General features: G+C 48.4%; 10 protein-coding genes, 1 non-coding gene and 2 pseudogenes across 27 annotated transcripts; 8 read left to right on the top strand and 5 right to left on the bottom strand.

Moving 5' to 3' along the window:
* Nucleotides 1-16,577: 16,577 nt before the first annotated feature.
* On the bottom strand, nt 16,578-17,900 carry LOC150013371 (cytochrome c oxidase subunit 6C pseudogene; annotated as a pseudogene).
* A 4,615-nt stretch (nt 17,901-22,515) lies between these two features.
* On the top strand, nt 22,516-23,847 carry MSMP (microseminoprotein, prostate associated). The gene is made up of 3 exons (XM_090274398.1): nt 22,516-22,889; nt 23,106-23,214; nt 23,588-23,847. The coding sequence occupies exons 1-3, from the start codon at nt 22,760-22,762 to the stop codon at nt 23,766-23,768; spliced, it is 420 nt and encodes a 139-aa protein (XP_090130524.1). The 5' UTR covers nt 22,516-22,759; the 3' UTR covers nt 23,769-23,847.
* On the bottom strand, nt 23,829-27,946 carry RGP1 (RGP1 partner of RAB6A GEF complex). 4 transcript variants are annotated; one of them, XM_090274383.1, is made up of 9 exons: nt 27,853-27,946; nt 27,146-27,280; nt 26,425-26,561; nt 26,057-26,140; nt 25,817-25,966; nt 25,404-25,550; nt 25,065-25,192; nt 24,684-24,873; nt 23,829-24,187 (listed from the first exon to the last, which is right to left on the bottom strand). In XM_090274383.1, exons 2-9 carry the CDS (start codon nt 27,259-27,261, stop codon nt 23,964-23,966), a joined length of 1,176 nt encoding a protein of 391 aa, XP_090130509.1. In that variant the 5' UTR covers nt 27,262-27,280; nt 27,853-27,946; the 3' UTR covers nt 23,829-23,963. The 4 variants fall into 4 exon arrangements, with proteins under 4 accessions (XP_090130509.1, XP_090130511.1, XP_090130510.1 ...); XM_090274385.1 differs by lacking the exon at nt 27,853-27,946 and adding an exon at nt 27,598-27,810 and having other exon boundaries at nt 25,479-25,550; XM_090274384.1 differs by lacking the exon at nt 27,853-27,946 and adding an exon at nt 27,666-27,808.
* Nucleotides 27,947-28,283: 337 nt separating this feature from the next.
* GBA2 (glucosylceramidase beta 2) lies at nt 28,284-41,138 on the top strand. The gene is given in 18 exon segments (XM_090274346.1): nt 28,284-28,681; nt 31,968-32,059; nt 32,308-32,423; nt 36,446-36,664; nt 36,975-37,214; nt 37,434-37,536; nt 37,685-37,838; nt 37,930-38,055; nt 38,251-38,423; nt 38,660-38,764; nt 38,970-39,077; nt 39,161-39,312; nt 39,422-39,528; nt 39,679-39,821; nt 39,901-40,016; nt 40,110-40,301; nt 40,567-40,759; nt 40,762-41,138. Coding segments are annotated over 18 exon segments (2,748 nt in total). The 5' UTR covers nt 28,284-28,346; the 3' UTR covers nt 40,836-41,138.
* CREB3 (cAMP responsive element binding protein 3) lies at nt 40,986-45,800 on the bottom strand. Of its 8 annotated transcripts, none has more exons than XM_090274369.1 (10): nt 45,691-45,794; nt 45,126-45,263; nt 44,883-45,028; nt 44,698-44,764; nt 44,493-44,582; nt 42,824-42,930; nt 42,649-42,717; nt 41,827-41,911; nt 41,652-41,736; nt 40,986-41,573 (listed from the first exon to the last, which is right to left on the bottom strand). In XM_090274369.1, exons 1-10 carry the CDS (start codon nt 45,784-45,786, stop codon nt 41,269-41,271), a joined length of 1,188 nt encoding a protein of 395 aa, XP_090130495.1. In that variant the 5' UTR covers nt 45,787-45,794; the 3' UTR covers nt 40,986-41,268. The 8 variants fall into 8 exon arrangements, with proteins under 8 accessions (XP_090130495.1, XP_090130494.1, XP_090130490.1 ...); XM_090274368.1 differs by having other exon boundaries at nt 44,698-44,762; nt 44,842-45,028; nt 45,691-45,793; XM_090274364.1 differs by having other exon boundaries at nt 41,652-41,911; nt 44,698-44,762; nt 44,842-45,028; nt 45,691-45,796.
* LOC150013367 (ubiquitin-ribosomal protein eL40 fusion protein pseudogene) lies at nt 43,971-44,329 on the top strand (annotated as a pseudogene).
* TLN1 (talin 1) lies at nt 45,515-77,547 on the top strand. The gene is made up of 58 exons (XM_090274399.1): nt 45,515-45,942; nt 51,921-52,080; nt 52,315-52,412; nt 52,692-52,821; nt 52,913-53,065; nt 53,336-53,478; nt 53,581-53,708; nt 54,426-54,486; nt 55,120-55,224; nt 55,569-55,724; nt 56,421-56,522; nt 56,678-56,754; nt 56,990-57,170; nt 57,339-57,452; nt 57,563-57,671; nt 57,907-58,115; nt 58,279-58,377; nt 58,784-58,834; nt 59,385-59,552; nt 59,742-60,036; nt 60,471-60,637; nt 61,424-61,552; nt 61,733-61,849; nt 61,942-62,055; nt 62,245-62,379; nt 62,533-62,661; nt 63,090-63,192; nt 63,342-63,550; nt 63,942-64,061; nt 64,250-64,447; nt 64,629-64,768; nt 64,935-65,028; nt 65,115-65,204; nt 65,306-65,428; nt 66,484-66,627; nt 67,090-67,251; nt 67,490-67,630; nt 67,724-67,905; nt 68,105-68,237; nt 68,451-68,552; nt 68,640-68,810; nt 68,902-69,051; nt 69,146-69,247; nt 69,326-69,445; nt 70,175-70,321; nt 70,492-70,658; nt 70,755-70,938; nt 71,029-71,154; nt 71,255-71,371; nt 74,538-74,723; nt 74,844-74,951; nt 75,443-75,548; nt 75,749-75,873; nt 75,982-76,107; nt 76,219-76,281; nt 76,391-76,573; nt 76,718-76,846; nt 76,975-77,547. The coding sequence occupies exons 2-58, from the start codon at nt 51,951-51,953 to the stop codon at nt 77,098-77,100; spliced, it is 7,677 nt and encodes a 2,558-aa protein (XP_090130525.1). The 5' UTR covers nt 45,515-45,942; nt 51,921-51,950; the 3' UTR covers nt 77,101-77,547.
* Nucleotides 77,548-87,541: 9,994 nt separating this feature from the next.
* Nucleotides 87,542-95,150, top strand: TPM2 (tropomyosin 2). Of its 4 annotated transcripts, none has more exons than XM_090274393.1 (9): nt 87,542-87,818; nt 88,264-88,389; nt 91,436-91,569; nt 91,665-91,782; nt 91,880-91,950; nt 92,091-92,166; nt 92,662-92,724; nt 92,892-92,961; nt 95,002-95,150. In XM_090274393.1, exons 1-9 carry the CDS (start codon nt 87,705-87,707, stop codon nt 95,082-95,084), a joined length of 855 nt encoding a protein of 284 aa, XP_090130519.1. In that variant the 5' UTR covers nt 87,542-87,704; the 3' UTR covers nt 95,085-95,150. The 4 variants fall into 4 exon arrangements, with proteins under 4 accessions (XP_090130519.1, XP_090130518.1, XP_090130517.1 ...); XM_090274392.1 differs by lacking the exon at nt 95,002-95,150 and adding an exon at nt 93,939-94,270 and having other exon boundaries at nt 87,548-87,818; XM_090274391.1 differs by lacking the exon at nt 92,091-92,166 and adding an exon at nt 92,413-92,488 and having other exon boundaries at nt 87,550-87,818.
* Nucleotides 95,151-96,130: 980 nt separating this feature from the next.
* Nucleotides 96,131-101,819, bottom strand: CA9 (carbonic anhydrase 9). Of its 4 annotated transcripts, none has more exons than XM_090274370.1 (11): nt 101,397-101,817; nt 100,536-100,565; nt 100,158-100,328; nt 99,861-100,003; nt 99,685-99,777; nt 98,650-98,716; nt 97,501-97,658; nt 97,143-97,293; nt 97,003-97,029; nt 96,499-96,580; nt 96,131-96,365 (listed from the first exon to the last, which is right to left on the bottom strand). In XM_090274370.1, the coding sequence occupies exons 1-11, from the start codon at nt 101,740-101,742 to the stop codon at nt 96,299-96,301; spliced, it is 1,335 nt and encodes a 444-aa protein (XP_090130496.1). In that variant the 5' UTR covers nt 101,743-101,817; the 3' UTR covers nt 96,131-96,298. The 4 variants fall into 4 exon arrangements, with proteins under 4 accessions (XP_090130496.1, XP_090130497.1, XP_090130499.1 ...); XM_090274371.1 differs by having other exon boundaries at nt 97,158-97,293; XM_090274372.1 differs by having other exon boundaries at nt 96,300-96,365; nt 96,950-97,029; nt 101,397-101,819.
* Nucleotides 101,820-109,568: 7,749 nt separating this feature from the next.
* On the top strand, nt 109,569-114,016 carry ARHGEF39 (Rho guanine nucleotide exchange factor 39). The gene is made up of 9 exons (XM_090274401.1): nt 109,569-109,768; nt 109,983-110,077; nt 110,313-110,433; nt 110,693-110,811; nt 111,328-111,395; nt 111,636-111,764; nt 111,914-112,143; nt 112,360-112,448; nt 112,630-114,016. Exons 1-9 carry the CDS (start codon nt 109,610-109,612, stop codon nt 112,643-112,645), a joined length of 1,026 nt encoding a protein of 341 aa, XP_090130527.1. The 5' UTR covers nt 109,569-109,609; the 3' UTR covers nt 112,646-114,016.
* CCDC107 (coiled-coil domain containing 107) lies at nt 113,232-115,951 on the bottom strand. The gene is given in 7 exon segments (XM_090274396.1): nt 113,232-113,337; nt 113,340-113,504; nt 113,582-113,694; nt 113,769-113,859; nt 113,950-114,013; nt 115,532-115,683; nt 115,769-115,951. Coding segments are annotated over 7 exon segments (777 nt in total). The 5' UTR covers nt 115,878-115,951; the 3' UTR covers nt 113,232-113,254.
* Nucleotides 115,952-116,217: 266 nt separating this feature from the next.
* LOC150013360 (RNase MRP) lies at nt 116,218-116,479 on the top strand. Its single transcript, XR_016510952.1, has one exon.
* Nucleotides 116,480-119,548: 3,069 nt separating this feature from the next.
* SIT1 (signaling threshold regulating transmembrane adaptor 1) lies at nt 119,549-121,243 on the top strand. Its single transcript, XM_090274397.1, has 6 exons — nt 119,549-119,757; nt 119,879-120,014; nt 120,096-120,154; nt 120,265-120,326; nt 120,426-120,682; nt 121,005-121,243. Exons 1-5 carry the CDS (start codon nt 119,709-119,711, stop codon nt 120,657-120,659), a joined length of 540 nt encoding a protein of 179 aa, XP_090130523.1. The 5' UTR covers nt 119,549-119,708; the 3' UTR covers nt 120,660-120,682; nt 121,005-121,243.
* Nucleotides 121,244-125,952: the final 4,709 nt, after the last annotated feature.

The raw sequence follows: 125,952 nt of genomic DNA, 5'->3' as shown, positions 1-125,952 counted from the left end.
TACATAAGTTTAACTTATCTGTTGAGCCTGAACTCAGCTGAGTATAAGCATAACCTGCCACCCTATCACAGTCTTCTTCATCTATGCCATGACAAATGTCTCCTTCCCACCATCACAACAACATGAACAGATCCCATAACTCTGGCTCCCTTTTGGTTATGTGAAAACTCAGTCCAACCCAATTGGTTTAAAACTCCAATCTCAGGTCCAATGAAGAACTCGTCTCCTCCCCTCTTCCAGCCCAAGCTTGAGCCATGGCTTAAGGAACCTGAAGTGGGAGGAGACTGTTGTCCCTTCTGTGGCTTCTCCTCTTCCTCTTCTAGTTCTCTAGAATGTTCTCTAGGAAGGTTCTAGCTCTTCAGGGGTTGGGCACGAGGAGGAAAGCAGAGAGGAAAGAGATAACTGTCTCTTCAGTTAACAGGGTAGTTATCGCAAACACTGCTGGCTGTGGATGACAGGCCATTCCATCCTGTTTTCTGGCAGATATCAAAATGTCAGATCTCTCATGGGGCACTTGTGTGTGTTCTTCAGAAAGTCCCATGCAGCCTCTCCACTGAGTTGCACCTCAATGTAGACAACCCCGCTCCAAGTTATCTCTTTTAACCCATCTACTTCCGCCTGACAGCTTCCTGGATGGGCTACCAGCAAGATGGCTCAAGTCCAGCTATCTTCCTCATCTAATTTCCTTTCCTCTTCTCAGATAATGCAGAGCTGACCAAGTCCACTGTCCACACATACAGTCTAACCAGGGAATGAGAAAGCAGACTCTCAGCCCTGGCTGTGTGGCTCAGTGGATTGAGCATCGGCCTGCGAGCCAAGTGTTGCGGTTCGATTCCCAGTCAGGGCACATTACTAGGTTGCACGTCAGGTCCCCAGTTAGGGGCATGAGTGAGAGGCAACCACACGGTAAAAAAAAAAAAAATGAAAGCAGACTCTCTCATGGGGACTCTCTTTGACATCCTCTTGTTTAGTTTTGGGGGAGGGAGGGGAAAGTACTCCCTGATGGACTCAGGACTCCCTCTTTTGAGTTGTCTTATATCTTAGATAGACTGGGAATGAGGTGGGTTGATGAGGCATGGGTGAAGTTAGTGGTTGCAGGTATCAGGGCCAGTTCTGCTACTTCTTTGTAAGTCCTTGAGAGGGTCTTTGACACTACAGTATTCCCTCACTTATTGCAGGTATTACGTTCTAGATCCCCCCCCCACCGAAGTAGAAACCTTACATTTATTCTGCTCTCTTAAACCTATGTAACTTTAACAACATATGTATATAGTACCGCAAAATCCTGAGATATAGTGAAAAATCCGCGATAAATAGTTAAATATAATATTTCAAAAAGTCCTGCAATACAGTGAGGCCGCGATAAGTGAACCACGATGTAGAGAGGGGCTACTGTAACTATTAACAACTCTCTCTAGAATATGTGGTAATGAGTGCTTCTTTGTCCCCATTTTTGAACCCTAGTAACCAATTCTAGGGAACCAGAAAAAAAATCGACTCAATATCTTCTACAATATACTGAAGCAAAGGAAAAATTATATGAAATAACGAACTCAATTGCATTTCCATATGAAGAGGCAAGGCCATCTTCTAAGTAAAAGAACCAGGAGTTGAAGGTTCAGGCAGTATAAAGAAAAAAGACAGAGGCAAGACTTGGGGTGAAAGCCATGGACCCTTACTTTCCAATAAAAAAAAAGGCACATATGCATATAAAAATTTTTGCATATCATTTCAGGGATGATTATTAAAATACATACATGTTTACATATTTGGATGAGAAGCAGGCTCCAAAACCAACAAGTATGCTATACATGACTGTAAAGACTCCATGTAAATACATGAGTCCGTCATTGCCCTCAAACACCTGCTAGGTCCCTAAGAGAACAATGCAGTGGTAATGTGATCCCAGGCTCTTCCACCAAATGGCAACTGAGAACATCTCCTACCAACTATTGAAAATAACTGAACTGCCTAACAAATAGGACAGAGAAGGTTGCCCATAATCTGAAAGAACCCTAATGTTCTTGTTTCAAATCTAAGCTTTACATTAATCTGACAGAGGTCAATAAACAGGTTCTAAGATCCCCAGATTAAAACCAGTTTACAATTTGTTAAATTGTAAAGCATTATATAAGTACTAATTATTAGGACTATTTCCTATGACAGAAATGAAGTAGACCATACCATCAGCAGTTTGAAGTCATATCTCGAAAGGTGAAATAGTCTAAAAGAATAAGTGTGCCTATTTTTCTAATACTGTGCAAATGTTTTCAATTTTTTCATCTCTTCATTGAAAAGTCTAAGAAGGGGAGACGGTCATGTTTAGAAACTGCTAAATTCAATTCAATATAACAAGTATTTGTTGAGGGCCTTCAGAGGACACAAAGGTAAGTCAGAATTTGAGTCCCTGCTCTGCCCACCCTGAGAAAACATACTATTTAGGAAGAGACAAGAGTCAGTTCATGGGACAGAGTGATTAAATGATTGTGTGAGGTAGTAAACAGATGTGCTCCTTCCCACTACCACTGGCGGGTCCTAGCCATCCCCATCAGTCCTTGACCTGTTTCTTATCAGATGTACTCCTCAACCTCTCCAGTGAGGCTGCAGCCCCAGACTGAGTCCTCAGTCTCCCGAGTCTCTGCTGAATTCAGTGAATGAGAGGCACCAGCAGGAGCCTGGAAGTCAGAAAGAAGACAGAAGCCTGAGTATTACCTTAGCCAACATGCCCAACCGAAGTTGGGTGTCCCCTGTGGCTCCCGCTTCCCTAAGGTAGGCCCTCCAGAGTTCCAGCTTCTAACTTATCCTGGCTTCCTTCAGCCTGGGAGTGATAGAAAATTCCTGCTGTTGCCAATCTCTGGATTGCCTCACCTTCCCTTGAATAGCTTCCCACCTTTTTCTCCACTTTCATAGATAATTCTCTGGATAAAATTCCCTCTGGCTTAAATACTTAGAATGATTTATGGTCTCCCTGGCTGGACTCTAAATGTGGCAGCTAACCCCAAAATTACTTTACCAATATTGAGATCAAAGACCCTGATTCCAAAGTTGCTAAATTCAAAGGTCACTGTTGTTGGTGTGAGTCCTGAGTTATACAGAGGAGTGAATTGATTTTCCTCTTCTCCCAAAACAGGAAAGAAAAAGAATTTGGGTAAAAGACAGAAAAAGGAGCATTATGGACCTCCAAGTGCCCCCAGGATAATATGGGGAGGGCACTGCTGACAAGGATAAGGACATGGATGTGAATGAATACCCCTTAAAATTCAGGATGAGTCCAAGAGGAGTCCGGACCTGCACAGGGCCAGATTATGGCCTTTGGAAACCCAAACATTGAAAGGTTATGTACCCCATGCCCCCTGAAATATAAATCAAATCAAATCAATCCTTTACACGTACAATGCATGTGTAAAGAAATACAATAAATTTAGATTTTTTTCCATAGTAACTACTTTCACATTTAAAATATATAGCAAAATCTTTTTCTCCAAATCTGTCTGGGGGCCTTGTTTTGCTGCTGCCGTAAGCACGCACTGTGCATGCCCTTGGGTTGTCTGGTGACAGGACTGTGCCACCTGCCCTCTCCAGAGCACTGGCAGCCTCCTGGGGATGGTGCATGTGCAACCAGGTGATCATTCACTTCGGTAAACCAATTCAGAATAATTTTTAGCTCTTTTGATAAATTTTATATTTAAGAAATCACTATTTACTACATATATATATATGTATAATTTTAAAGTGGCTATAAAATTAAAATGAAGAACTATTTTTACCTATAAAAATTGTTTTAGAAATAATAATACCTAATGCTAGCAAGTGTGCAGGAAAATAATATTCTCACACACTGCTAGTGAGATAAAATCTGGTACAACTTTAGAAAGTAACTTGACAATCTCGATCAAAAAAGCCTTTAAAATATTTTTACCACTAACCCATCAATTCCACTTCAATAATTTAGCTAAAGGAAATCATAGATTTAGCTTCAAAGATACCCAACAGTCTTGTTTTTAATGAAAAGTTAAAAAAGATCTAAATTTCTAATTATGGGCATTGTATAATTAAATTATATTACCCTTATACATTAAAATCCAAGTAGTTCATTAAACATTATTTCAGAGATGTATGATATCAAAGATTATTCACCATATATCATTAAGTGAAAATAGAAGGTTGCAAGATGTATGGAAAGAACCCAGTTTCATTAAAAATACACACACACACAGTAGAAGAAACCTAGAATGGTATAAATAAAAAATGTTAAGAATGGCTATCTTTGGGGATAGTACGGGCTAGAATTTTATATTTAGCTGTATTTTCAATGATTATTCATTACTTTTGTAATACAAAATATGAGGGCATTTTCTCTTTCAAAAGGTATCACAGGTAAAATTTTTAAATATTTTTTCACCATTGGTACACTTTATTCCCGAGGACATGACAGGCAAGTCTCCCCATGGAGCAGGTCCAGTACGTTTCTGTGGAAAGTGTACATCTTTGAAATCGTGAGGCCGTGTCTCCCTTGGGAGGGGAAAGGGGACTGAATGAAAGAAGGTGAAGGTCATATGCATGACCCATAGACACAGACAAGAGTGTGGCGATGGCCAGAAGAAAGTGTGGGGGCAAGGGCTGGGTGGAGGTGGGCAAAGTCATGGGGGTGGGGGTAATGGGGACATCTGTAATAGAGTAAACAATAAAAATAAAGGTTTTCTTAAAGCCAAAAATAAATAAATAGATAAATAATAAATAAATAAATAGATAAATAAATAAAAGGCATCATAGGGATGAAAGGATACCAGAAGATTTTTTATGTCATTGAAATAGATCTGTAGTTTCTATTTAATAAAATACCAGTAAAACTTGATGTAATTTTTGTATCTAAATTATCAGTATATTTGTTTACAAAGACATATTATTTCAAATACTTTGTATTTCTTTTATACAACCCTACCACAGTTAGTATGCAGCTCAATGAATACTTGTTGAATAAAACTAAATAGTCTAGTCTAAAATTTTTATAAGCAATCTAGATGAGGACGAACACAGTGAAGTTCCTAGTTTACAGATGACAGGAAGTTCCTCCCTTATACTTGAGTCACATTTGACACCGTTGACCATCACCTTCTTCTTAAAGCTCTTACTATGGCTTCTGCCATAGCTCATTCTCCTCGTCATCCTTCCATCTCATTGTCCAGTGATCTCTCACTCCAGCAAAGACCCTCCTCCTCCTCTGAACTGTCAGCTTCCCACCCCCACGCCACAGTTTTCAGCTTTCTGCATTGTTCTTTCCATACTCACTTCCTTGGTGAGTTCATCCACTGTCATCACGTATCACCTCAGTGGAGACTATTTCAGGACCATGACCTTATTTCACTGGGTGTGGGCATAAGTGCTGTCATTGCTACATATATAAGGTATTTTGATATTGCACAACAGCAATGATTAGAATTTTAGAGTACAGCTCACAAAGGGAAAGATTGCTCGGGGGATGGAGGAAGAGTTGTTGGCATCAGCAGCAAGGGAACTCCTTCCCCCTTCCAATAAAGTAAACCAAATAAAAACACATAAAAAAAAAAAAGTCAGCAATACATTTTTTTTGGTTCGTTTTTTTAAAGATTTTATTTACTTTTAGAGAGAAGGTAAAAAAGGGAGAAAGAGGGAGAAACACATCAATGTGTGGTTACCTCTCATGCACCCACAACTGGGGACCTAGCCCGCAACCCAGGCATGTGCCCTGACCGGGAATCAAACCGGAGACCCTTTGGTTCTCAGGCCATTGCTCAATCCACTGGGCCACAAGCCAGGGCAGCAATGCATGTCCTTAAAATGGTCGAGTTAAAGGTGTCATACCTTGTTTGGTGATGGAAGAAACTAAGTAAATGAAATACATAATTAGCCAACAGAAGTTTTTTTAAAGGTCCTAGATTCTATATAAATTTTCAAAACTCGCTTATATGAACAAAGCACATGTTAATATTAATCACATCTTTTTTATTTTTCTGGTGGTCAGTCCTGGTCAGCAGATCACATTACTCTGTGGACTCAGATTTAAGACAAATCTTTAACTGCCTCCCTCCCCTTCCAATCAGATCTCTTCCCTTAAGCTTGTCCTATACAGCAATTGCAAGACACCACTAGGCTTGCAAATTCATTATTGATACTCAGGGTATGTTAATCATATGTTCTGAAATAAGCTAAGGGCTACAGGCATCCCTAGCATCCACTACCCGGAATATAAAGGTTATAGACTTTTGGAATAGGAAGACAGCAGTTTTTGGCTAATTTCTGACTAATCCTGGAAGGAAAAAAAGCCTAGGGCAGAAAGCTCCACAGACTGTTACTGAAAAAGTACAGGATGAGGACAGATGAAGGGTGGGTGCTGATAGAAACCGCGGACCATAAGAATCTGTCCTCACAGGGTTGAGAGGGTCAGGTGTAGTGGGTGTGTTCCAACCACACGGTTCTTCCTTGGCACTGGGCGCAGCAGTGCTGGGACACTGATGGTGCTGAGGCAGCACACTTGGGTAAGCAGTCCCCCTGCCGCTGAGTGCACTGAGCTATCTGCTCAGCTAGGCCACGTGCCTCTGGCATCCATCCCAACTTACTCAGATGGGCCTCATCAGCCACTTTGGGAAACAGGTACACAGGCCTACATCATTCCACATTCAGTCCTGGCATACGTCGTCAAAGGTGGTTATGAGCTAACTGGTACACTCTATTCACATGAAGTTCTTTTACTTCTTCACAGTTGCTGATACCACATCTTTCAGAAGTCCCCAAACCAGTTTAACATAGTCTGATCTGATCATTTAAACAAATCTTGCCCTAGCTAGTGTGCTCAGTTGTTTGGGTGTCACCCTGCAAATCGAAGGGTCACAAGTTCAATTCCCAGTCAGGGCACATGCCTGCGTTGCAGTTTCAGTCCCCAGTGGGGGGCACGTATGAGTGGCAACCGATAGAGGTTTCTCTTTCTCCCTCCTTCCCCATTCTCTAGAATCAACAAAAGAAACGTATACATATATATGAGTTTTTAAGGCACTGCTTAGACTCTCTTGAATAAAAATTGTTTGGTCTCGCAGATAGCCACCTCTCCCCTGCTTCTCTGAGATGAATCTGCATGCACAAGGGGAAGGGGACTTTGTAGCACCAGGAAAGAGCTGGACTCCTTGAGCAAGTGGTCCCCTGCTTCCAAGATCTCCAGGGCAATGTTTCTTTGCCCTGTTTGCTACTTACTCTGCTGGCAATTTTGGCCCAGCTCTGTAGCTGGTATAACTCTAGGATCCCTCTCTGCCTAAAAATAGCCCAAGTCCTGCCCTCTGGCAGAATACATGATACTGTCTTCCCCTGCCTATCACACCCCTCCGGTACCTGTGTACTGAGCACAGATGCAACAGAAACTCTTCATACAGCCTCTGCGCCAAGGGCTTCCCTCTTGCAGGAGTAAGTGCCCCGCATCTTGACCTCCAGGGTCAGACATTTTCAAGAAGTCTCACTGATGCCTCTTTCAAAACATCCTGCACTTAATGTCTACATTTCTTTTCCTGTTACCTGGTTCTAGTCTTGCCAGACTGTGCCCACGCTCAGCAAGAATGAGTGCCATGATCGATTAATAACGTCTGCTGGGGATAGAGAGGGGAGCCACACCATGAATAACCCTTTCTCTTCTTCCTCAAATCCATCAATCCAAACTAATCTGCCCTCTTTATTTGTATCTACCAAAATCCTATTCATCTTTTGGAATTAGTTCAAGCTTTATTTCTTCTATACAGGTCAACCTAGGCTATAGTGATCTTACCCTGCCCTGAATTAACAGCATTTATCTGGTTATTTAATATTAGTACTAGCTTATAAATATTCAAAGCAAACAGCACTTATGACTGATATTTGAAGTGGTTTGAAGAATCATTAACACAAAGTATAACTGATTTTAAGGAACATATTAATGGTTAGTTATGAAAGCTATCTGGTGCTCCAGCCATCAGAAGCAAGATCTAGAAGTTTTCTTTTTCTTTTTTCTTTTTTAAGATTTTTTATTTATTTATTTTTAGAGAGAGGGGAAGGAAGTGAGAAAGAGAGGGAGAGAAACATCAATAATATTGAAGTTATTTTTAATTCATATACTCACAAAGTACTGTATCCAGAATATATAAAGAACTCTTACAGTGCAATAACAAGAAGCCAGACATTCCCATTTTTTTAAATGGACAAAAAATTTAAGTAGACTCAACCAAATATGAGATACTGGTGGAAGTATGTTCAATATTATTGCCTCTCATACGCCCCCAAATGGGGACCTGGCATGCAATCCAGGCATGTGCCCTGACTGGGAATTGAATTGGTGACCCTTTGGTTCACAAGCTGGCACTCAATCCACTGAGCCACAGCAGCCGGGGCTAGAAGTGTTCTGAAGATACTTATCAGTGAAATCTTTTGGCAAAAAAGGTATCAAAAATGGGACTGGGACCAAAGCAAACTGTTTTGCTCAGCCACTGAAGAGAGAATAAGTCTGGTCACCATATCTCAATAGTGACAGAAGCATGAGCTCCCTGCTTTTCCATCCTGTACTGCAATACTACTCCCCATATTGCATTATAGCTGGCTATATGTCGCCTAGGATTCCCTTTCTCAACAAATCAATGACTCATTGTTAAAAAAGGTTCTCCCTGCTCTATCATACAGGAAGATTAAATAGATTGTCAAAGAGCTGAAATTCTTCCTTTTGAGGAATCACAGATAGAGGCAAAATAACATTTTCTTAACTTCACCAGGCATACAAAGGGATGTTCACTAAACCACCGCTTCTCCCATTAAAATGTAAACTCCATGGAGCAAGGACAGTGTCTAGTGTTTCCATCACTGTATCTCCAGCACCAGATTCAGTAGGTGACTGATATATATTTTACTAATGAATAATTAATACTTAATAAATAGTAGATGAAGACAGTACACAGAAAAGGTTATTTCTATTCTACAATGTCTGTTTTGAGAGGTCATCTTCATTTCAGACTCTTCTTTTTCTACTGAATCTATTGTGCAGTGAGGAAAAGTTAAGTGACCAAAATGAATTATACTGGTAAATGTAAGAAGACCTGAACACAAAAGCTAACATTTCTAGATTTAGAAGAAAACACAGGAGAAAATCTATGTCACTTTGATGTAAGCAAAGAGTTCTTCTGTAGGGCACAAAAAGCACTAACGATACAAGAAAAAAAGAGAAAAAAACAGATTTCACAAAAATTTAAAACGTCTGCTCTTCAAAAGACAGCATAAAGAAAATAAAAAGGTGATTCACAAGAAGCCACGTTGAGACTGAAATGTTGATTTTTAAAAAATCATTTAAAATAAAAAGCCAAGCCACAGACTGAGAAGAAACATTTTTAATTCATATACTCACAAAAGACTGTATCCAGAATATATAAAGAACTCTTACAATGCAATAACAAGAAGTCAGACATTCCCATTTTTTAAGTGAACAAAAGATTTAAATAGACTCAACCAAATATGAGATACTGGTGGAAATATGTTCAATATTATTATTCATGGGGGAAATGCAAAGTAAAACCACAATGAAATACCAACACACACCTAGCAGAACCTTTTTTTTTTTTTTTTTTAACTGACAATACCAAGTGCTGATGAGGATGCAAAGGAACTGGAACTTCGCTCAATGCTGGAAAAGCATAAAATTGTACAACCACTTGGGGAAATGGTTTGGCAATCCTTTCCTTTTTCTAATTAAACTTTCACTTACCATAAAACCTAAGATTTCTCTCCTATGTATTTATCCAAGAAAAATGCAAACATATGTCCACAAAACAACTTATCTGTGAATGTTCACAGCAGCTTCTAAAAAGTGGAAAACAACCTAAATGTCCATCATCAGATGAATGGATAAACTAATTGTGGTATATCCAACAATGGAAAACTATTCAGCAATAAAAAGGAATGAATTATTGACATATACAAAAACATGGGTGACTAGCAAAAATATTGTGCTGAATTAAAGAAGCCAAACACAGAATCCATACTCTATGATTCCATTTATATGAAGCTCAATAATGGGCAAAACAAATCTGATCAGAGAATGGCTGGGGTGGGGTGGCAGGGAGGCCAATTGCAAAGGATAGCAGGGGAATTTAGGGGGTGACAGGATTGTTCTTGCATATATTGACTGGGGAGATAGTTACACAGGTATAAACATCTGTCAAAACTCGCTGAAATGTACACTTAAAATGGGTGTATTGTCTTGTATGTAAATTATATTTCAATAAAGTTAAAAATAATTATTTTGTGAGAGTTAAAGAGTAATTTAAGTCTTTTCTGTTATCAATGGTGGCTGGCTAACAAATCCTTACAGAGGTTAATCAGTCTGCCAGCCATCAATCTTCTGAAACATACCAGAGGAATGGATTCTCTGTCCAGTGGAAATGGAGGTTAGGGAATTTGTTTTCCAATTCACAGAAGTCAGAGTGAATTAGCAGCACAACCTCTTGCATTTAACTTAATTTTTTTAAATCAGGCCTAAGCTATATTGAGTTTGTAACACAGGAGCTCCAAACTGGGGAGCTGCTTAAGTGTTCCTGATATTCTGGAAAAAATCACCCAGAGGACTAGCAGATCTGGACATGCTGTTTATTACTCACATTACAGGCGAGAGCACTGACGGCAGCAGGTCGGTGTGAGAGAGACCGCACCTCCTCCAGTCTGAGGCTCAGTATAAGGGGTTCCAGACAAGGCAGCACCGGTCCAGGTTGCACAAACCTGGTGTGGCCTGGAGCTACATTACATCGGTGTGTACCAGCAGAAGGAAAAAGGCCAAGAAGGAGTCATAGGACAGGAAGCCACTCCCAAAAGGGGATAAGGTGGGAGTTACAATCTATTCCCAGAATAATACTCATTCCTTCTGACCAGCAGCCCCCTGATCAGCCCTCAGTCATAGGAGGGGGAAGGACCATGTCCACTGATTCCACAGAGTTGAAGAAAGCTATTTTTATCAGAAGGTTAATGCTTCAAAAGTGAAAAATTCCCACTGTGGGGAAACAGAACACTTCTAGTATATATTCTGATTGGAGCCTGGACCTTCCAAAGAGGGCAAAAAATCATCTGGCATATATACTGGCAGGAATACACAAACACACACACACACACACATGCACACAATGGGCAGAAATCGTATGGTATGTACACTGGCAAGAACACATGAATGAATGAACACACACACACGACAGGCAGAAATCATCTGGCATGTACACTGGCAAGAACTCATGAATGAACATACGTGCGCACGCACACACCCACAATGGGCAGAAATGCTCCCTGGCCACACTGTATGGCATACGGAAGAACGGCTCCACCATGAAGGAACAGGTTGTTAGAACAGCCAGATGTTTTTATTGGGTTTTTATTTGTGTAATTCAACTTAAAAATGTATGTTAAGATCAATTTGAAAACTGTCAGGCACTACAAAAGCTTTCTGTGTAAGCACAGGAAAGGGAGAAAGGAAAGTAAAACCTGGTAACTGTCCTCTACCCGCCTACCCTACCTTACACTCCTCCCCTCCATCCCTCAACTCTTTGTCTCCTCAGTCCCCAGTGAGTGTTAAAATCACACTAGAGAGCTTGGGTTGGGCCAAAAGTAAAGGAAGGCCTAGAAGGAAGCCATAGATAAGAAATGGGGGGACAGGCAATGGATTCAATGGACATTTGTCATCTGTAGTTTCCAGCATCCTTGCCCCCTTCTGAGAGTACTCTGATGTCCTTTTCCAGGCAACTAACTCTCCCACTCTGGGTCCAGCCTGTTGGGAGAGTAAAATCAAATGTTTGCCCTCAGTTGACAGAAACCAAGGAATTTCCCTCAGGGCGCCTTCCCTCAGATCCTTTCTTCCCGTATCCAGGTAGAGCCATCTATGGCACTTGACTTAAGCTTGACCAATCACAAGATCTTTAGCTGAGTGACTGAAGAAGCAAAGAAATGGTTTGCGGTGGAGCCAGGCAAGACAGTTGAGCAGCTCCTTCTGTCAGTTCCAATCCTGGTTCCTTAGGCTGCCCTTCCATCCTGTGAGGTTTTCCTAAGTGGGGAAATAAATATTTTAAACCCCACCCCACCTGGCACTTCTTCCCCTATCCTCTTTCCTTTCTCAGTTTCCCTCATTAGAGTGAATATATGTTACCAATTTGGTGTGGTTTCTTCCAGGCAATTTCTATACATCTCATTCTTGTTTTTAAAAATGCATGTATATGTACTACAAATAGAATTATGTTAAACATATTGTTATGCAACTTCTTTTCATGAGATTTGATCTTCTATGTCTTTTGTATCATCTCCTCATCCCTGATTAAAACAGTACACATAAAAATACTGCCAAAGATGGAGTCTAGGGGTAGGATGGGACTCAGTTAATCTCATTATTATATAGCCCATTATTATTGGTACTTACCAATAATAGGGTGGATTTGGATTCAAGTTCAGCTGAACAATGAAGATCCTAAAGAATGTTAACAATGTGTCAGGTAGAAAAGTTCTTTTTGGCAATATGGAAAAGGTTCTTGAGCAGGGAAATCTATGATGAAGACAATGTTTCATGAAGAATAACATAGCAACAGTGCATATAATATAGACCAGAAGACTGAGAGACTGGTTAGCAGGGAGACTAGTTCAGTGGCTAATAGGGAATAGTAGAGCTGAAGAAATAAAGGTCTGGGCTATAGTTGTGGCCAGTGAAATGAAGAGAAACTTTTACTGAATGATAAGAAGGTAGACTAGTAGAGTGGAAAAAACAAATGACTCGAATTAGAAGAGCTTGATTGGAATTTCAACTCTGAAATTTATAAGCTATGTGACCTTTTGGCAAGGCACTTCCCTGCTCCGTATCTCAGTTCGCCTGTCAATAAAATGAAGAACTTGGAATACCAGGGCCTCTAAAATTATCTTTCAGAAGAACACTTTTTTTTCTGAAAACAATTTTTAAAAGCAAGCTTGTTCTGGATGAAGCATGGCTAATGGGCTCAGGGTACTAGCTATCCTTAATTTCACCTCACAGTCACCTCTGAGGCATTCTTGAGGACTCTCCAGAGGACTAGGGAACATTTGAAAAATCTCTAAAGACCTTGCGACCAAGTATACTATTCAGTGACTCAAGGGGGCAAAATTGGCAGAGGTGCCTCAGAAAATACCAATGACTTTAATAGTTGCCACAAAATCATATAATAGAAAAGATGAATTGACTTCCAATAAATTTGCCATGTTCTTCTTATAGGCCAACCCAAGTTAATGTCCAAAATCTCATCCAAACCTTGTGCAAACGGTAAGATACCCTCCATATAAACAATTCACTCACAAATAACTCACTGCTCAACAATTCAACTCATTCCAATTTGAGGTCCCCTAACTATTCAAACGTTCTTCCTTATTAAGCTAAAATCTGTCCCCTATCCCTGTCACCTGAAAAAAAGGTCCGTATTCCACCTCTGGCACTAAACTAAATAAATCTAACCCCTCTTCCACAGGACAGTCTTCCTCTCAACTGTTTGAAAAAAGCTGTCAGGTCTGCCATATCACCCTTTGTTCTCCCTTGCTCTGGCCTGCCATGACTGTTCCACAAAGGTGGCCTGCTCTGGTTTTGGACTAATGCAACATTGTCTAAGCATCTCAGTGCAAGTAGATTTCCATTTATTCATGGCTTTAAAGACTTCACCAAACCAGATGATCTTCCTTAAAATAAATGTCTAGCCTTGCAATGGAATGTAACTAGAACCCAAATTCATTATATGTTAACTATTCTTTTCTTGCTAAACATGAGCTGCTCCCAGTGTATCACAAGTAGATTGCTAAATCTTTTGACCTGAAGCAAATTGTGAAAAAAAATCTAACCAGGCATCCAAAGAGATCCAAGACTCGAGGTCCGATGAAGCATGTATAAATGACATTATAGCTCATTATCTTATCAACTCTCAGGGGAATATAATTTTCACCAGTATAAAATTCAATTATCACCAAGGTAACATGGAATGTCAGTGTAAGAAAGCTTCATTCACCATTCTTCACCCCACCGATTCCATATTTCACTACCAGGTCTGCAAAAATCAGGATCTGTGGCTTGGGTCTAGGTATCTGCCATTCTGGGTAGTTTGAGAAAGGGGAGCAGAAAGTATGACTGGGTCCCTAAGGAGAAATCAAGCGAGCATAGCCACAGCCTGTGATGCCTTGTGGGAGTACTGAGCCTTTATGGTTTCCTGTGCTCCAGTTGTCCTGGTAACCTGAGGCCTCCCTATTTGTGTTGGCATCATGAGGCCAAGAGCGGAAGCAAAGCTGGAGCACCAGGAAGACTTGCAGGGAAAAAAAATGTGGGTAATATAGCAGTTATGCCACAGGAGGGTCAAGCCTAGGGCATAAGAATTACCTGTTTGGGGAGGCGCTGGGGGTACTGTCTTGTAAAAACTTCATTTCCAGATTCTACCTGCAGCGTTTCTGATTCAGTAGGTCTAAGATGAAATCAGGAACCTGCAATTTTAAGAGGCTACCTCTTACCAGGTAAGACAAAGAACACACTTCTGAAAATCCAAGCTAAGCAAACAAATCAGCAATTGGGGAGAAAAAGTATAACCATCTATCCATTTCTGAAAGGTGATATTCTAGAACAGCAGTTGTCAACAAGGGGTGAGCGTGAGGAAGTACTGCCCTCCAGGGCACATCTGGCAATGTCTGGAGATATTTTGGGTTGTCAAAACTGAAAAGATACCTCTGAAATCTAATGGGTAGAGGTCAGGGAGGCTGCTAAACATCATACAGTGCACAGGACAGCTTCCGCCATCCAACAAAAGATTATTCAGCCCACAACGTCAGTGCCATGGTTGAGAGGTTATTCTGCCCCTCAACCCCATCACCCCAAGGCACAGAAACCAATGCTACATACACAGTTTTATGTCACAGTACAGACACTTACAAGAGATTCCCTGGGGAAAGAAATGAGACCCCAAAGTAATTTTCTTTAAAAACAAGAGAATGAGAATAGACAATAGAGGGAGGGAGGCATGGGCTACAATGGTGACCAGAAAAGGGAAACAGAGGATGAGGCACCAGGTGACGAGAGTAGAAATGAGTGCTGCTCCCTCAGTGGATGCAGCCTGCTCATAGGTAGACTGGTAAAGAAAGGATAAACTTATTAAACATAACATATAAGCAGGAAAAAAAGAAAAAGAAAATTAAAAGATAAACAGATAAAGGAACTGTGAAGAAGTAGCTTTAGGATTTGTCGATCATAGACCTGGAATGAAAAGATGTTAGAAAAACTTCTGCAAAAGAACACTAAAGACCCTTCAGTAATAATAACAAAACAAAGTGAGAGGACTCCTAGAAGGTGGTCAAGAATTGTGTGAGAAAGGAAGGAAAAAAGTTATTTATGACCTTCTAGCCATAGTCATCCCCAAGAAACATGAGTCCAGAAAGAGCTCCTCAGTTTTACTGAGCAGAGATAATGAAAGGGCAGGGGAGCTGGAGAAACAGGAGTGCATCTAAGAACTTGTCTCAAAGGCGAAGAGGCCGGAAGCGGTGCTCCCAGAGAACATCGCAGTGAGTGAAGCTTAAAGAGGAGGACAGCTGTTTGTGAGAAAGAGAAAGAAGGAGAGATTTGGCAACCACTGTAAGGAGGAGTGCTTTAGGGACTCTTCGTCTTAGGAAAAAAGAGAAAGAAATTAAGTGAGGAATTTTTCTTTTTTTTTTAGGTTTTGCTCTATGAGAGATAAAAACCTTCATCTTCTACCTCTTCTAAGAAAACATCAATAAAAACTAACACTATTAGGACTCTGGGGGTTGGGTTTGTGCTTTTTCTCAGTTGTGACAACATGTAAGACTGGCCCCCAAACAGAGCAAGAGCCCAGTTATGCATCTTTTTACTGTGTTTGAGGAGACTAAGTTTTTTTTGGAACAGCCAAAAGACAGTCATGTGACAAGGTACTAAGTCCCAGAGTTTTTAGAGCTGGCTAACACAAGAGTCACTCATTTCATCTGGCTTTTTAAATTTAAACTAACTAAAATTAAATAAAACTAGAATTCTGTTTCGTAGTCACACTAGCCGTATTTCCAGTGCTTGATAGTCACAAGTGGCTGGTGGTTAATGATTAGACAGGATGGATAGAGAACATTTCCATCATTGCAGAAAGTTCTACTGGACAGTGCTGGAGGAAAAAAAAGGGCTTAGGCAAGTAAGCTAACAAAAATCAAACCCTTTTCAAATCTTTAAAGAGCTGTCACATTGAAACAGATGTAGATCTCTTCCATATCGTTTCAAAGAGCAAAACTAAGGGGAACTATGACATGTTACAGCAAGACAGCTTTCAGCTTAACAACTCTCTAATACATCACTGAAGCTACAGAGCAGTAGAATTGGCAACCTGCGCTGCAAGAGGAAGTAACCTATTCCATTCTGTAGAGACAGTTAAGCAAAACCTACTTGATCATCTTTCAGAGATAACTAGATGCCTTCTGCCTATCTAGTTTTGAGTTTATAATTTTAAGAAAAGAACGATTTACAAACGAGATAAAGTGGGCATCTTATCAATAGAATTTTATTTATTTATTTATTCCAAGTATTTTTTAATTGTTTATTTATCAAAAGAAACTATTCCTTGGCTCAAACATTCATGTTTCATAGTTCAGGAACACGCGTCAGTGACAAACTTCCATGAAATTTAACCCAGAGAAATTCTTTACATTCCAAGATCACTTTGTACTCTGAAAGATACCAGCCTTCCTTATCTCCTCAAAATCCTTCCTGGAATCCTAATTTCTGTAGAAATCTGCATACGCCTTTGTTCTTTTGTCAGCCACACCAAATTTATAGGCAATTGCAACCCCCAGGGACACAAGGATGACTCCAACAATACAAAATCGCAGACACTTGGCCAGAAGGCCACACATCTGAGGTTTTGCCAAAGCACTGGAAGACATGGCGGCTGTATTCTCCTCAACACCAACATCCTTCGGGATGGAGAAATGGACGACTCATAAGTAGAATTTTCAAAGTCACTACTACAATAAGTAGATTGTGGAGCAGGCAGGAAAAATAAAAGCAAATGAATACATAGGGAATTTAATCAAAATGGGGGGGCAAATTATTGGTGGTAAGTGGTAAGGGCCCTCATGAATGCAATAATTTGTAAGCAGAAAAGATGCAGAAAAATGTGGTGAGAATGGTTACAGTGGCATGGCTATGGGAAAGGAAAACTTCAACATGGGTTATTAATGGAAACTTGACTATAGTTGAAATCAACACTACAACCATAGAATCTTTTATATTCTCTGCCAAAGAGAATACTGGGCTGTTTGGGTATAACAACTGTATGTTCTTGAAACTCTGGCCCCGCCATTTATTCCACCTGCCATTCACCACTGCTTTGTAAGTCCCTCTCAGCTCCTGAAACTTAGCCTCTTTCATGAGGTCTCTTCATCTTCACAGGAATGACTCTCCTCTCATCCTTCTCCAGTCTGAATACAGAATGCCGAACTTTTATTCTAGCTATAAATTTACCTGTCCTCATCTTCTATTCCAAAATGTATTGGCCTGATTAAAATGTAATGTAGTAAATACATATTCATATTCATAGAGACTTACGGTTCTATTATCTGTGCATTTTATTCTGTGTGTACATGAGACCATTGATGCACACACACGTGGTAACACTACTGTTGGTAGACATTAAGGAATCTGACACTAAGATTATGAAATTCACTCAACAGTGCCTAGCCCAAAACCAAGCTTAAGTGGTCACTCAGTGGACTTTACAATAATGGCCATGCCATGCTTCTGGATGCAGAAGGTGGGAGAAGAGACTAAACTAGACGTGAATTTGAAAACATTTTTTCTTATAGGAAAAATAATGGAAACATATGCATCTTTTGCTATCTATCTCTAGAGAAAGAATGTTTAATCACAGAGAAAAGGCTGAAGCCTTAGTGAAAGCGAGCATAACAGAATTCACAAACTTCCCAGAATAAGAAAAAGTTGGTATCAGAGGAAAGAAGACAGAAGTGGATCATGCAGAATAAATAACGCATAACCTTTTAAAAATCTGAGATCTTCCCAAAGAGAAAGGAGAAAAAAGAGAAGATTTCACAAGAGAGTGTTAGAGATGGAAAGGGGCCAGAAAGGGCTATGAGCTTAAAAAAAAATCAATGAAGAAGCAGTGGTGTATGTTGGCAAAGAGAAGTGTAGAGTTGAGGGGAGAGAGAATTTATAGTAGAGGAAGTTGGTGTGAAGTTTTCCTCTAAAGATGCCCAGCAGAGCAAAGAAGGAATGAAGGCAAAGGCCACTGGGAATAAGGTAGGGCTGGAGCTGAGGCAGCACAGGAGAAAGCAACTGGGCCCAAAGTAGGGATTTTTTTTTCTAATTAACTGATTCAGATTTTCTTGTTTGGGGCCAAAGGCAACTGCAGGGCTTAAGGATCTTTAAAATAAATTATAAAGATCCTAATCCTTGTAATTGCCATTGGCCCAAGATAACATAAATTATAAAATCATAATAGAATTAGAGTGAGTTTCTGAGAAAAGTACGAAATACCAATTTAGAGTTGATTTTAAAAGAGAAATTGGACTTACAAATTGCTATGTTGTAGAAATACTATCGTGAATAAAAGAGCTTTAGCTTTCTCTTTATGAGCCACATGGTAAATACAGAAACTTTGCAGCTACATACAAATCCACAGAAGACAGTAAGTAACCTAACATATATGGTAAAACTGAGTTACTTGTCTCTGTATACTGTAGCCCAGCCCCCCTACCCCCCAAAATGTTTTACTTGGTTCAGAATACACAGGGGAGGTTAAAGGGCTGCAAAGAAAAAAATTAAGGTTAAAAACAAAGACCATAATATGAGGAAGAGGAAAACTATAAGTGCTATGCTACTGATATAGAAAATGGTGACATGACATTAAGAACATAGAATTCAGTCAAATCAGTGAGGGGAAAATGGAGGCAAAACACCACCATATAACTAATCTTGATAGTCTCATTTTGGATTTTAAGTCAAATACTGAATCATTTAAAACGTTTCTTTTTAAAAATTCAAGAATTAAATCGTTAGATAAATGTGGTCATGCAACTTTAAATGACTATAAAAATTAGAAAATTAACATCTCGTTTTTTTTTTTGACAAAGACTGAATGACAAGCAGTAATGCCAGACACAGATAACTTTGCCTTTAAGCCACTTTCTCCTGCTCAGAGACCAAATCCAAACTCCTCATACTGGCATTCAAAGCCTTCAATGGCCTAGCCACAACTGTACCCTAATACCCTAACTCGCGGACTCCCTAAACCTACTCTTCACTCTCCCAGTGCACAGGCCTCTGAACTGACCTTATCTCTAGAGATTGGCCATCCCCACCTTCCTGCCTGACAGGAAAGTCTCTTTCCACCTACAGGCTCTGGCTGGCCAAGGCCTACACACAGGCGTGGGGCCATCCTGCAGGCTGCCTGTCCCAGTTGCGCGGTCACTGCACCCCCGCAACCCTCCCTCCCCTTTCTGGGCCTCGTGGACTCGGACCCTGTTTTGCTCGGGCCCCTTCCCCTCCCACGCCAGGGCCTTCTCTCAGTTCCACGATGTTTTCCCAGGGTCTCGCTCCTGCCTGCCTACATTCAGGCACAAGCTCTGCATTGGGCCCTCTGTTAGATCTTTCCCACCTGGGGCGAAACCAGGACCTGGACCGCTCAGTCCCTCCACCCCTCAGGGGCTTCCACCAACCTTCCAGAGCTCCCCCCAGCCCGCCCGACTACCCCTCTGGAGCTCGGGTCCTCCAAATCTCCTGGTGGCCGCAGCCAATCCCTCCTATCCGGCCAAGGCGGTGGGGGTCAGCGGTGACTCACCGAAGGGCGGGCCGGCGGCTGGGGGCCGGAATGCGCTCACTTCCTCGCAGCGCGCACCTGCCCGGCGCTGCTGGAGCGCTGCCCGGCCGGGCCTCCGGCGGATGTTTTCTGTCCCCGCGCTGGCTGCGCCCGCCAACCGCCCCCGCACCAAACGACGCGGCCCCGCAACCGGCATCTCCAAGGCCCCAGGAATCATGGGGCTAAGCCCTAACTACTGATACCCTCACCCAGCACACATTCAGAACCTGGGCCTCCAGCCCCCAAAACCTACATAGATTGCGCGCGCGCACACTAACAGGAATCCAAGTAGGTTCAACCAATACCTCTCCACCGCTCCCCAACTTCTGAGAGAGGGATCCTGGCTCAGCCCCAACCTTTCTTCCCAGGAGAACCATACTCCTCCTACTTCATCATCATTACAGACAGCTCTGACTTCTGTCCCCATTACCTCGCACCAATTCCAGTCCCCACTGGGCCCCTTTGCCTTCCAGCATCACCACCACCACCTTCATGCTCTCTAGCTCCCCACTTTTGTCCAGACTCCAGGTTGCAGAAGCAGAAGGTGGTCTATGGTCAGGGTGCCAGCTAGGCTCCCTCCTGCAGAAAAGCAGCTGCAGAGCTACTGACTACTGACAAGGCTCCTGGGCCCTTGTGGTAGACAGACCTTCTAATCCACCTGCTCCAGCCCTAAGAGAGCAGTTCAAGTCCATGCCTCCCAGACATCGGCCTACTCAGGGCACCCTGCTTCAACGGGATTTATTTTTTCTGTCTCTTGGCACTCTTCTAAAGTAGAAAGGGTATCAGGCCTGACTAGGGTGAAAGTGTAGCAGTCTGCATCTCCTTCCACTTGAGCGGTCTCCTTGGAAGAGAACAGATAGGGAGTTTGAGGTGGACCGATGAGTTGTTTCTGAACAGTGAGGAGGTGAGAGGCAGGGTGGCACTCTGCAAAGGTCAGCCCTCTCAGAGCAGTTGTACCCGATCCACTGGGTGACAGGGAGTGGGAGTCTTGGAGGAAATGGCTTTTTAAAAAATCCTCACCTGAGGGCTTTTTTTTTCCATTGCTTTTTAGAGGAAGTGGGGTGGGGGGAGAAACTTGATTGGTTGCCTTCTCATATGTGCCCCAACCAGCGATCAAACCCACAACCCAGGTCCCTTGTATGTGCCCTACAGGACAACACTCCAACCAAATGAGCCACACCAGCCAGGGCTTGGAGGAAATGAGACTGGAGACCTAGAAGGAAAAATAAAATACATGCCAAAGGGATTGGCCTTGTTGGTAGGAGGGGAATAGCTGGAACAGGGGGATTCTTGGAGTGTGGAAAAATGAAAGAAATGCAGTTCAGCCAGTGATCATTAGTACCAAAGAGGTGGCCAGCATTAGAGTGATTGGAAAGGAGAACTTAAGAGTTTGCATGAGTGAGGATGGGAAGAAATGGATCAAAATCCGTAAGAAAAAGCAGGAGTCCTAAAGTAAGCTGGAAGGATAAGAAAATGATACCTCTTCCCAGGATAGAAGTGAGGGTATTGGCTGAGGGAAAGTAGTTTTATCAGCTACAGTTTTCTCAAGCCAAACATTTAGAATTTCAAGAATACCAGGACCAAAACCAAAATGCTCCTGGAGACAGTTTCTGAAGTAGGTGGTGGGGATAACATGGAGCATAGTGTGAAAGGGACAGAAGTCTATGCCAGAAGCTTAATGTCATTAAAAGGAATATCTACCCATTCTGTCTCTGAACTCCAGCACCAACCACAGTAGCTAATATTTTCTGAGAGCTGTGTTGGGGACAGATAACATGCATTATCTAACATAATCCTCTTAACAACCCAATGAGTATTAATATCCCAATTTATAGATAAGGAAACAGGTTTAGAGATGAAGTAACTTGCCCAAACTCATATAGCTCTTAAGTAGAGACAAAGATCTGAATCCAAGTAGTCTGACTCTGCAAACTCTGCTCTTAATCACCCATCCTGGGGTTCTCCATAACCGGCATGAAACCCAAAAAAGGGTGTCAAAGGATAAATTCTTAAATCCTCATCCCATAACGTACAGGAAAGACGGGTACCTCTGGGAAACTGGAGTAACTCATACTGTTAAGAGCACTTAGAGATGTTCCTCTTTAAAAGAACCATTCCCAGAAATGGGGAGATTGTATATCTGCTGTATGTTTGGGTGATTAACGATGGAGAGTCCATCTCTGGATGCCTGTGGAAAGACCCCGCCCCACATCTCTGAGGGGCAGCCATTTCTCTAGGATACTCCAGGAAGACCCTGCCCTTGGGTCTGAGAGAAACATTCTCCACTCCAGGTGCCTGTTCGCTCTGCTGGAGCCTCTGGCTGTCGCACCCTGCAGCAGCTCCTTGGTTTGGCTGGGGCACAGGATTAACCATCCCCAGGAAATGCCTCCCTCCGGTCCAGGCAAGGATCCCAGCATATCCACCCCTGGAGAGTGTGTGTGGTGTTGTGGGGTGGGGGTGGGGAAGGTGGAATGCTTCCTCCTTTCCAGGTCAGAGAAGAGATCTGGGGACCACCTGGGGCCCTCACCCCTCCCACCTCTTGCTGGGGAGGTGCCCAGTCCAGTGCCCCTTCCACGGCCACCTCCCTCCCCTAGCTGTTCAGGAGCATGAATCAGCTCTCACAGCTTGTTAAAGTTGGACCTCTTGTTTTCATGCCCTCACCCCAGGAAACAGAGTTACAGCTTTTCCAGCTCTACTCAGCAGGGGGCCAGGGTCCTCACTTTATAAACATCTCCACGCCTGTGAGAGCAGAGGGCAGGAGATGGTGTGAGACAGGAGCCCAGGGGAAAAGACAGAACTTAGGCTCCAGGAGAGAACAAAGAAAAGCCAAGGAGACAAGACCAGAGTAGCCTGAACAGAAGCCAAGAAGGGTCCGAAAGGGCTGAGCTACAGGAATGAGCCTAAGAATGCTCTGGGCTGGACAGGCTAAGGGGATCCTGAGAGGCTGGGGGGTCATCTGCTTGGTGATATCTCTGCTCCTCCAGCATCCAGGAGTCCACAGCAAATGCTACTTCCAAGCTCAAGGTAAAGCTGGGTGAGGCATTAAGAAAGTACAAGGAGCAGGGGGCATTCACTGGGAGGAGGGGGGCTTAGAGATGAACCTATGCTATACTCCCTCCAGCTCAGAAACAGGACAGATTAAGTGTGTGGGTAGCGTGTACTTAACTCTCTCCTACTCAAGGGTGATTCCATCGGCCACTGCCACTCCCCTACAAACTAACATTTCCTGTTCTTCCCTAGCCCCCTGCCACTATGAAGGGAAGTATTTTACTCTGGGTGAGTCTTGGCTCCGCAAGGACTGTTTCCATTGCACCTGTCTGCATCCTGTCGGTGTGGGCTGCTGTGACACGTGAGTGACCAAAACTGGCCGGAGAGAATGGCTCCGATGTGAGTGACTGAGAGATGGCCAAGCCATGACTAGATTGCTGTCATGTTAGAATGAACAGATTAGCAATAGAAGGCTGGCCGAACCTGAAGGTACCAACGAGAGTGGGAGAGAGAAGGCTTCAGGCTACAAAGTGAGGGAGGTAGGGGGGAATCTAAAAGGAAAATATTCCTGCTATGAAATGAAAACAATCCTGTGATAGGTGAGAATTTAGGGGCACCAAGGGAGCAGCACTAAGGGAAGATATGGGAGGAACGCTGGGAGAGAGGGGATGTGGGGAGGGAATAAGCCTGGCCCTTCACTGTGCTGACTCCTTCCCCATCCTTTCATTCCCCAGGTCCCAGCATCCCATCGATTTCCCTGCTGAGTGTGAGGTCCGACAGGAGGCAGGAACCTGCCAATTCTCCCTGGTGCAAAAATCTGACCCTCGGCTGCCCTGCAAAGGGGGAGGGCCTGACCCAGAGTGGGGCTCAGCTAACACTCCTGTTCCTGGGGCTCCTGCTCCCCACTCCAGCTAAACTCAACCCATCACCCTTCTGCTGACTGCCCAGTGCTGCTGCCACTTCCAGGGAAACCACTAGCAGCTGCCAATTTATTCTGAATAAATAAATTAATGCTACAGCTGAAAGCCTGCTTCTCATTGTCCATGTCATTGGGTCCCAGGTGCTGAATCCTCAGGATCCTGAAGAAAGTAGTGCTGTAGTGAGCCAGTTTCAAATGGTTATGGTGCTGGTGCTGGGTCCTGGGGCTGCATATGAGGCCAGGGTCGGGCTTGTAGGTAGCACCTTGATGGGGAGGTCCCAGCTGAAGGTGTCTACAGGCACTTGCTCAGGCCCTGTCCAGGTGACAGGCTCGGGCTGTTCCATAGGAGGGAGGAGAACCAGACCTGGTTCTCGGGATGTTACAAATTCAAAATGCAATCGCCACTTCAGGGACACTGGAAAAAAAGACATAGGCAGAGGCATTAGATGCCAGATTAAAGCCAGTGACAGGATGTGGTTAACAAATGAGCAAAAACCTGTATTCGGGAAGAGGCAGAAGAGTCTCGGCACAGGGAACTAGGATCAAGGGTTTCTCTGAAGAAATCTAGTGCATTAACCAGAAGCACGACAAAAAGAATGGCAGTGTCAAGAACATGATAACCCAAGGGCAAGACAGTCAAGACTTGGTAGCCTGAAGCGAAGGTGCTGGGGAATCAGAGATCAGTGAATCACAGGTTCCCAGTGGGAACAGGTAGGGAAGGAGATATGCAAAGCTGTTAAGAGTTCAGGAGTCAGTGCATCTAGGAAACAAACTGAAGATCTGAGAAAGTGTTAAGGGTCAGATGCTGCATGTGGGTACGTCTGTGAATGTGTCAGGAATCAGGATCAATTACGCTCTACCTAAGCACAGTATTTTACTCCCCACTCCCTCTCAATAATGGTCAGTCTTACCAATGGCTGTGCAGAAGCCTGGAGTGGAGCTGAGAGGGATGGGGAGAGAGAAGCTGGTTCTGGTCGTATGTAGGCAGGACTCCTGGTGTCGGGCATGAGTCACATGGGACACAAAGGGAGCACCCCCTGCCCCTCGGCGTCGCTGGTACTCAGGCTGTACACGCTCCTCGGTCTGTAAGCTTACTGAAAACTGGGAGCAAGAAAAGTGTGTGCTAGCAGGCACTGGGAAGTGCTGACTCTAGGTGAGAAGACAGCCCAGTCTCAACCTGCTTTACCAAAGAACCCCACTACCCACCTCTACATACTACCCTCTTTATGCAGGCCCTTCTGCTACCCTAGCCCCTCAAGGCCAGCATCCCAAAAGCCCCTCTCCCTTCTCACCTGCAAACAAGCTACAGTTCCTTCTCCTAAGTTTAAGGTCCCCACCACATCCTCGCCAAGTCTGTATACAGATTTGAAGATGCCAAACGTCCCAACTTTTCCTCGGCCATCACTGATATTGTATAGATCTAGGAAAAATGAGACATTGTAAACCTGGAGTCCACACTGAATAATGTCTAGGGCTGGGAGTCAGAGTCCAAAAGGTGGGGCTTTTCTTTATATTGTGGGGTGAGATATTAACGGGTCCTCAGCAGTATGTGGCAGTTAGGAGAACCTGCCTCTGAGACAGGAATACTACGACAAGAGGAGGGAGTGGGACAACTGTGAAAGGATTCTCACGGAGGCTGCGGCAGGATGTGGCAGCCATGAGGCGCTCCCCAGCCAACTCAGCTAGCCATGAATCCTTCTTCCCACCTTCATCCTCCTCCAAGAATGGACTGGATGGGGCTACGGCCTCATCCTGGGGAAACCGGACATCTTGAAGGCCTAGAGAGAGAATAAGGAGAGAAGAAGTGCTGGGAGGGAACAGAGGTAAGAGCAGAGGTTAAGTTTTAAGAGTCCAATCTGAGAGGGCTGAAGGTAAGGAAAACCACGGCTGAGGTACACAACTCAACCTATCCCCAGAACCCTCCCTCCACAACTCCCCTGCACCTTCACTGAGACCAGGAAGCTTCCCTCCAGCCCCTCTCACAATATCATTCCTGCTCGGTGAGGCTCTTCCCTAGCCCTTCCCTCCAAGAACCCTTACTTACCAGTCAGCACAAGAACCCTCAGAAGGACCCTGAGCAAAGTGATGGGTGAGTTGACACGCTGGCAGCCAATGGTCAGTTTGTAGACATACTTGACTGACTGGCCTCGGAAGGAGGGAGGTCCCTCTATGGGCAGCACTTCGCTGTAGGAGTCTGGTTGGGAAGCAGTAGTCAGGGCAGCCAGAGGCAGCCAGAGAAGTCCTCCCTCCAGGAATCTTAGAAGGGTGGGAGACAGTCACTCACATGATTTGGACTCTCCAGGGTCTAGCCTCAGGTCACAGAACAGGATTTTTGGTGGAGTGGAAAGGATACACTGACCCCTCTCACCTAAAAAGATAAAGACTGCAGTTTAATGACCCCATTATCCAGTACTGGAAGAGGCTAGCACAGGAAGTGGGGGCAGTGAGCCCTGCTGACAAAAGGCAGCCTGCAGTAAGTTACCCCTTCTCTTGTTGTGAGATAGCAACAGTCTTACAACCTCAAAGCAACAGTTACATTTCCCCATACCCCCAGGTCACAGAGAGGGTAATGACTCAACGGAACAATTTAAAAATTTCACCCTTTGGTCACAATACTCTATTCCCACCAAAGGCAGATGTCCCATCTCTAACCTCGGTGTGGTAGAAAGACAGTCTGGCTCTCAGGCTGAACATCTGGCTGATTGGAGTCTGGGGGAGGCAGTGCTACTCGAGTCTCACTGGCATGGAACTGGCAATGGATTTGGGCACTGGCCCAGGCCAGAGCCTCACTATGGAAGGAAGTAAAGACGGCATCAGAGGGCAGTTCCTGACCTCATCAATGCTCTTCCAAAGTCCCTACCACATGTCTAGAGACCAGCATGGTTAGGTGGCTGCCTTAGGGATCAGGAAACCCAGAACCCCGAAAAGAAACCATTATTACCAGAGGGGAAGAGGCTGGGGGAAGGTAGGAGAGGGTAAAGGGGGGATAAATGGTTATAGAAGGAGACTTGACTTTGGGTAGTGAACACACAATACAGTTTACAAATGATGTATTATAGAGTTGTACCCTTGAAACCTATAAAATTTTATTAACCACTGTCATCCCAATAAATTTAATAAAAAGAAAAAGAGCTGTTAAATGAAGGGAAGTATACTGTGGGTAAAAAGAGAAATAGGGGAAGAGGGAAGAAAGGGGAGTGGAGGGTTGTTCACCAGATGTCAACCACACCTGTTAAACAGCCCTTTCCTACAATGACAACACAATGAGCAGGAAGGTGGTGGTGTGGCTACAGGACAATCTGAGTTCTGGCCTAGCACTAGATACCAGGCTTCCTCTCAGAAGGACCACCTTTTTCAGTACCAGCATTCCCACCTGGATGCAGAAGTGGCCGTGGGGGACAGGGGGTTGGTGACAGTCACCACACACTCCAGCGCCTCCCCTGCCAGAAACACAGGACCTCGGCTCAACTCTGCTACCACTTCAATCATGGCAGCTCCGGAATCGGACCTAGAAGGAAACAAAGTGGGTCAGAAGTCAGTACCATGGCAGGAAGGGGTGTCTGAGTGGACCATGGGGGTGAGGACCAAAAAGACTGGCGGTGTCAGTGAGAAGCGCCAGGATTGGGTGCAGGGAGGCGTGTGGGAGGTACTGGGTGGGGGGCAGCTGGCTAAGTGCGGCCTAGGAAGAGGACGTCGCTCTGGGTCCCAGACTCCCCCCTCCTCAGTGCCGGATTAGTTCCCTACGCCCCTGAATCCCCAGGCCGGCCTCTGCCCCCATTCCCTCAAGATTCCACGTCCCAGCCCAAGGCCACGGGCACTAGTCACCTCGCGTCCCCAGCCCGGGCACTTCGCAAGGCTGGAAACTGAGGGTCTCGGCACACCGAAACCCTCACCTGTCGGCCTCCGCTGGACCTGGCCCAGTGCTAGGCAGTGTCCGCAACAGAGGAGGTGCAGCAGAGGCGGGACTTCCCTTCAACCCCCACCCCTAAGGGAGCCCCTTCCGGCCGGAAACGCCCGGCTGGCCAGACCGGAAGGGGCTCGAGTCCTGCCTCTTTGGGTCACCTTCCCACGCCCTGGCACCTGGGCGCGGGCGCTGCCCCAGACACCGGCCTGCGGGACCCGGCGCCCAAACCTGGGGGACCTGGTGCCGCGGCCTGGGCCGCGGCTGAGGCTGCTGCGAGCTCCCAGGCGGGTCCCGGGGGCGGTGCCTTGCGGGCCGGCCCCCTGGGCTCCTCCCCTCTCTGCTGGCCCAGTAGTCGCCCTTCGGCCGGGCAAGCTAATCATCGCGGCCCAATGACTGCGAGGCCCGACCCTTCCCACCTAGGACCCAGAGTGAAGATCGAGAGGGAGCCCGAGGCGAATTCATTGCTGTCGCCTCTGCCGCAGCTGCAGCAACAGCTCCTGGGGTCCACAGAGACACCTGCTCACCTCAGCTTTCCCCAGCGCCCGGCCCTACAGGACGGCACCTAACAACAATCGGAATTCCCATCTGGACTTGGCTGGTGAGATACTTTGTACCAGAAGACTCGAGACCTGGGGCCATCGAGGTTGTGGGGACCCAGGATCCAAGGATCATGGGAACCGGAGTCCCAGCCTCAGAGCAGACCAGCTGTGCCAAAGGGGATCCACAGGTTTATTGCCGGGAAGATGCTGGAGGCACTGAGGCTGTGCAGGTGACTGACTGTGAGAACCCTGAGGACAATCAACCACAAAATGAGTTGGGCTACAGCAATCCGGACTACTCTGGGCAGCTAATGGCTTCCTACGAGGGTAAAGCTAAGGGCTACCAAGTACCTTCCTTTGGCTGGCGCATCTGCTTGGCTCATGAGTTTGCAGAGAAGAGGAAACCCTTTAATGCCAATGACATCTCCCTAAGCAACCTGATAAAGCATCTGGGCATGGGCTTGCGGTGAGTAGATCCCATTGCTTAGAGTACCATAGGCTTCACTTTGTTCCCGCACAGGACTTCCAGTAGAAGTGGAAAAGGGTGAGAAAGCAGGTATGTCCTTTGTCCCAATCAAGTGGCCCCTACCCCAACATATTCTAAGCCTTAATTTTGGAGAGTGAGACCAGGTCACACTTTTTTGCAGCCCTTAAGAGCAGAAACATCTAGGCCGGCAGTAGCCTTTTCCCATTTAGTGTTCCTCTCACATATTCCCTCTTTTCCAAAGACAGCCCTTTGGAGTTAGCTATATTTTGTGGCGGGGTAGGAAAGGATGGCCTGGCTGCTGTGGTACTGACAGTGTTGGTTTTGGGGGGAGGGGCTGGTTCTCAGATTCCCCTGAGCAGCTGGAGTATTCTCAGTACCTCACTTAGGCACATCACATTACAGTCCCAACATCCATCACATTCTAGTGGGTGACTGCCTGCCTGCTCCCTCAACCCTAAAGAGAGGGCCATGAGAGGTGCTCTTCACTCTCCTCTAAGACAGACAGGCCCTGATATAAAAAGCAAGAAGACCTCTGATCAGAGAGGCACTGCTCTAGATGTCCCCAGAGCTCTTAGTAGTAGTCTTCCAGAGCCTGCCCTGGTGTCCACCGCCCCCTGCAATCCTTATCCAAGGATTGCAGATGCCCAAAAACCTTATTCTGGGCTGTAGAACTCCTCTAGATCCCTCCAGAGCCCCACTGAGTTCAAAAACTAGTGATGAGAAGCCGAAACCTATTAACAGGAACAGGTGGATGTGAGGACAAAAGGCATCACCCTGATGTCATCCTGAATCAGTCCACACAGTAAACACAGAGCCAGGGAAGGAGGCATAAAGATTGGGAAACCCAGCCATGACAGCCTCTAAAGGGATCCTTCCCTTTCCCAGTCAGTGCTGTGGGGCTGGGGTGGGGGGTCCATTTACCTAATACCAGCTCTAGGCAGTGGGAAGGGCCTGGCGCTGCCTGGGTATCCTACTTCACTGCTAGTACATTGTGGGTGACCTGCACCAGAGAACGATTATCTCTCCAGGCTGCTTCTGAACCTGACCCAGTCCACCCTTGACCCCAAGAGCTTTTGGGTCAAAATGGGATCTAGGGCTAGAGTGCTGAGAGAAGCACATTGGGGTGCATGTGATGGGGCATTGAGGTGGAGAACAGGTGTGTATCCTAGCCCCTCTGTCCCTATATATGAGCTGAGTCACAGAGGCCTGAAGTTGTACTCAGCCCCCTGGGCCTTGGCTTCCCATACCAGGACTGGGTGGGTGTACTGACACAGGGCTTTTGGAATGGGATGAGGTCTTGAGGAAAAAGCAGGAGTGAGACAAAGATTCTGAATGGTGATTCTTAAGCTGGGGCTGCCATTATGGAGATGGCCAAATAGATCAACAATGGCCAGCTGCCAAATTCAGGAAGTGGGAGAAGAGAAGCAGACCCTAAGAGAGAGCTGAACTGAGAGTATTCTAACCAGGAGCTCCAGCAAAACAGAGTTCTCTTGGCCTCAGTGTGGTAAGAGCTCAGTTTTGATTGCTCTCCCTTCCAGAGTCCATTCATTCAATAAATACTTATTGAGTGCCAGTTCTACGCTAGATACTCCTTTGTTCTGCCTATCCACATATCTTGCATGGCTCTCTAGCTGCCCTAATCCCCACCTTTCTGGCCTCTAGTTTCAAAGTCCAGTTTCTTTTAAACTGGCAGGATCTTCCGCCTTCCCATCATCTCATCCTTTGCCTTCCCTCCCTGTCTTCCTAACCCCAGAATATGCCCTCCCCATAATTTATTTTTTAATAATTTTATTTATTTATTTTTAGAGAGAGGGGAAGGGGGGGAGAAAAGAGGGAGAGAGACATCATTGTGCGAGAGATACATTGATTGGTTGCCTCTGACACACCCCCAACTGAAGACCTGGCCCACAACCCAGGCAAGTGCCCTGACTAGGAATCAAACCGGTGACCTTTTGGTTTGCAGGCCAGCACTCAGTTCACTGAGCCACACCAGCCAGGGCACCCTCCCTATTCTTCAAGCACATTTCTCCTCTACCTGCTCCTCTCCGTGTTTATCTCTCTTATTCATAGTAAATTCAGCGAATATTTATTGACTCAAGACCATGTGCCATGTCCTGTGCTTGAAGCTATGGATAACAATCAGCTAGTCTTTGTCAATGTCCCTTTCCCCGAGGAACTTAAAACTATGTCAGACTCACATGAGGAACACTGAAATAAGCCAGCATCTGATTGGGAATTGAGATAGTGTGTACAAGTAATGGACATAGCTGGCACAGGTATGCCACTTGTGGCATTCCTATTATCTATTATGTCATTTGCTCTTCCAGCCATCCCATGAGGTCTGAGGTAGGTAGGTAGGGCAGGTAGTATCCCCATTTTGTAGATGAGGAAATTGGGGCTCAGAAGGGTTACTTACACAGCTACATGGTTACAAGTGTTGTGCTTGAATAGTGGGTATAAAATGGCTGGGTAGGGAGGAGAGTAGAATTGGGAGACAGTCTCTCAGGGCAGGGATTGCTTAGTGAGGACCCACCCTGAATGGGAATTTGTAGAAAGTAAGATTAGAAGCTGGTCTAGGACAGATGTCAGAGCCTTGAATCCCAAATAGAGTAATTTGCCTATGGGACATATTGCAGTGACAAGCCCAGGAAAATGTTGAGATTTTTTTAAGGCTTCACTGGGATGTTATAAGAGAGCAGAATCACAAAGCTTACAGTTTAAATCCTAAAATTAAGAAAATAAAAAGTAAGAAGAAATGCCCTCAAATTTAAACACTGGTTGTCTATGGGTTGCATTTTTTCTCCTACCACCTGCTGTATTCTACAAACTTTCACCTGTCATAATCAGGAAGAAAACGAATAATTTTAAATAGAAGAAAATTATCCCAGAGGCCTATGCCTGGGGGTGGGGGGTAGGTCAGGAAACCCTAACTGGCGCTTTTAACACCACAGACAAAAGCTCCTGGGGTTGGGGTAAGCTAAAGCAGTAGTAGTGAAGTTAGAGGTGAGGAAAGATCAGAAAGCTCCTGAGGAGGACAGAGAGGAGAAACAAAAACAGTCCCACACTGTGAGCAGGGGTGACTGGAAAGATAAGGGGACCTTGAACTATAGACAAGTGGAGAGGAGGAGAGGTTTGAAAGCAAAGGTGCTGGATCCCTGGAACACTTAATGGGAGATCACAGCTGGGTGTCCAGAAAGGGGCTGGTGACTGCAGCCCAGGAGGTCCACCCGCAACCCTTTCATTCACACTGCATCTTGCTTCTTAGGTACTTGCAGTGGTGGTACCAGAAGACTCAGGTGGAGAAAAAGAAACCTTTCATCGACCTCATCAACTGTGTACCCCTGAGACAGATCTATGGTGAGCCTCACCCCAGCTCTGCCCTGTTCAGCGAGGATCCCACTTCACTGCCCCCATCCCCTAGGGCTTTTGTTTCCAGCTTTGTTGATATAATTGACATACAACATTGTGTAAGTTAAGGTGTACAATGTGTTGATTTCATATTCCCATGGCTTTTAGAGGAACCGTTTTTAATAGTCTAGAAAGTGAGAAATTGATTTGTTTTCCAATTCCCATTACCCAAGTAATGAACCTGATTCTCTCTCTAGGTTGTCCTTTGGGTGGCATCGGGGGAGGCACTATCACCCGAGGCTGGAGAGGCCAGTTTTGTCGTTGGCAGCTTAATCCTGGAATGTACCAGCACCGAACAGTCATTGCTGACCAAGTAAGAGCCAGACGGTAGAGGGGAGGTCCAAGACTACCTCTCCAGGCCAGGAAGGGCTTCTTGGCTGGTGTAGGATGTGGCAGTTAGATGTGTATATGATTTAGTTCAATAACTCCTTTCAAGGTGCTTTCTGTTAACCCAGCCCTAGGTACTCTAGGACTGAGACACAGGGCACACATTCCTTGAAAAAACAAACAGCCCTGGTACTTCAGTGCCCTCCATTTCTCTAATAAATTCCTACTTGCCACACCAGCTCCACTGAGCCAGTACTCAGTCACACAGAGTGCAGAGAATTCCCTGATCACTTAACTTGGTTCAGAGAATATGTGGTAGGACCAGAAAGGAAAGCAAAACCAAAAGTCTACAAATGCATGGGGGGGGAAATGCATATAGAGCACCAGCTGCTCACCCTGATTTGCCAGCCTTCAGCCAGAGGTCAGCTTGTCTGCTGGTGATCACTCTTCTAGAGGTCTCTCTGGCTAGGGGCCTGGGAAGCCCCTCCTCTCCCAGGCAGAGATCTCTAGTCTTCTCTTTTCTGAAGTTTTGCTTCTTTTTCCTCTGTTCCTTCACCACACCTGGGCCTTAGGTTGCCAGAGGCCTGTGGTCTACCTTTCATCATCTCTCTCTAGTGACCTCCTATTTGAGTTGTCCATCAAGTTCCTATTTCCTGTCTGAGGGATGACTCCAGCTCTCAGCTCATCTTCAAAGGAGAAATGGCTAGCAGACCTTGAGTCCAATTAATGAAGTGCTCTTCCTAGTTAGATTTACCAGCCCCGCCCAATGTCCCAGGCTTCCTCTCTGGCTCATCCCTCAGCTATCCAAGGGAAACGCCTTCCAGAATTGTGACTCCACAGTTAAAGTCATTACTGCATACTTAACATGTGCTGAGATTTGTATATCATATTTCATATTTAAAGACAATCCCACAAGGTATCATTATTATGCGCACTTACAGATAAGGAAATAAAGATCTAAAGAGGTTTAGTAACGTGCCTGAGATCCCATGGTTCGTAAATGGAAGCATTGGGATTCAGAACCAGTTCCCTCTGTGGTTAAAAGCCCCTGGTTTTAACCATTTATCTACTATTAAAAACAAAACAAAACAAAACACCGATTTTATATATATGTTTAAAAATACCAGGCATACTTTGAACCAAGGGAAGAGATGTCAACTCGTCATAGCCCCTAACCTCTAGAAGCTCACGTTTTTATTAGGGGGAATAGGACTTTGAGAAACTGGAGACTGTGAGACCACATCAGTGCCAAAAGCAGAGGGATGGAAATGCACTGAGTAAAAAGGGTCCCTGCTGCACACTTTGCTCATGCTCTTCCTACACCTGCCAACTGCCTGATTGGGATTCACAGCTGCAGAAGGGGGACCTCAGTGAGCTAGAGGGTCCCTGCTCTCAACCCATGGAGCAGGCAGTCAGAATATAAACAGACTTTCAGCCAAGATGGAGGCCTAGACAGACACGTTGCGTCTCCCTCTACAACTAAGAAGGAATACTACTACCTCAAAACTAGAGACAACCAGAAATTCCAGGAAATTAAGCTGCATGGAAGTCCAACAAACAAAGAAATAAAGAAGAAATACTCATCCAGACAGGTAGGAGGGGCGGAGCCAGGGAGGAGAGGACTCGATATGGTGGTGGCAGCAGCAGCTGCAGGCCAGCGGAAATCATGGTCACCTGTTTTAAAAACTAGGGAGGGACACCTGGGGAGCACTCCCAGCACCAGACCAGACCACACAGCTCACTGTCCCAGCACCAGGGAAAAATAAAGCCTCATTGCTTCTGACTGAGTAAACCAATGGGGGTTGGGGCAGAGGCAGAAACTGCCAGTCTCTCAGTAGAGTCTGCTTGTTTAAGGGGGCCCCCACAGTCATAGAACATCTGCAGACCCACCCACTCTGGGAATGATGGCCAGGGCAAGAGCTAGAGAGGTGCCAGTCCCATGGAGGTGGAAGAAGTGCCTGGAAAGGGGGTAAGTGCTGAGCAAGCAGCATTGTTCCCTCTCAGACCCTTCCCCCTACACAGCGCCACAACATGGTGAAACTAGTCACCCTGAACTGATGAATACCTAAGTCTCCGCCCCTTAAAACCTAACAGGTGCAACAGCTGTACCTAAGACACAGAGGCAAATGAACACAGAAGCCTGTCAAGATGAGGAGACAGAGAAGTATGGCCCAAAAGAGGGAACGGATCAGGGTTCCAGTGGGAGAACTAAGCAATGAGGTGATAGCCAACCTAACAGACGTAGAGTTCAAAACACTGGTGATAAAGATGCTCATAGGCCTGACAGATATGCTTAAGTATGGCAAATGGATAAGGGAAGAAGTGAAGGCTATGCTAAGTGAAACGAAGGAAATCCACACAAAACCAATGTTCACAGAAAGGAAACCGGGATTCAAATCAATGATTTGTAACATAAGGGAGAAAAAAACAGTCGACCAGTACAGAATGAGGAAACAAGAACTGAAAAAAAATGAGGAGAGGCATAGGAACCTCTGGGACAACTTTAAACATACCAACATCCGAATCATAGCGGAGCCAGAAGAGGAAGAGGAAGAACAAGAAATTGAAAGCTTATCTGAAAAAATAATGAAGGAAAACTTCCCAAATTTGGCGAAGGGAAGCACAGAGTCCCAAACAAGCTAGATCCAAAGAGGACCACACCAAGACACATCGTAATTAAAATGCCAAAGGTTGAAGATAGAGAGAATCTCAAAAGCAACAGGAGAAAAGCAGAAAGTTACCTACAAAGGGGTCCCTATAAGACTGTCAGCTGATTTCTCAAAAGAAATTTGCAGGCAAGAAGGGACTGGCAAGAAGTATTCAAAGTGATGAAAAGCAAGGACCTACAACCAAGATTACTCTATCCAGCAAAGCTATCATTTAGAATGTAAGGGCAGATGAAGTGCTTCCCAGACAAGATAAAGCTAAAGGAGGTCATCATCACCACGCCATTATGTGAAATGTCAAAGGGACTTAAGAAAGAGGAGATCAAAATTATAAACATTAAAATGACAACAAATTCACAACTATCAACAACTGAATCTAAAAAATAAAAACAAAATCCAACTAAGCAAACCAGAATAGGAACAGAATCATAGGCATGGGGATCATTTGGAGGGTTATCAGCTGGGAGGGGGAAGCGGGAGAAATGGGGAAATGGTGCAGGGAAGCATAATGGTTGGTACAAAATAGACGGGGAAGTTAAGAATAATATAGGAAAGGGTGAAGCCAAAGAACTTATATGCATGACCCATGGACATGAACTAAGGGGTGTGGGATTGCTGGAGGGAAGGGGGGTACTGGGCAGAGGGGATCAAAGGGAGAAAAATTGGACCTATTGTAACAACATAATAAAATATACTTTAAAAAAGAATATAAATAAACACATTATAACATACTATACTAGAGGCATAGGGGGATACCAGAAGAATGACTCAATGCCTAAAGAGAGGAGATGGCATTTGGCTTAGGCCTTAAAGGTTGGGAGGTGGGGGGTTCACCGGATGGAGAATGAGCATGAGCAAAGGCATGGAGGAAGAAATATTGTGTGCTCAAGGAATAGTGAGTATTTTATATGACCAGAGTATAGGTGCTTCAACGGGTAATGGGTCTAATGAGCAGTGACAGGCCAGATCAAGAAGGTCTTGAAAGCCAGGTAGAGTTTAGACTTTAGTCTGAGGACCATGGGGAGTCACTGGTACGTAAATACAGGCTAACATCTTGATTTGTCTATAAGATCACTGTCATATCCACATGAGGAGGGGCAGAGATGGTGAGGGCCTGGGTTAGGGCAGTAAGACCACAGTAGTGACAGGGGAGAGGAAGTCTGGGAGTTAGATGGAGAAGGAAGTAGGACTTGGTGGTGACTCACTGAGCTCAGGGGGAAAGACGGGGATGAGTGAGGCTGTGATGTAATGGTAACCGATGCAGGCCCTGGAAGGGGAGGAGCTGCTTTGAGGGAAGGGAAGCTAGTTACCCTGTTCTAGCCTATCTTCTTTCTTGGTTTAGTTCACAGTGTGCTTGCGTCGGGAGGGACAGACTGTGTACCAGCAAGTCCTGTCCATAGAGCGCCCAAGTGTCCTGCGCAGCTGGAACTGGGGCCTGTGTGGATACTTTGCATTCTACCACGCCCTCTATCCCCGAGCCTGGACTGTCTATGAGCTTCCTGGCCAGAATGTCACCCTCACCTGCCGCCAGATCACACCTATCTTGCCCCATGACTACCAGGTGAGATCCCCCCACCCCGCGTTTCCTCCATTTTCCTTCCTTTCCTGGGATCTCTCTCTCCTGCAAATTCCATGACCTGTGAAAGAAGGGGTTGGAGCCTGAACATCACACTCGTTTCCCAGGACCACCGCCGGTTGGTCTTCTATTTCCTGGTAGATAGCCTATGTGGGAACATGGGGAGATGCAAGTGGAAGACGAGAGAGTATATTGGGAGTATTTGAGTCAGGTCCTTGGTGTGAGGCTTGATCCTGGGGACGGGGCCCAGGAGGGGCTACACTGGGACCATCCGAGTCTGATCTTTTGCACCCAGGACAGCAGTCTGCCTGTAGGTGTCTTTGTGTGGGACGTGGAAAATGAAGGCGATGAAGCCCTGGATGTGTCCATCATGTTCTCCATGCGGAACGGACTGGGAGGTGGGGACGATGCCACAGGGGGTTTGTGGAATGAGCCCTTCTGTCTGGAGCGTGATGGGGAGACTGTACAGGGGCTGCTGCTGCATCATCCGACCCTTCCAAACCCCTACACGATGGCTGTGGCCGCACGACTCACGGTACGGAGCAGCCTGCCCTATACGATACCTTAACCCCCGAACCGCTACCCTAGCCCACCATAGTCTCCTCATTTCCTCAACTCCTAAATCCCACCCTCACCACGGCCCTTAAGCCTCTAGAACTTGGGGGAGGGTGGACTATGTAACCAGAGTTGGAGCATTTGTTGGAAGCCAGCATACGTGGAGAACTTCCCCTCACAGTCTTTGGCCCCTTAACAGGCAGATACGACGGTAACCCACCTCACAGCTTTTGACCCTGATGGCACTGGGCAGCAGGTGTGGCAGGATCTACTTCAGGATGGACAGCTGGACTCCCCCACTGGTGATGGGGGGTCTAACAGGGAGGCGGTGGGAAGAGAGGTTGTTCCTGTCTTAGGAGCAGGGTGGGAGGCCTCATAATGAATGGGCCTTGTTCCTAAGATATGGATCCCTGGGGATGCCTGTGCTGATTCGTCTTGTGTTCCTCTCAGGCCAAAGCACCCCCTCACAGAAAGGGGTAGGCATCGCTGGGGCTGTGTGCATTACCAGTAAGCTGCCACCTCGAGGCCGGTGCTGCCTGGAGTTCTCATTGGCATGGGACATGCCCAGAATCATGTTTGGAGCTAAGGGCCAGGTCTACCACAGGTGAGGGGACCAAGGGAGTACAGGGACCCAAGGTGCTAGGGCTCAGACCTGGAGCCCATGTTTTCATCTTTCCCCTTTCTTTCCACCCCAGGCGTTACACAAGGTTTTTTGGCTCAGATGGTGACGCAGCACCCACCCTTAGCCACTATGCGCTGTGCCGATACACAGACTGGGAAGAGAGGATCTCAACTTGGCAGAGCTCGGTATTGGACGACAGGTGCCAACGGGGCCCATCTCTTGCCTTTCTCCCAGGCAGTCACACTCCAACTAGGACTTCTTGATTCACTCTCCACCCACCACAGTCAGCGGAGTTGAGCTGGGATTCATTTGGTGCCCCCACTCTACTGAACATGAGTCCTCTTTCCTGGGAGATCCACACTTATTAGACCATTCCCTCCTCCTGACTCCCCAGGTCCTTGCCTGCCTGGTATAAATCTGCACTCTTCAATGAACTATACTTCCTGGCTGATGGAGGCACAATATGGCTGGAAGTTCCTGAGGACTCCCTACCAGAGGAGCTGGCGGGAAGCATGTGTCAGCTCCGACCCATCCTTACGGAGTATGGTCGATTTGGCTACCTTGAAGGTATGAGCTGCTGGGGGGCCATAGTATGGCAGGCCATATTGGAGGGCAGGTAGTGCCCTACCACCAGGCAGGATGGTAAGCTTTGCCTCCCCCAGGTTATTTGTTGGGGTGAGGGGTAACTGGCAGGTATGGAGGGTGACAGTGTCCCACCCGCAACTGTAGAGGACAAGCTGGGGGGGGGGGGTTGGCGGGGAAGCAGGAATTCTGGCAACAGTATGTCTCCCTCATTCTTCCAGGCCAGGAATATCGCATGTACAACACATATGATGTCCACTTCTATGCTTCCTTTGCCCTCATCATGCTTTGGCCCAAACTCGAGCTCAGCCTGCAGTATGACATGGGTGAGGGTCTCTTTTTGTGCTTCTCTGTCTCTTAGCTCCCCACACTCCCGAACCTCTGTGGTCCCTCGGGTTGTCTTTTCCCATCAAACATACCTACATCCTATTTATTGGTTCCCTTCTGGGATCACACACTGCTCTGCACTACCCTAAGCCTGTCCATTCTCTGCCTGCCCCGCCCCCCTGACTTGTTTGTCTGCTCCCCCAGCTCTGGCCACACTCAGGGAAGACCTGACATGGCGACGGTACCTGATGAGTGGTATAATGGCACCTGTGAAAAGGAGGAACGTCATCCCCCATGATATTGGGGACCCAGGTAAAAATCCTTCCACCCTCAACTTGTGTACCCTTTACCCTACCCACCAATGCAAATGAACCAGGTTCCCTTCCCTCCCACAGATGATGAGCCATGGCTCCGGGTCAATGCCTATGTGATCCATGATACTGCTGACTGGAAGGACCTGAATCTGAAGTTTGTGCTGCAGGTTTACCGGGACTATTACCTGACGGGTGACCAGGGCTTCATGAGGGACATGTGGCCTGTGTGTCTGGTAAGGGATCCATGTACTATGGCCAGTGTATGACTGGTGTTTGGGGAGAGCCAGCTGGCTATTGTCTTTCCTTAGAATCTAAGTCTTCAGTATCTTGGTCACTCCCTAGGCTGTGATGGAGTCTGAAATGAAGTTTGACAAGGACCAAGATGGACTCATCGAAAATGGAGGCTATGCAGACCAGACTTATGATGCATGGGTCACCACAGGCCCCAGGTTGGGGGGTAGGGGTTTCCAGGGGGCCTGAGGTGGGGAACTAAGTAATAAGGGGTTGTGGGCTCAAGGAAGAGTGATTTATTGCCTGTTGTATGGCATGGAAATGGCTGGAGCTGCCAGTCTGATCCCTAAACCCATTACCCTGATCAGTGCTTACTGTGGAGGACTGTGGCTGGCAGCTGTGGCTGTGATGGTTCAGATGGCTGCTCTGTGTGGGACACAGGACGTCCAAGATAAGTTTTCTTCCATCCTTAGCCGGGGCAAAGAAGCGTATGAGAGACTTCTATGGAATGGTGAGTTGGGGGATCCTAAGGAGTCTTAAGGCAGCTATGGAGACACAAGGAACCTTACTCTGCCCTTCCTCTACTGCAGGCCGCTATTACAACTATGATTGCAGCTCTCAGCCTCAGTCCTGTAGCATCATGTCTGACCAGTGTGCTGGCCAGTGGTTCCTGAGGGCCAGTGGCCTAGGAGAAGGAGACACCGAGGTGAGAGAGACTAGGAGGAGGAACCAGAAAGGTGGGTTTCTCTTGGAGGTACAAAGCAAGTTTAAGAGTGTGTTTCTGCCTTTGCCCCTCTAGGTATTTCCTACCCCACATGTGGTCCGTGCTCTCCAAACAATCTTCGAGTTCAATGTCCAGGCCTTTGCAGGAGGGGCCATGGGTGCTGTAAATGGGATGCAGCCCCATGGTGTCCCTGACAGATCCAGTGTCCAGTCTGATGAAGTCTGGGTGGGCGTGGTCTATGCGCTGGCAGCCACCATGATCCAGGAGGTAATGCAGTGCCTTCCCTGTCCACCACCTGTACCATGGCCCAGCACACTTCCTCGGCCCTCAGATATTTGTACTGCCAAGTCCAATGCCATCTTATCCACCCAGAAAGCCTCCCTCTTTTCCCTGGCATGCATTCCATCTCCTGCCTGAGGATTAAGTTTATCTTTTCCATTAGCTAGAAACTGCCTGAGGGCAAGGACCCTATTGCTTTCATCTGTCCAGCTGAAGGGTTACTAACTAATGTGACTGCCATCTCTCCCTACAGGGCCTGACTTGGGAGGGCTTCCAGACAGCTGAAGGCTGCTACCGTACTGTGTGGGAGCGCCTGGGCCTGGCCTTCCAGACCCCCGAGGCATACTGCCAACAGCGAGTGTTCCGCTCTCTGGCCTACATGCGGCCACTGAGCATCTGGGCCATGCAGCTGGCCCTGCAGCAGCAGCATAAAAAGACCTCCAGGCCAATAGCCAAACAGGACTAAGCACAGGATCTAAACTCGGACCACAGGAAGCCATGGCAAACCCAAGCCCAGAGTGAGCCCTCCGAACTGTGGGAGGGGGCACTAATAGTCCAGCCTCCAGCCTGGCCACTGCTCCTCCCCCCAGCCCCCTAGTCTCCTGCAACCCTGAGCCACCAGGACAATCATGCCTCTTCCCTTCTCCCCACGCAACCATGCCAGTAAAGGGGTTGAAGGTGACCCAAGCATCAGAATCACTTTATTTATTTATTTACTCACCCCACCCCCTCACTGCATGAAATTTTCAAGGTTAGTTGATTCTCCCAGGCCCATTCATGGGGTGACAGACATACACAGGTACAAATAAAAGATCCAGAAAGCCAGTAAGTGTGGTGTGTTCGAGCCCTTGGGCCTCCTGGGCCCTCAGGCTTCTTGACAGGGCACAGAAGCTAAAACTAGCTCTCTCCCATTCCTTTTCATTTGGACACAGACTGTAAGCCACAGGCCTCCCCTCTAGCCTGAGTATCTGCCCTGCAAAATAACAGATATGGGGCTGTGGGCAGAGGGCCATCCCCCATCTCCTGTGATATTTCCATGCAGGGGAAGGGTGGGGCCTGGGCAGGGGAACTGTGAGGAAGGGTCTGGGAGTGGCAACTTCACGGAAGGCTCCGTGCCAGGAGCCTGAGACATGTGGAAGAGCAGGCAGCAAGAGTTACCAGGAGCCTGGAGTTCATGGTCTGAGCTATCCTTTGGTACCTCTGACTGCAGGACAGACAGCTCCAGCTGGTGAGGGAGGGCACGAAGCTGGCGGGATAACACTGAGGAGACAAAGACTTCAGAGGCGGGCCAGGTTTCTCCCACTAGTCCACCCTTAATGGTGTCCTCAAGCCTCTCACCTCCGTGCTCAGCTGGCAGGTTCCTCCTTGTGTCAGAGGAGTACATAGCAGGTACAAAGATGAGACAGAAGGAGAACAGTAGGACCTGGAGCAAAGAAAAAGGAAATGACAAAGAGCTCTGTATTGCACCCATCCCTGCGCCTGAGAGGATCTCTCCTTCCATCACTATCCTCACCAAGACACAGGTGCTGCTGCTGCTGGTTTTGTTTGCTTTCTGAATCACCATGGCCTGGAGCCTCCTCAACTGATCCAGGAGGGACCTAGAAGAGCGGACAGTGAGCAGCCCCTGGCCTGACACCCTGAGATACAACGAAACCCTCCTATTAAGGGCACCCCTCTATCTGTGCACTGGATCCTCAAAAAAATAATAGTAATTAAAGCTTAATAACATGTATACTTTTATACATGAGAGACCCAGAAACACTGAGTAACACTCTTACTTTTTGTCCTACTTTTGCAAATGACTTCTTCCTCTCTGTGGACAAAATGCCTGAAGTTGCTCATTAAAACAAATACACACCCCTCTGCTCTGCCCTGACTTAAGCTCCTTTGCAAACAGTACAGTGGTTCTACACTGCCTAATTAGCTACACACATAATCCTCACCAGCCAGTCTATGTTCTCTACCTTCTGGCCCAACTCACCTGTGTTAGGGTACTAGCCAGACTGAACTATGCTGTGTTCTCTCTCCTTAGAACACTCCCATCCCTACCTCCCCTCACCCCTGCCCAAGAATCCTATCTACTATCAAATGTCATCTGCCCCATGAGGTCTTTCTTACTCCCCGTCTTTCTCGATACCTTACCCTTAAGTTACTTGTGAATTTATTCCCCATTATTGTGAGGTGCTTAAAATCAAACCCACTAAAGGCCAAGCACCAGACCTTGCATGTGGGAGCTGCCCGATTGGAAATCAAGTGTGGCGCAGGGAAAAGAGTGAGACACCATTAAATGGGGTGTGGTGGGGGATGAGAAGGAAGTGATGTTAGAGTTGCTTACAGATTCTTTTCCTCCAGGAGCTGTACTTTGTTCTGTAGCTCCAGATTCTGGGCTGTGTATTTTAAGACCCTGAGGGAATAACAGATGTGGGGATATGGCCTATATCCTTCCTTCAAAAACCTACCATTTCCAGCTGCTTCTGTTCCCCCCACCCCAGCATCCCTTTTCCTTATACCTGCTCTCTAAACCTCCCACATACACCTTCTTCTTCCTGCGGCTCTCTTGAGCTGACTTTTTATTTCGAATCTTCCTCCGCACTCGTTTCAGAACTTGTTCCTCCATCTGAGAGAATACAAAGAAAAGGTGTATCAGAAGAACACTGGACCAAAGAGTTGGAAGGCAACCAAGTTCTATCACCTTCCCAGTTCAGGAATCCCTTCTGCAGCTTCCCTGACCAATAGAACTTGGCTTCTGGTTAAATGCCTCCAAGAATCAGGTGTTACACCCTCACAAGCCAGACCATCTTTAACAATTTTATTAAAAATCTTCCATATCCTGCGCCAACAACTGCCTCTATAGTTTCTGTCCATTTGACTTATCTAGTATTTAATCTCTGGAGCTGTACAGGACAAATTAAATGGTCCTTAGCCATTTTAAGGCACTCAACATCTCCTCAGTTAATCTGGGCAAACATTTTAACTCATCATCTTATCTCCTCAGGATAGACTACATCCTTTTAATATCTGTCAAAGATCTGGGCTCACAACTGGACACTAAGATATGATCTGGCTAATACAAAGGAGAAGATGATAGTCACTGCCCTTCTAGAGGCAACATCTCTATTGATAAAGCCTCCAAACCCCATTCACTTTCTTAGCAGCCATACAGCACTGCTGCCTCATACTTTTAAGAAATTAAAATTCTCTTAATCTTCCTGTCAGTGAACATTGATTTCATCACAGTATCACAATATCATGCTTGTAAAACTGCCACTCATTGCTCAAATCTTAAAACTCAGAAATTTAGGTTTATTCTTACATTACTTAGTCCAGCCTAAAAACTTAATTCTACCTTTCAGCTATAGGTGGATTACCATGAAGCCAGTGAAATCTAAGTGTCAGCGCCCCCTGCTGGCAATCCTTTCCAAGTCCCTATGCTGATGCATCAATAACTTTGAAAACACCAAATTCCATGTAAGCCCCACAAAATAGGATCTGCCCCTGCATCCAGCAATATTAACTACATCCCCCAGTTTCATATTAGCAGCAAATTTGCCACGTTTCTCAATTCAGTCTTCTCAAGTTACTGATAAAATTAACAGGACTGGCGATCAACAAGGCAGCAGAGTAACCTCCCCAGCAAGCACAAAAATGTAGATCTTCATGAAAACTGACTGGCAAGGCCATCACCCTTGATGTTGAGCCCAGTGACGCCTCTGAGAAGGTCAAAGCTAAAATCCAAGACAAGGCATCCCACCTGACCAACAGCGTCTGATTTTTGCGGGCAAACAGCTGGAGGATGGCCACACTCTCTCAAACTGCAACATTCAGAAAGAGTCCACCCTGCACTTGGTGCTCCATCTACAGGTTGGCACCATGGAGCCCTCGGCCAGCTTGCCCAGAAGTACAACTGCGCCAAGATGATCTGCCGCCAAGTGTTACACCGCCTGCACCTCTGCACTGTCAATTGCCGCAAGAAGTGCGGCCACACCACCAACCTGCGCCCCAAGAAGGTTAAATAAGGCCCCTCCACCACCTCCTTGGTGTAGAGCAGCCTTCTGACTGAACTCTGTGACCCCGGGACTTCAAGAAAGTTTCCCTTTCATTGACTAGAGCAGTAAAAAAAGAAAAGAAAAAAGGCCTACTTGGGACTCACAACCCCCCTCTAACCAATGAAAGTCGTACCTTAGTGAGAGGAAGTGTTCCAGGCAGAGTAAGCCCCTCCTGCTCCAATAGCCTCTTCTCCTCTTCTGTCAGTTTAAGCCTAACAATCTCCTGGGATTAGGAAAGGTGAGCAGCAAAATTGCAAGGGGATGTTAGGGAGGAATGAGGGATCCAGCCCCCATCCCTGCAACGTGGGAATAACCCTCCCATAAATCAAGTTAAGTACCTGTTCTGGGGGCTCCACATGCAATGGAGTCCTCTGGGCCCCCTCTTTTCCACAGCTCCCACTATCTGCAAAAGGGAAAGTGAATCACAAAGCCCCTCTGAGCCCTCTCAGTCCCCCTCCCCCCCTTCACTATTTCCTACTCACCTAGATCTATGGAAACGTGTTCCTGTGGGAGAGAGTAGGTGAGATCTATGGAAACATGTTCTTGTGGGAGAGAGTAGTTATGATCATGATGCACAAGATGGGGGTTAGAGCTGCTGAGAATGTTCAACGCTCCTGGAGTACTTGGCAGGGAGCTCAGGAAATCCTCTACGTCCCAATCGCTCAGTGCCTGCACAGGATTCAAATTAACAGTCCTTGACCTATCACCACCCCATGCCTCATAAACACTCCGCCCCGCGCCTCCCCGACTCAGAGCCCCCACCCACCTCGGAAAACGGCAACTCCCAGTCCAGTGGAGCCTCCAAGACTTCATCGAGAATCACCCCCAAATCGCCGTTTTCCTCTAGCAGGAAGCCCAGGAGGTCCTGGTCACCGGGGTCCAACGCCGGCTCCATATAGGACATCTACAGAAAGAACGGGCAGAAACACAGGAGTTCACCCCTCCATCTGGCCCCAACCCCGAATCGCATGGGGTGGCACACCCCCCACCGACTGTCAGTCAGCCCCACCTATTCGCTAGTCCCTTTACAGCCGGCTTTCCCCCGCCTCTGACTCGATTCTCCGCAGCTTCCAACACAACGGAAGTGACGCGCCCACCCCCGAGGCATTCCGGGAGTTGGAGTTCCTTGTAGTGCGGAAGTGGCCTAGGAGCAGCGCCATGTCCCGGGAGCTATGCAAATAGAGGGGACGTCCCGGTTGCCTCCTCACAGCTGAGGGCGGTCATTCTGGGGAGCTGGGTACGCCTTCGCCCCACGCTAGAAAAAAGGAAGGATCATAGACTAAAAGGGAACTCGAGCGCAGTTCGAGCGTTTTTGCTGGATTGGGCCGCACCTTCGCTTCCTGTCGGAGAGGGGCGGCCGGTTTGCTGCCGTCTTCTGAGCATCGAGAGCTGCAGCCAGAGCAGCTTCCTGCAGTCCCCGCAACCATAGAGCCCGGCTCAGGGCGCCGCCCACGGGTGGGGGACGTTCCGGGGACGGAAGTGGCCGAGAGTCGCCGAAGGGAGGGCGAGGCCGGATCCCGAGAGCCACCGGGAGAACTAGCCGGCTAACGGACCGGCGGGCGGGGCACAAGCGGGCTGCGCAGGTAGGTTGGACCGGGCCGTGCTGGAGCCTTAGGATGCGTCAGCGAGGCCAGGCCCGGGAGGCGGGCGGGCGGGGCCCCGGACTCTCCTGCGCCTCCTTGTATTCGGTCTTGTTGGAGAGAGTTCAGCGTTCTGTCCATCTCGGCTGGCGGGAGTCAGGCCCTTCCTGGGAGCAGCCCTCTGTCTCGGATAGGTTTCAGGGAGCGTGAGGAGTGAGGTGGCAGTGAGATGCAGGGCGGGGATCGGTTTTGAGATTCGCTGTTAGCGGGTATGACGGTAGGAAAGCTTTGGGTGAGTTTGGGGTTCAGGGTTAGCCTTAAGAGTTATAGAGCCTAGGTTAAAATGTAGAGTTATTAGTGTGAGTCACATCATTATTTTGTTTTCTAGGATGGCCAACATTAAGTCAAAGTTAGAGTTCAGGACCAACAACAGGAATTAGTTAGAAATTCAGTTTTAGGGATTGGAGAAGCATGGCATGGTCAATGTTAGGACTAAACAGTGAAGGGGTGAGTTAGGAAAGGGATGAATGTCAAAGCCGATATTAGGAAACAGGAAACAAATTAGGGTCAAGGTTAATGTTAGAAATTAGGGGCGGTTCTAGAGGTTGTGGTTGAGGTCAGGGTAGTTGACCTCAGGCAGGTAAAATTTAAGAGGTTGGCAGTAGTAGGTGGTTGCCCTTGTTTTGCCGAAGGTGTCATTTCTTTGTAGTCTCAGGGGCTTCTTTGACCTAGAATAAGTGGCAAACTAATTTCAGGCATGGTTCTGGACTTCAGCTAGAATTGCAGGCATCTGGGTTCACAGCTTCTTTATTCTACTCTTGAAGCCCAGGACTCTTCCAATGGCCACCAAGTTGAGGGGCAGGGGGTTCTGGACTATGTTGTTTACAAGATAGGAGGTGGGAAAGGGACAGGGACCCAGGAGGTATACAAGGCCTAGTCGTAAGTGGGGAACTGCATAGGGAAGAGGGACTGGTGACTAAGGGGGAAATAGACCAAGGAAACACTGTTGCTGTGGGAGGAAAAGATGACTGAATCCTCTGAGAGTTCAGCCCTACTGCCTCCCATGTCCCTCATTCCCTAGATATTAAGCCTTCCTCTCCAACTCTCATCTGAGGCCCTGCATTTCACACCCTTCCTGCATATCCCCTTACAGAACACTTCCCTTGCTCTCTCCCATGTCCATCTTACCATCCTAGCCTCAGTTTTCCCTCTCTTCCCACCCCTTAATCTACACATCCTACCTTAATTTACCCTCACCCAAATCTGAGCTTTCACATCATTTTGTAGCACTCGCCCACAGTTTTTACCCACTCATTTACGTGCATACCTTTTAGTCATCTGCTGAATACCCACTCCCAGCCCCACACAGCTGGCAAGTAATCTCTGCAATGTGCCATCCCCTGATTCTAAGCCTCCTTAATTTCTTGGTGCAGTTGTAGATCCCCTTCCCCCACTCCCCAAACAGAAAAGAGGAAATGAGACCCAAAGAGGAAACTGGGTCTTGTAGATCCCACGCCCAGCCAGGCCACTGACCACACCCCCATATCACTCCCAGGCTGACCCTGCCACTGACCACTTTGCCCTGCTCAGTCTGACCCAGGCACTCACTGGCTGCGTCATGCCTCTATCCCTACAACGACACCTTTACGTAGACACTGCAATGTCCATTCATTCTCCCCATACCCAGCCTCATTTAGCCACTGACCACGGCCCCATCTCTTCTCAGCCTCCCGTGGCCTGACCTAGCCTCTGACCTCACTTCATCATCCCCTGACTTAGCCACTGTCCATATAAACATATTTTTCCTCCTCCTGTCTTCCCCAGCCTTTCTCTGTACCTTGTGTTCCCCACTTCCAGTCCAAAACAGTCACCAACCCCATTCCTTCTTTTCTTTTTTAAATTTTAGGAGGTTTGTCCATGCATTTTATTTTTTTTAATTACCATTGACATACAATATTATATTAATTTCAGATGTGCAACATAGTATTCGGGCATTTATATATCTTACAAAGTGATCACACCGATAATTCTAGTACCTATCTGACACAATCCACTAACCTCATTTCTTCTGCCCCTACTTGGTACTAAGCACATCCCCATCCCCTTTTTCCCCACACACTAACCGCATCCCTAACCACAGCCTCATTGTCACGTTCCCAGCTCAGCCTGATCCTTTCTTTCCCCATTCCCAGTTTTTTACATAAACGCAAGCTGCCGTAGCCACTGAGTGGCTGCTAATGACAAAAAGCTGCAGAACCCCAGCCTGACTTTGGGTCCTGGTCCCCGATGGTTGACAGGACAGACTGTCACCTCGTCCTGTCAGTTCTACCTCTTAAAATTTTTAATGAGTGACCTCCTTCTCTCCGCTATTCTATCTCTGGCTTTATTACCTCTCCCTTGTGCTAATGCAGTGTCTTTCTAACTAATCTCCAAGGTAGCGGTCAGTTATTTTCCTAAAATCTAGTTATGGTGACGTCCCTTCTCTACTCATAGCCTCCCTTGGCCTCCTGTTACCCTCCAGTAGGTAAAAATCCCTCATACTTCGCTCTAGTCCTCCCCTGCCTTTTTTTTCATCCTAACCCTGACTTCCCCATCACTGCTGCCTTACAGGTACCCTGTGCTTCAGCCAGCCTGTCTGCTCACTTCCCTGAATGCTCTTCCGTGATTTCCTGCTTCTCCACCTTTGCTTATGCTAGTCTCTCTGCCTGGAATGCTACCCCTGACTCATCTCCGGCTGATGTAGTGGAGAACTTGGGCTTTGGAGTCAGAGAGACCTGGGTTCGGATCCTGGCTTCACAACTTAGATATGTGACTTTGGACAAGTACTTTGAACAAATGTTTTAACTTCATTGAACCTCAGTTTTATCGTCTGTAAAAATGGAAGTAATGACACCTACCTTGCAGGGTTGTTGTAAGGATTAAATGAAATTATGTATACAAAGCAATGGACATGTAGTTAATAAAAAGATAGATCACTAATATTTATTATATTATCTTTATTTTTTTTTAATCCTAGCTTCAAAGGACACTTTTCATGAAGACTTTTTAGTCCCCCTTCTTAACCTAAAGGGATGCTCCCCTGAGCACATACCTCTTGGCTCTTACCACATCCTGCCCTCTTAGTATAATTCTGTGTTTAACTTATCCACTTAAGCAACTGGGAGCCGCTTGAGCTCAAAGGCAAAGCAGGGCTCATCCTTGGTTCCCAGTCACTGAGAGTTTGTCCCTGGGTCTTCCCCACAACAGGTCTTTGGAAATGCTGGTTGGGTGAATGGAGGGAAAATGTATTATATAATGAGAGAAGAGATATGGGGTGACTCTTGTGCTTTCTGATGGAGGTGTATTTGTAGGGAGGCTGTGTGCGTGGGATGAAGCCTTTATGAGGAGATAATGTGGTTGTGAAGGGATCTGTGTAGGGGCTGTGAGTTTGCGATAAATGTGTATGTAGAGGCAGTGTAAGCAGCTTTGTGGGAAAGAGCTCTGTACATAGGCAGGGGTGCCTTTGGGGAGAATGAATATGCATGGTTAAGGGTTTAGGTGAGGAGGGGCTGTGTTGAGGGAGGTCAGGTCTAGACCTTCAGCTGCCCAGTCCAGCCCTAAATGAGCCTCCAGCAACTTGAGGCCGGATATGTCAGTCTCACCCACAACCCTCACCACCCTCCCTCCTCGCGGTTGCGGACTCAGAGGCCAAATTTGGTAACAGACCGAGTGTTATTCCCCCAACCCTCTTCCATTCTGACTCGGTGTTCAGCTTTCTCTCCCCCTTTGTCCCTTTCTGTAACCCCGTCTTTCTGCAGCTCCCTTTGTGGTTATCTGCTCTGACTATATTGTCCATGTGCCCCAAATTCCTTACCCCTAGTACACTTACATTCCATTCCTTGCTGGGATTTGACCTCCTGTCCTGCATTCCCCCACCCCCCTCCAATTGCCCAACTCCTCTGGAATGTATCTCAGGAATGTCTTGAGGGAGGAGGAGTTCCCTGGGAGGGGGACATGGTGAGGGGGTTGTTGTTGCTGTTCCATGAAACATGGACAGGGTAACAAAATTCTCAGGCCAGAGCAGGAACTGGGTAACTTCTCCCTGTACTTCCATGGGCCTTGTTCTATGCCCTCATCACCCCCAATTCACTTCTCAATTCCCTTTTCTCGCTCACTCTCTTGTAGCTATGTGGATGTACACTTAGGACCAGCCTGAGAGTGAGGGTAGGCATGACTCAACTCCCTTATCGGGGTCTCACCAGAGGTTTCCGTACTTGAGGAAGAAGGGGGTGTCCATGTGTCCGGAGGAAATGGGGGGAGATGTGCAATTTCAGCGTAGGGTGCAGGGTCCTTCCAGTCCTGCCATCAGCTCCTCTGACTCCTCCAGCTTCGCTCCAGTCCTCCAGAGACCCCACATCCAGGTCTGTCCAACTATTGGGAGAAGGGCCCAAGAAATGGGGAGGTGGGCAGAGAGCTAGAACTGGGGACACTGGGAGGGCCCTCTCTTGTTTGGAAGTAAAGCTAGAGAGCGAGCTGTGGTTTCCTCTCTTTTGAGACTCTGGACTGTTGAGAAGGTCAAAAATGGTCCATCAGACCCTGATCCAGACCCTTCCCACATCTGCCTCCTGTCTCCTGTTCCTACCTAGATTTTCAGTCCCTTTCCCCCCATCCTTTCTAACCTCTTCACCCCACAAAAGACATACCCCTTCCCACCTTCCCTGGTTCTCAACTCCCTTCTGTATCCCAACACTCCTGCGTCTGCTTGGAACCTTCCCCCTAGTCCTGCTTTTCCTTTTGGGGCTATCAGTTTGCCTAGAGGAGAAGGGGCAGCCTGGATGCACTCTCTCTCTTAAGTTAAGAAACGCCAATCCCCTTACGGAGCTGGGTCACATCATCAGTTGCCAAGCCGACTTGTCCTCCTGTGCACTGTGCGCCACCTGCCGCCTCCACTGGTTCCTCCAGCCCAGTAAGAGGTGGTGCCAGGAGGTCAGGGGAGGGCAGGTTAGGACTAATAACCTGAGAGGCACTAAAAATACCATCAGAGCAGGCAGCTGAGATGGAAGGCAGAGTCTGAGAAGGACTTACTGAAGAGGAGTGAGCGTAGGAGCAGTTGTGAGGATTTGGTGACTTAGAAGGAGCAGGGACTGAGTTAGGAAGACCAGGCTCTTTATCGGACCTGCCTTGAAACTCCCCCTCCCCGCTTCCTCCACAGGGTCTGACTCCCCTTCCGCAAAAACGAACAGTTGGCTAGATAATTTCTGAGAACCCTTTGGATTAGAGGGTCATAATTCTAGCTCGACTGTCAGGGAAGCCAAATATGGGGCCAAGCACCTTGGGGAGGCCCCCAGCGTCTCAGGTTAGAGGAAAGCTGGGACAGGAGTGGGCCTGGATAGCTTGAACAGCCAGTGTTTGGTTTCCCTGCTAGACCAGCTAGAGTCAGTGTTTGCAGGCTTCAAAAGCCCTTGGGAATTATCTAATATAACGTCTTCATTTTGTAGAGAAGGAAGCTGAAGCTGTGAGAAGGAAGGTCACATGATGAGTCAGTGCAGAGCTCCGAAAGTCTCAGACAGGGAAAAGCCAGCAGGATTTAGTGGGAGACAGAGAGAAAAAAGAGAAAAAGACTGAACCAGGAAAAGATGAGAACAAGGCAGAGTCAGGGAAAGGAGCAAGGACAAGGGGTAAGAGAGAGACATTTGGAAGAAAGAAGGGAGGAACAGATTCCAGTGGTGAGGACAGGGCGCTGTCCTCAGGTAACATTGAGTTTCAAACCTGCTCTTGAACCTTGCACACCAGCCACTCCTTCAGATGTCTTTGGTGGTTAGGGCTGGTCCTTTTGATGTAACTAATCTTTTACTCTTTACAATTATTAAATGAAACAAAAGCAACCTCATTATTATCTGCTTTGGTGAGCCCCTTTCAAAAATACCCCTCCCCAGGACTCCATCTGGGGGACTTCCTCTCCTCCAATGATGGTGTTCTAATGCTCTGATGCCATGGGCCAGGTGTAGCCAGGCTGGAGAGAAGCCGCCACCATGGTTGCACTTTCGCTGAAGATCAGCATTGGGAATGTGGTGAAGACGATGCAGTTCGAGCCGTCCACCATGGTGTACGATGCTTGTCGCATGATTCGTGAACGTATCCCAGAGGCCCCAGCTGGCTCTCGTGAGTCTGATTGCCCATGTGACTGGGGCGGGAATCCTCAGTCCCTTCTGTTCCCAGGCTCTTAGCTTTGAGGGAAGACTGTATTGTCCCCCAAGGCTGCTCATACCTCAGGTCTATTTGTTCCTGCCCTCCCCTTAGGCCCAGAGTCACTGGGGAAATAGTAAGGGCAATGGTGCAGCCATTCAGCCACCTTGGGGTCCTCATAAGTCTGAGATGATCTATCCTCTCCTTCAGCCAGCGACTTTGGGCTGTTTCTGTCAGATGATGACCCCAAAAAGGGTATATGGCTGGAAGCTGGGAAAGCTTTGGATTACTACATGCTCCGAAATGGGGTGAGTATCACTTGATCAAGGATCACCAGCATTCTCTTCCATTACCTTCTGGGTTCCACATCCTATTTTTAGCTCCCACATCTGTTGTCTCTGACTGCCCCCCCACACCACCCCGCATGCTTTCTGTCTGTTACCGGCAGTCATTATACCCTGATTTTGAGTGCACCATTATAGTCCTTTCAGTAATTTCCTTTCCTCCCCCCCGGCTGTGTTAAAAGGAAGTAATACCAATACCTCTAGCTTAAAGTGGGCCCCTACTTCCTATTTGTGCCCCAACAGGACACCATGGAGTACAGGAAGAAACAGAGACCCCTGAAGATCCGTATGCTAGATGGAACTGTGAAGACCATCATGGTAGATGACTCCAAGACTGTCACCGACATGCTTATGACCATCTGTTCGCGCATTGGTAAGGGGTCTTGGTGGGGCTGAGGGCTCAAGCAGGGAGCTGCCAACTCTAGCAAAAGATGCTGCTACGAACCCCTCCCCCTCCCCCCCAGGCATCACCAACCATGATGAATATTCTCTGGTCCGAGAGCTGATGGAAGAGAAAAAGGAGGAGGTGACGGGCACCTTACGAAAGGACAAGACACTGCTGCGAGATGAAAAGAAGATGGAGAAGCTAAAGCAGAAATTGCACACAGATGACGAGCGTAAGCAGACATGGAGCAAAGGGGGCACTGGAAATGGTCAGGGTGGCAGGGGGCAGCCATTTACTCATTACTTTTTGAACACCTGGTTTTGCAAGGCACTGTTTTAGACACTGGGGGGGTGCATCAGTAGTAAAACAAAGTCCTGCACTCACAGAATTTAACCTATTAGTGAGAGAAGGTAGGAAGTGAAGAAAGGAACAAACAAAAAGCCGGAAACCAGAGAGCACAGGGGCCGTGGGGGCTTGGAACTGAGCAGACTCTGTGTCCCAGTGAACTGGCTGGACCATGGCCGCACACTGAGGGAACAGGGAGTGGAGGAGAATGAGACACTTCTGCTGCGGAGGAAGTTCTTCTACTCAGACCAGAATGTGGACTCCCGGGACCCTGTACAGCTGAACCTTCTTTATGTGCAGGTGTGGAGAGGACTTGCCTGAGGGGGTGGGGGCAGGGAGAGGAGACAGTGAGCCACGTCTCTTTGCCTACACACATTTGCCTCCTTTCCCGGTGCTCTCCAGGCACGAGATGATATCCTGAATGGCTCCCACCCTGTCTCCTTTGACAAGGCCTGTGAGTTTGCTGGCTTCCAATGCCAGATCCAGTTTGGGCCCCACAATGAGCAGAAGCACAAGGCCGGCTTTCTTGAGTGAGTGATTCACATCCCACAACCCATCAGGGCCCAGGACTCTGCCTTTGTGACCCCAAAGGCCTGTCTTCACCCCAGGTCTCTCACCTCAGTTCCTGTCCTGAGGTACCAGGGTTAGACTCACGGGTACCTTCTTAGCTTCCACCAGCCACTTATTTCCTTACTGGCCCCATGTGGAGCAGGAATATAGTCCCAATTTCTGCCCCTGCTACCTATGTCTGAAGCAAGTATACAATGTTTTTGAGATGCTCTGAAGAATTTTACTGCAGTAGCCGGAGGAAAATAGGGTTCCTTTTTACTCATAGGGAACACTAGATTTAGGAAGTCTCATGTCTTCATCCTCTGGTATTTCTCAGAATATAGAGTTTGGCTTGGCTTTCTCAGCTCCCTACAGTCATGGTCATCCTTCTAGTGAGCTTTTTCTGCTCCTGGTTCCCTGAAATAATGCTCTTGACCCTTTTTCCCTTAGGGACTGAGCCTCCAACTCAAGTTCCCTCCATTTCTTTCCCTGTAGTGAGAGACACAGGCTGCATTCAAGAGCTAATGCTAAGTCACCTCTATTTCAGGGACAATTCGGACTCTGTTCCCTCAGAGCCTTCCTTCTCCCCAAAGATAACACTGTCCCAGACATTTCCTCACACCCCTAGGCCCACAGTCCGTGGTCCGTATGCCCCTGATGCTGTCCGCTTCATGCTGACCCTCCCTTTTCTGGTGTAGCCTGAAGGACTTCCTGCCCAAGGAGTATGTGAAGCAGAAGGGAGAGCGTAAGATCTTCCAGGTGAATGGGGACAGGGGAAAGTGTTTGGGATGACCTTGGAGCTTTGCTGCCTAATCTTCCTGACTAAATGGACCCCTGTCCCTTCCCTACCTGCTTCCACCCACCAAGCTGTTTTCCCACCTCTCCTGCAGCGAGAGAGCAGAAGACCTGGGCTTTTAGTCTCAGCTTCATCACTGCATTTGCCATGGAATTCAATACTCTTGTTTTCTTCTGTTTACCGCTAACATGGAATAACAGTATCTGCCCTGCATCGGGTTGATAGGAGAATCAAATGAGATATTGTACCCGAAATTACTGTGAAAAACATCTTTGTACAATTGCAAGGTGTAATCCCCACTCTTTGAATATCCAGCCCAAAAGGCTTTTTATTTGACCTTCTACTTCCTAACTATCTATTCACATCTCCAGAATGTCTGCAAGTTCCTTGACTATGATCCCTTGAACCTTGGCTTCTGCAGGTCCTTTATCAGCCCCCAGCTCTTCACCCTCTAATTTCTCATACCCTGTACTCCCTAACCTTTCCTGTGTCCCCGTAATTCTCTTCAGTTATAGTTAACACCCCACCTTAACTCTTTGACTGTGATATTATCTTCTCTGTATTTTGCTAAATCCTTTCTCATTTCATGCTCTAAGGCACACAAGAATTGTGGGCAGATGAGTGAGATTGAGGCCAAGGTACGCTACGTGAAGCTAGCCCGTTCTCTCAAAACATACGGCGTCTCCTTCTTCCTGGTCAAGGTGGGTTATGGACCCTTCTTACTACTCTCCTTATTTCCACTCTTACTCTTTCCTGTTTGAAAGTCTAACCTCGCCCTCAGTCACAGTTCCCAGCATTCCCTGAGAGCCCAGTTCTCTACCTTGTGAAAACTTGCCTGTTTTCAGTTCTCCACCACCACTTCCCTCCTGACTCTGTGCTTTCCCTCCCTTTCCCTAAAGTAGCCCTGTCTGGGGCCCATTCGTAGACACCCTAATTTAGTGCTCCTGCCCACCTCAGAACCCCTTTGTGGGCTTGATCTGATCTGACCATTCACTTCTCATTCTATCTCTGAGCTATAACACCAGTGACCACCTCTGCCTCACAGGAAAAGATGAAAGGAAAAAACAAGCTGGTGCCCAGGCTTCTGGGCATCACAAAGGAGTGTGTGATGCGAGTGGATGAGAAGACCAAAGAGGTGATCCAGGAATGGAACCTCACCAACATCAAACGCTGGGCTGCCTCTCCCAAGAGCTTCACCCTGGTGAGCCTGGGGGCTCGAGGGACAGGGGGAAGTGCTTTGGAATTTTTGGAGAAGGGGCAGCTGCAGAGGTCTGTCCACCTCCCTGGGGGCAGGTGCAATGCATAGTGACTCCAGAAAAAAAGGAGAACCTTGGAACTGCTGCAGGAACATGGAGGTTAGCGTAGAGGAGAAACTCCTGGGAAGCTGAGTGATGCTTAAGTGAAACTTACTCTTTAAAATCAGTAGAACAAAAGTGTAAACATTAAGCTGAGATCACAGGATTCTTGAGGAAAGGGAGGAAAAAGGGAACAGAAAAGTATGCCTTCCCTCTTTCCGCAGCAACTGTCCCCTGTAGTTGTCCCCTCTGGCTTTACATTTTGGTATTGTGAATTAAAACTGATAACCAATTTGATGAAGTACCCCAATGAGAGAAATTAGTAAATGCTAGTTTTCCATTTTCAGTACTGGTGCTAACCTTCAAGTGTGGTCATTTAATGATCAGTGTTAGTGTCCTTCTAATTTTATTATCCTGAGAGAAAAGAGTCTTCCTAAGTGGCATGTATAGCATAAAGACTGCTCCTCGGAAATAAGACTTCCCTCCGAGGAGGAAAACAGAGAAATAGGGCTGTTGGCGTGGGAGAAAACCCTCATCAGCACAGCCTTGGGACTCCCATCCTACCCTTTTCTGTCCCACTGAGCCCCACCTTTTCACCCTAGGATTTCGGGGACTACCAAGATGGCTACTACTCAGTACAGACAACGGAGGGCGAGCAGATCGCACAGCTCATTGCCGGCTACATCGATATCATCCTGAAGAAGGTGAGCACTGCCTGCCCATTTGCTTCTCTCTATCTTCCCCTCCCTTCTCCCCAAGCCCGTCCTTTAGAAATGGGGACCCAGGTCTCAGAAACCAGATGATTGGGGAAAGAAAAAACTGCCTTTCCCTCCCTCTTGTTCCTATTTCCTTTCTACAGAAAAAAAGCAAGGACCACTTTGGGCTGGAAGGAGACGAGGAGTCTACTATGCTAGAGGACTCAGTGTCCCCCAAAAAGTATGAAGGGAACAGGGCTGATCTCTCCCTTCAGGGGCGGGAAGGCAAGCCTTGACTCCAAAGGCTGTTGGGGGGCATGGAATCCTTAGAATGGTTCTTTCACTAGTTCGAAGCTATAATGAGACCTCACACCCCGCCCCACCCAAACCACAGGACCTGCGAAGACAGTAGAGCTGGGTGGCAAGGGGATGAGAGGAAGAAGGCCAGAGTGTTCCTCAGCATGTCCCCTCTCTAGGTCTACAGTCCTTCAGCAGCAATATAACCGGGTGGGGAAGGTGGAGCACGGCTCCGTGGCCCTGCCTGCCATCATGCGCTCTGGAGCCTCTGGTCCTGAGAATTTCCAGGTGGGCAGCATGCCACCTGCCCAGCAGCAGATTACCAGTGGCCAGATGCACCGAGGACACATGCCTCCTTTGGTAAGAGTGCTCCCACTGCCACCGCAGTGCTGGGCCTTCCCTGCCCCTCAGCTGCGCCTAGCCGGAAGTTAGGCAGTCTTCTCCCCTGTCGCTGATGGTAGTCCTGTCCCTAGCCTCAGGTGCTCCTTTACCTTCTCTTGCCTCTAAGTGTTACCCCTCTCCTTGTAGACTGCAGCCCAGCAGGCACTCACTGGAACCATCAACTCCAGCATGCAGGCCGTGCAGGCTGCTCAGGCCACTCTGGATGACTTTGACACTCTGCCCCCTCTGGGCCAGGATGCTGTGAGTATGGGAGGGAGGAGAGGTCAGCGGTACTGAAGCTGGGACTCCAAGGAACAGGGTTGGGGTTAACCAAACGAGCAGATCTTGAGGTTTGTTTCTCTTGCTCTCAGGCCTCCAAGGCCTGGCGGAAGAACAAGATGGATGAATCAAAGCATGAGATCCACTCACAGGTAGATGCCATCACAGCCGGTACTGCCTCTGTGGTGAACCTGACAGCAGGTAGGCTGGACGCCGAGGTCCTTGTGTGTGGCAGGAGATGGGGAGGGCGAGCATGGGCAAGCACGAGTGTGACTGGCTCGGGCGTGACAGCACCTTGACTCATGGCAGGGACTGTGTGTGTACGTCTCTCGCAGGACGAGTGTGTGACTAACTGCCTATGACCGGCTCCTTACCAGTCTGTTGTCTGGCCTGCCCTGTCTCTCACTCACGCTCCTCTTCCTCTTCCTGCCCTCAGGGGACCCTGCTGAGACAGACTATACCGCAGTGGGCTGTGCAGTTACCACGATCTCCTCCAACCTGACGGAGATGTCCCGTGGCGTGAAGCTGCTCGCCGCCCTGCTGGAGGATGAAGGCGGCAGTGGCCGTCCCCTGCTGCAGGCGGCAAAGGGCCTCGCAGGGGCAGTGTCAGAGCTGCTGCGCAGCGCCCAGCCAGCCAGTGCTGAGGTCAGGGGCCACGGGGCTGGCACTGGGGAGGACAGAGGGTTCAAGCCCACAGAAAAGGGGGCAGTCGAAGCCACTGATGGAAGTGGGGGACCCGTGGGCACGTAGGACCTGTGCGCAGGTGGGTAGGGAAGGGCAGCTTCTGACTGGTGTTCACTCTCCACAGCCCCGTCAGAACCTGCTGCAAGCAGCTGGGAACGTGGGCCAGGCCAGTGGGGAGCTGTTGCAGCAAATTGGGGAAAGTGATACTGACCCCCACTTCCAGGTTGGTGACTTACCACCCCCAGTACCCCAGCTTTTAGGAGATGACCTTTGATCCTGAATCTAGCTCCTAGTCCTGCTACTGTGAATTTACTGCTCAGAGCCAACCTGAACCTGTTTCCAAGAATGATACTGGGAACCTCCAATCCATTTTTAGGGGATGAGAATTCAGAACCTCTGATTCCAAACTTAACCCACTAGTTCACTCTTGGCCCTAATTAATATTTTTTAGCCACCTGTCATCTTAACCCTGTCCTTCCCATACGTAGCCCTGGCCCTACTTCAAAGACATCTTAAACCCCCTCCAATCCTTTAGACCTTACACCCTGAGGGCACTGTACCCCTAGCTCCCCTTCCCCACCCCATGCCAGCTTCCTCAGTTGACTTGTCATCCTGGATTTCCCATGCAGATATGTGCACGCAGAGGGTCTGGGGTTCGATCTCACCCCGATCCCCCCACGGTAACGGCCTCTGGCCTGGGCCTTCCCAGCTTTGTCCTCTGAGCCGCATACACTCGTTTCTGCACCTCTCCCCCAGCCTCCCGGGGGAACAGAACATGAGGGAAGATGGGGAGGCAGGGCTCAGGAAATGGGATCTGGGAGGGGAGTGTAGGGACTTGTTCCCAAGACTCCAGAGTGACTGCTCCCAACCACGGTTGAGAAGAAATGGAGAAAAGAAGCTGGAGATGGGAGGGACCCCCAAAGTACCTCCTCTCTCCATCGCACTGTAACAGCGCTGCCCTTCTGTCCCATCGCTGACCGAGTGTATCCGCCTCGCACGTTTCTCCCTTTGGTGTGGGCTCTGTTTCTCTTGGTGTGGGTTTGTTCCTTGGTGGGGGTTCTGTCCTACCGCGTGCTCAAGGCAGGGGTTTGGGGTAGGTTCTGGTTGCTTCTGCATACACTGTCCTGTGATTGGAATCAGTGGGAATAATGAACCAGCTTACGCCTCTTGAGGAGGGTCCAGGGATCCCAAGCTCAATCTCAGGCCATGCTGACTGCTCTTTTCTCACAGGAGGTGCTAATGCAACTGGCCAAGGCCGTGGCAAGCGCTGCAGCTGCCCTGGTCCTCAAGGCCAAGAGCGTGGCCCAGCGGACAGAGGACCCAGGGCTTCAGACCCAGGTTATTGCTGCGGCAACACAGTGTGCCCTGTCCACCTCCCAGCTGGTAGCCTGTACCAAGGTGAGTCCCAAAAGTTGCTCTAGCCTGTGCTGAGGGGTGATGCTGCCACCCGCACAAGAGCTTCTCATTTTATCTCCTTGGCTCCTGAGGCCTCATTGCCTAACCCAGTGACCATTGTGAACACCACGAACACCTCACCTCATGACTCCTTTTTCTTGCCTACATCTCTGACACTCAGTTTGCCCACAGGTGGTGGCACCAACGATCAGCTCACCTGTCTGCCAAGAGCAGCTGGTGGAGGCTGGACGACTAGTAGCCAAAGCTGTGGAGGGTTGTGTGTCTGCCTCCCAGGCAGCAACAGAGGATGCGCAGCTATTGCGGGGGGTAGGAGCAGCGGCCACAGCTGTCACCCAGGCCCTGAATGAGCTGCTGCAGCATGTGAGGGCCCACGCCACTGGGGCTGGGCCTGCTGGCCGTTATGACCAGGCCACTGACACCATCCTTACTGTCACCGAGAACATCTTCAGCTCCATGGGTGATGCTGGTAAGAATACCACCCTGGGGAGACAGAGAACCCCAGTGAGGTTCGCCAATCCCATATAATCCCTGCTGTGCCTTCGGTGGCACATTTAAAGAATATATCCAAGTGTATACAAAAACAGATGGGAAGTGGCATTACTAGGAGATAACCTTCCCCACTGTACTCCACCCTGTCACCCCCAAAAGCCTTTACAAAGGTGTCTCATCCTTTCAAGACCTCACTGAAAATACCCACCAAAGCCCACCAGGAAATCTGTTTCTCTCCGACATCCTAAACCAAGAAAATAATAAGTCCAAGGAAGTCACTCAAGAATTTCCCCCCAGTCTCTTCACTGTCATAAAGAGCCTCATCTCTACCTTGTTTGCACCATTTTCCCGCAGCCCGGCACCCTCTCAGTGACTCTGGCTTCCTCCCCTGATTGTGCCCTGTCCCCTCAGGTGAGATGGTGCGACAGGCCCGCATCCTGGCCCAAGCCACCTCTGACCTGGTCAATGCCATCAAGGCTGATGCCGAAGGAGAGAGTGATCTGGAGAACTCCCGCAAGCTGTTAAGCGCTGCCAAGATCCTGGCTGATGCCACAGCCAAGATGGTGGAGGCTGCCAAGGTACAGAGACTTTTGTGCAGACTCCCAGACTGGCCCTGAAGGGGAGTAGACCAGTCCAGATGATCACCCCCATCGGATGGGGCAGATGCAGGAGAAGCAGAAAACACAAGAGAACAAATATGGGAGCGCTTAGAAAGTAAACATGTCCTTAAGCTGCAGTGGACAGTGGCCCAGGCTTCTAGCCAGTATGATTCCCAGTCTTCACCGACTGACTGGCAGCCGTACCCTTTTCCTCCTCTCTGTCCAGGGTCTGCTGTTCTTTCCTTTCCCTACTCTTCTGCCACCACCTCCCTGGGATCCTTTGTTTCCTGGTCTCTCCTGTGAGTGTACCTGGGCCTTCAGTCCTAGGGCCTCGGGGACACAGGGTACAGAGGACCACCAGGTCCCCTGGGCTCTGGGGTATTTTAGTGTGCAGGAGTAATCAGGCCCCTGCTTTGGTATTCCTGAGATCCCTTTTCTAAACTATATTCTTGTTCCAGAGAGTCCCCCTATTTGCCAGTGGTATTTTGTGGGGAGTTGTGGGAGAAATATGGCCCCTTCCCCAAAGAGGATAAGAAACAGATTCACCTAAAGAAGGGAATTTAGCATCCCAAAGGGAATCCAGGGTCCACCCAGGGTATCCCATTCGCCTACCTGAGGTGGCCTGTCTCAGTGGTCATTACCTTTCAGTGAGGATATTAGAAAGGACGCCAGGAGAAAAAGTCTGAGTCTGGAGCGGTCAGAGCAGAGCTTATTGAGGACCCGTAGGGATACTGGGTGATGACTATCTGTCTCTGCACCCCTCAGGGAGCAGCTGCCCACCCTGACAGTGAGGAGCAGCAGCAGCGGCTGCGGGAGGCAGCTGAGGGTCTACGCATGGCGACTAACGTGGCTGCACAGAATGCCATCAAGAAAAAGCTGGTGCAGCGCCTGGAGGTGAGGCTGAGAAATAAACCGGGAGCAAGAGAGTGTGGGTGCCGTGGGGGGACCGAAACTGGGAGGGCCGTGTGGAGAGAGAGGCACTTAATATTTCCTTGGAGGACGGCATGGGCAGGGTACACCAGGGACTGGGTTTGGGAGTGCCTGGGGCTTGTCCTGACTGCTCTGTCCTCACAGCACGCAGCCAAACAGGCTGCAGCCTCGGCTACGCAGACCATCGCTGCGGCCCAGCATGCAGCCTCGGCCGCCAAGGCATCTGCTGGCCCCCAGCCCCTGCTGGTGCAGAGCTGCAAGGTGAGCCTCCAGGAAGTGTGTGGGGGTGGGAGCAGAGGGACTTTCCCCCACCCTGTTAGGGGGTATGACTCTCATGACATTTTCATCTGCAGGCTGTGGCAGAGCAGATTCCACTGCTGGTGCAGGGTGTTCGAGGGAGCCAGGCGCAGCCTGACAGTCCCAGTGCCCAGCTAGCCCTCATTGCTGCCAGCCAGAGCTTCCTTCAGGCAAGGCATCCTGACCCACCTCTCAGACCAGACTCGTCCCACCCTCCCAAGTCCCCTAGAGCTCCCATAGTTTAAATCTCTGCCAGTAGTCTCTGTCCCAGTGCTCTCACTATGCCCTGACTCATTAGTGCCTGTACCAAGCCCAGAGCAATGACAGTACCCTTCATCTGCCTGCCTATTCCCCAACAGCCAGGTGGGAAGATGGTGGCAGCTGCAAAGGCTTCAGTGCCCACAATTCAGGACCAGGCTTCAGCCATGCAGCTGAGTCAGTGTGCTAAAAACCTTGGCACCGCGTTGGCTGAGCTCCGCACTGCTGCCCAGAAGGTATGGGAGTGCCTTTCTTTTTGGAAGATGAGGGTGGAGTCCTGGGATAATGGGGAATCTGCAAAAGAACCTAACACAGGGAAAATCATGTAACCTAGACATCGATAGGATACAGCAATACCTCCTGCACCCCGAATTCCCATATCATTGTAGGCTCAGGAAGCATGTGGGCCTTTGGAAATGGATTCTGCACTGAGTGTGGTACAGAATCTAGAGAGAGACCTGCAGGAGGTGAAGGCAGCAGCTCGAGATGGCAAGCTTAAACCCTTGCCTGGGGAGACGGTAAGTATTCTTAAGACCTCATTCTTTTTTTTTTAATCCTTACCTTAGGACATGCTTATTGATTTTAGAGAGAGGGGCGGGGAAGGAGAAATAGAGGAAGAAAAACATTGATGTGTGAAACATCGATTGGTTGCCTTTCATATGCACCCCGACCAGAGACCCAACCTACAACCTAGGCATGTGCCCCAACCAGGAATTGAACCCATGACCTTTCAGTTTACAGCATGGTCCTCCAGCCAACTGAGCCACATCGGCCAGGACGACACTTCATTCTTATTTAGGCTCTGAAGTCTTTCTTCCCACTTAAGCCCCAGAGCTGCCCTAAACCGCATTTAAAACTGCCAACTGTCCCCAAGTAGCTTCTCAAGGTCCCTCTTCCCAGTTTCTCCTGTACCTGAGTCCCCCTGAGATGCCCCCTGTATTCCTAGATGGAGAAATGTGCCCAGGACCTGGGCAACAGCACCAAAGCAGTGAGCTCCGCGATCGCCCAGCTGCTGGGGGAGGTTGCCCAGGGCAATGAGAATTATGCAGGTATGTGGGCAGGGCCAGGAGTGGGGCATATGGTGAGGTGGATGGGGCAATAGGAGCTGGATGAGGGACAGGGCCTGACAGAAACCAGTGGGATCAGTGCCTGGTGATGAAAGTACCTTTTCCCCTTCCTTCCCCTCCTGTCTCCCCAGGTATTGCAGCACGGGATGTGGCAGGTGGGCTTCGGTCACTGGCCCAGGCTGCTAGGGGTGTCGCTGCCCTGACTTCAGATCCTGCAGTGCAGGCCATTGTGCTTGACACAGCCAGTGATGTGCTGGACAAGGCCAGCAGCCTCATTGAGGAGGCAAAAAAGGCAACTGGCCGTCCAGGGGACCCTGAGAGCCAGCAGCGGCTTGCCCAGGTCAGGTATTGGGGAGGGGCCACTTTCTCCCTCTCCCCCAGATCTCATCAGAAGGCCCATTCCACCTGGGGTAAAGCCTCATCTGCCCTGACAGAGGAATAGCTTCTCAGGGTTGCTCTTATGATCTCCTCTCTAGATCCCATCCTTTCTCTCTGTCCCAATATGAGTATCTCAGTTAGACTGAGGAAGGGACCCAGCTCAACACCAAGTTTGGGGAAGTCTGATACTGTCACTTGATACCCTAAATTCAGCCTGCTCAGCTACAGCACCCCCTTTCCCGTTTCACTTTCAGGGGCAGTAAAGCAGTTATCTTTCACGTGCTGTGGGCGGATGAGGGAATCTCCCAAATTGTTTTTGATTCTGGCAACGCACCATCTCCTTTCTACCTCAGGTCGCTAAAGCAGTGACACAGGCACTGAACCGCTGCGTCAGCTGCCTGCCCGGGCAGCGAGATGTGGATAATGCCCTGAGAGCAGTGGGAGATGCCAGCAAGCGGCTCCTCAGCGACTCGGTAGGAGGACGGGGCGCGGGGGAACATAGGAGCCAGAGAGCTCCACGCTTCTCCTTCCACTCTAGACCCCTGCTTGGGCCTGACTTCTCAGATTCCTTCCCTTTCATGGCTCCCAGGCCCACTGCCCAGCATTCTTTACCAGGTTCTCCCTCACAGTCTTGCATCTGACTGTCTCACTGACCCTGCAGCTTCCCCCCAGCACCGGGACATTTCAAGAAGCTCAGAGCCGGTTGAATGAAGCCGCTGCTGGGCTGAACCAGGCAGCCACAGAACTGGTGCAGGCCTCTCGGGGAACCCCGCAGGACCTGGCTCGAGCCTCGGGTCGATTTGGACAGGACTTCAGCACCTTTCTGGAAGCTGGTGTGGAGATGGCAGGACAGGCTCCGGTATGAAAAGGCACAGGGTCTGGTTCAAGGGTTAGATAGGAGGTACCTTTGTGACCACGGAGCCTTGCTCTGCTCCTGGCTTCCTGCTCTCCCCAGTGTCTAGCAGTACTTGAGTGTTGGGGACAGAAGATCCCCTTTAGACAGGTAAGAAAGGACCGGACAATGTATTAACTTCTAACAGAGCCAGGAGGACCAGGCCCAGGTTGTGTCCAACTTGAAGGGCATCTCCATGTCTTCAAGCAAACTTCTTCTGGCTGCCAAGGCCCTGTCCACAGACCCGGCTTCCCCCAACCTCAAGAGTCAGCTGGCTGCAGCTGCCCGGTAAGGAGGAGCTGGGAAGCCCAGCCCTACAACATTGGAGAGACTGGGGACAGAGCGTTACATGAGATGTCCCTGGCTTAGAGAAATAGCTAGAGACTCCCCATGTATATAGGACTCAGGAATGATGGCCCGTGCACCCATTCACTTAACTTCCCATTTCTCCCAGGGCAGTGACCGACAGCATCAACCAGCTCATCACCATGTGCACCCAACAGGCACCAGGCCAGAAGGAATGTGACAATGCCCTGCGAGAATTGGAGGTGGGCACTTGGCAGGGTGGAGTTTGAGGATGGTGTTCTGGGTTTGGGGTGAGGCAGGTGTCTTACTTTGCTCTCCTCCTACACAGACGGTCCGGGAGCTCCTAGAGAACCCAGTCCAGCCCATCAATGACATGTCCTACTTTGGCTGCCTGGACAGTGTAATGGAGAACTCCAAGGTGAGTGCATCTGGGAACTCAGGAGGGCAGAGGGCAGGAAGACGGACTGTTCTACCCCACGATGACAGGACCTGACCCTCCTGATACCCTCTGTTCCTCAGGTACTGGGTGAGGCCATGACTGGCATCTCCCAAAATGCCAAGAATGGAAACCTGCCGGAGTTTGGAGAGGCCATTGCCACAGCTTCCAAGGCTCTCTGTGGCTTCACCGAGGCAGCTGCACAGGTTATTCTCGATGGCTCCTGGAATGCCCCCGCTTTCCCTTCCCCTACACCTCTCAGCCTGACACACACATGTTTGCAGAGCCAGCTATATGGAAACGGGTTCTTTATTCCTCCTGAAATATAGGTATATGTCAGTAATCATAGAACACCAACAGTTCTGATCCCTGTCACCCCCGAGCCCTGGTACTTTGGGCTATGATTTCACTGTCCAACCATTGGGCCTTTACCAGCCCTGGCTTTCTTGGTATGTACTAATTAGCCTATTTCAACAATTTTTCACATAATTAGTACTTCATTGAAATAGTACTTTATTGAAATAATACCAGTGACTCTATTTCCAGTTACCTGAGTTCCCACTTAACTTTGCCTTTTTCTACATTATAAAATATAAAACAATCTATTAGCTCTGAGAGTGTTTTGCTTTAGTATATGAATTCTTACTACTGGCTTACCTCAGACGGCTTCCCTGAAAGCCTGCCACCTGGCTCCCCCAATCTCCCATTGTCCTTTTCTGTTTGGTGGCCTGCACTATGTGGCTTGACTTATTTCTGGAAGAGCAAAAAGAGGAAAAAGCAAAGCTATCATGTGGTGAAGTATGAACCAAACCTTCTGATGGTCTTTTAATCATAAAAAAAAAATTGGCAACCATTACACCCATTCCCCCTTTCCTCTTTCCAGATTTCTGACGCTTGGGGGTGTTGTGTTAATTAGCATAACAACCTCCATGGTTTTAGATTCATGTCTTTAGAAGAGGCTTTGCATGCTTGGGTAGGGATGGGGAGCTTTCTAGTGTCACAATAGTTTGTTAATACCTTTAATTTGTTAGTAATTTATTAGTAATGCTTTTATTTGTTAATAACTAAACATTTTGTTAATATTATTTAATAACTTGTTTAATTTGTTAGTACCTAATTTGTATAGTTCGTTAATGCCTCCACTCACCTAGACCACTGGTCACTAAACTTACCCCTACTCTCCTTTGTCCCCACTGTCAGTGTTTGATTCCTACCTGAGGAATATTCTTTATTCCTCACCCCCAAATTTCTCTCTCCCCAGGCTGCATATCTGGTTGGTGTCTCTGACCCCAACAGCCAAGCTGGACAGCAGGGGCTGGTGGAGCCCACACAGTTCGCACGTGCAAACCAGGCAATTCAGATGGCCTGTCAGAGTTTGGGGGAGCCTGGCTGTACCCAGGCCCAGGTAACTCAAGGGAACAGGTACTATGGGCAAGTCTGGGAAAGGAGACCAAGCCAGGGTGGACTGGCCCCCTGGGAGAGGAGGGCGATGCAGGCCGTGGGGAAGGAGAGGGCGAGTGCCGTCTCTCACCTTCCACACACAGCTTCTCTTTGGGTAATTTTCTCTTCCCGCCACATTTCTCATCCTTGCAGTTACTCCTGCGTTCACAGCTTCTCTATAGACGTTTGAGCTTACTCTCCTACTGACATTATTAGAATTTCTCCATTAGTGTGTCTGTTTTTCATTTCCTCCTCCCTCACACCTGTTCATCTTTGGGTCTCTGTCTCCCAAATCTTGACCCTGTCTTTCCTAATTAGACTTCCAAAGGCACTGCTCTCCATCCGCCAACCTAAAGCGGCTCCTCCCTCGGCGTGTACACTTCCCTGCTGCCCTCATCGTGACTCTTCCACTTGTCTGTCTCTTCAGGTGCTCTCTGCAGCCACCATTGTGGCCAAACACACCTCTGCACTGTGTAACAGCTGCCGCCTGGCTTCCGCTCGGACTGCCAATCCTACCGCCAAGCGCCAGTTTGTACAGTCGGCCAAGGAGGTGGCCAACAGCACCGCCAATCTTGTCAAGACCATCAAGGTTCCTGGCACTTGAATTCTCAGCCTTTCCCTGACCTGTCCAGGCCTCTCCCCTGAGACTGCCCCCGCTATTCCCCAAAGCCTCCGACTAAATTCCTTCTCCCTGAGCCTAAGCCCTTTCCTACCCATGCTGGTCATCACCAGGCTGTCCCCGCACCTTTAAGCCCAGGAGGGAGACCTGGGCTTCACCTCCTTTGCCTACAGTCAATCCTGAGAGCCTCTCTGTCACCCACTTCCAGGCGCTAGACGGGGCCTTCACAGAGGAGAACCGTGCCCAGTGCCAGGCAGCAACAGCCCCGCTGCTGGAGGCTGTGGACAACCTGAGTGCCTTTGCATCCAACCCTGAGTTCGCCAGCGTCCCTGCCCAGATCAGCCCCGAGGTGAGGCAACAGCTGTGAAGGGAGAAGTGAGGGGCCAGCTGCCACCTCATCTTGGGAGTCGTGAGACTCACCTCCCTCCTCCCCTCTCCACAGGGCCGGGCTGCCATGGAGCCCATTGTGAGCTCTGCCAAGACCATGTTGGAGAGTGCCGGGGGACTAATCCAGACGGCCCGAGCCCTGGCAGTCAACCCCCGGGACCCACCACGCTGGTCAGTGCTGGCTGGCCATTCCCGTACTGTCTCCGACTCCATTAAGAAGCTTATTACAAGCATGAGGTATTGGGGGATATGGAGAACCGGTATGACTGGGGGGATGTACATTGTGACAGAATGAAGGTGTGGGAGCTTAGGTACAATTAGATGGGACAGTGTTGGAGGACACCTGTTGTCCAGGATTCGGGGGGTATGGGAATGGATGGGCTAACTTTGTTTTAAGGCGATATTCTTGGTGTTGGAGCCTGTGATGTATCTGCAGGGACAAGGCCCCAGGGCAGCTGGAGTGTGAGGAGGCCATTGCAGCTCTGAACAGCTGTCTGCGGGACCTAGACCAGGCTTCCCTTGCCGCAGTCAGCCAGCAGCTGGCTCCCCGGGAGGGAATCTCTCAAGAGGTAAGGGGGAAGAAGGTGATGTGAAAGGTTGTGCCTGGGAAGACGATGGGCAGGCTTGAAAATAGGGGATTCAGGAATGGGCTTCAAAGAGACATCAAGAGTCTGAAACACACCAAGTGGGTTAGTGGGATTGGCATGGAAGGAAGCGTGGGGTTCTGTGTGAGTAGAGGGTCTTATTCCAGGTGACAGGGCTAACATCTGCTTCTTCCTCAGGCCTTGCACACTCAGATGCTCACTGCAGTGCAGGAAATCTCCCATCTTATTGAGCCACTGGCCAGTGCTGCCCGGGCTGAAGCCTCCCAGCTGGGACACAAGGTATCTGGAGATGAGTGGGGAGTCCCGAGGGTAGCGTGAAAGGGGGGACCTGGCCCAGCTGACCCCTGTCCCAACCCTTTGCCTCAGGTATCTCAGATGGCCCAGTACTTTGAGCCACTCACCCTGGCTGCAGTGGGCGCTGCCTCCAAGACCCTGAGCCACCCACAGCAGATGGCACTCCTGGACCAGACGAAGACCTTGGCAGAGTCTGCACTGCAGCTGCTGTATACGGCCAAGGAGGCTGGTGGCAACCCCAAGGTACTGAGGGCTGGGAGGGAGGGGCTGCCGCCAGTTAGTGGTGTGAGAGGCAGGAACACGACCCCCTCCGCTCGTGCACTCTAACCCACAGCAAGCAGCTAACACCCAGGAAGCCCTGGAAGAGGCTGTGCAGATGATGACAGAGGCCGTAGAGGACCTGACAACGACCCTCAATGAGGCAGCTAGTGCTGCTGGAGTCGTCGGAGGCATGGTGGACTCCATCACCCAGGCCATCAACCAGGTTAGTCTGGGGGTGCCTGTGGACACTGAGGCTACCCTGGGCCGGGTTCCTGAGCACAGTGGCAGAGACCCCTTTCCTTATTCTCCCCCCTCAGCTAGATGAAGGACCAATGGGTGAGCCAGAAGGTTCCTTCGTGGATTACCAGACTACTATGGTGCGGACAGCCAAGGCCATTGCTGTCACCGTTCAGGAGATGGTGAGTTTGGGAGAGTACAAGAGGGCTGCCCTCGGGAGCTGAGTTGGAACTTAACTCTACCTTTTTTGTTATTACCAGGTAACTAAGTCAAACACAAACCCTGAGGAGCTGGGCCCTCTCGCTAACCAGCTGACCAGTGACTACGGCCGTCTGGCCTCGCAGGCCAAGCCTGCAGCTGTGGCTGCCGAAAATGAAGAGGTAAAGATGGAGGCAGCTCTGACCTCGCCCCTGCCCCATACAGAGAACCCTAGTGACATGTCCCTCGTTCCCATCATGTCAGCCTCTGCTATCCCACCCGCAACTCCCTCTAGTCTTTCATAAGACAGGGAACACACTGCAGGGCCACTCCATGAAAGAGTGATCAGAGCTCTGTGTAGGGACAGGTTCAAAGCCTTCAGTTACAAGGATAAAGGAGACAGCCTGGAATCTAGGATTTCCCAGGCTACTGCTCTTGCCTCTCCCAGCCCTTCTCTGGGCTATGGCTTCTGCTCTGTTCTGCAACAAGTCTGCATTCCCTACTTAGTTCTTCCTTGTTGCAGAGCCATGAAGCTCTTCCTTTTCTAAGCTCCTGCCTTTCCAAGAAAGCAAATAATTGGATCTCAGCAAGACACACCTAACCCCCAATCCCCAAACCCTCACAACCGCATAGAGGCCAAATTGTAATCCATGGCCCTCTGATTCAAATACCCCAGCCTAAGGTGCTTCTCCCTCCTCCTCTTCACTGTGCTTAACACAGTCCGCACCAGCTGATGCCCACGTGCTATTGTTATCCATGTGCAGGAGGCAACCTCCTGCCAAAACGATATGAAACAGGAAAAGTGTGTGCTATGATAGATGTTTTTTAAGTACTAAGTGACTCTTCCTAGCACAGTGGAAATGTCTGAGTGCCTCTGGTAAAATCGATCTCCCTTTTCCATCTGCTCACAGATAGGTGCCCACATCAAGCACCGAGTACAGGAGCTGGGGCACGGCTGTTCTGCTCTGGTCACCAAGGCAGGTGCCCTGCAGTGCAGCCCCAGCGACTCCTACACCAAGAAGGAGCTCATAGAGTGTGCCCGGAGAGTCTCCGAAAAGGTACTGTGCTCATCCATGCAGACTGGGGTACTGGCTATGCAACCTTGCCACCTTTCCCATCCTCTTCCAACATTCCCAGCCCTCTCCTCTGCCTCTTCTCCCAGGAACCCAGTGACCTTTCCATTTCACATGGCACCCGCCACAGTCACCATGTGACTTCCCTCTCCCAGGTCTCCCACGTGCTTGCTGCACTGCAAGCTGGGAATCGTGGCACCCAGGCCTGCATCACGGCAGCCAGTGCTGTGTCCGGCATCATTGCCGACCTCGACACCACCATCATGTTTGCTACAGCCGGCACACTCAACCGCGAGGGTGCTGAAACTTTTGCTGACCACCGGTGAGGAAGGGATGGAGCCTCAGGGAGGCAGGGTAGGGGTGGGGCCAGAAGAGGCTGGAGAGGCAGGGGACCTAACTAGGCAGGGCCCTCTCTCAGGGAGGGAATTCTGAAGACTGCAAAGGTGCTGGTGGAGGACACCAAGGTCCTGGTGCAGAATGCAGCCGGGAGCCAGGAGAAGTTGGCACAGGCCGCCCAGTCCTCTGTGGCCACCATCACCCGCCTTGCTGATGTGGTCAAGCTGGGTGCAGCCAGCCTGGGATCCGAGGACCCTGAGACCCAGGTATCCACCTGACACCCCTAATTCTAGTCAGATCCACTTGCTATTCCCCCTTTAAGTCCCACAGACCAGAGCCTTTGCTGTCCCACACAGGTGGTGCTGATCAATGCAGTGAAAGATGTGGCCAAGGCCCTGGGAGACCTCATCAGTGCAACAAAGGCTGCCGCTGGCAAAGTTGGGGATGACCCTGCTGTGTGGCAGCTCAAGAACTCAGCCAAGGTTAAAGGGAATGAGAGCAACCTCAGGAAAGGGAGTGGATCAACGTGCTTCCTCCTGTTCCTCAAAGTGATCTCCTCCCCTACTCCTCTGATTCCCCTAGGTAATGGTGACCAATGTGACGTCATTGCTCAAGACTGTGAAAGCTGTGGAGGATGAGGCTACCAAAGGCACACGGGCTCTGGAGGCAACCACAGAACACATACGGCAGGAGCTGGCGGTGAGCGCGAGTCTGGGGCACCCGGGCCTCCAGTCAGAGAGAGGGATGGTGCTAGACTGTGAGGCCACACCTCACGTGTCCGCACAGAAACGTAAACAGTCGTACACATCCTTCTTGCTCATTGCCGAACTACCTAAGTGAGCTACCCCCAGGTCTTTCCCGCCTCACCTTTTCACTCCTTAGCATTTGACAGCTGTCTTCTTTCACCACCATACTCCCACTTTCTCCAGTCACCAGTGGCCTGTCAGTTGCCACATTTAGTGACCTCTTCTTGGCCTTCATCCCCTTCAAACATTTCCAAAGCATTTGAGTGTGGTAACAAGCCTCTTTTTGAGATTCTTTCTTTGACTCTTTTTTTTTTATTTTCCAGAGGGAGAGAGAGAGGAAGGAAAGGGGGAAGAGAGAGACATCCATTTGTTGTTCCACTTCTTTTTTCATTGGTTGAGTCCCATATGTGCCCTGACTGGGGATCAAACCCACAACCTTGGCATACTGGAGTGACTCTAACCAAATGAGCTGCCCAGCCAGGGCCTTCCTTTGGCTTTCTTGACACTGGTTTTTCTCTTGCCTCTCTAACATCTCTTCCATAGTCGTCATTGAATCACTTTCATCCTAGTATATAAGGCCTTTCCAGAATTGTACAAAGAGCCCTCTTTCTGTGTTCTCTACAAATTCAACCACTTTCATTAGTGTTCTCTAAGAAGTTGACTTCCAGTTCTGAGCTGAGTTATTTTCAATGGCCTGTTTGACATTACCACTGAGATTCAGGGGTTTCCCACCAGCTGTTCCTGCCATACTACTTACTGTAATGGTGGTAACAGCCTCCCAGTCATGAAGACTCCCCTCAGTCATCTTTGACTTCACTGTTTTATTTGCCATATCCAGGCTATTGCCAGGTCCTTCCAACTACCCTTCTCCATTCTCTTTGGCTCTCACTCCTCCTCTCCAGTCCCAGGTAGCACTCAAGTTCAGACTGTCATTCGCTGCCCCTCACTGGGACTGCTGTGCCAGCTTTCTGCCTGGTCTCCCCGCATTTAGTCTCTCCATCTCATCCCTCCTACTTACCTTGCTCATTTCTGAATTCATCTTTCAGATATTCTGTTTTCACCTCTACCTGGAGATGTCCAAACTGAAGCTTTTAACTTTCTGCCTTCTAAACCTGATCATTCCCGTGTCCTTCTCATCTTGGTAAATATCACCTTTTTGTAACTCAGTTCCAGCTTTAACGTTTTCCTCTCGTTCCCCACACTGAAGCCCATCAGCAAGTCTTGTTAGTGCTCCCTCCAGATCCCACTCTCTTTCCCCATCTCGACCACCACCTGTCCAAACCATCAACCCTTCCGTGTATTCATGCCATAGCCTTGATCTTGTCTCCCTGCTTCTACACTTACCCCCTCCCCAATACATTTCGTCTACAAAGCAGCCAGAATTATCTTTTTTTAAAATATAAATTAGGTTATGTCACTTGACTGCTTAAAGCCCTTTAGTGACTGCCCTGGCTTCTGTGGTAGAATTCACAGTCCTCACCATTGCCGCCATGTTCCCATGGCCCCTGCTGACTTCCTCAGACCCATTCTATCCCTCTCTTCTCCTTTTCCCTTCGTGCTTTGTTGGTACTTGCCCACTCTAGGCCCTTGCACTTGCTTTTCTCCACCTTTTTAAACATTTGCCTCCTTCCCGTCCTTTGGGCTTCAGCTTAAGTGTCTGCTCCGCAGAGAGGCCTTCTCTGACCACCTATCTGAAACAGGACCTCGTGTTTCTTCCTCATCACAGCACCCTCGTTATTTTCCTTCGTAGTCCAGATCACGGTCTTTAGTTTTTCAGCTTGTTTACTTACCTTTTGTCTATATCCAAAACTAGAATGTAAGCTCCATGAAAACAAGGACGTTGTCTACCTTTTCCACCACTATATCCCTAGCACTTCACACAGAATCTGCCTCCTAGCTGATCTTTAATAATTTGTTGGAGCCCTGGCTAGTGTGGCTCAGTGGATTGAGTGCCAGCCTGCGAACTGAAAGGCTGCCAGTTCGATTCCCAGTCAGAGTACATGTCTGGGTTGCGGGCCAGGTCCCCAGTTGGGGGAGTACAAGAGGCAATGGATCAATGTATCTCTCTCACATCGATGTTTCTCTCCCTTTCTTTCTCCCTTCCCCTCTCTAAAAAATAAATAAGTAAACTTAAAAAAAAAAAATTTGTAGCCCTGGCTGCTGTGGCTCAGTGGATTGAGTGTCAGCCTGCGAGCCAAGTGTCGCTGGTTCAATTCCCAGTCAGGGCACATGCCTGGGTTGCATGTCAGGTCCCCAGTTGGGGGCGCAAGTGAGAGGCAACCACACAGTGATGTTTCTCTCCCTCTCTTTCTCTTTCCCCTCTCTCTAAAAATAAATAAAGAAACAAATAAATAATTTAAAAATAATAATTTGTTGGAGGAACACATACATTAAAATATTTTTATTACCTTTTTAAAAGATTTTATTTATTTATTTTTAGTGAGAGGAAAGGGGAGGGAGAAAGACAAGAGAGAAACATTAACATGCAAGAGAAACATCAGTTGGTTGCCTCTTGCATGGCCTGGCCCACAACCCAAGCATGTGCCCTGACAGGGAATCGAACAGGCGAACCCCCGGTTCATGGGCCAGCACTCAATCCACTGAGCCGCACCAGCCAGGACTTATTACTTTTACATATTATGTAAAATTCTAAGTTTCTTTGTCTGATATTCAAGGCCCCAACAACCTTTTCTCCACCATTCCTGTATCTAGAACACTCATTAATACTCACCTACTTGATCCTAATTATTCATGCCCTACCATTTACCTAAAATACTCTTCTGTTTCCTGTATCTCTTAAGACCCAATTCCTTCTCGCCTCACCTCAGCCACTTGTGCCCTTCAAGGCTTCTCTGTAGTTTAGGAATGAAAAATCAATATCAAAAGCTGCTTCTCTAATTTCATACAGACCTTCCCCAATCACCTCAGTCAGAAATGATGACCGGCTGCCTGCTAGCTATTATATTAGCTGTGAATGTGTGAACTTCTCTAAGGACTTGACCTACAATAAGTACTCAGAGACTGCTTGTTGAGTGAACACATGGATGAATGAACCAAATTACCCTAGTGCTGCATTGTGTTAATCCCACTGTAAAATTTTCCCTCTTCTACCCCAACAGGTCTTCTGTTCACCAGAGCCACCTGCCAAGACCTCTACCCCAGAAGATTTCATCCGAATGACCAAGGGGATCACCATGGCAACAGCCAAGGCTGTTGCCGCTGGCAACTCCTGTCGCCAGGAGGATGTCATTGCCACAGCCAATCTGAGTCGTCGGGCTATTGCAGATATGCTTCGGGCTTGCAAGGTAGAAACCCTGGTAGTGAGGCAACTTTAGAACAGAGCATGGTAGGGGGGAAACTGAAGGGATTCGGGGGACCTTGAGCTCTTTGGGATCCTAAAGTTAACATGTTACTCTGTGGTATAGGAAGCTGCTTACCACCCAGAAGTGGCCCCTGATGTGCGGCTTCGAGCCCTGCACTATGGCCGTGAATGTGCCAATGGCTACCTAGAACTGCTGGACCATGTACTCCTGGTAAGGAGGGAGTTGTCTGCTCCTCATACCAGCCTCAGATAGAGGGCTGAATGTACAGTCCTCTTCCCACATGCCTCAGACACAGCTCTGAAATTTTTTGTTCAAATCTTCAACGCACCTCACCATCCTACTTCCCAAATCTGTTTTCATTTCCAAGCTTTCCTAACACTGTGGCCCCAATCATTCTTAGCCTCTTTGGTTCTCCAATTTACCTCTTCCTCTTCTTTTTCTTATTTTCTGTCTTCCCACCTGACCTCTTCCTCCTCTACCTTCGTCATCTTTCTTCTCATTTCATCATTCTCCTTGCTCCTTGTCAGCCGGTGAGTGATGTGCAACCCCCCTGTCTTTACCATGTCTGCAGCGTGGTGCTTGAAGGCTGTGGTGTGGAATGCTTTACGGATGGGGTTGGGGGTCCATGGTCTGCCCTGATTCTAGGACAGGGTAGAAGCTAAGGTCTGAGGCTCTCTGCTCCCTGCCCCTTTCTTCCCCAGACCCTGCAGAAGCCAAGCCCAGAACTGAAGCAGCAATTGACAGGACACTCAAAGCGTGTAGCTGGTTCAGTCACTGAGCTCATCCAGGCTGCTGAGGCCATGAAGGGTGAGGGGTAGCCAGGGGCAGGGAGGAAAGGCAACCCTTTGTCATGGGGAGATCCCTCTTCCTGGTTGGACTACTCTGAGCTAGCCTCTGCCAGCAGTCCCCACAGGTGCCATGGGCCAGGTGATAACAACCATGCTGCCCCATGCTCCTGACCTCCCTGCTCTGGCTTAGCCCCTTCCTTACCCACTTTGTTCCACCAGGAACAGAGTGGGTGGACCCAGAGGACCCCACAGTCATTGCTGAGAATGAGCTCTTGGGAGCTGCAGCCGCCATCGAGGCTGCAGCCAAAAAGCTGGAGCAGCTGAAGCCCCGGGCCAAACCCAAGGTCAGTCCTGCTCCCTCCCTCTTCCCTACCCTCCTAGTAGCAGAATGCCCCCACCTTAAGCCCCCTCTTACTTTGCATCTCTCTCTGCAACCTTTGCCTCTATTGCAGGAGGCTGATGAATCCTTGAACTTCGAGGAGCAGATACTGGAAGCTGCCAAGTCCATTGCAGCAGCCACCAGTGCCCTGGTAAAGGCTGCATCAGCTGCCCAGCGGGAACTGGTAGCCCAAGGAAAGGTAAGTACTCAGCTACCCAGAAGCATGGGGATAGCAGCCGCTTAATAATGGAAGGCTTGTATGTACATATGAGAGCATAGGTCTGAGCGGGCTCTCCTCCTTCCACCACAGGTGGGCGCCATCCCAGCCAACGCACTGGACGATGGACAGTGGTCCCAGGGCCTCATTTCTGCTGTGAGTGTCCAACACCTCTAGTTCTCTCCGAACTGGAGCGACTTGAGAAGATCAGAGAGGGGATGGACCAGGGCAAAAGACGTATTTTAATTTTATCTCCTCACTTTAGGCCCGGATGGTGGCTGCAGCCACCAACAATCTGTGCGAGGCAGCCAATGCAGCTGTACAAGGCCATGCCAGCCAGGAGAAGCTCATCTCATCAGCCAAGCAGGTAGCTGCCTCCACAGCCCAGCTCCTTGTGGCCTGCAAGGTCAAGGCTGACCAGGACTCGGAGGCAATGAAACGGCTTCAGGTGAGGAACCCTAACCAATCCCATTGTACCTTGGGCTGTGCTGCATAAAATTGTCACCCCCAAGATATGCTTTTCTGTGGGGGGACTCTCTCAACTGGGACACTACCTGAATTCTCAACCTCATGCTGCCTTCTCTCTGCCCAGGTCGCTGGCAATGCAGTGAAGCGAGCCTCGGACAACCTGGTGAAGGCAGCACAGAAGGCAGCAGCCTTTGAAGATGAGGAGAACGAGACAGTGGTGGTGAAGGAGAAGATGGTTGGCGGCATTGCCCAGGTGAGCTTTGTCCCAGACACTTGAGGGACACCGTCAGCAGGGCGGTCACATTGCCGGTGCTGGTCCCAACTACCCTATACCCTAACGCACATACTTGCCAAACTGAGTCCCTGATCCCTGTCCCTCAGATCATCGCTGCACAGGAAGAGATGCTCCGTAAGGAACGAGAGCTGGAGGAGGCACGGAAGAAGCTGGCCCAGATCCGACAGCAGCAGTACAAGTTCCTGCCTTCAGAGCTTCGAGATGAGCACTAGGGCATCCGCTTCTATTTAACGCAGACCCAGCCCAGAGACTGTGCCTGCCACTACCAAAGCCTCCTGGGCTGTCGGGCCCAACCTGCCCACCCCAGCACTCTCCAAAGTGCCTGCCAAACCCCGGGCCTGGCGCTGCCCAGTCCCGCTGCACATCCCCTGTCCCTTCCCAGCTCCAAGTGCCTTCATGCCCTAGGGCCCCTAAGTGCCTGCTCCTCCCCAGAGTATTAACGCTCCAAGAGTATTATTAACACTGCTGTACCTCAGTCTGAACCTGCCAGGGCCCCAGCCCGTTCCACCCTGCCAGCAGCTTCTGGCAAGTTCCCACAGCCTCAGCTCTACTCATCCTTTTTTGATACTATCCTCCTTGCACCTCCAGCTACCTATGGGGGCAGTGGGGTCGTAAGCCCCAAACAAGTCATATTTCAATAAAGGTGATTGTGCCTGCAACTCTGCCTGGCTTTATGAGATGGGAGGTTCCCCCAAGGTAGTGGGGGAGGGAATGAGATTGAGTTCTGTCACCAACTTGATCTGACTCAGGAATGAAGTGGAGCAGATTGTAGCGCTCTGCTCGTTGAGGCCCATTCCTCTTCCTGGCACCCAGATGCCTAAAGTCATCCTAGGCAGGAAGCTGTCCCTGAGAAGTCATACTCCTGTTGTCCCCGATTTCACTGGCCAGCTCCCATGCCTCGCCCAGTGTCTTTCTTCTGTTGCAGGGGCAGCAGCTGCCACTGTGCTTTGTGACTACAAGGGATACTCTGTTCTTTATAACTGCTCAATGTCTGTGAACAAATTCAAATTTTCAAAAGCAGCTTTGCAAAAAAAAAAAAGCCGATAAAATACAAGTGTCTGGGCCTAAGAGAATTATGACCACAGATTTGGTTGAGGCATTTAACAAACAAAAAATCTGACTAAAGCTGCCTCAGGTAGGTTCTACTGTTGACTGGGTTGGGGGACTTCTTGTCCCTCCAAGGCCCTGTCCTGCTGTCTAGAACCGCAATAGAAGAAAAGGAACTGAAAAGGCTTGACCCAGGTGTGAGACTGTAGAGGTAGGGGCAGAGCTCCCCTACTGGCCAGGCGGGTGCTGGCAGCCCTGTTCCAGCTGCCCTGCTAATGTGGAGGTTCACTGGAGGGAGGTGGTCAGGGAGGAGGGAGAGGTGGGTGATGGGTGCTTCCGTCCTGCCTTCACTCCCTCTGCCCGCACTGCATAGGCTATTTGGCAAACCCCTTAGGTCGGCCACTGTTTTCATGCATGATTATTATTTTATTTATTTATTTTTAGAGAGGGGAAGAAAGAGACAGAGAAACATCAATGCGTAGTTGCCTCTCGCGGGACCTGGCTGGCACCCAGGCATGTGCCCTGACTGGGAATCAAACCAGCAACCCTCTGGTTCACAGGCCGGCACTCAGTCCACTGAGCCATACCAGCCAGGGCTCATGCATGATTCTTTAACCGACCTTGTTGCCCAGCATGTTATTTTCTTCTCTCTGCAAGTGAAACACAAACGTCACCCGTCTGCCACTATTCTGGGCACCTTTCACCTCCTTGAATCCATGGCATCTACTCCAACCCTGTTAAAGTCAGTATAAAGTACACAGAATTACTTTGTTCTCCCCAGGGCAGCTGATTAAGGAAGGTGCCAACTTCCTACCATTACTCCTGTCACTTTTGATTAATTCATTCAATATTTACTAAGCCATGCCTGTGCTAAGCACTGGAAAATAGAGATGTATTATCACCTCCCTGACGCAAAAGACTGGCAACTCCAATGCACACTGCTGTGGTCTCTTAACGCCAGATTTAATGTCCCAGCATCATGAATTGAGGATCTTAGAGATCAAATCCCTTCTCCAACCTCTCCAACAAATGGTAGTCTAGACTGTTTGAACTCCAGCTATGAGCCAGGACACCTGTTCACTCCTGCTACCACTTCCCTGCCATGTCTCCATGTCCCCAGTCACAAACCCCTCGCTAGGGATGCCTCTGGGAGCCTTCCGAGGAAAGACCTGTATACCCATTAGAACAGCAGTTCTTAAAATGTGGTCCCTCAGGCATACGGCTTCCCAAGACCTTTCCAGGGGTCCATAAGGTCAAGATTATTTTCATAGTAACTAAGACATTATTTTCCTTTTCACAGCGTCAACATTTGTACTGATGATGCAAACACCTCGGTGGGTAAACTGCCTTAGCACAAATCAAGGCAGTGTACTAATGGTCATTGTATTCTTACCACCATGCACTAGCAATTTTAAAAAATGCTAGATTCGCTTAAGACATCCTTGATGAAGTATAACCTTATTAAATCTATTCCTTGTATAACAGTCTTTTCAATATTCTGTGTGGTGAACTAGGAAGTAAGCACAGCACACTTCTGTACACAGAGTATGACGGTGCCTTAAGGAAAGCACTTAGTTTTTTGAGTTGGGAGCTGAACCAGCTGCTTTTTTCATGGAACTTCATACTGACTTGAAAGAATGACTGGCAGAGAAACCATAATTATCAGACTTGGGCAGCAGGCAGAACATTTCTCAAAAAGGAACAAAGTGAGTCAGTCAATTCAGAGAAAAACCTGACAGTATTTATTGCCAATGATACAATGGAGCTTTCAAGTGAAAATTAGAATTTTGAAAACCTGTATCTACCATGAGCTTCACAACTTAAAACTCCCCAAAACTTAAAACAGACTTTCCTGTTAAAACCAATCCTGATATTTAGGAGTGTGATTTCTTAAAATAATGTATACTGAAATGTGTCAACATCTGGAACACCTGCATAGCTCAGTGGATCAATGTTTTCCAAATGACCAATTCATGATATTACAAAATTATCCCTAGGTAAAACATCCAACCAAAGTACAACACAGACCTATGGGTTTCAGTGTAAAATAGTTTAAAAAAAAAAAGTTTATTGATAATGGTTTCAGGTTCCACATTGCAACTAACCATTAAGAAACTATCTTTTACCATATTTCTGAATGAGGCTAGATTTTCTTCATATGCAGTACTTCGAACTAAAATATAGCAACAGAAAGCCAAGTAGGTTCTGAGAATCCAGCTATCCTCTTTTAAGTCAGATATTAAGATTTGCAAAAATGTGAAATAACTTATCCTCACTAATTTGGGGAGGTGGATATAGCTTTTCATGAAAAACATTAATATTACTCTGTATGGGCTTATTTCTATGAATATTTTTAAATTTTCTCACTTTCATGCCCTAGCTGGTGTGGCTCAGTGGATTGAGCTGGTCTGTGAACTGAAAGGTCACCAGTTTGATTCCCAGTCAGGGCACATGCCTGGGTTGCAGGCCAGGTCCCCAGTTGGGGGGGTGCAAGAGGCAGCCAACTAATGTTTCTCCCTCACATCGATGTTTCTCTCCCTCTCTTTCTCCCTCCTTTCCATGCTCTCTGAAAATAAATAAATAAAATCTTTTTAAAAATTCACCTGGCAAATGCTTATCAAGTGCCAACTCTATGCTTGATGCTATTCTAGACATTGGGGATTCAGAATCAAAAAAGACAGACCTTGTTCTGGAGGACTAACAGACCAGTTGAGGAGACAAACAGGTAAAAGAACAGATATATGAAGGACTATGATGAGAATGATAGGAGCTGCACCAAAGAGCACACACCTGTTAGATGGAGGGGGTGGGAGAAGAAGTAGCCAGGGAATGCTTCTCAGAAGAGCAAACACTTGATCTAAATCTTTAAGGCCATCAGATTTCAGCCAAGGGAAGATCATTGTAGGTAAAAGGAAGAGAATGCATACAAGGTAGAAACTTTAAGAAAAGTATGGACTTCTGGCCAAGATGGAGGTGTATGTAGGTAGACATGCTGGGTCTCCCTCCACAAGTAAGAAGGAATAAAACTACCTCAAAACTGAAGACAACCAGAAGTTCCAGAAAATCGAGCTGCATGGAAGTTCAGCAAACAAAAATATAAAGAAGAAAAATTCATCCTGACAGGTAGTAGGGGCAGAGCCAGGTCAGTGAGGACTTGGTGTGGTGGTAGCGGTGGCAGCAAGCTGCTGTGGCTGGCCAGTGGAAAGCACAGTCACACATTTTAAAAAGAAGGGCGGGACACTTGGGGAGCGCTCCCAGCACCAGACCAGACCGCGCAGCTCAAGGTTCCAGTGCCAGGGAAAATAAAGCCTCATTGCTTCTGACTGTGAAAATCAGTGGGGTTGGGGTGGAGGAAGAGACTGCCAGTCTCTCAGTGGAGTCCATTTGTTTAGAGGGCCCCCACAGTCCTAAAACATCCACAAACCCACCCACTGTGGGAACCACAACCAGGGCAACAGCTAGAGAGGCACCAGTCCCATATGGGAGGCAGGAGAAATGCCTGGAAAAGGGGCAAGTGCTGAGCAAGTGGCATTGTTCTCTCTCAGACACCTCCCCCACATACAACGCCACAACGTGGTGAAACAGGTCGCCCTGTACTGACAAATACCTAAGGCTCTGCCCCTTACAAAATAACAGATGCAACAGCTTTAAGACACAGGCAGATACGGGAGCCTGTCAAGTTGAAGAGACAGAGAAGTATGGCCCAAAAGAGGGAACAGATTAAGGTTCCCATGGGAGGACTAAGCAATGAGAGCCAACCTAACAGACACAAAATTCAAAATACTGGTGATAAATATGCTCACAAGGGGGGTGGGGGGAGGAAGAGTAGAGGGGTTTAAATAAAGGAAGGGTCTAGTCAAGGAGCTAGTATAAATGACCCATGGATGTAGACAACAGGGTGGAGATTGACTGTAAAGCGGGACAACTGTAATAGAAACACAATAAATAAGTTGTTAAAAAGATGCTCACAGACTTGACAGATATGCTGAAGTATGGCAAATGCAGAAGGGAAGAAGTGAAGGCTATGCTAAGTGAAACGAAGAAAAATCCACACGAAACCAATGGTGAAGGGAAGGAAACTGGTGTTCAAATCAATGATTTGGAACATAAGGAAGAGAAAAACAATCATCTGGTACAGAATGAGGAAACAAGAATTGAAAAAAACGAGGAGAGGCTTAGGAACCTCTGGGTTGTTTAAACATACTAACATCAGAATCACAGCAGTCTTAGAAGGAGAAGAGGAAGAGCAAGAAATTGAACACTTATCTGAAAAAATAATGAAAAAAAACTTACCTAATTTGGCAAAGGAAATAGACATACAAGTCCAGGAAGCACAGAGAATTCCAAACAAGCTACACCCAAAGAGGACCACACCAAGACACATCATAATTAAAATGCCAGAGGTTCAAAATAAAGAGAGAATCTTAAAAGCAGCAAGAGAAAGCAGAGAGTTACCTACAAAGGGGTCCCTATAAGACTATCAGCTGATCTCTCAAAAGAAACTGCAGACAAGAAGGAACTGGCAAGAAGTACTCAAAATGATGAAAAGCAAGGACCTACAACAAAGGCTACTCTATCCAGCAAAGCTATCATTTAGAATGGAAGGACAGATAAAATGCTTCCCAGACAAGATAAAGCTAAAGGAGTTCATCATCACCAAGCCATTATTATATGAAATGTTAAAGGGACTTATTTAAGAAAAAGAAGATCAAAACTGTGAACATTAAAATGACAACAAACTCACAACTATCAACAACTGAACCTAAAAAAATAAAAACAAAATAATCAAATAACAAGAACAGGAACAGAATCATAGGCGTGGAGATCATTTGGAGGGTTATCAGCTGGGAGAGGGAAGGGGGAGAAATGGGGAAATGGTTCAGGGATTAAGAAGCATAATTGGTTGGTACAAAATAGACAGGGGAAAGTTAAGAATAGTATAGGAAAGGGTGAGTCCAAAGAACTTATATGCATGTCCAATGGACATGAACTAAGTGGGGTGGGATTGCTGGAGGAAAGGGGGGTACTGGGTGGAGGGGAACAAAGGGAGAAGAAATTGAGACAACTGTAATATCATAATCAATAAAATATACTTTAGGACTTCTGGCCAAGACAGAGGCCTAGACAGATACACTGTGCCTCCCTCCAAAACTAAGAAGGAATACAACTACCTCAAAACGAGGGAAAAGCAGAAGTTCCAGAAAATTGAGCTGCATGGAAATTCAACAAACAAAGATACAAAGAAGAAATATTCATCCAGACAGGTAGGAGGGGTGGAGCCAGGGCAGAAAGGACACGGTGTGGTGGCGGCAGCAGCAGGCCATCAGAAAGCACAGTCAAACATTTTAAAAAGTCGAGAGGTACACCTAGGGAGTGCTCCTACCATCAGACCAGACTGCACAGCTCATGGTTCCAGCACCAGGGACAATAAAGCCTTATTGCTTCTGACTATGCAAACCAGTGGGGGTTAGGATGGAGGAAGAAATTGCTGGTCTCTCAGTAGAGTCCGCTTGTTTAAAGGGCCCCCACAGTCCTAGAACATCTGCAGACCCACCCACTCTGGGAACAACAGCCAGGGCATCAACTAGAGAGGGACCAGGCCCATATGGAAGCGGGAGAAGTGCCTGGAAAAGGGGCGAGTGCTGAGCAAGCGGCATTGTTTCCTCTCAGACCCTCCCACACACACACACAGAACCACAATGTGGTGAAATGAGTCACCCTGTGCTGATGAATACCTAAGGCTCCACCCTTACAATATAACAGGAATGACAACTCTACCTAAGACACAGAGACAAACAAACACAGGAGCCTGTCAAGATGAGGAGACAGAGAAGTATGGCCCAAAAGAGGGAACAGATCAAGGTTCCAGTGGGAGAACTAACCAATGAGGAGATAGCCAACCTAAAAAACGAGAAGATAGCCAACCTAACAGATGTAGAGTTCAAAACACTGGTGATAAAGATCCTCACAGGCTTGATGGATATTCTTAAGTATGGCAGACACAGAAAGGAAGAAGTGAAGGCTATACTAAATGAAACCAAAAAAAGCCCACACAAAACCAATGGTGAAGAGAAGTAAACTGGGGTTCAAATCAATGATTTGGACTATAAGGAAGAAAAAAAAAGTCAACCAGTACAGGATGAGAAAACAAGAATTGAAAAAGAATGAGGAGAGGCTTAGGAACCTACAGGACAACTTTAAACATGCCAACATCCAAATCATAGGGGTGCCAGAAGGAGAAGAGAAAGAGCAAGAAATTGAACACTTATCTGAAAAAATAATGAAGGGAAACTTACCTAATTTGGCAAAGGAAATAGACATACAAGTCCAGGAAGCACAGAGAGTCCCAAACAAGCTATACCCAAAGAGGACCACACCAAGCCACACCATAATTAAAATGCCAAAGGTTCAAGAAAAAGAGAGAATCCTAAAAGCAGCAAGAGAAAAGCAGAAAGTTAACCACAAAGGGGTGCCTATAAGACTATCAGCTGATTTCTCAAAAGAAACTTTGCAGGCATGAAGGGACTGGCAAGAAGTATTCCAAATGATGAAAAGAAAGGACCTAAAACAAAGACTACTCTATCCAGCAAAACTATCATTTAGAATGGAAGGGCAGATAAAATGCTTCCCAGACTAGGTAAAGCTAAAGGAGTTCATCATCACCAAGCCATTATTATATGAAATGTTAAAGGGACTTATTTAAGAAAAAGAAGATCAAAACTGTGGACATTAAAATGACAACAAACTCACAACTATCAACAACTGAATCTAAAAACTGAAAACAAAAACAAACTAAGCAAACAACCAGAATAGGAACAGGATCATAGGTGTAGGGATCATTTGGAGGGTTATCAGCTGGGAGAGGGAAGGGGGAGAAATGGGGAAATGGTGCAGGGATTAAGAAGCATAATTGGTTGGTACAAAATAGAGGGAGAAGTTAAGAATAGTATAGGAAAGGCTGAAGCCAAAGAATTTATATGGACAGCTCATGGACATGAATTAAGTGGGGTGGGATTGCTGGAGGCAAGGGGGGGGGGGCGTGTTCTGGGAAGAGGGGAGAGCAAAGGGAAGAGAAGTTGGGGCTACTGTAACAACATAATCAATAAAATATACTTAAAAAATAAAATATACTTTAAAAAAAGAAAAGAAAAGTATGGCTAGCCCTGGCCAGGTAGCTTGGTTAGTTAGAACATCATTAATGTCTGGTCAGGGCACATAGGAGAAGCAACCAATGAATGCATAAATAAGAGGAACAACAAATCAATGCTTCTCTTTCTTTCTCTCTCTCCCTCCTCCTAAACCAATAAATAAAAACTTTAAAAACATTTTTCAAAAAATATGGCTATTTTCAGTGCCTACAGTAGCTCTAGATGAATGGATGAAGTATAAGCCTCTGTATTGGGGGTAAGGTTGGGAATGAAAGGTGAGGCTAGAATAAAGTCACAACTGTAAAATGAATGCATTTAAAAACAAACGACTTAAAATTTTTTAAAAAGACCAGGCTGGTGAGCTAGGCAGGGGCCAAAACAAAGGGCCTTCAATACCATATTAAGAAATGTGGACTTTTATTCTCGCAGGAGGGAGGGAGTAGGGAGAGGTTTTGGAGGGTTTTAAGATCCCATTCGCTCCAACTTTTAAAAAGATCTTCGGGCCCTGGTGGCTCATTTGGTTGGAGCGTGGGAGCATCATCCTGTATACCAAAAGGTTTCTGGTTTGATCCTCTTTTGTGGAGCCTGTGGAAGGCATCTGATTGATGTCTGCCTGCCTGCCTCCTCTCTCTCTCTCTCTCTCTTTCTCTCTCTCTCTCTCTCTCTCTCTCTCTCTCTCTCTCTCTCTCTCTCACACACACACACACACACACACACATCCCAAATGTCCTTGGGTGAGGGATAATAAAATAAAAATACTGTTAGAGGGCTCGTCCATTAAAAAAAAAAAAAGCCTTTGGTAGCAATGTAGAGGTTAGTTGAATGAATAAGTGAGTTGGAGAACCAGGCTGGAGGTAGTAAAAGGAACTGCCCGAGGCGACCCGGAGAGTCTCTGAAGAGGAACCTCATTTGTGGGAAGTAGAATCTACGGGATTCAGTGGCTACAAGACGGTTGAGGTGTCTTTGATGAGTTTGGGGAAAGCAGGGAGATGGATTGGAGTTAACAGTATGAAGTCGGGCTTGTTCCATGTGTAGCAGCTGGCAGCTAAGCAGATCTAAATACATTTACGCGCTCCCTTCCCTGAGCCAGGCCGGAGCCCACGGTTCCCACGGTTCCCAACCCCTACCAGCAAAAGCCAGGTTTCCCACCCCTCTGCCCATGGAAAGCTATGCAAAGGGCTCCCTCTGCCTGGTCTACCTTACCCCCTCCGAGGCAGTTCCCCACTTCCTCTCCCCACCCCACTCCAAAGAAAAACAAAAGCAGCCCCGCGCCCGCGCTTCGGACTTTACGACTCTAGGACGCGGTTCTCGGGACAGTTTCTTGAGGTCTGAATTGGAGGCGGGCATCTCTTCCCCTGCTCCAGAGGCCCGGCAGCGCAATAACTCTTCCCCTTGCCCCTACCCTTCCCCGCCCCAGCCCAGCCCCGCCTCCCCAAGGAGAAACATCCCAAAAAAGGGCAGAAAAGAAATTTCGGCGTAAAGTTGGCCCACAAGGAAAGAGAGGAGTCCGCAGAGGAAAATGGAGAAGGGAGGGCGCGCGGGGCAACAGGGGAGAGGGGAAAGCGGGGGCGACGTAGGGGGTGGCTGGAGAGGCGGTCGAACTCCTGAGCTTGGAGGGGGGCGAGAAGGGGCGAACAGGGACGCGTCCCGGGTGGGGTTGAGGGCGGGCGGCGCGCGTGTACTGCTCAGCTGTAGCAGCGTGGAAAATATGCGGGGCACGTGGGGGCGGGGCAGGAGGAGCGGGGAGTTGGGTTCCTAGCCGCCGAGCGACAGTAGAGGAGAGGCACTGGCTCCAGGGGCTGGGGCTGGAAGGGGAAGCGAGGGGACGAGAGGTCAAGCCCAACCTCGGGGCACAACCCGGGCCACGCTCTGCACTGCGACCAGGGCTAGCTCTGGGCTCCCTTCATGCCTCAGTTTCCCCAAGTCCCCGGTGAGACTTTCCGTTATCGCTACCATATCGGTAACCTAAATCCAGAGCCTGGGACTCAGGGTAAACTGAGGCACTCGAACCGCGGAGGAGCCCCGCCTCCCAAGAGACATTTAATCTGGGGGGATTTACAGGAAACTTCTAAATTAAGGGCAGCGACTGCTCCAGCTAAGGGGGGTGAAGGAGCGCGCCGGTCCCTGTGCCGGGGCAGCTGCCATGAGCTCACGCCCCGAAATAGCCCCAGGGGCCCCAGCCGCAGCTGCCACTGGGCCGGGCTGTCACTCAGAGGAAGCGCGGAGCCCCCCAGCCCAAGGGTCCCCTCCCCTCGGCTCCACTGTGTTAGGATGTTTCAGCAGACTGTCAGGGCTATTTTCCCTTCCGACGGCTCTGGGGGAGGGGAAGTAGGGGAGAGGCGGGGCCTCAAGGAGGCGTTCCCGAGGGGGTGGGCGCAGGGGGCGACCGCGCCCCCTGACCAGGCATTGCTTCTGCCCCTACAAGGTTTGGGTCGTGGTGGGGGAGGGTCCCGGCCCCCGGCTCCGCCCGGTCTCTCCCCGCCTTTTAGGCACTCGCGCGGCTGGAACAACCCAGTTCCGCTAGGTACTCCTCGCTTGACACTCGTGCGCCCAATCCGCGCAGCCAAGCCCATTTCTCCCGGTCCACACCGCCGCAGGCCTGCCCCTGCCCCACTGCAGCCATGGACGCCATCAAGAAGAAGATGCAAATGCTAAAGCTGGACAAGGAAAACGCCATCGACCGCGCTGAGCAGGCCGAGGCCGACAAGAAGCAAGCTGAGGACCGCTGCAAACAGGTGGGGGCCCAGGGCCTGGTGCAACTCCCCGCCCCACCCCACCCCAACGAGTGGGGTAGGCCCCGCCCTGTGTCCCCTATCCAAGGGCCTGCTCTCCAAGGCTCTCTGCCGTCGAGTGGAGAAATTAGACCTTCACAGTACCCCCTGGGGACCTAGCCAGAGCCACAGTTCCTAGCACCCACCATGGCCTGGGAAGCCACTGTCCCCCCAGTTTCCACTCCTGCCCTTGCAGAGCAATGATGGGCCCTGCTTCTTGAGTCTGGAAGCTCTCTCTACCCACCCCCACCCCGCCCCCAGACCCTCCAACAGCCCTGGCTGCACTGCCCCTCCTCTGCTATCCTTCTTCCTCCCTGATAGCCTCTAAATATCTCTTAGTACCCCTTCACACACACCCCTGCCTCCTCCTTGAGCCTGGGCCTGGCTAACGGAGGTTCCTCTCTCTCAGCTGGAGGAGGAGCAGCAGGCGCTCCAGAAGAAGCTGAAAGGGACAGAAGATGAGGTGGAAAAGTATTCAGAAGCAGTGAAGGACGCCCAGGAGAAACTGGAGCTGGCCGAGAAGAAGGCCACCGACGTGAGTGTGGATCTGGGGGTTGGTAGGAGAGTTAGCAAACTGGGAGGGGTCTTCGATATGAGGAGGAAGGAAAAAGGGGATCTAGATATCCCAACACCAGGACAGAAATGTTTTCCTCTTAGGAACCCAGGCCAGGGCAAGCTTGCACAAATAATCTGAGTTAGTGGGAAAATCAAAACCACCTACCACTTTCCCCAGAGGACATAGATTTGTAAATCCATTTGGCTCCAGCTCTTTGAATGTACAGTGATCAGACAGTGAGTCATCGTGGGGGTGGGTGATACAAGAATTTACCATCCACCTCAATTAATCCTCCAGCTGAAAATGGAGAGGAGACTACAGCAACATTTGTAGGTTTGTTAGGCAGGAGGGAGGGAGGAATCTGACTTGAGTTACACTCCTGGGGGGGCATTAGAAATTCCCTGGCTTTGACCTCTGGCTCCAGTGGCCCTGCTGTGCACTGGGGCCCCAGCTCAGGTTCTAACAGCCCCTCATTTACCCTCATTAAGCTGTCAGCCTCAAGACCATGCCAGGCCACGGGGCAAAGGGGCAGGGCCACAAATGTCAGGGCAGCCACTTTGGCAGGTCCTGCTCACTCAGATTTCTCTGCCCAGCTCACACCCCCTAACCAGACTTCTCTACTTCCTATCATTCCCAACCCCCACCTTGAGGTAGGAGAATGGTCATACAACTTTGAACATGGTTACTTGTACCATTCTCTGCCTCAGTTTCCCCATTTGCCTTGAACCCAGGATTGTTTTAAGTTTAAGATGAGCCTACTGTTGCGTTGGGTGGATAGGGGGATTAGCATAAACACGGTCTGACCATGAAGTCAGAAATGACATTACTGTTTGTGTTGACCATTATCCATGTTCCCTGTTCCCCAATCTCCTCCCCCCATTCCCACCCTGGGCTGATTTCTCTGACCTCCAACCTTCGGTTTTGCTTCTCTACCAGCCCTGGCACTCAGGAGGGAACTGACCTGCAGCTGCTAGCAAAGACAACCCTGGCCATCTGACACTCTATAAATAACCAAGGCCCAGTGTAGCTGGAGGCAAGACTGGAAACCCAAGGAGTAGGGTGGGGGCTGAAGGGAAGGAGGGTGGACAGGGACAGAGCTGGGGAAGCAGGACAGCAGTGCCAGAGTAGAAAGGGAACTACTGAAGATTATATTGTGACCTTGAACACAGTATTTACAGTTCCTTCCTCCATTTCTCCCTTCTCTACTGCTTCCTATGTGTCCAGTGGGGACAGTAGTGCTGGTCTGTGGTTATGGAGCAGCATCCATAACCGGGAAGAGCTTGAAAAGCAGAAAATGGTAAATGTCAGTCCCATCATGAGGACCCCAGGACTTCCTAGAGTTATAGAGTCTCATCTCTCTCTAGAGTAGACACCCCCAATGTCCCCATATTATTCTTCCCAACCCCCAGTGCTGTCCCCAGAGTCCTTCCACACTGAGTCATCTGGCCCTGTGCCTGTGATGGGCTCTTGTCACTGTAGGTGGCCTTCAGCACCTGGAGGACAAGCTACTACTTTCTATATATGGTACTTTGTTTCCCCCACCCTACAGTACCACCCAGGAAATGCTTTCAACCCCCTCTGCCCCAGTGCTGCCACCCATCTCTTTCCTCTCTCTCACTTCTTTCCCTGCACTGATCCTTTCTCCTCTCCAATCTTAAATCTCAGGGTCTCTGTCTTTGTCTCTGAGGGAGAGCCAGGGATAACCTAACGTTTATGAAGTGTGGACTCTGCAGGCAGTGTCCTCAAGTGCTTTTTGCATATTATTTTATTTCCCAAAATTATCAAATCATGTGGGAGCTTAAAAAAAAATCTAAGTTCCTGCCCTTGATATCTCAGTTCAGTGGATCTAGCAAGGAGCTAGAACCCTGGCTGGTGGCTCGGTTGGAGCCTTGTCCTGTACACCAAAAGGTTGCAATTTTGATCCCCGGTGGGGGTGCATACAGGAGGCAACCAATTGAGGTTTCGCTCTTTCTCTCTCCCTTCCTCTCTCTCCAAAAGCAATGAACATATCTTCGGGTGAGGATTTAAAATAATAATAATAATAAAGGAGCTAGGGAACCTGTTTAATTATATAAGCCTCTTAGATGGTCCTGTTGATTAATCAAGTATTAGAAGTACTGTGTTGTCTCAGAACAGACTATAAAGAAGGAATTGCTATTGTCAGCTCAGATTTTAAAAAGAGGAAATTGAGGTTTAGAGAGACTAAATAAGTTGCCCAGGTGTTGAGTGGCTCACCCGTGGCTCAAAGACAACTGTCTGACTCAGAGCCCATGCTCTTAACACCGAACTGTATGTACTGCTTGTCTCATTTTCCTTTGTTGGGGCCCGCCCTTCTTGCTCTGCCCTCTCTTTTTCTCGAGGTATCATCAGTTTTTATGGAACTTTTCCAAAACCACCATGGTTTTGCCTCTCTATTTTAGGATCAGTGTCACAGTATCTGTCACTCACACTGCCCTTGCACCACCCCCAGTTGTCTCTCTGCCTTGGCAGGGAACCCCTTGCTACGGCCATGGATGTCCCATGCAGGTTTGGCTTGCCTCCTCCAGAGCCCCTTTCCGGGAGTCTGCCTGGCAACTGGTGACATCACTTGAGCTTGATTACATGGTTGGCTATTTTTAGCAGCGTTGAGGGCTGGTTGGCCTGTTTCTTCCCCACCCCCTTACCTGGGCCCGGCTCTGCTGTGGAATCGGGGCTGCCTAGACTTGGTCAGGGCACTTAAGAGTGTTCCCTGACTGGTCAGAGGGACCTGCATACAGATAACTATCGGGAGCCTAACTATGCACAGTGCCTGAATTGGCCTTGTAGCAGGGAAGTGGAGCTTCTCGAGGAATGAATGCTATTTGGGGCTGGAGCATAGACTCTGGGCAGAAGATACGTGGTTAATTAGGGGGTAAAAAATAGGTTTAAATCTGGACGACAGGAAGCCTAGGTTCTTTCTAATAAGAATCTTACCATCCTCTGAAGCCTCGCTGATCCTCATCCAGGGTTGATGAAGCCTTTCTGATCTCTAACCTTTGACCCACAGGCCGAGGCAGATGTGGCCTCCCTGAACCGCCGCATTCAGCTGGTAGAGGAAGAGCTGGACCGGGCTCAGGAGCGTCTAGCTACAGCCCTGCAAAAGCTGGAGGAAGCTGAAAAGGCAGCTGATGAGAGTGAGAGGTGGGCAGGGGGCCCTCAGGGGTGGAGCCAGGGAGGCGGGGGAGGCTGTCTCTGCTGGTCCTGACCCCACCCCCACTTCTCTTCCCGCCTCTCAGAGGAATGAAGGTCATTGAAAACCGAGCCATGAAGGATGAGGAAAAGATGGAGCTGCAGGAGATGCAGCTGAAGGAGGCCAAGCACATCGCTGAGGATTCAGATCGCAAATATGAGGAGGTGACAGCCCTGCTCCGCTTCCTTCTCACTCCCAAGCCCCAAACATCCCCAATCATTCACCATAGACCTGTTCCTTTTCTCTCCCCTCTCACTCCAGGTGGCCAGGAAGCTGGTGATCCTGGAAGGAGAGCTGGAGCGCTCAGAAGAGAGAGCTGAGGTGGCTGAGAGGTAAGGAGACGCTGGTGCGGCAAGTGGAACTTAGCTCGAGCCCATGGCTGTGGGGCACTCTGCACGGCGGGGAGGCAGCTTCTCAGACTTGGGGCCATAGGGACAGGTTCTGTCCCCTGACCCCTAACCGCTGCCCCCAGCCGAGCCAGGCAGCTGGAGGAGGAACTTCGAACCATGGACCAGGCCCTCAAGTCCCTGATGGCCTCAGAGGAGGAGGTAGTGACCTCTCTGGACCTTTCGGGACAATGGCATCTTCTCCCGTCTCACTTCCCCTCCATCTCAGGCTGCTCTCTCTCATCTGCTGGGGGTTGGGAAGGGCCTGGGGCTTCCAACTCTGCCTGCTGTCACTCTCACAACTTTGCTCTTCTCTTCTCTCCTCCACCCCTCCCCCACTGTGCCATCATCTCCACTGTCTCCCCACACTGTGCCTTCACACCCCATCCTGCCACACACACCCTGCAGTAAATGTGGGGACCTAGAGGAAGAGCTGAAAATTGTTACCAACAACTTGAAATCTCTGGAAGCTCAAGCGGACAAGGTAGAGGGGGGTAGAAGGGCAGTGAGGATGGGGTCCTGCAGGGAGGTGACAGGCCCAGGCAGGGTGGGGCTGGGTGTTCCATGGAGACAAGATCATGAGTAGTCTGTGGGGCTCTGGAGAAATGAAGGATTTGCGGAGGCAGTCTACTAATGGCATGTATATGTCCTTAAAAGTATTCCACCAAAGAAGATAAGTATGAAGAGGAGATCAAACTGCTGGAGGAGAAGCTAAAGGAGGTGAGAGTCCTACCAGTCTCCACCCTCCCTTCAAGCCCCCCAGTCCCTACCAGAGACTTCCTGTGGCGGGAAATTTGGAGGCAGGGATGGAAGAGAAGATTGACTTCAGTGAAAGTGTCTGGAAGGGCCTCACTTTTTGTCATTTCCACGCTTGCTTTTACTCCCAGGCTGAGACCCGAGCAGAGTTTGCTGAAAGGTCTGTGGCAAAGTTGGAGAAAACCATTGATGACCTTGAAGGTAAAAGGGATATCTCCTGTACCCCCAAAACTGCACTCCCCATGACTATCAGTCTGTCCCTTACCTTCACATCCCATTATATATGCCACCGAGAAATTAGGTTTGGACCACCTAGTGCTCCACAAACTCTGGCGGTCAGTGCCTACTGTTTAAGCACTGTAACCGGCTACAACCCCAGTGCTTCTCCAACTTGAGTGTGCTTGAGAACCCCCAGAGGTTTTAAAATGCAGGTTCCTGGGTCCTACTCCGACATGATTGCTGACTTTGGGCTGGAGAATTTTTATAGCTAACAAGCTCTCAGTAAAGCTGGTGCTGCTGATTGTCGTCAGATGCCACTTAGAGTAGCACTGATCTAGACAGTTCTGTCTCCAAGTGCAGCATGGTAGAACTATATATCACAGAGACTTCTTTATTACACAGAGAGCTATTTGGTTTAATATCTAGTGTTTGCAAGACAACAGTAATGAAAAGTATTATTTTAAGCTAGATTTGGTGAAAACAATCATCCAGGTATTTGCTAGTCTATGACTGTTTCTCACTATCATCAACATTGTGCCTAAAACTGTCTTTTCTTTCTATTGTACAATGACCCTTCACTTTCGTAGTTCCGATCTCTCTTGCTTCCAGTCTCAGGCAAGCTTCAATTTTATCTCCAACTTTATAGGATTTTAGATTTTTCTGGCTTTAGCACCCTCCCCTTGAAGAAAGCACTCCTGCTTATCCAAAGCACTGTGCCCCGAGGTCCCTAGAGGAGGCAGGAACGTAGGGTACAGAGAAGGACAAAAGAGACTAGGTACACAGAGTGGGGCAGGGAGCCCTTACAACTGTCTAGCCTGCTCTCTGACCTGGCTTTCTTACTGATCTTTGTCCACCTCTCTCTGATTCTTGTTTTCTCTTTCCATTATCCTCCTCCTTCCTCCCCTCTTTCCTTCTGTTCCCTCTCCCCACACTCCCACCCATCCCTGGACCCCCTCCAGATGAAGTCTATGCACAGAAGATGAAGTACAAGGCTATCAGCGAGGAACTAGACAACGCACTCAATGACATCACCTCTCTCTGAGCTCCTCACCAATGTGGCCCCCTCGGCCCCTCTGTCCTCTCCTTTCCGCTCTCTCTCTGAGGAGGGATCAGCCAGGAGGAGCAAAACTTGCCAACATCGTACAGCCAGACTGGGCATAGCCTAGGAGAGCACCCATCACATGTGCTGCCCACCCTGGCACTTGCTTCTTCCTTCTATCAATCCACTCCCCACCTCCACCCACCAGCCTCTACCTCTCTCTACTGCTTAATAAACTCAACTTGGTCTCCATGCTGTTTTCCTGCCCTCCAGAGAACACTTCCTTCACCCCCACAAAAGCACTGCTGAGACTTTGGCTCTTATGGACACCCCCAATCTTGTGACACCCACAAAACTCTGTTGCCCACACCAAAATCCCTTCTGCATGGGCACTCCCAGTCTGCACTCTGTCACTGCTGCATGTGGGTATGATGACCCCATCGGTCATCATGAGCCTTCTGGTGCCCTGCAGCCCAGGCCTGGCACTGACCTCAGAGCACTGAGCTGGGGTTCAAGGATCTCTAGGAATGACCAGAAGGGAGATGGGGTGGTGAGGTGCAGGGGAGGGGCAAGAAGGCTGTGGAAGGTCTGAGATGAAGTTTGGAAAAACACTGGATTCCAGCCACGTGGGGTTTTTACTACAGGTCTATTTTCTGCCTCATGTCTGTCTGCCCTTCCCTTTCCTGGCTCAGTCTTTGTCTTTCCTTCTGTTTCCAACTCTCTTAAAACTTCTAAAGAAGGAAGATAAATTAGTTTATGATTCAGGTCTTCCCATCCCACCTGTAAGACCCCAAAGCCTTGAATGAGGTATCCATGTCCGTCCTGGTCAATCCCTCCATTTGCCCCTACCGCAGGGATGTCAGATCCCTGAGTGCTTGTCTTCATGTGCCTCCAGCCCACTCCATGTCTATTTGTCACATCCCCTGTCCGTGCCTCCCCATGTGTCCCCCCTCCCCCTCCTTATGTGCTGCTTCCTTTCACAGAGACCTTGGCCAGTGCCAAGGAGGAGAACGTGGAGATTCACCAGACCCTGGACCAGACCCTGCTGGAACTCAACAACCTGTGAGGGTTGGCCCTGCCTCCAGCCAGGTGTAGTTGCTGTCCCAACCCAATAAAACGAATGTTACTGGCATCACAGGGCCCCGTAAGCCTTTCTTTGGTGTTGGCAATGGTGGTGATAGTTCTCCAAAGTGGAAAAGGCTGAGAGGATGCCTGAGGGGAGCAATGGAGTTGGAAGGACCCCTGCATGAGCAGGGCCTTGTTCCATGCTCTGTGACAAGACTTCCTTTTCGATGATAGCCAAGGGGTGGGGGTGCCATGCTCATTTAGGAGGGTTTGTGAACAGGCTGTGTGAAGCAGAGAGGCTCTGGGAGTACATCTTGGCCCTTAACTCCCCAAAGGGCAAAGGAGCTGCTGTCAGCATCACTGCTCCATTCATTCCAGCATGCGGCAGAGCCAGACCACACCATCTGAAGGCAAAACTGCAAAGCTACATAGATTCTACTTGAACAGGGTAAAAGCCCAAAAGCCTCAATGTGATTTTAAGCTTAGAGACAGAGCCTGCCCTACCCCCAGTCACATACACTGGTCTACACACACACACACTTGGCCTTGTCAACAATCTCAGTCATTTGTGCCCCCTTCCTGGTAGCAGAATGCCTGCTCCCCACTGAAGGTGTCCATGCCCTAATCCTTTGAAAATGTTAGCTTACATGGGAAAGGGACCTTGTGATTAAATGAAGGATTTTGAAATGGGGAGATTATCCTAGGTTATCTGGATAGGCCCAATGTAATTACAAGGGTCCTTATACGAGGGAGGCAAATATGTCAATAGCAGTTGTAGGAGATGTGACAATGGAAGCAAGAGGTGAGAGTGATGTGAGGTAGGGGCCACAAGCCAAGGAATGCTTGGCTTCTAGAAGCTGAAAAAGGCAAGAAAACATTCTACCCTCAGTGTCCAGAAAGAACCAGCCCCTGCTGACACCCCGACTTCAGCACACAAGATTCAGTTTGGATTTCTGACCTCCAGAAATCTAAGAGAATAAATTTCATTATCATTAAGTTTGTGATAATTTGTTACAGCAGCAGTAAGAAATAGATACACCACCCTGATTTGGGGAACAAAAGTACCTTCCACATATTTTATTAGAAACTTAAAAAAAAAAAAAACTTTAGTGATTAGAAAGGAAGTGGTGTAATACGCAGGCTAGAACAAAGTCTAGCTCCCCCTCAGATTCCTCTGGCTGGCTTCTTGCTGCACATTCCCCACGTTCCAGGCCTCTAGGCAACAGTCTCTGTGACCTCTGCTGGATGGTAGCTAACAGTCCCGTTGGCCCCACCTGGATGTCTACACGACAAGGAAGCCTAATCAGAAAACTGGCCCAGGGTGAGCTCATTTGTGTGTAATTTGCATGAAGCTGTTCTGGACTCCACATAGGAAGTGGGCTGCGCCTGAGGGAGAGGGTCAGTATAATACATACCTTCGCTGCCTTATCCATTGCACAAAGAAGGCGATACTAGTTACAGCAAAGAGAATGCCGAAAACCAGGGCCAGGATGTCACCTGTAGGGAGAGGAGAGGCTGCCTCAGAGTGTGAAGAGAAGTCAGTAGGACTCTTAAGGGCCTACTTCTGTATATCTCCCCACAACCCTAACTTACTCTAGCACATCTAGAAGAGACCAGCAAGGGATGGAGATGAATACCCAAGAAAGGATAAGATAACCACCGTTTTCCCTCCCTAAAAATGTAAAAGAGGTTGTTTGTGAAGGAGGGTGCTAGATTTCTGGTGGTTCATTCTGACCAACTCCTGTCCTGGGGGCAATAAAGCAACCCCCCCACCTTGATTCGACACTATCCTAATGGGGCTAGAGATCTGTTCTGCAGAAAAGGAGAGGCAGTAGATGTGGTCCCAACGAGCCCCAGGGACTGAACTGTGCCAAGGGTTGTCCCTGGTATCTGGAGCCAGAGAAGGGCTGCAGACTCACCAACAGCAAGGCAGGAATTCAGGTGGACTGAAGAGAAAAGGGAGACATTAGAGCCGAGGCTGTGACCACCAGGGACACAAAAAATGAGGACACATGGGATGATGAGAGACCGGGGGCTGGGGGACATGGTAACACAATACCAGACCAAGCTGCACCTGGCTCAGCAGTCCGCTCAGCTTCAGCAGGAAAGGAGGCCTCAATCGTTCGCCAGTTCAAAGGCTGCGTGACTCGGAAGTTGAGCTGTAGCGGAGAGTCCTCAGGTCCCCACAGGGAGTCAGAGAGGGTGTGGAGCTAGCAAGGTCATTAGACAGTGGAAGGAGGGCTCAGGACAAGGAAACAAAAGGATCATAGGTCTACTCACAGCCCATACCTCAGGTTTTCACCTTCCATGTCCCTCTCTTCCCCCCACACAGCGCTTTTATTATGCCTCCTCTTCCTCACCTCATTCTATCCCCCTTTTCCCCACATCCCCCACATCCCCACATGCTCCAGCCCCACCTGCTTAGCACTCAGCCTCACTGTCTGGTTGAACACAGTCCAGATGACCCCTTGGGCACACGGGGGTGTGGTCAGAGACCCCTCATATCGGAAGTAGCGGCTGAGGTCAGAGGGCAGCAGTGCAGATACATCCAGTCCTGGGACCCAAGTCTCTGAGTCTGCAGAAATGACCTGTGCTAGAATCTCACCTAGATAGCTCCCCTCCAAAGCTTTGGGGTATAGGGATACAGTTTCAGATCCCAGAAGCCAAGCTGACTCACCTCCCTGAGACTGCTTCTTCATTAAATGTATCCCTTCCCATAACTTAGCACAAGATAACTTAGGAGAAAGTAAAAGGCTTTGGAGCCTCACAGAGTAAGAGACTTGCTCCTCAGTTCCTCCCTCTGAGTCTTCACTCTTAGTTTGCATTCTATGATAACATGCTAGACCACAGATTTAAGTTCAGAGTAAATCAAAAAGTAAAATGAGCTGAATAACTTGTAAATAAATATATAACTATAAAAAACAGACCAAAACTCAAAAAGCACAGATCCCTCTAGTTTAGCAAAACTTAAGGCCCATTAGGGTGAAATTTAAAATGACCCAGAGCCCTGGCTGTTGTGTCTCAGTGGACCGAGCGCTGGCCTGCAAACTGAAAGGTCACCAGTTTGATTCCCAGTCAGGGCACATGTCTGGGTGGCAGGCCAGGTCCCCAGTTGGGGGCATATGAGAGGCATCCACACATTGATGTTTCTCTCCTTTTCTTTCTCTCTTCCTTCCCCTCTCCCTAAAAATAAGTAAATAAAACCTTTTCAAAAATAAAAATAAGATGATCCAAAGAAGGAAAAGATTTCCCCCAAATAAATAAATATTTACAAATTTAAGTTATTTCATGCTTGTTGAGGAGAAGAGATAGTTCTCAGAAAAATTTTAACTTTCCAGATTCAACCCCTGAAGTTCCAAACACTATTTTTTGGTCTTATTTGTTTTTTGTCTTATTTTGTTCTGTTTTGTTTTTTGTTGTTGTTTGTTTGGTTGGTTTTTGGTTTTAAACCATAAAACCTGTGGGCAGAAATTTGCCTCTGTTCAGCTTCATTGTTATTATCAAGACCATAGTTGTCCAGTTCACACATCAACACTCTCCCTGTGGGAGGGACCACATCTTCATACCTTTCTCAGCAATTTCTTCCAAATGTGACAGCAACTGCTCATAGGCGCTGTTTTCTTCTGGGCCTTCCTAGGAGGTGACAGTGCAAGACGGGTAATTCATGTATCTAGGGCAATGTCCAAAAGCCTGACAGTTCCCGCAGTCCTCCCTCATTCCTCAGGTCTGAGGATGCTGGGAGAACACTAGATCTTACGTATTATTCCTCAGAGTTGATTTATTCTTACTCTGTAAACTAACCTCACAAGCTAGGCAGGCTCATTTTCAATGGCAAGTTGGAGAAGGAGGAGGAAGGTGGGCCACTGGGATACAGGGCCCTCATTAGCTGGGCCTGGCTCCTGAAAACCATGATGACCTTTGTATTCACGTTACCTCTGCATTCATCTTAACAATCCATGTGTTGACTTTTGGAGCAAGGTGAGGTTATTTCTGAGGTACCTGACTGAACTTTGTGCTGTGAGGCCGGTGTTAAGGAGTCAGGGTGTGAGTAAGCCTAGCACGTGTCCCATCGTCCCTCCATTTTACTTGGTTCCTTTAATCAGTGTATTACAGGTCCAAAGTGGTCACCATTTCTTTAAACTTTATGACATTTCACAAAGGGAATATTATTGTTATAGGAGCATTAGAGAAATTACTCTTCCTCATATCTACTTCATTACATACGTCATTCCCTGAATGGGCCATATTTTGAGTCTTTTGCACATACCATTTTCTCCTTTTCTTTCCCACTAGTGAAGTCTTCAAGTTTCATCTCCTCTGAGAAGCCTTCCCTGACTACATCTTTTACTCTGTCCTTTGTATATGTCTACCCTAACAGCCTCCTTCACTGGTTGTGGGCTCATTAGAGACATGGACCATGGTTTCTGAATCCTTTCTGAGGCCCGGTGCCTCCAGCACAGTGAGTGTTGAATGAATGAACTAATGAGTGAATGAGGATAAACAGGTACCAGGGTTAGTGTGCTGCGGTGCGTCTCTGGGGGCAAGACACACGGAGCTTGGGGGTATGGGGAAGCTGGGAGTGGGGGTGGCCAGGGCTGTACCTGCAGAAAGGCGGCCAACACGGCCAGGCCCCCTGGGCGCCCCAAGGCCTCGTCGACTTGGGCAAATGCAGTGCTGAGGTGAACCACGTGGATCTGGTGAGAACAGGCGGGTAGGAATGGGCTAGATCCCCTCTGCAGAGCCCCCTTGGTCCCACAGAGGACAGCTGCACGCTCACCTCGGCTGGGAAACGGTGGCCGTCAACTGTGTGTTCGGAGCCTGGGCGACCTGCAGACCCCCAGTGCAGGTGCAACTGCAGGGCTCGGTACTTCCGTCCCGGACCCAGGGCCATCACCAGCCCCGGAGGCAGAGTCAGCTGCACTGCGGGGGTGCGACGGGGAGAGCAGGTGAGCCCGGGAGTCGCACCCCGCCCCACCCCTATGAGCCAGCCTGAACTGCAAGCTTCCCAAGGCCCTATCCAGTCCCCAGGTAGCCCCCGCCCCCTCCCTGAGGCTCCGCCCTGGGACCGCCTCACCGGTGTGGCCGTTGTTGAGGAGGCGCAGTTTTGGAAGTGGCGGGAGCTCAAAGCCAGAGAGTTCTAGGGGTCGCAGGGCCGAGCAAAATGCGGTGAGCTCCGGGCGGATATCTACTGGGGACTGGAAGCAGCCAGCGCAGGCTGGGGACACCTGGGACCAGGGCGGGTCGCCTGTGGTGGGAGAGTACGGACAGGAAGTCTAGTGATAAGAACAGGAACTTTTAGGAATGCAGAATAGAAGTGCACAGAGATAGGTAGCGGGCCGTGTTGGGGACTGGCAGATGTGGACGCGGTGGATGGGACGCCAGGACTAGCATTCAGGGATGGTTGGGGGACAGATCAGCAGAGCTGGGTCCCCAGACTGGGTGGTTGTCTCACCTCCATAGCGCCAATGACGGTCGTCATCCCCTGCAAATGAGAATGATTAGGAGTCTGGTCTTTGAGCCCAGCCCTCTCTGGTAGCCAGAATGAGGTAGGACCCCCTCACCAGCAGGGCTTCACAAACTCAGATGCCCCGCAGGGACATAGCAGCTAACAGAAATGCCTAAAGCTGGCCAGGTGTAAAGCGCAAGAGTGCAGCCAAACATAACAGCACAGCGTAGTGGGCCATGCAGCGATCCTCCTGATGGTGGAGATACCAGTTTGCAACCCCTGTGTGGTAAAATGGGCTGGGGCCTCAGTTCCCAGGCCCAAACAGGTAGAGCATTTTTTCTTTCTCCCTTACCTATCCCTCCTCCCCACTCATCCCTGTTCCCTGTCTGGTCTCCAAACTCTTTCCCTGAAGTTCTTGGCTTGGATATCAAGATACCAGGGCCCCCCTACTAGCGTTTCCTTCTTCCTAGATCTGCTTCTTCACCTGTAGGAAGAGCAGGTGAACCCTTCCTACTTCCTCTGTGCCCCCCCCACCTTTCCCCTTCTCATCCTTCATACTTACTTCTACCTATGTTTTTGCTCCACATCTCTAATCTCTTTCTCCTTTCCAGCCTTCCTGTTTCTTTCCGCCCTCTTCCTACTCCTCTCTCTTCATCTGTGCTCCATTTTTGTCTCCCCATCCGTCCCCTTTTAGCTCTGAAAGGGAGGAAGGATCTAGTAGCCTGAGAGCACCTGGGGTTGGGAAAGGCTACTGTCAGAGCACAGTCTCCCCTCCTTCCCTGAGTAATCCCTGCCTGGGCTGGGGATTTAGTGAAAGGGGATGCAAACCTCCTGGAGCCTAGATTTGGAGGGCTGATGACCACTTACCTTTGTTGTGCCTGTCAGCATTGTTCTGGGGCATTTGAGTGTCCCTGGGAGCCTCAGGAGTGGGTAGATCCTCTAACTTCAGAGAGTCCTCTTCTGTTTCAGTCTTTATTCCAGGTGGATCCTCCTCTACAGGTGGATCCTCTTCACTGGGCAGGTCTTCCTCGCCCAGTGGATCATCTTCCTCAGATGAATCTCCTCCCACAGAGGGAGTCCCCTGCATCCGGGACAGGCTCTGGGGATGGGCAGGTACCAAGGGCAGCAGTAGCAGCAGCAGTTGCACAGTGGGGCCTGGAGCAGGGGCTGAGATCAACAGAGGGGGCCACGGGCTGGGGCACAGGAGAGCCATGTGGCTTACTGTACAGTGTCCCAGACACGGTGTGTACGGGCTGTACGTGCATCGGAAACAGGAGCTGGGTAGGGGAGGAGCAATCCTGGAGGGGAACAGGCTGACTCACAGAGTGCCTTTTTTGTAGAGATGGAACCAAAGTCCTTTGGGTTTGTCTGGCCCTTTGCCACTTCCCTGATACCATAGCCTGGATTGGGGTGGAGTGAGAGCAGGCACAGGCACAAGGTTATCGGGGTCATGGGCTCAGCGTGGAACCCAAGGAACCACCTGGCACTGCACAGGCTCCCCCTGGCACCACCAGCTGCCTGCCAGCCAGCCTCAGCTAACCCTGGCCTGCTTCCCAGCCCCAGGCAGGGAAGGAAAAGACAGGGAGTTGAGGCCCCCATGTCCTCTGGCTGAGAGGGGAGCAGCCCATGTGTTGCATCCCATGCCCAGTCAGGAAGCAGGTAAAGGGGTAGGGCAAGCTGCTGCGGGAGCTTGGGGAGAGGGGTGGATGGGTAGATGGGAGGTGAATCTGAGTATGAATAGAAAGCTGAGTATATGTATGGGAGGGACTCTGTTGGGTTTAAAATAAATTTATTTTTCATCATATTAGACCTCTGCTCAAACGCTTTCATTGACTGTCCACTGCCTAGCAAAGTATCTTTCATCTGCCCATCTTCTCCCTCTAGTTGACTTTCATGTCCCTTCAAAGTATTACCTAAGAGAACTTCCCATCTTACCTCTTCCTATTGTTCCTCATACTCCAGCCAAATTAAACTATTCATTTCCCCCCAAACCTCTGAACACCTTCGTTCATCTAATTCTCACTGCCGGAATGCCACCCATTCTAACAGACAACAGATATTGATTTAGCATCTACCATCTGTCAGGCGCCAGACTAGAGGTACAGCTGCTGTGCTGAGGAGCTCACAGTCAAGGAGGTGAGGGCAAACACTACCCTGAGCTTTTGGGGAGACAGATGAATTCTGCCTCAGAAAGTAATACAGAAGTAGGCAAATTTGATCGGGGCTGTGAAGAAGTAGCAGTTCAATTTTGTAAAAACAATGTGGATAATGGTGCTCTGGGCAAAGGGAAGGCATCAAATATTTTGAGCAGGAGAATGACAGAATGCAATTCCCATATTAGTTCATATTGAGGGCTGGTGCAGAGCATGGATTGGAGGAGGAGAGTGGGTGCTAGGAGACTAGTGAGAGGACCCCAAGAGTGGGCTTGGGGTTCCCGGTCTGTGCCTATTAATTTAACAAACATTTATTGAACATCCTCCAATCCTCCAGGTACTGTTCTAGGCCCTAGGGATACAGCATAGGACTGGAGAACAGCCTCTACTGTTCTGTAGCTCACATTGTAGTAAGACCCCTATGGCTTTGACAAACCAGAAGAGAGTAAGGCCATCACGGGAGGTTGATATCTGAAACTAACATTCAGTAGGTACACATCTGTATGGTTGTACAGGTTAATTAAATATATTGAAATATTTCACCCTGGTCAGGTAGCTCTGTTGGTTAGAGCATCGTCTTGATACACCAAGGCTGCAGGTTCAATCCCCGATCAGAGCATATATAAGAATCAACCATTGAATTCATAACTAAGTAGAACAATGAATCTATGTCTCTGTCTCTCTCTCTCATCCCTCCCTTCCTCTCTCTCTCTCTAAATATCAATAAATACAAAATTTTAAATCTATACAAGGTCTGCCCAGAAAGTATTCAGCCATGTAATATGAAAAATAGACACACTTATTGAAGAAGATATGAGATACAAGAAACATTGTACCTAGGACAATGACACCTCAGTCCCCTTCAAAGTAGGCACCTTGGGACCTCACACAGTTCTCCCAATCGCCATCAGCTGCCCCATCGTATTTTCCTGAATCTCATCAATGGTCTGAAATCTCTTCCCTTTCAAAGGTGATTTTAGTTTTGGAAAAAGACAGAAGTCACAGGGCATCAAATCTGGGCTGTAGGGGCGGTTGAGTAACCTGGGTGACTTGATGGTTTGCCAAAAAACTCTGGATGAGACATGATACATGAGTGGATACGTTGTGATGAAACTGCCAGTAACCAGAAGGCCCACAGCTATGGTCTTCTGAATCATCCAAGTAGTTACCACAGAGCAATGTTCAAGCTTAACGCAAAATTTCATGCAGATTTGTTGCTCTACTTGCTCAGTCATTTTGAATGTGACAGTCACACAGTACTACCCCCACTGACTATAGTCATCATTGTTCATGCATGTGCATTTCAGTCCACTTTCCTTGGCTGCCAGGTTACATCGATATCACACAAACTATTCTCATTATATTAACAATGGTTGTACTTTTTCCAGATAGACCTTGTATACTGAAATATTTCTAATTCTCTTGGTAACTAGCCCCTCACTCCAGAGTGCTCCTGCTACCCCAACTCCTCCCTCAAGACTCTCCCGGCCCTCCTCCTGATCTAAAGAGGTAAAGCTTGGCACAGCAGGGGCCCCAGAACCCCACTTGAATGCCTCAGTCAGCTTCTACTCTGGTGGATCAGTGCTTTGTGCACCCACTACCATGTTAAATAGTTTTATTCTCTCCCCTGTCTAAATCTATTGTTTAAGACTCAGCTCACTTCTTCCAAGAAGTCTTTCTTCACTAACTGCACTGTAGAAAGAGATGGTGCCTCAGCCACCATAGTGCTTTCTGCCCTCACTAATAAACTTGCCCACCATCTAATTCATATTAGGATGATTTATGACATTTTATCTGTTCCAATAGCGTTGATCTCCATAAGGGTAAGGTCCAGTATTTAATTGACTGAGTCATTCTTTTGTTCAACAGCCATTACTGAACATTTTCTCTCTGCAGATCACCTTGCCTGGATTTGAGAAAAATCAAATTGACTAAGCTGACTTCTTTGCCTTCAGGGAGCTCTTTGTCAATGACCTGTGCATGTTGAACCACAACTGTTCCAGGAGCATGGCATCACATTTTTATGACACCGCAAACTATCTGCCTTGTCAGAGTGACTGCCATACTGTATACCAAAACTTATACGGCCGAACAACAGCTGCCCTCAGAACAGTCATTTTAGAAGGTCATTCACCTAACCACCTAGGTTGCCATTTCTGGAGCCAAATTAAGAGTTATCCATCCATGGCAATCTGATTCAGTGTGCACTCTGGATGGCCAACTCATTGGCTTGGTCCACTGTGCTGTCAGCACCTTGGTTGGACCCTGACACATGGAAGGCCCACGGTAATATCTGAACTGGATGGGCCTGGACAAGATGGAATGCAATAACAAGTAATCTAGTTGAGGCTGAAGAGGTTATGGGAAGTGCAGGAGACAGAAGCACCGCGCTATCCAAAGTCTGGGGTCCTTATGTCTGGACGTCTTTCTCCAACACCAATCCCAGCTTTATGTCATTTTCTCTCTTTCCAAACAGTCTGAATGCTTCCATCTTTTGCTTTGTAAGTCTCTGTCAGGGTCTCTTTGTGCACTTCTCTGTGCCACTCTGGATGTCCCCACATCTCCCTGCCATCTCTGCCACTTTCTCTCAGTATTTCAGAGTCCAGATCTGTGTCTTCTGTGTTTCCCTGAAAATAAGACAGTGTCTTATATTAATTTTTGCTCCTAAAGATGCGCTAGGTCTTATTTTCAGGGAATGTCTTATTTTTCGATGAACAAGAATTCACACTTATTGTTGAACAAAAAAAATCAACATTTATTAATATACTGTAGTCATGTCATCACAAACATCAGCATAATCAGAATTCCATCAAGAATTTGGAGGGAGCTGTAGCAATGACTGATGCTAGGTCTTATTTCCAGGGGAGGCCTTATATTTCTAAGCTTGAAAAAAAATTGCACTAGGTCTTATTTTCGGGGGATGTCTTATTTTCGGGGAAACAGGGTAGGTGCAGATCTCCCTTTGTTACAGCTCCCTGATCTTCCACCTGCCATTCTGCTTGGTGCTGCCTCTGTCTTGAGCTCTCTGTCTCTGTATGTGACTGTGCCTTTGGATGGTGGGGAACGCAGACTCTGACCCTGGATCACACCTTTGCAGCTGGGAGTCTGCCAAACCCCAAAACAGCTTTGAGTTTCCAGAGTCTTGTTCCTTGAACCTGTCCAGGTGGGGACAGAGTGTACTCAGGACTGACTGACTGGGGCACTGCCACCTGGCACACAACCTTAAGGCCAAGTCTTTGGTCATTAGGGTCTGTTCCTATCCCAGGGTTGCAGAGGGGGGAACTATTCACTGGTGCGTAGGAGAAGAAAAAGCCCCCTACTCCTCAGCCATGGATTGGAAGCCTTCCTGGGGCCTTAAGACTGACCTGTAGTTCTGGCCCACTTCACCGTCTGTGTTGGTTTCCTAGGACTTCTGTGACACATTACCACAGACTGGGTGGCTTAGAACAACAGAGTTTTTTTCTCTCACAGTCTGAAGGCTAGAAATCTGAACTTAAGGTGTTGGCAGGGCCCTACTCCTGAAGGTTTTTGAGCTTCTTCTAGCTTCTGGTGGCTCTGGGCATTCCTTGGCTTCTGGCTGCCTAACTCCAATCTCTGCTTCCAACTTCACATGACCTTTTCCTCCTGCCCCTGTCTCTCCACTGAGCTTCCCTTCCCTTCCCTTCCCCCCCTCCCCTTTTATTAGGGAGGATTAGGGCTAGGAAGGGAGGAAAAAATAAAGGGAGAGAAACATCGCTGTGAGAGAAAAACACACATCACATACTCTGGTTTCATCTTGCATGTTCCCAACAGGGAGCTGCCCTGACTGGGAACCAAACCAGTGATCTTTTGGTTTACAGGCTGGCACTCAACCCACTGAACCACACCAGCCAGCGCTGTACTGGGTGTCTTTTTTAGAAACACGTCAACAGACAGACTTAGGGCTCACCGGGATAACCCAGAATGATTTTATTTCAAGATTTTTAGCTTAATTACATCTGCAAAGACCCTTTTCGAAATAAGTTCACATTCACAAGTTGTAGGGGTTAGGATATGGACATATTTTTATGGGGACCACCATTTAGCCCACTAGGACATTAGCCATATTAGAAATGAAGTAGATGCACAGGATGAGAAGAAATGGGTTTGTGTTGGTGATTCTCATGCTTTCTGCCCATATCCCTCTTCATATTCTTTGTAGGCAGTTTCATCTACTTCCACAGTTTCTACAAGTTCATGACAGCCAAGTATCCGCAGGTTGGACTCTCTTCATGTCAGATCCATAACCACTTGCCTGCTGAACATCCCCACATACCTGGTGATATGATTGAGTTGCTAGATTAAGCTCACCCTAGCGCCTACCTACATCTGGACTTCTCAGTTGCATAAGCCAATAAAATGTTATTGTTTAGCCACTTTGAATTTACTATTTCTTGTGAATAGTCTTACTGGTATAAATTCCCTCCATGGCTTGGGCTCTGTCTCTCCAGTTTCCTTTCTCATCACTCTCCTTTTGCAGTCTATGCTCTAGCACTTCTTCAAATGCACTGTGTGCATGTGTGTGTATCTCCAAGCTTTGTCATGCTGTTTGTCTCTCTTTTGCCCCTCTCCCCGACTGCCAACCCTATTGCACCAGGTTTTGCTCATCCTTCAGGTATCCATTCACATTGTCGCTTCCTCTGAGAAGCCTTCCCTGACTTCTGGAGGGGTCACTCCTGCCAGAATAGAAGCCTAAACATCCGGTGTAATGTTTATTTCACTTTATGGTGCTGCCTTACCATGTCTGCCATGACGGACAATTGGCATCCATAACAGCAGAGGCCATATTTTATTTCATCTCCATGCCTAGCACAGGATGTGGCATGTGAGAGGCACTTAATTTTTGTGAAATAACTGATAATTGTTCAAAACTTCTCCAGCATTCAGTGAGTTGAAAGCAGAGGCTGAGGGTAATTGAGGATAGAGAAGTTGTTGACTGACTTCTGACCCTCTCCCACTGGCCTCTCCTTCCTTTAGCTTTGGGGGTAAAGTTGGGAGTAGAGAATCTGTTCCAGGTAGACTATGGGGTGTGCCTCGCTTGTTCTGTGAGTGACTTGGTCCCCAGGGAATCAGTTGTCTCCAATTATCCTCAGTGTCTTTTCAGCTTTTCTCTCTTCTTCCTCCACAGTTGGATGATTCCTCCATCTGAGCTCACGGTAGCCTCTATGAAGCACACTCACACACTGGCAGCTCATCCAAACTCACCCATCACCACTGCGCCCCAGCAGCTGTGCTCTGTTCTCATCACCTGGGCTCATGGAGATGCCGCTTACCATGGGATTATCTGTCCCTTTCCTTACTTGAGATCTTAACACAACTGTCCCACATTCTCTTGAGACTGTAACCATCTCTTGGAGGCAACCATCATCTCACCAGTTTCCTTGGGACCCGAGTCCAAGGTACAATCTAACCCAAATCCTCTCTTTTCTCCACCAAGCCCTTCAAGTTGTTTCTCCACGAGAAGTCCTGCATTTCTTCTTTCTCAGAATTCTTAGAATGTCAGAGCTAGAGGGGACCTCGGATCCCTGACAGTACCTTGGTTCTTGGTATGAGGCCCAGATTCCTAGGAGTCCAGAGTGGTATGAATGGGGTCTAAAGTCTATCTAACACTAGTTTTTAACAGTACTTTTTCTAATTACAAAGTAATGCATACATGCTCAAGCAGAATACTTGGGAAAGGCAGAAAAGTATAAGGGAATTTTTAAAATCATTCTTTTTGTCCATTTACCCCTTTAACCTCAACAATCTGGCACTGATTAGATGCTTAATAAATATTTGTTGAATGGATTATCCTCAATCTCATCACTCAGAGATAAAACAACCATTACATTTTTACTTAATCCTTCTAGCTATATATATTATACATAAATGGTGTCATATTGTGCAAATAGATGTGTAGTCTGTGTTTTTTTTCTCTTGGCAATACACTATGTTCCTTTTCCCATAGAGATAGCTTTTTAACATCATGTTAATATTTTCACATTATTCCTTCAAATGATTGTACCACAAATTTCCTAGCCAATTTATTACCTTTGGACATTTAGGTCATTTCCAGTATTCTGTTATTACAATGTTGTGCCACTCATCCTGGGACATATATTTTTGTCCACATATCTGTTTCTTTAGGATGCACTCCTAGAAGTGGAATTGCTAGGTCATAAGAGTAGGCACATTTAAAGGTTTCTCATACATACTGACAAAATGGCACTGCCAATTTATGCTCCAGGGCTACTGTCAAATTTTCAAAAGAACTAAATAAGGAAAATCTGGTACATAATTATCTTAATTAGATAGCACAGACTAATCAACTGCAAACTTTTGCCTTTGGCCATAATTAAGTAATTCTGAACCACCCGCGTTAGTTACTGACACCTGCTGACCAGAAGTAATTGGCTGTCTGATTTTGGAACAAGAAAACGAGTAACTTAAAACCTATGAACCTTTGTCAGGGCGGGGGGTGGGGGGCAAACTATTTCAAACCTGCGACTCGTGAGAGTTCCTAGTTGTAAAGAAGTATTGGGAATGACTGAACCCCAGCGTTTGGCATGGGCCCTTGTACAGAATATGTATTGTAACTATTGCGTCTTTCCCAGTTCTACAGATGGGACACTAAGGTCCTGACAGTGTCTGCACCCCCAAGTCCCCTAACTCAAAGTCTAGGCTGCTGTCCCAACTTAGTGCCACTCAAAGGAGAGCCACCCGCTAGTCCCACCCAGCCCTACCGTGGCGGGCGTCAGGCACCGACAGCGCTGCCCTGGCGGTGAGGCCAGGAGAGCAGACGCGGTTTGGCCGGCTGCCACGCATGCTCCGTCCTGCCCGCAGCCTCCCTGCGCCAGGGGGCGCGCTCCTCTACGCTGTCCCGCCCCGGTTGCGGTTTGGATTTGAATCTCTGGCGGACTGTGGCCGGAAATGTCTACCGGTCCGTTAAGCATGGAGAACCCGGTCCCCAGGGCGCGGTGCCCGGTGCAAGAGCAGCGTGCCCGTTGGGAGCGGAAACGCGCCTGCACCGCCCGGGAGCTGCTGGAGACCGAGCGGCGCTACCAGGAACAGCTGGCGCTGGTGGCCACGGTGCGGGCTCCGCATACTTTGTATAGGACAGGGACCCCGGAGTGTGGGAGGGTCTCTGCGAGGTCGGTGATCCCGAGTACGGGGTCGAAGAGACTGAGTCTTGCTCTGCCCGCACGCATTTAGGGGCTGAGGAGACTTTACAGATTCTAGCTACACCTTGGCGGTTGCCTCTTTCTGCAGACTAGATAGGTAACGTTGTTCTCCCCTTCTGCAGTACTTCGTGGGGATTCTGAGAGCCAAGGGCACCCTGCGACCACCAGAGCGCCAGGCCCTGTTTGGGCCCTGGGAGCTCATTTACAGCGCCAGCCAGTGAGTGGAAAGAGCGGGAGGAGAGGGAATGAGGGAGAGTCCGGCCCCGGAGTTGGAGAGACCCAGATTTATATTCCGAGCCTGCCAATGACCTCACCTGTGGTCTTGGCCCATTGTCCCAGTTCTCCATCTATAAAATGGGGTAACAGCATTACCTCTGGGGCAGGGTTATGAGAATTAAATGTGGTGCTTGAGCAGTTCTTTGGCAGCTCTTTTATTGTCCTCACCCACGCAGAGAGCTGCTTCCTTACCTGGAAGGAGGGCACTGGGGACAGGGGCTCGAAGGTTTCTGCCCCCACCTGGAGCTGTACGTCCAATTTGCTGCCAATGCAGAGAGGTCCCGGACAACCCTGCAGGTAACCTGAAGATGACCTCAAGTCCTTCCCCTTTTCCTCTTTTCCCATACATTTGCTCTTCATCTGGAGACCCAAACTTAATACTGTTCCTGCATTTATAGAGCCCATGGGTGCCCAGTTCTGTGCTAGGTCCCTGTAGGGAGATAGGGGTTGTCTTAGGAGCACACAGCTTACTGAGGGCTGGAGATGTGTAGACAGGTGAATACAATGTAAGGAGTGGCTTCTCTCTCTGCTGCCAACCCTTTCCTCCTTACTCCAGGAACAACTAAAGAAAAGCAAACGTTTCCGGAGGTTCCTGAGGCTTCAGGAAGGCCGCCCTGAGTTTGGGGGTCTTCAGCTCCAGGACCTGCTCCCTCTGCCTCTGCAGAGGCTCCAACAGTGAGTAAACTCACCTTGACTTGGCCAGCTTCTCTTTTTTTTTCTGAATCTGTGTGACTGACTGCTGCCCTCAGCTTTGTGGGATTCCATGGGCCCTGCCCCAGTGCCTCTCTCCTGGGACAAATTGCTCCTGAAATCCTTTCTGCAAGAGTAAGTGTGAACCCCCTGGAGTACTTGGAGTCTGCAGCCACAGGCCCTTAGCTGGGACTGTAGAACTCTACACTGAAGTGAGGGGACCTGTAATAGGGCTAGTGACAGGGTATTTGGAAGAGTTTGCTCTGATGAGTGGCTGTCCTAGCTTAGAATTTCTGAAGAGTCTGCCCTTGACTCTTTAATGTGGGATGGGAAAGGGCCATGTGGTGTGAGCCCATGTTTTGAAAGAGGGAATACAATAGCCAGTAGCAGATCTTTCCTGGCTTTGCAATGCAAGTATATGTAGAGGGTTATGTTTGTGTCAGGCAGGGAGAATTTTGCCCAGCTCTACTTTCCTCATAGACTTCCAACTGTCTATTCTAGGTATGAGAATCTTGTTGCTTTGGCTGAAAACACAAGCTCCAACAGCCCTGACCACCAACAGCTCACACGTATGTTCTGGCTCAGCCAAAATCAGGGCAGACGGCTGCCTTTCTTATATCCCTTTCTGGTTGTGACCTCCAACAATGTCTGGTATGACCCTATCTTCCTTTGACATGTACATGATGTCCCTATATTTCTGCCTACTCTTCAAGAAGTTAGGTCCTGGTTCCCTTGGGAACAGCCTTTCACCACTATCAGTCCCCAGAGTCAGAGATGTGCTGGAAATGGGGTTGCGGATGTTATTCCAGGGGCTGCTCGGCTGATAAGTGAGACTGCCCAGAGAGTCCACACCATTGGTCAGAAGCAGAAGAACGACCAGCACCTCCAGCGGGTCCAGGCTCTTCTCAGTGGACGCAAGGCAAAGGGGCTTACCTCAGGTAGTCTGCGGGCTTCCCCCTCAGCCCTCATCTGCCCTCTTTGTCAACATTACCAGCACATACCCCATTTTCTCAGCCTCCTTTTCCTTTTATTCCCATGGGTCATTGCCCTGGAGCTACCTCAGAATAACAGCTGTCCCAACCCCCAGGTCGCTGGTTCCTACGCCAGGGCTGGCTGTTGGTGGTGCCTCCCCATGGGGAACCTCGGCCCCGAATGTTCTTCCTCTTCTCTGATGTGCTTCTCATGGCCAAGCCCCGACCCCCATTGCACCTGCTGCAGAGTGGCACCTTCACTTGCCGGGCCCTCTACCCCATGGCCCAGTGTCAACTCCACAAGGTCTTTGGCCATTCGGGAGGCCCCTGTGGTGGACTGCTCAATGTAAGTAATAAGATGGGAGTCCTAGGTAAGGTAGGAGAGGCCTCAAATATATGCACCTGGGTCCCTTTCATAGGCAATGAGCCATCTACATCGAAAGAGGATAACTCAAGTTTTGGGATTCGCACCTAGTTTTCACCTCAGTCCTGTATTACCCACATGGGAGCAGCAAGGCCTTCATCTTTCTGAGCCATGCACTAAGAGCTACTCTCTTCCTAGCTGACCTTTCCCCATGAGAAGCTGCTGCTTATGTGCACAGACCAGGAGGAGCTGTTGTGCTGGTACCACAGTCTGACTTTGGCCATCAGGTAAGCTCTTTCTTTGGTAAGAGTGTTGTGATGAGGTCCAGGAGCTGGAGATGGACAGTTCTGATCCTTCTTATGTCCTACATCTGCCTGGGACAGCAGCCCCCCCCCAACCCCTACCCCGTGGGTGATTTTGTCTAAATAGAGTGATCATGCCAATGCCTGAACTGTCTTCTCTCCACAGCAGTCAGAAGAACTAGAAGAATCTTACAAATTCCAGAACCCAGAATACTTCAAGGATAGGACAGGATCAGGAGTATAAAACTAAACAAAGCACAGAGCCCTTCATGACTTGAGAAGGGTCATTTTGTGTTTGCCTGGAACTGAGCTATGTGACCAGATCTTAAGAATCAGGAAACCAAGTCTGACGGAACGGAACAGAACCTCTGCTAAACCATCCCCTCCAGCACAGATGAGGGGATTTGGAGCTGATAAGCTTGGTGCTATGCCTATGGCCAGTCATTGTATCAAGGCTCCGGCTTTGCAAACATGGCTATTTTTATAGTTTTATTTTCCCACTGGGTTAAAGTAAAATTTTTTTGTTTGTTTTTCTGGAAAGGCCTTTCTGTCTCAGCTATGTGATATGAGAAAAGGGATTTTTTGTGCCCTGAAGGCTGACATGACAGTGGTCTCACGAATATAGGGAAAAGAACTGGAGCTCCCTCTATCTTCTTAGCTCTCACTCTGGAAGGCAGCCTTTTTGTCCTAATAAGGGAAGCTTTTTGAGAAGGGCCAGTTGTTCTCAGGCACCTAGTATGCATGTGTGTGTGAGACCAGCTGGAATGGAAAAAGCACACAGGAGCATCCAATCACAAGAACAGACTTTGTTTTACTAAACCTTCAGCTGCTGCCCGTCCTTCCCAGAGTGGGCTGTGACTGGGGCCCTTGCTGCAGCCATGCTGCATCTTCTTCTCCTTAGCCCCTGCTCCACTCCCCAAGGAGTAGCTAGGTTCCTTGTCTCTGTGCCCCAGTTTAGGTGCTCTTCCCAGGCCTTATGGTCACCAGCCTCCTCCTCTTCCTCCCTTACACATAAGTCCTCAGGAAAGGGTATGCTGGCCTCTGTGAGGGGAAGATCAGGCAAGGTCCAGTTTCAGAGGCTGTCTCTACCGCCACCCAACTCACCCCCAGCCTATTACCTGGTTCTGGAACCTCCACACCCTTGTTTGGCTTGTTCTTTTGAAGCAGTTGGTGGATGGTGTGTAACTTCATGTTCAGAAGCTCCTGCTGTGCTCCAGCCAGGGTAGTCACACTGCAGATACGTCCACTCAGAGGCTGCCCAATCTATGTCCCCACTTCTCACCTGCCACACATTGCTCTCCTTACCGCTCAAAAAGGGGGTCCAGCTGGGCCATCAGATTGTTTAGGTGTTGTTCTGTCTGGGCCAACTGTTGGGTCAACTGGACCAGCTTTTGCTCTGGAGGTAAGGGAGAAAAGGAGAGCAATGGTTACTTACCTTCTGCTGTCCCCTAAGTCCCCACCAAGCACAGAGTTCTGCAGAACCCACCTGACTGCAATGATTCTTTCTTGCCTGCTTCCTCTTGGAGAACAGCAGCCTTATCTTCCCCCTGCTGTAGAAGAAGGAAAGAGCGATACTGCAGCAACAAGGTTTTCCATCACTTCAGTCCCCAAGCCAGTAAGAGAAGGATAATTTGTAGTAGAGAAAACTGGGTTTTTACCTGAGAATCACAATCACATCTAATCCAGGTCCTCACCCAGGACTTGAAGCAACCTGTCAATACACCCTCACACATGCTCTGTCAGTCTACTGTAACACCTCTAGGAAAAGAGCAGCTCCCTCCAGTTTGATAAAGTTCTGGTTGTTTATATACCAAACTAAAAATTGTCCTTCATGTATGTTTATATTGTGCTAATTAGAACCTTTCAAAATCATGTCTTTTCAACATGATAGCCCCTCAGAAATTTTTTTAAAAATATTTTTTATTGAGAGGGGAAGAGAGGGAGAAACATCAATGTGTGGTTGCCTCTCGAGCGCCCCCAACTCGGGACCTGGCCCAAAACCCAGGCATGTGCCCTGACTGGGAATCAAACTGGCAACCCTTTGGTTCACAGGCAGGCACTCAATCCACTGAGCCATACTAGCCAGGATACCCCTCAGAACTTTAAAAACAATGGTCATTCTGCTCCCACCCCTTTCCCTGCATCTTCTCTGGTTTAATATCACCAATCTTTTTCAGTCAGTGTTCATTTGACAGTTTTCTCTGGTTGATTTACCGAATTTGTGTTCTTAAAGCAGTTCCCTGAAGAAAATAAAATTCTCCAGGAGTGTTCTGATCAGAAGATAAAGTACAATACTTTGTTCCTAGCATTTATTTGGGAAATGAGTTGTCACTTCACACAAAAGAACTTTATTAGCCAACTAATAAACTGCTGCTGTGTTTCTTGCAGACTATACTTGGGTCCAAGATTAGAATTTCTCCTAGTTAAATTTCATTAAATTCAGTCTTTTATCCTAGCTTGTCAAGTCTATTTGGAATCAGGATCTGGTATCCCTTCTAGTTTTACATAATCTCCAAATTGGTTCAGCCCTCTATTTTCCAATGCAATGAGTGATAGAGCCAGGGCTGAAGATACAGCCCTGGTAGGTACCTCTTTCTATTTCAAAAGTTTCAGTCCACCAAAGTATACTGTCATTTCCTATTTTAGGGCCACCTTCCCAAGAACATGAGCCTGCTGGGTATCTTGAACTCAAAAAACACTGACTACAGTAATCAACCTCTTGTGCCAACGTCGCAATCTCACCAGGAACCCCACTTTTATACTTATGGACATTGGCTGGTTTCAAATCCCAGCTCCACCAGTTACTAGCTCTTCGTGGCCTCGAGCAAGTGACTTAACCTCTTCATTGGACTGTTGGGAGGATCAAATGTGATGTTATTTACAATTTACCACGCACCCTTCGCATCTATTACCTTGCTGGAAGCTCAAAATAACCCCATCATGTTGGAAAGCCAAGGAACTACTGTTCATTTTGAAGACTGACCGGACGATACCTCCTGTTCTTGGTACCACAACGCCCCCATGGGAAATTCAGGCCCGGAGCACCCACACCCCTCACCCTCCCGCACCTGCAAACACTTGTATAACACAAAAACCACGACAGCAGCGGTGTACAGCGCCCCCAAAGGCAACGCTCTGGCCCGGGCCCGTTCGTGCTGGTCCTTGGGCGGCAGTCGCCGCCGGGGTTCCATGGCCCTAGGGCCAACCTGGGTGGGGTCCCCTGCGGAGGAGGGCAGAGGAGGAGGGTCAATTGAGCTGGGATCCGTGGGCAGTCCCAGCCTCCCTCCAGTACCCCTCACTGGTACCTGGGTATGCCTGGAGGTCGGGGCTGCAGCGGTCTCCGAGGACCCCGGGCAGCGCAGACACAATTAGCAGCCCTAGCACACTCAGGAGCAACACTTCGCTCGCCATCATAGGTAACAGATTCAAGGTCCCGGAGGCTCCGGTCTCGGCTGAGCGCCTCAGTGCGCATGCGTACGCGCGCCGGCTTCTTCGGCCGTCCCCCAGAAAGCCGCACCCACCTTAGCGTGTGGGCGGGCCACATATTATTTGCATAGGACCATCAGCCCAGCTTTCTAAATTAGTTTATTTCTTAACTATTAAAGTATTCTATATTGGCTGGAATGCCTCCAGAAGCCTTAGAAAATATGTTAGAAAGTGACCTTGATTTCTGATCACCAACCTTCTCACCCTAAACAAAAGATAAATTTTCTGATGGATCTATAAATAGTCTACTTACCGGTAAAATCAAACAGCCCGTGCTGAAGGCCTGTTTCCTAGGCTACAAACGGAGGACTTTAGTTCCTACTCTACGCCTAGGGGAAAGTCCCCGGACCCCTGGCAGAGAGTGCCGCGTGCGCTTGCACGTAGACCTTCCTTGCCTCTCACTGTTAACCCGCCAAGAAGCCAACGGGAGCTGAGCGGAGTGTGGTGGGGGACGTCACCCGTCAGCACTTATAGTTACGCAGGCAGTGCGCGAGGCGCACCAACCGCACGGGGCTCATTCTCAGCGCGGCTTCATTTTATAGAGGAAGGAGGTCACTGTCCTGAGGTTATGCCCTAAATACACCACAGTTCTAGTCCTGTTTCCTTTGTATCTCGATCGTTCTCTGTTGATTAAGCCATTTCCTCTGCCATTATTTCTGCCGTTAATGTCTACGCAACCTTCAAATCTGTGCTGGACTGGTTTTCATCATTCAGAATAGTTAACTTTGAGTTTATTCATTAATACAGTTATTGTGCTTTCCTCAAGCCACTATTATGTTGATTATATCTCAATAAAGCTGGAACAATCCATTTTAATTTATTAAAATGAACTCATTAAAAGTCCATCAGTGCCCTGGTTAGGTAGCGCAGTTGGTTGGAGCCTCATCCTGATATACCAAGGCTGCACGTTTGATCCCCTGTCAGGGCAGGTACTAGAATCAACAAATGAATTCACAAATAAGAGGAACAACAAATCAATGTTTTTCTCTCTCCCTTTCTCTCGCTCAAAGACAATTCATAAAACTTTAAAAAGTCAGTTAATTATAACTAGACTGTAAATGCCACAAAAATGGAGGCCGTGTATCTTTTTGTTACTGTTTTATTCCTATAGCGTAGCACAGTACCTGGTTCTGGTAAGCAGTCAATGAATCCTTGTCGAATGAAATACATGTTTTCAAAACGACCCAACAGGTAAATACAATAAAGCTTTTTTTTAATGAGGAAATTTAAGTTCAGGAAGTTTGTGTTGTTAATCAGGTAAGAGGCAAGGTGCAGATTGCAACCATTTTCTGTCTCTGTATCATCCGTCTCACATCACCCCACCCTCAGGCCTTCCTTCTTCTTGCCTTCCAGGACTTCTCCAGGCAGACTTAGGTAGTCTCCCTCTGTTCCACACTGTCTTTTATAACTGTCTGGGATACATTGGGTCATCTTCCTAATTAAGACCAAGAGCTCTTTGAGGAAAGAAACCATTTCCCACTTACATTTGTATCTCCAGAGCTTGGCATATAAGCAAGCAACTGGTAGATATGTATTAAATAAATGAATGAAATATGGTGTATCTTCTTGTCTTTCCAGAAAGAAAAGGGGGTACACCAGGGAGAAACCTGTACCCAGGGGAGTTGCCACTAGCTGACTTCCCAGAGGCAGCCTGGGTTGCAGAGCAGTATATATAGTCCAAACCTTGACTCCAAGCCAGTTGGTGTAGTCAACAGAAACAAGTGGTTCAGGCCAGGTATGATATAATAAATGGCCTCCAACTGATTGTTGCCTTTAGGAGATTTGGACCCACTATTGCCAGATATTCTGATTTTTCTTTTTAAATCAACAAATTGGAATTTTTAAAAATTGGAAATATCTTAGTTTTTAAATGTTGACGAGGGATACTTAACATATTCGACACCTGAGTGAATCATTTTAAAAATTATCCTCTTCTATAGGACAAAATTATTTTAAGTAATAATCAGGAAATGAAACAAATAATAAAGGCCAAAAAAAGAAACTAACAGTAAGGGTCAGAAATTCAGGTAGTTAAGCCCTGACTGGTGTGGCCCAGTTGGTTGGGTGTCATCCTACAAAGTAAAAGGTTGCTGGTTCGATTCTGGGTCAGGGCACATGCTTGGGTTTCTGGTTCAGTCCCTGGAAGATTCATAAAAGTTCTATTTCACAGTAAATTCCAGACATTTTCATTGTAAATAAAAACTCCAAGAGGTCACCTAGATATCTTAAGGAACATAATTCAAGTTCAATTTCTTTGACTTCACAATAATTGTGCTATCATTGGTTATAATAAATTTATGGGTTAAATGCAGGAATATGTACTATCATAGAAGCTGGAGACAGAGATTGTGTGAAGATAACTTGAATAACTCCAAACTGTTAAGAACTAATTCTAGATATAAATAGATGTAGATGAATCTGCTTATGTCAGGGGCTAGTTGTGTAACTAGGAGTTCTCCAGATTAACTTCCATGTAGATTACAATTTTTTTAAGGATAATTTTTTTAAGGATAAGTAATATAAATGTGCTAATTTGAAACTTGTATATTATTAAAGCCCATCAGTAACAACAATTTAGAACTTGATCTACAAAGGATTTTTCAGAGAGGAGTATTTTATAACTGATATTTTTTAGAATTGCTGGGACATGGTGGCAATAAAAAGGAGACTGAGTTTTAGTTGGTTTTGCTTTAACATTTTCTGTAGATGATACCCTCTTAATTGTCTGCAACTGGAGGGTCAGGACGTCTCCTGCCATCCCCATCCTTGGCACACCACTGCAATGATTTTTAATTAAAAAAAAAGAAAAAACAAACATTGTATGGGCCAGACAAAACATACCTGACCTCTGTTCTAAGGTTTAAATTTGGAACTTAAAACTCCCTCTTTCCACATAAATAGCCTCTCGCTGATTGGGCTGTCTCTGGGCAGGGCAGGTACCCACTCTCAGAAATGAACACTAAGTGCAAAGACAGGACTCATTTTCCCAGGGTGGTACAGGGGCAGGGGTTTCTTTAATTCAGAAACTTTTGAGATTGATAGTTCTTAGGGACAGTTGGATGAAGTGGGTTGGGAGGGGGAATCTAGCTTTTCTCTATCCCCCAAACTGTTAGACCAGAAATAATAACAATGACAATGGTCACCCTAACACATTCACCTTGGATCAGCCTTAGGGTGTGGCGAGACGGTAGATACCAGGAGACCTTCTAATCCCATTCCACTTTACAGCATGCTTTTTTTTTAAAAGACTTAATTTATTTATTTTTAGACAGAGGGGAAGGGAGGGAAACATCGATGAGTGTGGTTGCCTCTCGCACGCCCTCAACTGGGGACCTGGCCCGCAACCCAGGCACCGGCCGTGACTGGGAATCAAACCGGAGACCCTTTGGTTTGCAGGCGGGCATTCAATCCACTGAGCCACACCAGCCACGGCTATACTCAGTTTCTCTGGCCAAAGGGGATACAGGGGCAAAGGGGAGGGGGCTTGGGATAGAGGGGAGTGCGGAAGTTCAGGAGCTGCTGGGTGGCGCAGGTGCAGGCAATGGGCGGTGTCTATTCTTTCACTCATCCCTCCCCTCCCCCTTCCTCCCCGGAAACCAGCGACTTTGCCAACAGCAGTATTGGGGATGATGAGCTGTGGGGGCCAGGCCCAGGGAGGGGTGGGAGTAAGAGGGGCTGCTGCAGCTGTCAGGCCATAAGCCCAGCTTACACCTAGGTTCAGGGCAGGATGCCTGCAGACCTGGTTCCCCGTCAGCAGTCATGAGCAGAGGTAACAACTGCACAGATCAGCTCGGTCTGCTAGTGCCTGGTAAGCTGGGCAGGGCAGGGGCAGGGGGAGGGGTCATGTGGCCCCATGTCTCATCTGCTGGCATCTGGAGGGTTGGTCTGGGCAATAACACCCCCCACCCCACAACCTCTCACATCCACAGGAATTCCCTCCATGGCCCAGGCCTGGGGATTGTGGGCCCTCTTAGGGGCTCTGACGCTGCTGCTTCTCATCTCACTGGCTGCACACCTGTCCCGATGGACTAGTCGCCGGAGCAGGAGCCATCCAGGAGAGGGACAGTAAGTGACTGAAAATAGAAATGGGATCATTGAGATTTTCTCCTTAAAGTCCCTATTAATCCCCTAAACTTTGTGTTGCAGTTCTGGAGCATCTGTGGAAGAGGTCCCCCTGTACGGGAACCTGCATTATCTGAAGACCGGTAGGAAGCTGGCAGAGGGGAGGGGCGCAGAGGCCAGGTCCTGGGTGGGTGGGATAAAGGGCTGCAGAAGGAAGAACAAGAAGTGACCAGATTCCTGTTACTTGTCACAGGACGTCTGTCTCGAGAACCAGGGCCAGACCAGCAGGATCCAACACCTGGAGGCCCCACCACTGTGAGTCAGTTGTAGTTGAGGAAGAGGGGAGGGAAGGAAGTGGGGGGGGGGGTACTTTTTCAAGGGTCCAGTGAACTCCTAACAGCCTTGCATCTGCAGGCTGCAGAGGAGGTGATGTGCTACACCAGCCTGCAGCTTCGGCCTCCTCAGGGCCGGGTCCCGAGCCCTGGAGCTCCCATCAAGTACTCAGAGGTAGTGCTGGACTCCGAGACAAAGCCCCAGACCTCAGGTCCGGAGCTGGAACTCTACGCCTCAGTGTGTGCCCAGACCCGCAGAGCCCGGTCTTCCTTCCCGGACCAGGCCTATGCCAACAGCCAGACTGCACCCAGCTGAGATGGAGGGCCCGGCACAGTGAGGCACGCCATTCCCCAGCCTCCGCTGTTGTAGGGGTAACTACTACCCTGTCTGGGGCACGACTATTTCCCAACAAACCCCCAAAGACAGGCAGCCATTGCCTGGTCACAGGAGGTGACGTTCCCCAAACCTCTTATCTGACCTGTGAATGAGATATCTCAGAGGAAAAGCAGGCCCCCAGTTTCTTGAGGATGGAGGAAGAAGAGGCAGTGGTCCCCTCCTCACCTCTTTTTTCTATAGATTCTTCTCAGCCCCCAAACTCCCAGGTTCTCACTTCTCCTTCTGGAGTTTTACCAAATCCTCCCCACTATTACTCTCTTACAGTGCACCCCTGACACCTCAGTGTCTTCCCTAACACAGGAGGTGGGCAGTGGGGAGGGGAGAGAGCATAAGAGGACCCGGGTATACCCCTGGGGAGGCCACAAGCTGGAGGGGTCCTGGAATCAGCAACCTGAGGAACCCAAGCCTGGCTTTTGACCTGAGAACGCTGGCAGGAGAATACCGGTCTCCATCCTGCTGCCTCTGTTGTGTCCACAAGTTTTTAAATAAAATTTCTCAAAAGAGTGTTTAGATTTTGCCTAGTGGACTACAGACCTGCAATAGACCCCACATACTGGGAGTGTGAGCTTTGCTGTGTGTACACAGCACTTCCCAGTTCCAGGAGGCACTGAGCTGGGGAAGAGGGCCCAAGAGAGGCTCCCTCATCAACACTGCAGGGGTGGGTGCCAGGAGTGGAGGTCAGAACCCAGCTCTTTAGATGCTGCTGCTGCTGCTGCTATAACATCCCCAGAATTTACACTCAGAGCCACCTCACTCCCATCACCTGGAGTCTGCACCAGTCACTGACCTACTCCCCCCATGGACTCTTTAACAGTGCTTCGCGCGCACACAGCCTGTGGTCTAGGCCATCTTCCCATAGGGAGATGCATGTCCAGCTTGACAGACCTGAGGTTTGAGGGGTAGAAGAAAAGGGGAAGCTAAGGCTTTTACTTCCAAATTTCTTGGAACCGTGAGCCCGAGACCGGCCTGGTGGTCCCGATAAGAGGGAGGACCTCTTCCGCACGCGCGCGAGCGCACACACTCTAACCCAAATGCCCTGGACCTGAGGACCCCCAACCTGCGCCTCCCCAGAAGAGGCCCGGGCTGCGGTTAAGGGCAGGCAGCTGGGGCCGCCACGGAGGGAAGAGGGCTTTGGGGGCGGGCACCGGATGCGGGGAACCGCTGGCAGCGGAATGTGGGGTTCTAAAGGCTGCTGTGCTGAGGATCGCACAACGCGTCCGCTGCCTGGGGGACTGTGGACTTGATTCTGGAGGGGGCGGGGGTTGGGGTTCTGCCACCCCACTGTGACCAGCCAGGAATCGCAGCCAGGGCCTCAAACGACCCCACCCAGACCCGCTCTCCCCGCGGGGCTCTGTGGCACCCGTTCAGGACCAAGGCCTAAGCGCCCCCGCGTGGCGTGACGCGGCCTCGCCACCACCTCTGCGCAGGCGTAATGCTGCCCGGTCCGCAGCGTTCTGGGAGATGAAGTCTCCAGGCTTCGGGGTGGGGGTGGGGCCCTAGAGTCTAGCCCCCTCCTAGAGTGCAGCCTGGGACGGTGCTGAGCCGGGTACTGTCGCCTCCGGAGTGGGGGCCGGCTTCTGCGTTCGCAGAATGTGGCGGACTCACTCTGAGCGGAGCTGGGTATGATTTGAACTTTGTTTTCCTTCGTCCGCGAAGCCTGGATCCTCTGCCTTTTCTGTCCCCTACAGCCCTTTGATTTTTTCATACCTTCTTGTCTATCAGTGAGGTTCATGCCCTAACCTAAGCCCTCATGACTGAACGCCAGGTCAGTGGCAACTTTCTAATTGATCCCTACGTCTAGAAAATAAATAAATTGAGGCAGCCTAATGATCCCCTTGCCACATCTCTCCAGCTGGCTGAGTTGTCTTACCTTGCAAATACCTGGGAGTTCTCTCCCTTTCCATAGGTCCGGGTGCTTCCCTTAGTGGCCTCCGTTGCCTCACTGGTGTTTGATTCCAGCCAGGAGTGCCCTGCCCCAAGCAAATTCCCGGGAGCAGGTCCTTCGGGGAAGCTACGAGGGCCATTTGGGGCCCCACCTTTCCTCCTCTTCCTGAGATCCCAGCTGGGAGGATAGGGATAAGCCCAAGACCCAAAGAAGAAGGGTCTTTGGGATGGTCAAAGGTTCGATGATAGGAAGTTCATAACGAGTTAATTATAGGTGGGGAGGGGTCTCAGAAGCCATCCCAAAAACATCCAACCAAGGCCCCTCCATCTTTGGTCTTATTCTGCACCCTGTCAAGATGAGTCTAAACTTTCAAGCTGGTTTTGGCTACAAGGAGGGTAACAGAGCTGGGACGCGGAGAGAGACCAAGTCTTAATGACTTCATTTTGAAGCCCAGAGCTAGATCTGCTTCCTGAACTTTTTGGTTATGTAAGCTAATAAGTTCCTTTATAGCTTAAGTCAGTCTAAGATTTTGATCTCTTGCAGCTTTGAGTTCTTACTTCCTAATAATGGCTTCTGTTTTTAAGTCTTAAAAAAAAGATTTTATTTATTTATTTTTAGAGGGAGGGGAAGGGAGGAAAAAAGACAGAGAGAAACATATATCACTTCGCACCTCAAACCTGGGACCTCTGCAGCCCAGGCATGTGCCCTGACCAGGAATCAAGCCAGTGACCTTTTGGTTTGCAGGCTGGTGCTCAGTCCACTGAACCACACTAGCCAGGAGTATTCTTAAGTCTTTTGGTGATGATCACTTTATCTGTCAACTACTCAGAGTGAGGGGATTCTGCTCATGTAGCAACCCTATGAAGACCTTCCTTTCCACACTGGCTCTGATTAACTCTCAGCTATAGGTGAGGAACATTAAGTGGGCTCTCCTGAGCTCTTGGCAGAGGATTTGAAGACAAATTTCTGGAGAAGGGCCTCGGAACCAAGAGCAGGGCAGCAAGTCCCAGAAACAGCCTGCTTCCCAGGAACAATCAATGGCTTTGCTGAGTCCCCCCTACTCTCCATAAAAAGCTAGATGATTGAATTTCTCAGCCCTTGAGGCTGGGAAACTCAGACAAATCAGAGGGCAGAGAGACCTACTGGAGGAGACAGGTAAATCTCTGACTGAAAAATGTGTGAATCTCAAACACAAAAGAGTACCCTGAACTAGAAACTGTGATATCAGAACTAAAAATTTCCATAAATAAAAGGGGAAGATGTCACTACTAAAACCCCAAAATAAGTCTAGAAAATTAAAGAGGAATATCTCGAAATGTAACAAAAAATATGGAGATGCAAATCATGTTGGTTAAAGATGGGTGATTGGAACAGGCCCAGGAAACTGCAGTTTCTACGAGTTACCAGAGAATAAGGAACAAGAGAGGGGACGTCATAAGTAATAGATTAAATTTCCCTGAGCTAAATTTTCCTAAGCTCTAAGGATATGGGAAATCTTAGCACATTTTCAGGAAGAAAATTCTTTCTTTTTATCTGCTACTTTGAAGTTAAAAGATTGGAAAATTTAATATGAGTTAATGAAAGGAACAGCTTGTAACCCAGACCCAGCCAAAGAGGAAAGAAAGATACTAAAGATTTGCAAAAATCACCAAGTATCTTATCTGAGAAATACTTTTTAGACCCTACTTAAACAACACATGAATCAGAACAGAGACTTTAAATAGGGGAAGATGAAGAGGAAAGAAAGCAGTGGGGAGCAACGAACCATGATCTCTATTTTTTCTACCTATAGTTCTATATATTTATAACACGTAATATAAATGCTACTAAATAAGAACTCTTGGAACAGATGGAACACACTGTAAGGGAAGTTCTAATAAGTATTAAATTATCTCAATAAAACTCTGGAATCAGCTGGTGTTCCAGGATCAAAGATAGGGAGGGTGAGATGAGGGGCGGAAGGTTAGTGAAAGTAATCTAAAGAAAGTAAGATAAGTAGAGTAGGATGGAAATAGTTGTTGTTCTGTGAAATACTATGTTTCACATACTAGAAGAGTCATGTGTGTCTCAGAGAACAGGGCAAGGGATGGTAACTATTAATAGAGTGGCAAACTCCAAATTAATAAAGGGAAAAATGGGACGAATAGCTCTTCATTCAATCCAGCAAAGGAAAAGAAGCGTTCATAACAATGTTTAAAAATTTAAAACCAAGATGGAAATAATCAAATCTATCATGCATTACAGTAAAATGAGTGGACTGAATTCTTCCATTAAAAGACAGTCAAATTTTGTTATAAATCAAATTCTGGTCCATATTACTTGAAAGAAACACATTTAAAGCAAAATGATAAAGAAAGATTAAAAATAAAGATGTGGGAAAGGTATACCAGTCAGTTAAACGGAAAGCAGTGATAATACTGATATCCAACAAAGGCAGTAAGTTACAGGTTGAAAGTGGTGTGAGGATTTCTTGCAAAGAGGTAGGAGGGAACTTTAGGGGTGATGGGAATTTTCTGTACCTCGATTGTGGTGGTGGTTACATGACTGAAATATCTTTGTCAAAACACATAGGATTGTATACTTAAAATTGACAAAATTTATTGCATGTAAATTACAATATAGTAAAGCTGGTTTTAAAAAGAACAAAATTATCATGTTCACAAAACTTAAATGCTGAATGAAAAAACAATGTAATACCAGAAACCCTCTCAATTACACTGTATCATATATCCCCGAAATGTCATAAAGATAGCGAGCTGTAAAAAAAAAAAGGGCAGTACTTATTTAAATAAACTATAAAAAGAACAAGAAAATAAACCCAAAGTAATCAGGATATAACAAAAACTGATACAAATGAAATGGAACACAAATTAAAGTATTAAAGAGTATATATAAAAATTTTCTTAAAAGGGCTAATAAAATAAGCTTCTTGCAAGCTCAAATCAGGGGGCAAAAAGAGTAAAAGCAGACAAGTTATAAGAAAGAAAACATTCATTACAGATATGGGAGAGAAAGTGCAAGTTAAAATTTCTAATCAACTAATTTGAAAATTTAGGGGAAATGGATATATTTCAGGAAAAACACAAATTACCAAATTTAACCCAAGAGAAATAAAAAAGCTTGAAGAATTCACCTTATCCTAGAAAAGACTAGAATGGACATATGATTAAAGGTCTACTTTTTGAAAAGACTGCATTCAAATGGCACCATAGCTGAGTTTTATCTAACCTTATGTGATAGTCATTTTTATGCCAGTTAAATCAGTTAAGACTGTAGGAAAGCTCCCATACTTAATATACAGAGCCAGCATAATTTAATACCATTCGT

This window comes from Furipterus horrens, unplaced genomic scaffold, assembly GCF_987537825.1.
Source record: "Furipterus horrens unplaced genomic scaffold, mFurHor1.1.pri manual_scaffold_4, whole genome shotgun sequence".
Taxonomy (NCBI): Eukaryota; Metazoa; Chordata; class Mammalia; order Chiroptera; family Furipteridae; genus Furipterus; species Furipterus horrens.
This window is presented reverse-complemented; position numbering and strand designations above follow the sequence as displayed.

Excerpts from the sequence above, each read along its gene's own strand:
- TPM2 (XM_090274393.1), top strand. The coding sequence starts at position 87,705 with ATGGACGCCATCAAGAAGAAGATGCAAATGCTAAAGCTGGACAAGGAA. Across the intron at positions 91,783-91,879 it reads CAGATCGCAAATATGAGGAG|GTGGCCAGGAAGCTGGTGAT; the intron begins GTGACAGCCCTG and ends CTCTCACTCCAG. Across the intron at positions 92,725-92,891 it reads TGGAGGAGAAGCTAAAGGAG|GCTGAGACCCGAGCAGAGTT; the intron begins GTGAGAGTCCTA and ends TTTTACTCCCAG.
- CA9 (XM_090274370.1), bottom strand. The coding sequence starts at position 101,742 with ATGGCTCTCCTGTGCCCCAGCCCGTGGCCCCCTCTGTTGATCTCAGCC. Across the intron at positions 98,717-99,684 it reads TGTTGGCCGCCTTTCTGCAG|GAAGGCCCAGAAGAAAACAG; the intron begins GTACAGCCCTGG and ends GTCACCTCCTAG. Across the intron at positions 96,581-97,002 it reads GAATTCCTGCCTTGCTGTTG|GTGACATCCTGGCCCTGGTT; the intron begins GTGAGTCTGCAG and ends CTCTCCCTACAG.
- CREB3 (XM_090274362.1), bottom strand. The coding sequence starts at position 45,786 with ATGGTTGCGGGGACTGCAGGAAGCTGCTCTGGCTGCAGCTCTCGATGC. Across the intron at positions 44,763-44,841 it reads ACACGTTTCCATAGATCTAG|ATAGTGGGAGCTGTGGAAAA; the intron begins GTGAGTAGGAAA and ends TCCCTTTTGCAG. Across the intron at positions 42,931-44,492 it reads GAACACTTCCTCTCACTAAG|ATGGAGGAACAAGTTCTGAA; the intron begins GTACGACTTTCA and ends GTATTCTCTCAG.
- TLN1 (XM_090274399.1), top strand. The coding sequence starts at position 51,951 with ATGGTTGCACTTTCGCTGAAGATCAGCATTGGGAATGTGGTGAAGACG. Across the intron at positions 52,822-52,912 it reads GACCATCTGTTCGCGCATTG|GCATCACCAACCATGATGAA; the intron begins GTAAGGGGTCTT and ends CCTCCCCCCCAG. Across the intron at positions 65,205-65,305 it reads GTGTAATGGAGAACTCCAAG|GTACTGGGTGAGGCCATGAC; the intron begins GTGAGTGCATCT and ends TCTGTTCCTCAG.
- RGP1 (XM_090274383.1), bottom strand. The coding sequence starts at position 27,261 with ATGATTGAAGTGGTAGCAGAGTTGAGCCGAGGTCCTGTGTTTCTGGCA. Across the intron at positions 25,551-25,816 it reads GAGGGTTCTTGTGCTGACTG|GCCTTCAAGATGTCCGGTTT; the intron begins GTAAGTAAGGGT and ends TTCTCTCTCTAG. Across the intron at positions 24,188-24,683 it reads AGGCTTCTGCACAGCCATTG|TGTCCCTGAAGTGGCGATTG; the intron begins GTAAGACTGACC and ends CTTTTTTTCCAG.
- SIT1 (XM_090274397.1), top strand. The coding sequence starts at position 119,709 with ATGAGCAGAGGTAACAACTGCACAGATCAGCTCGGTCTGCTAGTGCCT. Across the intron at positions 119,758-119,878 it reads GCTCGGTCTGCTAGTGCCTG|GAATTCCCTCCATGGCCCAG; the intron begins GTAAGCTGGGCA and ends TCACATCCACAG. Across the intron at positions 120,327-120,425 it reads CACCTGGAGGCCCCACCACT|GCTGCAGAGGAGGTGATGTG; the intron begins GTGAGTCAGTTG and ends TTGCATCTGCAG.
- MSMP (XM_090274398.1), top strand. The coding sequence starts at position 22,760 with ATGAGCCTAAGAATGCTCTGGGCTGGACAGGCTAAGGGGATCCTGAGA. Across the intron at positions 22,890-23,105 it reads ATGCTACTTCCAAGCTCAAG|CCCCCTGCCACTATGAAGGG; the intron begins GTAAAGCTGGGT and ends GTTCTTCCCTAG. Across the intron at positions 23,215-23,587 it reads GGTGTGGGCTGCTGTGACAC|GTCCCAGCATCCCATCGATT; the intron begins GTGAGTGACCAA and ends TTCATTCCCCAG.
- ARHGEF39 (XM_090274401.1), top strand. The coding sequence starts at position 109,610 with ATGTCTACCGGTCCGTTAAGCATGGAGAACCCGGTCCCCAGGGCGCGG. Across the intron at positions 109,769-109,982 it reads AGCTGGCGCTGGTGGCCACG|TACTTCGTGGGGATTCTGAG; the intron begins GTGCGGGCTCCG and ends CCCCTTCTGCAG. Across the intron at positions 111,765-111,913 it reads GGCAAAGGGGCTTACCTCAG|GTCGCTGGTTCCTACGCCAG; the intron begins GTAGTCTGCGGG and ends CCCAACCCCCAG.